This window comes from Molothrus aeneus, chromosome 1, assembly GCF_037042795.1.
Source record: "Molothrus aeneus isolate 106 chromosome 1, BPBGC_Maene_1.0, whole genome shotgun sequence".
NCBI lineage: Eukaryota > Metazoa > Chordata > Aves > Passeriformes > Icteridae > Molothrus > Molothrus aeneus.
In genome coordinates this window covers 105,519,724-105,663,902 of record NC_089646.1, presented here as the reverse complement: position 1 = coordinate 105,663,902, position 144,179 = coordinate 105,519,724, and the positions used below count along the sequence as shown (strand labels likewise).

General features: G+C 40.7%; 1 protein-coding gene across 3 annotated transcripts; it reads right to left on the bottom strand.

The window, feature by feature from the left end:
* Window positions 1-57,504: 57,504 nt before the first annotated feature.
* MIB1 (MIB E3 ubiquitin protein ligase 1) lies at window positions 57,505-143,880 on the bottom strand. Of its 3 annotated transcripts, XM_066562394.1 has the most exons (22): window positions 143,447-143,880; window positions 134,364-134,535; window positions 131,591-131,720; window positions 129,680-129,784; window positions 122,432-122,498; window positions 121,432-121,636; window positions 119,820-120,003; window positions 119,326-119,470; window positions 118,061-118,194; window positions 116,947-117,054; window positions 113,083-113,280; window positions 110,535-110,686; window positions 92,412-92,544; window positions 91,947-92,033; window positions 89,095-89,256; window positions 84,153-84,334; window positions 82,739-82,931; window positions 80,427-80,505; window positions 78,720-78,833; window positions 77,508-77,608; window positions 72,688-72,866; window positions 57,505-60,259 (listed from the first exon to the last, which is right to left on the bottom strand). In XM_066562394.1, the coding sequence occupies exons 1-21, from the start codon at window positions 143,673-143,675 to the stop codon at window positions 72,726-72,728; spliced, it is 3,021 nt and encodes a 1,006-aa protein (XP_066418491.1). In that variant the 5' UTR covers window positions 143,676-143,880; the 3' UTR covers window positions 57,505-60,259; window positions 72,688-72,725. The 3 variants fall into 3 exon arrangements, with proteins under 3 accessions (XP_066418491.1, XP_066418483.1, XP_066418499.1); XM_066562386.1 differs by lacking the exon at window positions 57,505-60,259 and having other exon boundaries at window positions 66,495-72,866; XM_066562402.1 differs by lacking the exon at window positions 57,505-60,259 and having other exon boundaries at window positions 66,495-72,866; window positions 78,747-78,833.
* Between the last annotated feature and the right edge of the window lie 299 nt (window positions 143,881-144,179).

Below are 144,179 nucleotides of genomic sequence, written 5' to 3'. Positions count from 1 at the left end.
GTGATAAGATAGCAGGAATGGATAGCCTTGCTGAAGTCCACAGAGCATCATACAATGTCTTGCTTTCACACCAAGAATTATTTTGGGGGCAGTTTAGGACGCTGAAGAAAGATGCCTCATGACACAGGCACAAGAGAGGCTGATTTCGGGATGTGGTGCATGGGAACTGCCTCAAGCAGGGTGCTGAAGAGTCATGGGCAGTTTGCAGAGGAAAGAAGACCAACCCAGAGGATGTGGTGGATTGTCGACTCCTCAGTCACAAGGCAGGGCACCAGCACATCTTTGCTTTGGGTGGTGAGGACCTTGTGCAGACCTTCCTTTGAAGAATGGGCTCACTATTTTGATGCTATGTGTTGCAGCAGGCAGAGAGGGCAGATTTGGCTCCTGAGCATGGCCTAGGGAGTCTAGGAAAAGACCTAGGAAACTTCTCAGCAAAGTGCTGTCCTTCCTGAACTTGAATTATATCCCATAGTGACAGATTTCAAATAAAGGATGACCCACTTAGCACTTAGCCAAGGAGCCCATATCAAATTCCCAGGCTTCTCCTCCTCTCTAACAATGAGAAAATTGTTTTAAATTAATCTTATATATCAAGCTCATGACCTCCTTAAAGATTTAATTTTAACATCCATGGCTGAAATGCCATTTTCAGTGTGTGAGCAACATTGAGGACAGAGCTCTCTGCATCACATTAGGCTCCACTTTACTTCATTTCTTTGGATCTTTTCCACCCATGTCCTCCCTTTGCTCGCAGACCTTGGCCTGGTTGTTGGCTACTGTAGGGATGGCACAGGTGGAAAGAGTAGAGGATTGCAGATGAGAGGCAAGACCTGGGCTATGCACTTTAGTCAGACGTGTATTTTCTGGTGTAGGGTGACACTATGGTTTTCAGTAAACTGATGGGATTGTTGCTCCTGTCACTGTTATTGTTGTTACCTCAGGAGCACCAGAGGATTCATCCCAAGTCCCAGGCATTTTGAACTGGGGGGGTACAGAGAGATGCAGAGAGTGTGCTACAACAGTTTCTAGTATGAGTTATGTGCATAGTGCACAAAAATGTAGAACACTTGGATGCAGGTAGACAAATAAGCACACACATGTTTTGCATTTATATGTACCTTATGTATAAGAATGGTGTATATACATATATATATATTTTTATATATATAAATATATATATATATACACACATATATACACACAAAATATATATATACACACACATCTGTAGATGCCTCCTACCACTGTACAACCCTCTGGGAAGCAGTACTGTGCTCTCAGTGCTTGGTCAGTGTGAACAAGTTTTCAGCGTCTCCCTTGCCTTTTCAACCAGAAGGACTCTCTAAATTTTGGGGCTCTCTTGCCCACTCTCCCCATATTTGAGTGCACAGCTTTGGCTGATCTCTGCTTTTGGCATCTCTTTTGCCTGGACAGGGAGCTCGGCCTGGGTTACAGCCCAGGCTACATCCACAGTGATGTCTTTGACTGCAGTGATATCTTCAAGGCAACATGCAGTAGGCTTGCATCAAAGCAAGGCTGTGTTTTACACTGAAGAGGCAAACAGCACAGAGTAGATGTTATTCCGTCCTCTGTGGAAAACTCCTGGGACAGCAAGACCAACTCTTGAAGCTTTCACCCAACAAGCTTTGATGCCTTTTGAAAAGGCTGCCTTTTTCCTCTTTCCTTCCAGCTCTCTCAGCAAAAGGGCTGAGCCCACGCCAGTCCTGTGGCACCAGGGCACTGCAGCCACGCTGTGAGTGCCTGATGGGGTTGGTCGGCGCTCGGGGCCGAGAGGAAGCCCAGCACCTTTGCACACTGGGGCCCTTCACAATGACTTTTGTTGCTGATGGCGCATGTTTGGTTGTACTCGTTAAATCTTGTTAAACAGGAAACAGGTTTTGAGGCGAGAGGGTCCCTGAGAGTTCAAGCTCCCGCTTTCAAATGTTCTTACAAGATGCACAATTGGCACCGACTTACAGGAAATGTTTAATTGGAGTCGGAAGGCACTGGCTCCGCTGACCTTGTATTGCATTCCTCTGGGTGCTCCTTTCACAATGATTTTCACCTATAGCTCGAATCAGTGATTTATTTATACCAGCCAATGGTGAGTCCAACAGCACCGAGGGGCTGAGCGTACCAGGCATATGCAGTGAGCTGGAGGGAGGAGCAAGCAGCAAGGAACAGTACTACGGCAGAGAAGGGGCTGCCACAAACCCAAGAGTGACATATTTATGAGTCCAGTATCGGTTGCCTGCACTGATAAGCCACGGTCATTAAAGGAAGGAAAAGTCACCTTTGTGTATATAAAATATACAAGATTCATAGTCTGAAAAGACTTGACAGGAAAACATTAGGTAAATAAAGGATATCCCATAAAGCATAATGTGAAAATTAAATTACCTCATAAGGGAGGAAGGCTGTCTGTCCCAGCAGTGAAAGTGAGGAAAAATGAAATTCCTCTTTTCCATCTCAAAACCGATTTGGCTTTAGGGTTTTGGGTGGATCTAGACACATTGTTACTGATGTCTATAAAAAAAGCATTAATGTCCATTATGTCAGACTGGAAATGCTGCAGCTTCTCATAAATTTTCACTACATGCTTGCAAGGTGGTGAAAAGCATCTTAAGCGTTGCTGCTCTAGGTGGCCAAATAACAGAAGTACTATCTCGACTTCCAGTGTTGTTTAGGGTTTTCAGGTCTCACTAGATTTTATTTTCATCTGATTTTGGGAGCTATCCTAAATCACTTGGAAAAGTTTTCTGCCCTCCTCCCCAGACATTTCTTTTCTGGTGAGTGAAACATATCCAGGATCCACTTAGTTTTGCTTTAACTGGTAAGTAAGCCTCCAAAGCTGAAGAAATGTTGAAATATCAGGAAGAGGCAAAAGGAGGGAAATCAAGAGGGTCCACTTATTACACTACTCAACAAAAAAGATAACGGGAAAAAAAAAGAGAGAAAGAGGAAAAGAAAGTTAATCTGGTATTTAAGAAGTCCATAACTTAAAAAAAAGCAAGTTTTTTAAAATGTATTTCTATTTTTACAGAATGAACAATTTCACAAATAAGAGGTCTGCTAGTGGCTGTCCCTGTGGAAGGCATGTACAGCCCCTGCCTTGCATACAGGTGGCCAACAGGTGACATTGCTCATGGATGGCTTTGCAGTCTCAGCAGCAAATCCCTGCAGGTCCCCTCAGCCGCTCAGCCGCTCTGAAGCTCATAACTGAGAACCTCACTGATTCATAGGGTATTGTCACAATGCTTTTGTTGGGAAGGAGCTGATCCAACCTGAACCAAACCAATCTCCTTTTTTAATTAAAACCCTTATCCTGAAGATACAATTCAGTGATTAGGTAGACCCAAATCCAGATTATAGCCATCATTAAAGTCAGATTTATTTTTTCCCCAGTAGAATTCACAGATCACCATCTATTTATAAATGTAACAGTCTGCTTTAGTTCTCTCTCTTCATGGAAAAAGCCTGGGGAAAGTCACTTCCCCAGTGTGCTGTGGGATTTTGGAGGGATAACTTTAGCGAAGAGCACCTTGGGTCTTTGCTCCCAGGGACCTGTACCACACTTGCTGAAAACCACGTTTAACTTCTCTGGTGCATCAGACAAGCACGAATCTCTCTGATGAGGAGTCAGAGGCCCAGGAAATGAGAGCTGTTATTCAGAACAGCCTGCCTTTTCCACTGCAGGTTGCATCAACACCTCTTCCCACCAATTCTTCTGCTCCAGATCTTCCCAGGTCTGGGTCATGTTGCTGTCACATTCCATTCTGACTGTGAAGTCCTTTGCTTCCCAGGAGCTGACAGGGTCCTCTCCAGAGAGCCTCCAGCCCTTCAGGACTCTGCACCAGGAAAATGTACTGAGGATTGATATGGGTGACCATTAAATAACTGAAGGAAAGAAAAAGAGCAAGAAACCTCTGCTGGGCAAACTGAATTCAGTTGATGAGGCTGAAACTTAATTATGTTTGCAGACTAGTAGTCTGATGGCATCACTTTTGCACATCAACATTAAAGAATTGTTGGAATACCAAGCCATAAAGAATCACCATAAAGACCTCTCCTCCCATTTTTGGAATGCCCACAGTATAGAGCCATGGTGTTAAACTTGGAAGTTTCTTTTCCAAGTCAAAACAAACACAGGACTTTCTTGGCAATGAATGCTGCTTCAGTGACCTCCATTGGTCTGGCTTTTACCAGACAGGGCCCTCACTCTTTTCGAGCTGCCTTTTCTTTCCAAGTGCATGGGAGGAGGTCCCTTATCTTTATCATATATCTTCAAAAGGTGCCTCTGAGCAAGGCAATCAGTATCACAGACAGGTTTGTGCTTAGGAAACTGTGACTAATGAAGCAATAAATCACTGATTTGCCACCTCTGGAAATGCAGTTTAGTCCAACTCTGTCACCTTTTTCCGCAGCCTTTGGGGACATTCCTTTATTTTAAGGGGTTTACTTTCAAAACTCTGCAGGTGATCCCCCCATTAGATAAAGAAGGTGTGATCCAGAAGAGAGAGTAGTTTTGCAAGAAGCCTGCCTGACGAGGCAGCTTCATTTCATTTGATTGGGGATTTTTCTTTAATTCACTCTTTTGCCCTCTGCTGATGCCTCAGCTCCCTCTCTAATAAATAACTGGTCCACATCACTAAAGCGCTGCACATAACTCAGAGCAATTTGTTACTGTTGGCAATGTCTGTGCAGAGGGGGCCCAGGAACAGACCAGCATGGAAGCAGTCATACCTCCCACTCTTCAGGAGCAAGATTTCTGCCTGATTACACAAGGGGTCATTAGTAGGACAATGCAAAGAAGGTCACATACAACTCCCTCCACACAAATTGTGTGTGCTGCAAGATACTCACACAAGCTGCTCTACCCAGGAGTATCTGGCAGGAGAAATCAATCCTGTGATATCAACACCACAGATGTGACAGGGCATAAAAAAACCCCAATACATATTTGTACAAACTGAACACATTGAAAATGTGTGAACACTTTACACAGCCCTGAGCCCAGAGGATAGCTTAAAATACAGAAATTCCTTTAGAAGCAGTGATATAATGAATCCAGTAGTTCTAAGGTCCTTCCAAAAGTTAGATTATAAACACAGTCTCCAAACAATTGGTGAGGTTGTAAAATTATGGGTCATGAACAATTTTAAAAGGAAATGAGAAATGACTACATGGGGGTTGTTTTTCCCCTGCCCCTCATCTCTCTGCTCTTCATGAACCCTGAGCAGTGTTCATGGTTATTTTGATGCATGGTTATTTTGGCATGGCACCCACCACAAAATACTTACCTGGTAGTCAAGACACAGGGAGAGAGGGAGTTCCAGGTTCCTGCCTGGAATGGAAGAGCTCAGCTCTTCTCTGCCTGCAAAAAGGTTTGAGGGTTGTGGCATGTGGCACTGTGCAGGTGGGGCACCTACTCTGTTTCTTCCCAGGAAGGTCGTGAGGGGTGAGGGAGGAAGAACAGCAGCTCCTGGTTCACAGAAAAAAAATCCTTCAGTCCTCATACATGCCAGCTCAGCAGGGCCTTTCTGAGTTTTCCTTTGTCCATGCACTTAGGAGCACATAGTGCCTAATGCACCTTTCCCATTGTAGCCACATCCCTCAGGAACCCTTTTGGATGCCAAGACATGGAAGGAGGGAGGAAGCAGAGGGAACATTATTTCTGTACACGCTCGGGTCTCTGTGGATGTTGGTACTTGAGCCTGGAAACCTTGGGGCTCGATGGAAGAGCATCAAATGGAAGTTGAAAAATAAGTCAGGAGGGCAACTGGAGGGCAACTGTGGTTTGCCAGGGCTGTAACATCTGGGCTCAGTGGCACCCACCATGTGCCAGTGCTTTACAATTTCAAAGCTGTCTTATTTGTTTCTGTGGGAATTTCGGGGAAGTTTGTTATTTGCTGTTGGGTTTGTGTTTTTGTTTTGCTTTTTAACAAAGCACACCTCTCAAAAGGGTATGCTCTCCAAAAAGGCATTGTTTAAGGTAATAATACAGGAGGGAAAATGGAGGATGTGGGGGAAGGCAGGAGAGAAGCAAAGCAGACAGAAAACCTCCGTAGCTGCTCTCAGTAGAAAAACTCTGGGTCTATAGGGTGTGATGGGTTAAAAGCAACAGGGCCTCCTGGAAATTTTCAGATGGGTTCCATGGAAGGCCATTTATCCTGAGAGAAAAAAAGAAAAAAATCTTTAGGTTTTTCTTGAAATGTTATGTTGTTGTTTAAGATTACAGGAGAGCCAAGCAAGGCAGAATATCAGGCTCCCAGAGCTCCCATGCCCAAAGCACAAAGATCTGTGGCAAACTGGGTTTTGGCTATGGCCACACTACTGACCAAAAGAAAGGCCATGATGATCATTTTCCTGATGGGGTTACAGGAGCCTGGAATAAAAGCCACAGATTACCTAGGACCTCCACTTAGAGCCTCCACCACTGGCTCTTTGGCAGAACTGGTTTGCTTATTTCTGAGGAAGCAGTCAACTGCAAGAGGTAAGTTTTAAAACTCAGACTGGGGAAATGAAGGTGATTTGAGCTGCTTGGCTCCAAATACAACAGAAACAAGCAAATGGAAGATGAGGGAGCAAAGAGAAATGGCAGGGCACACCATGATTCCACTCTGTGAGCACAACAGCTGACTTCTCCCCTGCATGCCACCACTTTGGCAAATTTCAGGAAGGGCAAGAGCATAATAGATGGCTGTGCTGATGATGGACACTGCCTATGTCAGTCATCTGCAGGGGAAAACAATGCACAACAGGCCTCCTGTCATTGACATCAAGCAGAAAGATAAACTCTTAATATCAGAAGGGACAGGCAGAAGATTACATCTTTCCCCATCCCTTTAAAGATTTGTCTTGATTAATATTAATATGCAGGTACCTCAAATAATGCACAAGGTTCAGATAGCCCTGCTGGTTACCAGTTAATTGCATCAAGGCAATAACACGCTTTACGTGAGAGGCTGGTATTAAATTAAAATTATTTGTTTTACCTGCATAACTTGTATTAGTGACATATTATTGGGCAAAAGGTTGAACCCAGGCAGTGTAAGATGAGAACAGACTTCACAAGATGGTGGCATTCAGCTCACTCTGGATGTTTCCTCTGGATGTGAGACCCCTAATAGGGTCTCACGAAAGAAGGATTTTGTGGGGTATCTCTCCACCTGTGTAACACTTATTGTAACACTGAGCCTCTGCATTAGCTGCACAAAAATAAAACAGCTACTCACACATGTAAAAGTCAGACACAGCTACTTGTCTTGCTGGATCAAGATAAAATTTCTTGCATCTCCAAAATGGAACTAAATGGAACTAAAAATCACAAGTTCTCATGGGATTTCCAGTACTTCCCATCTCGAGGTGGGCTACCAATCCTGCCTGAACATTTCAGGGTGCTACACCTTGCAAGCCAATTCTGGTCAGATCCAGCAGTGGTCTCCTTCCTTAAAATGGAAAATATTTTATGTAAGGTATCTTTGCACACACAACTTCAAGTTTAAAAAAAATCAAAAACAAACAAACCGAGGCTTGGTTCAGGTCTGGGCTTTTAGATTAGCTCTGCTTATTTGATTATTTTTAAGCTGTACTCATTTTTGTCCTCTTAACATGCTTATCCTTTCCTTCTCTTGCCCAGCATTTCCAGACCTGCTAAATCTGCACCTTTTTTGTAACATGTTTCTCTGGAAAGAATAAGCCCCTCCTCCTGCCTCCCCCTTATCCCTGTGTAAGTAACATCCATCACTGTATCAGCACCTGACTGAGCAGCACTAGGGAAGGGTCAAGGTATTGCTTCCTACCCTTGACAGGTGTTATAACAACGCTGAACCACCTCACCTTATAAAACTTTCCATTCTACAAACTGCTGCACAGACTTTTGTTCTTGCTATTCCATCCTCCCTGGAGGCTTCCTGGCTCTGCTTGTGCCAAGGCAAAAAGCCACTTGCTCTTCTGCAAGTACAAAGGCCAAAGACAGACCTTCCCCATCTTGCACAGTGTCTAGAAGAGCCAGTGAACAAGAGCCCAGCCTCAGGGGTCCTCTGTGATGGCCACAGCTGGCATTGTCCCCTGGGTTAGGCTCTGTCTGAGGCATGGTGCTGGGAATCTCCCCACCAAGCAGGGCTGTGCTTGGGCTGAAATAGGAGACCCAGAGGAGAAATTCCTAGGAATTCCATAGGAATTCTTCTCATACACCAACCAGTTAGCCCTTCTCTGTGGAGGGGTCAACCCCCACAGGCACTTATAGAACTTACACAAGCAATATCATGGCCAGAACTAGGAAATCAGGACTGAATTTGAAGTGTTGGGATGCCTGTTTGGTTGTGGAGGAGGTAACAAGTGCCAGTGCCAAGTAGAAGCAGTAATGCACACATGAAGAGCACAAGCACCTCAGAGGGTGATCTTCAGAGAGATGCCTGATACTCTTCCTCTCACTGCATTCCTCACTGTCCTTTTCTGCCTCCTGTAAGTGTCCAGACTAAACTAGTTTAAATGACTCCATCTCTGTGGCCATCCACCAGTTAGGACAATTAGCTGAAATGAAACATCTAGATTTCATGAATGAAATGATGAATCCTCTCCCTTGGGATCCAGATGCTTAGATGTTGTTCAAAAGTTCTCGTTTCCCACATGGCACATTTTCTGTTAGCTTGTAGCTCAGAGACACAATGCAGCAGTCATTTGTCCAAGAAAAAGAGAGCTCCTTGGAGAGGATGCATTTTGGGACTGTCAAACTCACGTACATCCTTCCCTTTGCAATGATTTTATCTTCATGCAAATCAAGCAATTATTGCTGGGTGAACCAGTAGCCTAGCACAAGGATTACGCTTGGTCTTCTCCTCAGGAAATGCAAAAAAAATTTTCTTATCAACCTAACAGTGTGTGGAGAAAGCATAAGAGAAGGCTACTGGGAAGGTGAAAAACTGTACTGTTTCTAAAATATTTAGTATTATAATATATTATTCTACATACTTCCTTTCGTATTGTTTGGGTCATTTTGTTGGGTGTTTTACTCCACACCAAGAAGCACTGTGTTTAAGTAATTTTGTACATCCTCCTGCATTCAGTTGATGATAACCATTGTGGAAAAGCTGCAGACCTGCAGTCTCAGAAGCAAACAAATAGTTAAATATTGACTGGACCTGCTCAGAGGTAGAGTGAGAATATTTCTGACATTCCGAGGCTGGCAAGCCAGTGGAGAGGACCCCAGCCCAGCACCAAGAATTAGTGATTTCCACTCTCCACTTGCATTCCTGCAGACTGAAAGGTGGAATAAGAGACATTACAGCAGCCTTTGTCCATCAGAGACATCATCCAAGCAGAGGAATCCTTGCAAAGACTGTCTTTAAAAAACAAACAGCCAACAACAACAACAAAAAAAAACCCCACCAAGAAAAACCCACCAAATTCATTCCTTAATTTTGATTAGTGGTTTAATTTAGTTTGGCTATAATTCATAAAGAAATCTCAGGCATCTATCCAGCAGAGATGTGCACAGCTTCTTTGCCAGAACTCCTGTACTGGAGTACAAGCAAAACTGCTTTCAGCAAAACCCAGAGAGAGAAACTACAAAAACAAGAGCAATAAAATAATACCCTAGGCAGAGGATAAAGAAAAGGCTAAAGTCAGCATTTTATCTGATAGTCTATCTTCAGGAAATGCCTGTGAAAACAGTTTTGGAAAGTAATAGCTGATCTGGCTGCAGATATTCCCTGAAATAAGAAAGGTGCAAAATCCTGGTGCCATTTTTTGAGTGAATTTTTCATTGTTTTGGGTTTTTTTTTAAAGAAAACAAAATAGTTTTCATCAGAAGAAAAGCATTCTGCCACCCCAGGAAAGGCAGAGTGCCTATTATGGATAAAGTATTAGAAGATACAAAGCTGACAGGCAAAGGAGTCACATAATTCTAAGTGCAAAAGGAAATAAGTCTGCATGAAAAATGAGTGAATGGAAAGGAATAGACAAACACAGAGGAGGTCGCTATGGTGTTGAAGTGTTTACCTAGAGACGCTCTTTCTGAATCTCTGAGTGCCATCATCACAGTTTTCCTCATTCTCTGAATTTTTTATGTGCTTTGCTTGTTGGGTTTTTTTAATTGACAGACAATTGTACCTGTGAAAATCTGAACCTTGATCTGCTCTGCTGCATACCTTCTCTTCTTCATTCACTTGAAGGCATGCATTCTGCAGGAGAGGGAAACAGCTGGAGAGCTGGCAGGTGTCATACTGCCACTAAAGAAATGTATCTGCAAAGGTTTTCAACTGTTATAACATCCTGCCTAACCACCCCAATTAAGCAAGGCATTGTAATTGTTGCTCCCAAAAGAGGGCTTCCCTTCATCCCTCACATTCACACTTGTTCAAAACATACATGTCTCTTGCAATGGCAGAGGGCTTGATCTCACTCTGTCAATAGCTTTTTTATGGAGACAGAAGCTGAGTGCAATGGAGCCACACATCTGCAATACAAATGATATCCTAAACGTGTCTCCTGAAAGCAAATGCACAGCACATGGGAGCCCTGATAGATGTACTGTGTCCTGAAACCTGGGAGCATCATAAATAACACCAACCTCACTGTCAGTACCCAGGGCCCTGGGGCAACACTACTATGGGGGCACACTTGGTTGTAGGGTGATACATAAGCAGGCATCTTCCCCTTCAATTTCTGGTTTATTTTCCATTGGTTTAAAGACAGGAGAAAGTTCCGGAGAAAGAGACATGGAGAGGTGCCCTTGTGCCTGGAGCTGGCGGAGTGGTCTGCAGGGAGGATGGCTGCACCTCCTGGCCTACTTGGCTAAAATGGCAGCTCAAAACTCCAGGCTTCCCTCAGTTGTGGTTTGTGGCTTATGGTTTCTTGGGAGGAGGGGCTCCCGAGGAGGAATAAGGGAGCTGATACCATAAAACAGTCTGTAAATCACATGTCAGCTTTTATGGCCAGCGTTCATACTTGTAGAGGCATCTTTCAGATTGTTTAGGCTGTTGGGCTGTAGGATGGCTCTTACTGAGCTGGGCAATATTGGGATTGTACAAGCAGCACGGTGGAAGCAGATCAGACACCCTGCAGACAACACTGGGGCTGGGATCCAGCAGGTAGGCTGAGATGGGTGTTTGGGGGCTGTAGAAGCACGTGCATTTCACTCAGCTGTAGCCAGTCCAGAGCCCCTGAAAGTGTCAGGTATATTAAATACTTGTAAGCTTGGGTACTGGATGCAGCACACCTGGAAACTGTACTGTAGAAATGAAGTGGCATCTTGCCATCTAAGTCAGGCACTCCAGCATCCATGTCTTCCTCACATCTGGTGCCAGAGTCAATCAGCCAAACCAGATGCTGATCCAATATAGCTGTTACTGGCATGGAAATGGGAAGGGAACCATCCCAAATAACACCAAAGTGAATATCTCTTTAGAAACTGCCTAAATAAATAGATAAACACAATAAACTAATCCAACCAAAAATTAAAAATTATTTCCCTGAGCAGCAGCAAGTGGAAGATAAGAACCAGCCTTTATCAAGTCCAGAGGCCTCCTGGACAGAAGGAAAAACAAGTGGAAGATCAAATGGATTGTGGGTCAGGTAAAACACTAGGCAAAGAGGTTTGAGCCAAACCACAGGACACATTTGTCAAGCTCTTAAAAAAATAGAAATGCAGGATCAAAGCAGAAGCACTTTGCAAATATTAACATTTGTCACCTACTTTTACTTTTGATGTGCTTCATTTTGAAGACATTTCTCCCTTTTCTCTCTCTTTTTTTTTTAACAGGATAATCTAATCTTTCAGTACACACACTTGCCTTCTTCAAAAGAAACACAGGGACAAAATTACTGAAACATGGAAGACTTTAATAAGAACAGATTAAAAGAACCAACATATGCTGAACAAATATTAAAAATATATTAAGCAGCAGTCCAGGGAAATGTTATTAACACTGGAGTAAAATATTCTAACATAAAGGTTTTGGTAGTTTTCCCAACAAAACACAAATGAAACAATAACTCCCTGTATTGCATCACATTTGAGTGGAGGAAGAGCATTCCTGTAGCACTTGAGTCAGCAACAACATAAAGAAAATCACATTAGCACCAAATAGATTACATTCATTATTGATCTGTAGGTATTGTTTTGGAGATGCTACCCCATTGATTACCAAGATCAAAATATGGTTAAAAAAAAAAAAAAAGAGGCGAGGAGAAAAAAAAAATGGCAAGGAAAAAAATAAAAGGTTGAAAACTCTTTATGGAGCACTTTCAGCTGTGCGTTTGTCCCTGCTACACCAGTGAGAGGAGTCCTTACTCAGCGGTGCTGCAAGCGGTTCCTGCAAGACTGGGTTACAGCTTTGTTTTCTTCTGCCCTTTGGTCAGAAGGTTTCCATGTCTCCACTGACATCCTGAGCCATAGGACAGGGGAGGGAAACAGCCTTGGAGGACCTTGGGCCTATGTTGAGAGCAACCTGCTGCACACTGGGCCACGGCGACCTTTTGCGTGCTGCGGCCCAGGCGCTGCTTCACACGGCGCAAGATACACAACAACAACAATACCTCGGGCTGAATTTAGGAAATTCGGTAATTGTCAAGTGTGGTAAATCATCTTTAAAGCAAACACTCTTGAAAGCACGGAGATAATGTTCATTCCCCCGGGATGAGGCGGTAGCGAGGCTGTGGGCAGGGTTTCAAAGCAGCCCCCCTCACACTGGGCGAGATAGTGCCGCCCGCTCCCTACGGGATTTCTGAGACTGCTGGCACCAGGGTGACAGGCCAGCAATCGTTAACAGGGGAAGTCTGTCTGGTGCCTGCTCTTTGTTCCAGCCCCACTTTCATATTTGAGAACCCTTAGTGTATACTTTCTATTCACAGCAACATTTCAGCCTGTCGCAAGTGTGGCCCCGGTGATTATAGTTAGGCAAATACAGCAAGAACCCACACATGCTTGAGCCCTTCAAAGTATCTTTTTTTCCCTCCGCTCAGTTTCCACTTGTTAATATTTGACTGAGTCTGTAGTTTGAACAAGTACTTCCCAAATATATTTCAGCTTTCAAAAAGAAAAAAAGAAAAGCCACCGAACGTTTACGGTGTTCAGAGCATTTATGGCTGAAACTCGTTCTGCAGGTTCAGCCATTTGTGCTGCCCATCCTTGCACAACTGTTCTCTTGTAAAATGCAGTCGGCCTTCTTATTGGGGAATGCTCAACACCCCTGGCACCACAGTCAGTTCCTCGATATCCCACCACGATGACTTCTTGGAAATACTAAAAGCAAGGAAGATGCTAGGAAGATGTGGCTCAAGGTGCTTACAGCTGCAGGGGGGATGAAGGCGTTGAAATGTGGATAACAATCTCTTAAGGGATCCACTTGAAGGAAGGACATACCCAAAGTGAGGGATTGCGATCACCTCCCTAGAAAGATGATGATGGGATACATACTTCTGACTACATGAAAGGGAATTGCAGTACCAGGAGGAACATCAGAGATGGGCCAATGTAAATGTTACTCATATTAACAAGTATGGTAATTGCCATTCCTAACTGCTATCCACATGAAAGAGCTTGTCAAGGGAACCTATTCCTGTTATTCATGATTAGGAGAAATGTACCTGGAATTTCACAGAAGCTGGAAAGCACAGAGTTCCAGCATCTCCAAGAGCAGCCCTTCCAAGCACTTTACAGTCTTAGCACAGGTGACTCAGTGGGATTTTATGCAAAGGCTTCTTCATTCTGCTGCTGGCAGCATAAAGCATTTTAAAGAGGATATCAATAGTGCTGTTTTTATAGAGGCTATAACAATTGTTCTTATGTGAATCTGTTCAACTGTTTTAAATCTCCTTAATCCTATGAGTGGACAAATGTGAAATCAGAGAATTTTACAGACCCAGCTTCTTTTTATTCAGTCATGCACATATACCAGTGCTGGATTTCAAATTTCTGTATATAAGGTTATGCCTTGTATGTTGATATTTTTTGCTCACCAAGATAAGAAAACAAGGATGCTGTGATATTTATAACAAGGCAGCCCATTTTCCCTTTGAAGAAAAGTTCTTCTTTGAAAATAAGCTTTATGATAGATGTAAAAAAATTGTTGTGTTCTTAGAAATTATGGGTATTCCTTAGCATGCCAATATAGAACTATTATAATGACCCTCAACAAGCCTGAAAGGCTTTTCCATGAGCAAGAAAGGAATATGTGGGGTTCATCTCAAAGTCTGTGTAATTACACAGACCTACAGGAACTTTAAAAATGGTGTGGGAACTGCAATGTATGACAGCAACCCCACTTTCATATTTGCCTTGCTTGTAACTGGAACAAAGTCACTTTAGGTGAAGCTCAGTCCCACTACAGCAATCAAACAATTCTGATCTCACAGGGACACCAGGGGAAAAAAATGTTGGGAAGGCTGAAAATGGGAAAGTTTTTTTAAGAGCTTAACTTCCAAAAAATAAATAGCTAAGGTTAATAACATTTATCAGCAGTGCTGGTTAAGTGTTTGAATCAAGCAATTTTTTACCAAATTTTCTCACTTTACCATGGGAAACCTTAGAACTATAGAAACCTTCAAAGCCAAGAAGAAAAACCATGGCTCTCCATCCTCCCTAATGGCTGTTACAGTGCTGTTGAAGACAAACAATCTCACAGTGCCCCTGCAGACATCCTGGGTGAAGGCACAGTTTTGTTGAGCTGAGTTTTATGTGGCTACTTAAATAAGTATAAAATGTTCCATTGTTTTCTTCCCATTCTTCTCATAGGCCATGAATGCTTCCTGTCCATTTCACAGACTGCAGATGTTAATGCCACATCTCCACTTTCTCTCCTCTGCCACCCCTTTTTCCAGGTGCCCCTTTACTTTCATACATGCTTCTTTCACTCTACTGTCTTATCTTCTGTTTTCCCACTGGGCAATCACAGTTGGACCTGTTTTGTCATTTTCTCCCTGGAAGACACCCCTCTTTCTGCAGCACATGGAAATATCACAGCTTTCTCTTCACTAATAACACCTCACCAGCTCAAGCAGGCTAGCAGAGGCAACCTGCAATCTCTCGCCTATAAGGCCTATGGGTGCTGCCAAATGACCTCTCTTTGTAGCATCTCTTCCTCCTGGAAATGCAACCATGGAACAGTTAACATTTTCAAAGTGTAAATCAGGCTCCTATCTTGGATGCAACTGGTACAGTTGGAGCATGGTAGGTTTAAATCAGCTCATAAAGTGAAAACTACATAATGAATGAGCACAGAAAATTGACTTGGCAAAACTCCACTGCAATGATTTGTTTTCCAAAGTGCAGCTGATTTACAGATTTGAGGCCTTCATTGGTGCTCTCTGGGTTTAAAGCAAGATATTTCAACAAAAATTATAGCTGAAGAGCCATTCTGCTAATCCAGGAAATGTTCTGAGGGTGACAGTAAACGCTCGAGGTATGTGCGAGAGGGCTATGTCCCAGCTGGTACTGTTACATCTCTGCACAAAGCAGCCAAGCAAGCAGAGTTCCTGGATTTATTGGCTTTCCAGGCCCCTGCCCTGCCCATGGCCCCAGAGCCATCCCACTACTCCAGCAGGCCAGGCGTGGGTTTAGCCGGATTCCTGTGAATTCCCACCAAGTTTCCACCCCGTAGCTGGAACGGGCACGTGCAGACACTGCTGGATCTGTGTGATTGCCAACTACCCAGCGCCAAAACCACCCTTTTCCATGGGGGCAGGCTGATTCCTTGGAGGGCAGAGGGAAGCCTTCAAGAGCTGAACCATGAGTCATAGCCCTTGGAGGAAACAAATGCTAAACAAGGCACTTCCTTGGGCCTGCTGCAGTTTCTCTTAGTAAAGGGAGAACAAGATCTCCATGTGCTAGCTGCTGTCTGTGCTTTCCAACCCCAGCATTTAACTTTCATCTCATTCCTGAGCAAGGAACCAAAAGCTCTTGGAGAGATTGACCTACTACATGCTTTGTCAGTTGTAATGTAAGTCTCAGTCCTTAATAAATGGGAAGGTGACTCTGTTGTGATGACAGAGGAACTGGTAGCTGACATCGAGTGGAATGCCTGGCTGCACACCAGCCATCTGTGGGAAGGTGCCCACAGGCATTTAGGAGCTCTCCAGGATGGATATATATTTTTTTTCTTTCTTTCTCCAGCATGAAATTAGATGATGGAAATTTAAAACTACTTAAGACATAACAAAGTGCCCATCAGAGATAATATAAGCTGTACAACCCTACAAATATCAGTGTCCTGAGTATCTTTAACCACAGTGTCGATTTAAAAACCAAAACAAGAGCACAAGGGAAACTCATTAGGATGGACTGTGCTCTCCTTCAACTCCTATACTGCAATTAAGTCCTCTGGCTTAGGGATGTGATGAAGGAGGTTGATTTCTCTTTTAGAGGATGTGATATTAGCTTGGAAAGCCATGGGGATATTTACTGACAGCTTCCTCACAAATGAAAATAGGATAAAGAGTTTATTAAACTTTCAAACTTTTTAAGATGACAGACTCAAATTATTGTTCCATGTATGATGTGAAGAATAGAAAGACAGAGGCCCTTCTGCTGTGGGGTAGAAAGATGGCTTTGTTTCCAGCAGACCTGAACTCCAGAAGTTAGGAAACCACAGATATTTCATATCACTCATTTGCCTGAGTCTGTGGAAAGAGAAGCTTAAAAGTTCTGCCACGATATTCTCATGACCAGAAATACTGACAGTCATCCAACCCTCCTTGGGAAGCTGGGAAAGGCCTGAAGAAGAAGAGCTTTTACAGGACAGAAATTGGAAGGAGACAAACTCAAATTACCCAGAAATGACTTGGCTGCAAGAGGAGGCTAGTCAGAAATGTAAACTCAGAGTTAAAGGTGTAAGATTTTCAGAGGGGCATCACAGTGCCTTGCCCAGCACTGCCTGGACATTTGGGACACATTTTGGTGGTGTAATGCCAGCAGGATGTCCCCACTGAATGGACAGCTGGAAGGAGCTGGGAAACATGGCCCTTGCTAGTTCAGCTGGGCAAACAGGGCTGGACCTGCACCCTCCCCAACACAGAGCACCTGCCCATCAAGGCATTCAGAGGCTTTTTTTTTTTTTTTCCGGGGTTTTTTTGGCAGGAAAAAAAGTAAATCCTTCCATTTTTCTGTACTTTTTTATTGCTCCATTTTTAGCCCTGGTTTCTTTCAAGCTACAAGTTCTTCCTCTTTGTGCCACATCCATAACTTCCTTTTCCTCACAAATTGAAGTGGAAAAATGTTGGAGGAATAACAGAAAATTCTCTAAGAATTCTCTTTTTCTGGAGATAAATTCTGAATTTTTTTCTTCTTTTATTTTCATTTACAGATTTTCAAGCTGACTGTTTTCTCTATCAAGCCTTGGAAAGACTTGACAGCTCCTATGGGCATGTGAAACCAAACTCACCACCCTGATTCTTAAAATCCTCAGAAGGTCAACATTCAGCAATGCAAAGCCTGAGACTATTACTTCTTGCATTTGCACATCATTATTATCTACTCGAAACTGTAGCTGAAGAAAGACAGGGAAAAGCCACAGGGATGAACTCATGTGGCTACCAGGGAAAATTTGCAATTGCCTTAAATGTGGGTAATATAATTTTTTTTTGTCAATACTTGCAGGGCAGTGTAAGAGGGCAGCTTGGCTCTGTACGTGTATTCACACAGAGTCGCAAGTTGGTGGCATGAGCAGAAGTTGGGGGGTTGGGGTTTTTTTTGCTTGACTTTTTTTTTTTTTCCAATAGAACCTGGGCAAAGTTTTGTGTAATTTTCCAGTGACCTTGATTATGCAATTGGGCATGGCTGCTGCCCTAGACGACATCAAAGATGCCACTCTCATCAGGTGGCAGGCAGCCCCAGCCAGGTGAGGGACACTGCAAAGGCACCAGGCAGTGGCAGATGGTTCTCCAGCCTGCCTGGTTTAATGAATTTCTCGGGAAGCTCTTATTGCTCCCACTCTATGGTTTGTTTTGATTTTTTTTTTTTAAGCAGGGGAGTTACAGAGCAGCCAGTCATAAGACACACAGAGGCATCAGCAGTTAGACGATGATCTACTGCAAATCAACTGGATTCTTTATTTCCCCTTTCAAACAAGGAGAGGAAGGTCCCAATCCAGAAACAGCACGTGCCTAACTCCAGCCAGGAGCTCAAACCCCACTGAAGTGAAAGGGTTAAATTCAGCCCCCTTTGAAGTCAGCAAGGGCCGCTCTTCCTCCCGGCACTAAGTGCTTTGATGAACCCGCACTGTAACGCCCAAACGAGGTGCAAAGCAACATCCCCGCTTCCAGGGTCCCTCCCTGATGCCGACACAAGGCTTTGGAGCCAGGCTGGAGCCGGGGCTGGGACACGGCCCTTCCACCCTTTCTCCTATAAACGTCAGGAATATCAGGTGAGAAACACCTGGCTCCTCTCTGCAAGCCTGGCCATGGGCAGGCAGCAAAGAGCGATGACCCTGCAGAGGCAATGTGGTGAGGCAAGCAGAAGTATTGCTGCCCCAAATTTTCTGTGCTGCTGGAGACCCTGATCATGCTTGATAAACCTCCTAACCAACCTCACAGGTACAGAGGAAACCAATTTCAGTCTCAAACTGCAAAAATGTGGCTAACATTACCCAGAAACCCTCCCATCACTGCCGCATTATCTTTCAATGTTACCATAATTTTACCCTTCCCCCAAAGACAGATGAAAGCCACCTACACCCAGTGTTTCAGGTGGTTGAATGTTAGTTGTTTTTGTGGTAGGACCTGGAAAACTAAGCTATGAGAGGTTTGTACCTGGTTCTCTTTGAATACTTCTTTCTCTTTGGTCCCTTTACCACAATTTCTGTTCCCTGAAAGCCTGGGAGGCAGACCTTAGCAAACAGGTAATCTGTCTCCCAAGTGCTCTTGACATAAGTGAGACAAAGAAGAATGAAAATTGCCCATTAATCCTTGGTTTTCAGATTTTTTTTGCATCAAGAATTTTCTGACCAAAGCAAGTTCTTTCCAAAGCATCTTTTTTTCTTTCCCCCCAAAAAAGGCAGAAAATTGAGTGAAAAATAAGAACCAAGAAAAAGAAAAGATAAGGTCTGGTCAATCAAGCCAGGTCTCTTGTCTCCAGTTTGTGATTATGTTTTATGATCTCAGACACAACAGATTGTGAGCCTGCAATGTTTGGAAATAGTAGATGATTAAACCTTCTGGCCAGGTGTAAATGCAACCTTTGTCTTCTGATGACTGTGTGAGAATTACCTTCCTTCTCAAAGTCCCTGGCTGGCCCTGCTCTTACTGATACAAACACCCCTGCTTGGAGCTACAACCACAATGTGGTTCCACTTTATTTCTTATCTATCCACAGGCACCATCACAGCCCATACCATTTCAACTGTCCTGAGACAGAGGAAAAAAAAATGCTGAGCAAGCTACCAAAAATTTGAAAGAGTGTGGCCTGTAAGTTTTTCTACTTCTTCACCCAGGGGATTTTGTACCAGGTAAATAATAAAAAACGTGTAATGATTGACTAGGCTTTTAAACCTGAGCTGAAGGTAAGTTTGCCTTGCTGTTCCAGTTAAATATTCTCACTAGCCCCCTTCTTTTTCTCCAGCTGATCATGCCATGAAGTCCCATTCAGTCCCTGATGCATTCTTTATTCTTTAGAAATTTGGGCAATAGTCAAATCTGACCTTTAGAGCCATAAACAAATTAAATTGTTTCACAACCAAATAATATGAAACAATATTGAATAGCTCGGCTTCCGCTGAGTTTCCTCTTAAAGAGAAAGAAGCCCTGGAACAGCACAGACGCGGGAGATAGAGGGAGAGAGGTGGAGGACAGGGGATGCTGATACCCCAGAGGAGTGAGATGGCAGAGCACTGGGGCTCAGCTAGGGACTGATGGCTATTAGCCCTTTGGAAAATGTTGTGAGAGGCATTTATTAGTTATTCCCTCTTCTGGGAGCAGAGCACTTCCCGAGAGCCATACCCTGCTGCACAGACACCAGTGCCAGCAGCACCTCGCGCTCTGGCTGCGCTTCAAGGTGAAACCCAAAAGTGGCCGAGGCGGCCTTGGTGCCACTGGGTCGGAAACCATCTCTGCTCTGCACTGTTTGCCTGAACTTTGGCTGCAGGCAGCCCAGCCTTCCTGCACACACAGCTCCTGCTGCCACACACGGTCCTGCTGACACGGCCGAGGGGCAGGGCTGTGTCACCTGCTGTCAGCCCTGCGGGGACATCCTTGGGAGCACGGCCCTCCCTTCCCCTCGGAGGGCATGCAGGAAGCTGACAGCTGCCGAGGTGGCAGCAAGTGAGTCCTCTTTGGAGAGATGCTGTAGGGTTCAGCACCTTTGTGGAGCATTGCTGGAATGCAAAGCATCTGGAGCAGATGTGGAAACGTGATAAGGCTCCTTGCTGTCCTTAAAAACACTGTGAAGTGGCCGGGTAGGGATTCCCCTGGCAAAGGGAGATTCCCCAGCTGGCACCAAGCAGATCTCAGTTGCCAGTGAGGCTCTGGGACCACCACAGGCAGCCCACCCTCAGCCCCTGGGGAGATCTTTGCTGTGGGTGGCACCCTGTCGCCGGCTCCCCCGGTCTCCTTTGCAAGAGGACACCCCAGCTGGAGACAGGTCACCCCTCTCCTCCCCTGCCTGTGCAGCCAGCTATAGCTTTTGCAGAAAGGCATAAAGAAAGAAACAGAGCAACAAGAGGAGCTCTGAGCCAACACGAACTGCACAGTACTGCAGCTATATTGGGCAGGTGGCACCCACAGGCCCCTTGCTCTGACACCAGGGCTGGCAGAGTTGTCCCTGTGCCCCTGGGCACCCATCAGCACAACAGCCCCCCACTTCGCCATCTGTGGGGCACCTCTCAGCACCGACACCAGCGCCAGGACACTCAATATAGAGAGATCCCAAACCACAAATAATTCTTTCCCTACATGGTGTCTGCCCACACCGTCCAAGCAACAATCTGCTTATTGGAGATGTACAAATGACACTCAGAGCTGCTGCTTTTCCCCGAGGCTGGGCACCTAAACTGCCATTACTGTCTCTGATATGAAAAGTATTTAATTACCTACAGCTATGTGCCATTTACAAAGTAGAGACAACAGACATGAAGCACATTTAGATGCCTTAATTAACTTGAAGAATTATGAACCCGTGCCTGTAACTGAACTGTAGTTTTGCTTTCTGTAAACCGTTTGACATAAGAATGAGGAGTATAAGAATTAGATGTAGGAATACATCTAAATATTTATACTGTGTTCACTACACCAGTATCTGAGCACATGTTTATGTTGTAACCTCCACTTTTACATCCGTTAATTTTGCTTTGCTGTGTAACCCCGGGTTAGCCACTGCTCAGTGCCACGGTGCCCTTCTACAGGCACTGACTTGGCTCTGGGATGATTCAGAGCAAAGCTCTTTCTCTGGGCAGTGCATTTCCATGCTCTTGGTGCAAGACTTGCTGAGGCTTCAAAACCAGGACCAAGGATTGACCAGACTTCTGACCTTAACTAGGCTGGCAACCCCTGCCTTGTACAGCCCCAACAAACGGAACCTCCTCACGTCGTATTTCAAAGTCCTCTGACAAAGGGCAAGGAAATGCTGTGGCTGGGATCCAGTAGCTGCTGTCATCAAAATGCTGACAGAAACAGAGGTTAAGGGTACTAAATATTTCACTGTTAACAAAGCAAATCTAATGTGGTTTTTTGGGGAAAGGGGGATTCTGCCAGCAATACTAAAATACTAAAATACACACAAAGCCCTGAAACTAACTTTGAGAAGTTACTAAGATTTTAGAAGTCTTCCAATTAGATGAAATAAACGTGCATTTTGATCAAATGTTCTGCTCTATCTTTAATGCTTGTTTTCATTTAAAATATTAACCAGTAAAATGAAGAAAATTCATTTTTGGGGAACAAAGTCATACTTGATTTTGAAAAGTTCCAAACAAGGCTTCTTGTGCCTTGGCATTTTGTTCCTAAAACACATTTGCTAATAAATTGTTATCCAGAATAATCCATCTAATTTCACAATTATTGTAGCAAAAAGAAATTTTAGCAATAATACACTCTCTCACACACAGGTATTTACCTTTTTTTTTTTGTCCATGGAACAGAATTGCAAGTGCTGCAGGCAGAATTTTTGGCCAAAGGGCCATTCGGAATTTTTGTATTAGCAAGCTAAATGGTTGGACAGGGTACTTCTAATTTTTTCTACTAGACACCATGACACCTGCCCCTTGCCTCATTCCAGAAGATCTCTTGAAGTCAGCATCTTCAGGGAGGTGGTCCCAGCAGAGGCTTTCCCCCAACATCCTTGATTCTACATTTCCAGCCCATCTTCTACCACTCCAGGCAACAGACACAGTGTCATCACAGTCTCAGTGACTGACAGCTCCCTCCATGAAGCTCAGCCATTTAGCACTGTCTCTTTGTTCTGTCATTTCCGTGACTGCCCTTCTTTCCCCTCCACACACACAATTTCCCCAGTCAGTGCCCTAATCCTGGCTCTGGACAGGAGCAGCTCCCTTGCCATCCTCCTTGGAAAATGAGAAAATGAGTTCTGCTTTGCAAGGGACAATTCTGTTTTGCCAGCAGGGTGAAGAGCAGGAATGCCATCCGGCTGTCTGCAGCCACATCCCCAGGGGAGTGGGTGGGAGGTGTTGGCCACTGCTGGGAACAGAGCCTGGGAGAGCCAGTTTAGGTGGGACAGGGATTTGCCCCCCTGACACGTGCTGGCAGATGGCTGCTGGGGAGCCCAGGCTCCATGCTCAGGGCCCTTTGCATTGCAGGGACACCTCTCACCTCCATCTCTGTATCTCACAGCAGTTTTGATTACTGGGATTCAGCCCCAGACTGTTTCATCCTATTCCTGCTTCATCCACCTGCTATTATCTCCTGCCATTCTTGAGAAATTACTGCCAAATTATGCTGCTCTCTCTTTTTTCCCTCCCCATCATTAATTTCTTTTCTAGGGTGGAGAGCTTCCCAGATCACCCTCCACCCACTTACACACATGCATGCACACAAACACACACTTTATAGAAAGTGTTTACTTATGCGGGGGCAATAGTTTAAAAGGTAAATGAAATAGAGGACACAGCCTGGATTGGCTTAGCAACACAAACAGTGCCAGCAGGTAAAGGGCCCAGGCCTGTTCTTTCCCACCTCAGAATTGTTTTAAAATGACACCCCTTCATAATTAATTGTACAGCACCTGATTAGTCACTATTGACAGACCTAGAGCCAATTGACTTTTTTTCCTTCTTTTTTTATTTTTTTTTTCATCTGGCTGGGTAGAAAATATGAAGTGCCTGTAGCCACACACACAATATACCTTCTGGTGATTATATCAGGCAGCTGAGCAATTAGAGCTGGTAGGATCAGCTCAGGAGCTGGAGGCTACAGCAGCAGGATCACAGCCCAACCTTACCCTTTAATATGAAAATGAAGAAGGGAAGCAACAAATCCAATAAACCCTAAAAGTCAAACAAAGCCAACTGGGAGCTCATTTTTGATAAGCTGAAGGAAGAAATGGGGCTGATAAAGCTGGGTGCTTCTTCTGCTGCTCTGGTGTCTCTCCTGCATGAGGAGGATTAAACTAGTCAGGAGGCAGCACCTAAGTGAGAAGGCAACCCCAGTGGCAGAAAATGTGTGTGTGGTTCATCAGCACTGGATTTGGGTCAAAAGGGGTGGGTTTGTACCCCTTTCCACTTCCAGGCATCTGTGAGCACTTTGCAAAGCAAATGAGTTTGCTGTGGGACAGGGCAAGGACACATCATACCAGGGGAAGGAGCAGGCAGCCTTTGCTCACCTTGATCTAAAACAGCATTAATCTTGCTGGAAACTCTGAAAGAACAAAGTCGGTCTCCACCACCAGGAATGCAGTTGAGGTGCTCCATCTCCTGATCTCCAGCATCCCGACTCCAGACATGCTGCTTCCAGGCATCCCAGTCACCCTGGTATCAGCTCAGCCCAGCCATTGTACAACCCAGTAAAGCCGAGGCCTGCCCCTGTGCAAACACTTTACTCTCAAAGAAGAGTATCTGTACAAGACCTCAGCCAACTTCAGAGTACTTCTGAGTGAGGTATTAAGCCAATATCAGTGCCTACACAGGCGTTTGCTCCAGTGTGAGTTAATCAGGTTAAACCCATACCTTTGGGTAAATACTCGTGTGCAGGCAGACAATGACTTGGGATTTGACCAAAGCTTGGTGAATACAATGTGAATGAATGTGTGCTCTGAATAAATAAATAATTAAAGACACACCTAATTAAGGCTCCTCTGTGGTCATTCTTGAAGATGAGGCACTGTATGCAGGAAACCTCTGGGTCAGCTCTAAAGCAGATTACATTGATTTATCAAAGGACCTCCTGTTCTGGAAGCTGATGAGTTCATCGGGAATATTTTGCTCTGAAAAACTCTCCTGTATGGAAAGGCCTCAACATAGCCTGTGTTTAAACTTCTTAGACACAGGTGATTTTACATCCCAGATGTAGAAACTTCCAGACTTAGACCCCAAAGCACACAAGACTGCAGAGCAGAAATTCCACAGCTGGCTGACAAGAACCACTTGGCTACAGGAGGAGTTCAAGCCACTTTGGGCCCAAGGTGACAACTCCTGCTAAAGATGTCTAGCACTGGGCTGGGTTAGTAACATGGTCCTGATGTACACTTTTAAATCGGTATAAAATGCAGCATAAGGTTAGTAGAAACTGCTGTAGGTCAATTAGAACCAAGTCACAGCTGTTTAGAGTTCCAGTTTAGGGTCCAGTTCTCTTTAGAAGAATGTAAATACTGCATCAGTTGGTGTCCTGAGACCCCATAGATGAACTCTAGGATAGGAATGTATCACAAAATTGCAAATTCAATTAGTTTGGAAAAGACTTCTGAGATCATCGAATCTAACCTTTGACTAAACATCATTTTGTCAACTAGACCATGGCACCAAGTGCCACATCCAGCCATTTCCTGAATGCCTCTAGATATGGTGACTTCACCACTTCCCTGGGCAGCCTGTTTCAATGTTTAACAACCCTTTCTGTGGGGAAATTCGTCCTCATGTCCAACTTGAACCTCCCCAGGTGCAGCTTGAGGCATGTTCCCTTATCCTGCCACTTGTTTCCTGGGAGAAGGGATCAGTCCCCAGCTGGCTACAGTCTCCTTTCAGATGTGAGAGTATAGAGAGTGATAAGGTCACCTGTGAGCCTCCTTTTCCCAAGGCCAGACAGCCTCAGCTTCTTCAGCTGCTTCTCATGGGACTTACCCTCTAACCCTTCCCCAGCTCTGTTGCCCTTCTCTGGACATGCTCCAGCTCCTCAGTGTCCTTCCTGAATTGAGGGGCCCAGAACTGGACACAGCACTAGAGGAATGCCTCACCAGTGCCGAGCACAAGGGGACAATCACTGCCCTGGTCCCGTTGGCCACACTATTCCTGACACAGCCCAGGATGCCATTGGCCTTCTTGGCCACCTGGGCACTGCTGGCTCTTGTTCAGCTGGCTGCCAACCAGCACCCCCAGGTCCTTTTGCACTGGGCCACTTTTCAGCCACTATTGTTGATAAGTTGCAGATGCTGTTGAGGGAGAGATGAGAAGGGCTGACACTGGGGCAGAGGGTAAACATCATATCTGTTTCAGGCAGTGTTTGATGCCACCTGAAAGGTGAGTCCAGTTACAAATGTCTCAGGCAATGCTCAGAGGGGAAGATCTGAATGCCACTTTCAGAGGAGGAAGCAACCAAGAGTTCCGGTCTTGGAGGAGGGGTGTTAGGAAGGCACTAAGGATGGAAATGCTGGGCCCAGTGACTCAGAACACTGGCATGGGATAGTGCAAACTCTGGTTCCATCGCTCACATCTACTGGTGGACTACATGAGCTCACTTGTCTCTATGCTATGGCATCTACTTAGATAATACTTAGATAAGTATCTTAGTGGTCATGATGTTGCCTTCTTTTGTGTGTGTGTGTGTGTGTCTGTGTGTGTGTGCGCAATGGCAAGACCAACAGATCCCCAGATCCCAAGGTACTGCAGCAACATGAACGATCCTGACAAGGGGAGGAGCAAGAGACCATGAAGCCCTGCTTCCCTGGGACACCAGCAGCTGAAATCCATTATGGACAACATTGTAATAAATGCTGATCATTTTTTGTTAGTGGAGGACAAGTGTCTGGGGATTGGAGGGCAGTGCGTTCAGGCTGAGTGCTTCAGGCCAGGTGCTGAGGAAATGCTGTCAAACATAAATGGCCTGAGCATGGGGATACCTTTCAAAGTTTTGTGGAAGTCCCACCTTGATCATTAGGAAAGACCTATCAGTAAGTTTGTACTTCCTAATGTTCTTTATCCCTGACATTATCATGCTTGATCTGGCTGTATTTTTCTAGCTCTTGAGTGGCTTTTCCTCCATGGGTTTGAAGCTATACCTGTGTAAGAGAGATGTGTCTGTACCCATATCAGCAGATATACATTAGCCGTAGGGCTATCTAAAGGATATTCTGTGTCCAACAGCTCGTAGACTTGAATTATTTTTCTTTCTCATTAGTAGTGGTTAGGAATGATAATTTCTATTCTGCAGATTATTTTACCATTACAAAATTTTTTGCCATTTTGACACCAAAGTATTAACCTGAATTGCTACCTAATTTTAAATTACAAAATTGATATTCAGGAGGGCTTTGTTGGGATAATTCCAGGAAAGTTCACTTTGTCAAAGATGATGATTCATTAGTTGAATAATTTACTTAGAGTAAAATGTTGAAATAACAGATTTTAATTTCATCCTCTACGTGAAATGCAGAAGACTTATGACTTGTTTCAATATATTTGGTCCCACCAGAACTAGAATTCTTTTTGTATAAAATGTTTAGAAATTTCAAAAGGAATAACTGTTCCGCTCAGGCTTTAATATATCCTGCAGTTATAGCAAACATCACTGTTCCTAGTTTGCATATTTTTTATTCTCTTTGTACTTTACCTGTGGGCATAAGCCAAGAGGCAGGGCCCAGAGGAAGGTAATTTAAAAGAGTAGTAATCCATGAATAAACTATTTCTTGTAGGAGAAACCATAAATTTTGCCGCAGCTGTCCAACTCAGGATGCTTAACAGTACTCCCACAGCACATTGTTATTCCAGAGGACCATTAATTCCTGCCAACTTTTGCTTGTTTGTCTGTAGATATTTGACTGTTTGCTCAAACTATGGAATGATAGTCTGAAGATACCTACACACAGGGAGCATTTGCTCTTTACTATTTGCAGTGTCATCTTCTATTGTCTTCACACAGTTGAGTAAAGCTAAAAGGACTGTGCCATGGTACTGGGGCAACATGCCACAAATTGTCTCTGATAAGAGTTTTATCAGATAAGCAGCTTGTTGATCAAAGAACCTGTCACAAAGAGAAAATTTACTAGATAGCTCATTTCCAAGGAAAACTCCATCTTGAAACTTTTGAAACTTTCCTTCCAGCAGCAGTCAAGACCCAGTGCTTAAAGAAAAAAAAAGATTGTAAAAATAAACCAATCATGTACCTGTAGAATTGTGCATTCTTGTTACAGGAGAGATCTCTGCCTCTGCCCCTACTGCTTTGTAGGATGAGAAGGTTGTAATGGGGTCTCACCAAGTCTCAGGGAAGTGAAGACAGCACCAGTGGACTATGGCTCTTGTTCTGGGGTCAAGACTTCCAAAACCACCAAAAAAGTGGAGAATGTGCAGGAAAATACAGATCAGAGGCAGCGCCTCTCAGTCAGTGTCCAGCTTTTTTTTGCTGGTGGTACAAATCCATTCAGAAGGAAACTGCATCACATAGCAAATCCCACTTACTTTTGCTAGGGAAAGACACAATACAAAGACGGGGAATTTGAAGCCAGATTAAAAAAAACCCCAAACAAACCAAAACCAAAAACTGATGTGAGAACTTACAACTACATTCTTTACAGTGAAGCATGAGCAGAATGGCAGCAAGCTGCTGGGCTCACCAGGAGGACAAAATGCAGGGAGGAACTGTGTGGCCAGTGTTCTGCAGGAGACCCACAGAGCTGTGCTCTGGCACCTTCAAACCTTCACAAATAACACCAGAAGGACTAAAACCACTAACACTTGTGTTTAGCTGCTGATGTCAGTAGCCACCTGTTACACAATGTTTCCTGATTTTCATCTTTCACAATCATTTCTATTCCTGTAGGAAAATGTTTGGAACCTCGAAAGCATCTTTATCCACTTACTTCAGTACACATATAATTTTTCCCAGAGCAGACCACCCCCATCCACTTGCTAATGCCTTAGCTTTCCCAGATTGTTGCACTCCCAGATGCTAAACACTAATCACCAAGCAGGGAGGCGTGTGAAACCGTCCAGAATAGATCTTTTACATCCCACGTTAGGTCATGACAAATGACTTGCCATTAATGAATTTCATCAGGACTAGCAGGGTGGGGGATGCAGGTGTGGTTTTCAGAAATCCCAGTGGCAGCTGTTCGAGGTGCAGCAGCCACAGAGGCATCAGCAGGAGTGCATGCAATGGTCAGACCTGAGAAGTGACTGTCCAAACCACAGAGATGTGAAGAGATGCAAGAGACAGAGGGGCCTGAGGTCAGCTTAGGTTGGTATTTCCTGAACGAACCAGGCTGTACAAAAGACTTGATTTAGGTACTTTTTTTGCCTTTCCTGCCATCATTTTTTAATGCCTCTGCATCCACAACATGTCTTATCCTTTGATTTTCCACAGTTCTTTCAGCCCATAGTTCCCCTTCCCACCCCTGGCCTATTATTTCTCTCTCCACTGCTAACAGAGTAAACCTCAAGCAGAGGCAGCACTGGTGGGATCATTGCAAATCAGCCCTCCACAAAGTCATTTTGGTGCTGGCCTTGCATTTCCTGAGGGTAGGTGGGGTCACATCCCGGTGCTTTCAGTACCACCATCGATGACACCAGACTCACCTGGCTGGATGTCCTGCAGCTTGTCAGCCCAAGGGGCAGCGGCAGCAGCTTCCCCCTGCGTCTGCACAGAGCTGCTCATTTCTTCAGTCCCTTCACCCTCCCTCGCCAAGAAACATCCTCCCTAGCCAGACATCCCATATTATGACGTAGGCAGAAGGCCATAGGTTTAGTCAGTTTGTGTACAGTTTGCAATTATTCAGCTGTTTTAATGAGAAGAAAGACCTTGAGGCCTGTGATGTCAGAGATAAGAAAGTGTGGAAAGCAGCAGATGTGTGACCTTGCTGCTCTCCTTTTGCTTTCTCCTTTGTTGTGTGTGCTGCAGCTCTTCAAGGTTTTAATGCCAGGAAGGGGTGAGGAGAAGGCAGAATGCAGGTTTCACTGTACCTCAAACCCCTGGTTTGTGGAGCAACTCCTGGCTTTTAATACAAGGCACTAGTGACAACCAAAATCCAAAACTTGCTGCTTTCGAGCTGTGGTCTTGTAGGCTGTAGCACCTAGATATTTCTTCTCTTTGGTAAGTTGGGATAGAAGTTCTTAGTATTCAGTATTTTCCCAGACAGAGAAGTTTTCCAAAAGAAAAATACCAGTTAATGAACACTGGGAGTCTTTTTCAGCCAGAACACCATCTCCAAACATGTGACCAGGACTGAGTGAAAGATTTCAGTTTGACGTGCGTTTGTGCCCTTTGGCCTCTCAGGGAGCTGCACTGTGAGAGCTGGAGCCAGCAAACAGGCAGAGGTGCCTAAACCAAACCTCAGTGGCCCAGAGGCATCTGAGTGCAAAGTTTTCATGCTAAACTTCTCTGCTCAGGTGCCTTCAGACATCTGGGGTGTACCTGGCTTCTTAAAACATGGCCAAGCTAAGTGGCAAAATGCCTAAACCCCACAGGTGTCTGTAGCAGAGTCTCCTCCCAGCTGTCTTGCCAGCAGCATCTTCTCTTCTGAGCACTGTCTGGGCACAGGGTTGGTGCTGTGCCTTCAGGTAAACCAGGAAAACACAGCTTCAATACAAAACTGGTCGGATAATGCAGTCCAAGAAGCAGCTGGTGCTGGTTGTTGTCAAAAAGGGGAGAGACACAGAGGGGTGGGTAGAGGAGGCTTGTACCCAGCTCTGCCTGGCACCATCTGTCAGAGCACAAGGGAACACAGACTGTGATGGCAAACCTGGTAGACAGGATCAGAATTCAAAATCTTAAAAATGAGGAAAAATTAGGGAAAGAGACATTGTTTTGACAATTTAGAGAAAGTGCATGACAAAACTCAGCAGAGTGAAGTGCAAGGAGCTACAGTCAGGCAGAAACAACCAGGCAGAAATGGCTGGTTAAGAAACAGTTCTGTGGAAAATACTCTAAATCACACAATTACCAAAACCAAAAACCAAAACCAACAAAGCAAATGTCATGTTGGAAAGAATAACAAGCAGTGCTGCCTGTACAAAGAAATGGCCCTTTTGTTCAGTGTGGATGAGCTGTGCTACTGCTCTTACAGGGTGGCCAGTTTTGTGCAATGCATTTCAGGAAAGATGTTGGCCTTTTGGGGAGAATCCAGAAGTCTGGAAAACGTGTCCTGCAGAGGAGAGCTGAAAGAACTGGATGGCTTAGGTCAGAAACAAACAGCTGAGGGGGATGCAGTAATAATCCTCAGCTACATAAAACAGCTCAGAGATGAAGAAGGGAAATGTGTGCTCCCCTGTTCTTAGTGACCAGGAGAAAAAAACCCAAAACTTTTCTAATGGTAAGGCAGACCCTGAAGAATGATGTAAGAACATCTTTCACAACACAGTGCATGTATAGTTGGTCTCTTCTTGGGCAGAGACACAATTTTGGAGACCCCTTCCAATGCCTCCATTCATTTCCGTACTCCAGGCATGAGATCCCTCACTTGCAGGTAGGCAGTCATATGTATCCAGAACCAAATAAACATCCTTACCACCAGCCTTGAGGCACAGTTCCCTTTGAAATTATTCCACTTGGCACAGAAGGACTATGGAGCCATTTGTCTGGAGTCAGAGATCACCCTTGCCTCGACCAGTCCGTGCAGGTGTGGCCAGAGTGGTGTGGATTGGAAGAGTTTGTCACAGCTGAGGGTCCCTCCCTGACTAGCCAGCTCTTCCCTGGGGCGTCAAAAGGAAAGATAGGCCTATTTGAAGAGTATTTAGAACATCTCTGTTACCCCTGAAAATACTTCCTGAGGGAATTTCTCTCCTCTCCTCAACTATAGAGGTAGCTAAGACGATCAGGAGGCTAGATAAGCAAACTCGGTGCATCAGCTTATATGATCTCCCTCTTCCCCAAAATGTCCTGCTTGCAAAAAGTGGCATTTTTGCACACATTTCAGAAGACATTTAATCACATTGTCATCATTTCTCTGAGTAAGATCTAGACCCTTGAACTGTGAGGGGGAAACTAAATATTAAAAAATATTAGCTGGACATGATATTTATTTTTCAAATTAAAAACTCACAGCTCAGTTCTTTATTGATTGCAGCTGGAAGTCGACCTGGCAGGCCATTCCCACTTGCAAATACTTTGCCTGACACGTCAGGGAACAAGAGCTCCAAGCAAGCTGTGCCAGCCACAGCCCTGGGACAAACAGCGCCTGCTCCCAGAGCTCACCCTGTGCCTGAGAGGGGGCCAACACCTCGCCCTGAGCCATGGCACTCCCAAAAGGACAAAGCAGAAGAAAAGGAGCAACCCTAAGGCTATGATGTTGGGAGCTGTGCCTGTGCCCATCATTATGTGGCTGCTACATTCTCAAGGCAACTTTCTGGGACAAGATGCTGTGTGCACATCACCTGCCGAAACACAGTGGCCAGAAAATACAAAATTCCAGCCATACAATGGCTTTCTTCCACTTATCTCCCATAGCTCTCCCAGCAACCCCCCCTTTTATACCTCTGGACATATTTCAGAGGCCGGTGTGGGGCACAGGCAGGGCGCAGGGTGGGCTGGGGCAGCCCCACGGAGCAGGTAGGCAGCCCCAGGCTGGCCCCGCCCGCAGCCCCAGCGCACCATTGTAATCCTTATCGGCCTCAGGCACATTTTTTGCTCAAGGTGGCAAAACGCCCAGGACTGCCAGGCTGCCAAGCTTTCACTAAAAATACCCCTCAGACACATTTCAGACCGGGCTCATTGGAGAAAAGAAAGAGTGAGCGTGTTCTGGTTGGAATGGAAATGACGTGGAATGAGGCAGGGGAAGAGAGAAAGGGAAGGGGAGACAGAAGGGAGAAGGAGGTGGCACGAAGGCTGGAGCGCTGCCCATGGCAAGCTAAAGCCAGGCTGAGCCTGAAGGAGGAATTGGTTGTCCCTGGGGGTGCTGAGTGAAGGCACTGGTGTCCCATCCCGCTGTAGAAAATGTTTGTCCCTGTCGTGCTTCCTGTGTGTGATGCCACCAGCATGGCAGGAAAAGAGGGAGCACCTACTGGGATGTCCCCCAGCAGTGCTGAGAACAGGCAGGGACGTGGCATAAGGGAGAGAGGGACCAGGGTGAGAGGGCAGGAGGGAGCCCAAGAGATCAAAGGGAGCCTAGGCAGCCGGGATGAAGGCAGTCTGGTGTGGAAAAGGAGGGAAAGGAAAGAAAAAACAAAAGTTGGGTGAGCAATGGGTACAGAGCGTGGGGAAGGACTAAAAGCAAAGGGTGGGTGATGCTGTGTTGGTGACAGGAGAAAGGGAGAGGAAAAGATAAAAATTAAAATGAGTTAAAACAGTACAGGGGATGGCAAAGCACTCTCAGTATGAGGATCCTCTGGCTTCATTCTCTGTCAAGCTGGATGCCATTAGCTAGAAGATCCTTGGGCAGATCCCTATTTTGGGAACCCTGCACAGTGACCAGTAGTTCATTGACTTTCCTGGCCTCCAACAAATCTGGCTTTCATTAAATATAGCTGATTGTGTTTTATCAATATTGCAAATGGAAAGAGCAGTTGCAGGGGGGGAGCAGTAAGGAAGGGGCTTAGGTTTTGGAGAGTCAGGACTGACTAACCCATTTTGCTTTTCTTCTTTTTTTTAACATTTACCTCTGTGTTTAAACTGTATGAGAACTGACAAACCTTCACTAACACAGCCTGTACTTCTCTCTGACCTTGCAGATAACCATGAACCAAAATGTGCAGCTCCCTAATTGTTGTTCCTGGTGGCGCTTTACAGGCTTGTGCTAAATTTAACGAGGAGGAGGAGGATCTGACTGAAAACCTTCCCAAATGTTTCTTTCCTGTGGCATAGGAACGGATTGGAGATGCACGAGGATTGGAATCACTGTGCGCCTCCTGTGGCAGGGAACAAAAGTGCAAGAGATACAGAAATATCCAGAGGGCGCAACCTTACTGTAAGGAGTTAATCCAACCACTGGAGCCTGCATGCACTTTTATCCGTATTTATTTGTCCATATGGCCATAACAAACATAAGCCCAGGGTTTTTTGTATCTGGTCACAGCCCCGTGCTTCAGGTCCTGCCACACACACCATGAGGTTCGTGTGACAGTGGAGGACCTGAGGGACAGGGATCCTCTCCTTGGCCAGGGTTTCTCCTGCCCACCAGCCTGGGGACACCCTGCACAGGGGTAAGGAAGGACACAAGGCAGCAGCTGGGTCCACGAGGACCTCATGTGGCTCCTGGGAGGCTCAGTGCCAGCCAGGATGGCATTCCTGGAGCACAGACATGCCACCCTGGGCCAGCCTCAGTGCCAGGACATAGCACTGACGTGCTGTAGCTGCTGAAGGGTATTTTCTTTTTCATTTTTCATTTTTCAAGATGCTTTTTTCTCCCAGTTCTGTCCCTTCTGGCCTGGTATGTTCCACACTTATGATATGTCAGAGGAAGCAGATGTTGCCCTAACCACAGAAATTGCCACAGTGTTTAATTTTATTAGTCTCTTGAGAAAAAGACTGTAGGCATCTTTCACAAGCTGCATGTGCCAGCCTGAGAGCTGCAGATGACACCAGGCAAAAGCCATCCATCTGGAGGATCACAGTGTGTCCAAAGAATGACCTTAAAACAGGAGACATCAGATCAGCTTGAAATTACCTGCTTATTGAGTTAATGTTGCAGAAAAAAAAGAAAAAAGAGAAAAGAGAAAAGAAAAAAGAAAAAAGAAAAAAGAAAAAAGAAAAAAGAAAAAAGAAAAAAGAAAAAAGAAAAAAGAAAAAAGAAAAAAGAAAAAAGAAAAAAGAAAAAAGAAAAAAGAAAAAAGAAAAAAGAAACAAACACCAAAACCCAAACAAAAAACCCCAACTTACCGGAAACACACAGAATGATACAAAAATCATAAAGAACAGAATATTCACTGATCAAGTAAAAGGGACTGTAAAATTCAGTGGGTGACTTGGAGCCCTGAAGAGCCCTTCCTGAGCAGGAACCTGGTTTCATTGCTCCTTGTTCCAGCACCCATCTCCCCATGCCTCCTCTCCCTGCCACTGTCTGTCCTGTCTAACAGGACTGCAAGTTTCTCAGGCCAGGGACTGTTTCTCCCTGGGGTTTTGCATATTCCCAGGGCAGTTAAGTTGTCTGGTTGTTTCCCCCACCACAAGCAGTGGCAGCAGGAGGAGCAGCAGCAACCAAAGTTTTTGTACCTCATCAGAGCCCAGGCTGGTGAGATTTTTCCAATTGTGTTGCATTGTTTGGCTTTGGAAAAGAGGAGAAACACATGACTTACAAGGATATGGGAGATTCTCCCATGGTCCCATTGCATATTTCAGTCAAGTAAAATTAACCTCTTCATGGGAGATGAAGATTCAGTGCAGGCAGGATTGCAGTGAGTGTGGTGGATGCAGCAAGGATGAATAGAGAAGAAACAAATCAATTCACAAACAGAGGAAACAAAAAACTGCCGCAGACAATCCAATACAAAAAAAAACCCAAAAAACAAAAAAAAAAACAAAACCAAACAAACAAAAAACCCAAAACAAAACAAAACCAAAAACAAATGTGGGGCCAGCTGCAGAGAGCTACCTGAACTGGAAAAAAAAAAAAAGATGAAACAGCCTGTGCAGTACATGGAAGAAGAAAACCCAAACCAGTTTGAAGGATTAGAGAGCCACATCCTTCTAGGTGCATACAGCCAGTTGGTAGTGGCTGCTAAGTACCACTTAGCAGCAGCAGCAGAGCAGCAGAGCAGCAGCAGAGACAAAAGTCAATCTTCTCACTTCTCTAAATATTTAAGTGAAGACAATGTTTTCTAGTGTGTGAGGGGCAAGGGCATGGAGGACATAGCAAGGGAAATGGCTGTGGATGAACTGCACATGTGAGAGGAGCATTTAATAATAGATGCTTGTGTTACAAAGAGCCTGTTATCCATTTATTTTTCCTGAAAGAGGATTCAGTCTTAAAATAGTGTAGGAAGCACCGATTGAGGCAAATGCCCACACTCCTGCAGTGCCAGGAGATGGGCTGTCAGCAGCTAGAGTACCTCCACTGGGTTTTCTCCCAAAGGTTGTTGTGTTAAACCATCCAGTTAAAAACCTGAACTTCTGCCCAAGTGCCCTGGAAGTTTTCCCACCTTCCCTTCCTGCCTGAGCATGCCTGGGTGTGTGGCTGCCAGCTGGGTGCTGCAGCATGGGGAAAGGAGATCAGCAGGTGGCCCAGGACAGGGATCCCAAGGTGCTGCTGTAACTCATCAAGTATCTGACAGAATATCTGAATTCATGGTCAGTACTTTCCAGAACAAGAAACATGAGAATGCAGGTCTAAAAGGCCTAAAAGGTCTAAAAGGCCCCATAGGTCTTTCCTGTCTTTAGCCATGTGTGGGTGTGCTGGGATGTAGTACCTGACAGAGCCTATATGAACATCTGGCTTTATTTCTGCTGGAATCCAGGCCTTGACTCCAGCCACCTCAGGTGGCAGACAGGGAAACAGCAATATTGGCAGAGTCTGACCAAAATTGTGGCACAGCTCTTGACATATGCACATATTTCCTCCTCTCCTTGCCAGGCCTGCTTCCAAAGTCAACTGCTATGTAAAGCTGAAGAAGCTCTAACTCTACCACAAGCAGAGGTAGGGAATTTTTGTCCAGAATTAACTGGTTAATAACAACAATCCTTCAATTTTTTCCTAACTGCTGTGTTCCAGGACACTTGAATTAACAATTCACCGAGCATGTTCACTTTGAATGAGTGCATTGAAATCGGCACAAACTCAAACAGAAGCCCTATAAAAAGCCAGGGCTTTATCGTGTGCTCGGCGGTGGCAGCGAGGAGGCCTGTGGCAAGGAAACAATACCCGTCTGAGTGGAGCGAGGCTTTATCTGCCTGCCATCAGAACAGCCCAGTCGTGTTGTTTTTCCGTCCGTTCCCCGTGGAAGCCAGCTCCGGTGTACAGTACCAGCCTGAGCAGGAGCCCGCGGCTGGCTCCCTCTGTTTGTAGGGCTTGCTGACATAAGGTGGAGTTGAGGTTATTGTGGTGTGGGACGTTTCCTGCCCTGGCCGCTGATAACCGCAAATCCCAGCAGCCTCACAGGCTCCCTTTGTCTGAGCTATGTATAGCCGTGCCCGCCCAGCCCGGGGCAGACGCGCTCGCATCCCGGTGCCCAAGGATGCTCTGCCGCACGCTGATCGCTGCCCTGGAGAGCTGGCTATGCTGAAAACCTTCCTACACGGGGTCCAGCTGAACTTTTTACCTCCGGGGCAAAAGGAGGAGGCAGAGGATGGGTCTGTGTGGGGCAGTCGCAGCCGTGCAGCACGGATTCCTTCACACCAGAAGTAAAAGGATTAAACTGACTGCTAAAATCTGGCGTCATTTACACCGGCTGAGGTGTAAATGAAGACCTTGCTACGAAAACAACATTAAGTTCACTTTGCATTGTCCATCTCGGTGCCAGTGTGGGTGGTGAAGGGTGACAATTCCGTGACAGTGTGTGTCCCCTGCCCCAGGAGTCGGTGTGGTGGTGCCAGCCAACGCATGTGAAGACTTGACTCTGTGTGTGGCTCTGGTGAGCAGAAAAGAAGTGCAGAGAATGTGTTTTCATAAAGAGGTGATACAAGAGTAGGTGTGGACAGTCAGTCAGGAGAAGGATGAAGTGTGGGATGCAGGAGAGGGGAGCACAGGCACAGAAGGGTTGAGCACCAGCTTCCAGGATGTGGGCAGCACAGAGCTCTGCACTGCTCTGGGAAAGTGATGGAGCAGCAAAGGGGCAATGGACAGCACCGTGCAAAACCAAAGGGTGTGGAGCCCAAAAGAGATTTCCCGAAGCCAGAGCTCTCTTCCAGCCTACCTGCTGCAGGATCACCCCAGGGACCAAGTTGTGCAAGTGCCAAATGCAAGTTGCAGCAGGGAAGTGTAGTTACATCTCTCTAAGTGAATAAAATCCTGCAGGAATATCCCCTGGTCTCAAAGCCTGCTAGCCCAGTGCAGCTTACACTCATGGGGCCAGTTAACAAGCCTCTAAAAACAGACTTGTCACAACTAATGTGCTTGGTAGTCACAGCTGCTGCAAACACCTGAAACACTCCAATCACAGAATCACAGAATTATTAGGGTTGACCACACTGTTCCCAAAGCCCCTCAGGATATCACTGGCCCTCATGGGCACAAGGCACTGCCAGCTCATGGTCAACTTGTCATGCACTGAGATTCCCAGGTCCTCCTCTACAGAGCTGCTCTCCAGCAGGTCGCCCCCAGCCTGTGCTCATACTTGGGGTTATTCCTCCCCAGGTGCAGGACCCTGCCCTTGCCCTTGTTGAACCTCATCAGGTTTCTTTCCACCCAACCCTCCAGCCTGTCTAGGTCCTACTGAAGGGCAGCAGAGCCTTCAGCTGTATCAGCCACTGCCCCCAGTTTTGTGTCATCAGCAACCTTGCTGAGGGTACAGTCCAGTCCATAATTATTTACTTTCATCCAGGTAAATTATTATAAACAAGCAATCAATAAGTTGAATAAGACTGGGTCTTGATCCCTGGGGAATGCCACTGACTACAGGCCTCCAGCTTCAGCTCCACTGATCACAGCCCTCTGGGCTCTGCCATTCAGCCAGGTCTTGATCCACCTCACTGTGCATTCATCTCACCCAGATTTCCTGAGCCTACCTACAAGGATGTTCTGGGAGACATGTCAAAAGCCTTGCTGAAGCTGAGGTAGACAACATCTACTGCTCTCCTTTTATTGTCCCACCCTGCCACACCATCATAGTTGGGTTGACCAATCCTGAGAATGATCAAGCATGATTTTCCCTTCACAATTCCATGATGATTACTCCTGATTAACTTTACTTTTATGTGCTTGATGATGACCTCCAGAATGATCTTCTCTGTCACCTTTCCAGGGATGGATGTGAGCCTGACTGTCCAGTGGTTTCATGCATCCTCCCTCTTGCCCTCTTTGAAGATAGGAGTAACATTGGCTTTTCTCTAATCACTGGGCACCTCCCATGATTTTTCAAGGATGATGGAGAGTGGCTTAGCAACCAAATCTCAGGGTGGCTGTAACTGGCACGGGCCAAGCTCATGCAGGTACTTGTGCTAACAATTCAGTGATACAGAGCAGCTACATCCTGGCCTAATTTAATTTATTGACATAGGTGTGGCAGATGACATGGAATCCTCTTTCCTTTTTGATTCTTTGTGTGTGGGCAGCAGCCCAGACTGGAGGCTCCCTGAGCTGCCCTGTACTGATGCTTTCTATGTCCAGAGTGACCAGCCAAAGCACCCAGACCTTCACTCCCACTGACACAGGCTCTGCTGCCCTGGTCCCTCACTGCAGCAGCCACGGCAGACAAGGTGCTGGAAAGATCAGCTTAGTCTGGCAAACTGCTTTGGTGCAAGGCAGAGGGCCAGAGTCCCTCCCATCAGCTGGGCATTGGGACCATGCTGAGGGAGGAATTGGGCTCAGAGCCAGCAGAGGGGCAACACAAACCCCTGAAGAAGGGCAACCCTCTGGTTCCAGGGCTGGTGCTGACACTTGGCAGGGAGGTATTACAAGGCAGCAATATTTTACCTGGGCTCACATGCAGTCTCAGCAGGCTGTGCCCTGTGGCTAAGCTGTGCTGCTGGGACAAATGGCAGTCTCCCTGAGCACCCCAGGGGGCTTAGGAGGTGTCCCTGGTGACATCTGTTATCCCAGAACGGAGAATTTCTTCTCCCCACCCCACCTGGTGAGCAGACCTGCTCTGCATGGAGGTTGAGGCTGCACAACAGCACCCATGAAGAGGAGGACAAAGATCTGTCTGGCTCCCTTACACCAGTACTTGACTGCTCACTGAAAATCTGGCTTTGGTGTGGGTCTGTGGATGGCAGAGCAAAGAGTGTGGTGGAACAGATTAATTAAACCAGGGCTTGAGGGTCTTGATGGCTAGACCTTACTTTGCATGAGGTACAATTCTCTTCTTGCCTCCACAAGGAGCCCAGCACCTCCTGTTACTGCTGGTATGGAGCTACAAGCAGTGGAATGGTACATTCCTCTCACAGCAAGCCCAACTGATGTACCCTCCAGCTGGGAAGCACTGAAGACTTTCACTTTTTGACTGTATTTGCTTTACTGCATTCACACCAGCTTGGGGGAAGAGCACTAATGCCATCAGCTACCAGTGTCTGCCTCTAGTAATCAAATATCCTGCTCCCTGTGAAACTCAGACACCAGGCACCCGACACTGCTGCTCCCATGAGGCTGCAAAGCAGGAAGATCCCCCATCTCCTGAGCAAATTCAAGTGAGAAAATGATCTGAATAACGTGCCCTACTCACCTCAATCTACAGCTGCAACGCCTCACACTCACAGATTACCCAGCCCTGGTAATCAGAGCAGATCCCATTTAGCATACCTGTTAATTTATCAGGTGTTTCATCTCTCTTAAATGTTCATTTCTCAGTTGTTGGATCAGACAACATCCACATCTTTCATTCGGTTCGCTGTTTCCCCACCCTTTGGAATGCTCAGGGCTCTCATTCCTCCCTTCCACTTTGTCAGCCAAAGAGCTCTCCCAGTCCAGGCACAGCCATTCTCTCTGAGTCATGTCTGTACCCCTCATGGGGACAGATTTCTGTGCCCAAGGATGATGCTGCACACATGGCAGTGAATGTGGTGGCAGAGGCTGGAAAAGGCCTTGGGAAGAGGATGTGGCAAACACACCCAAGGTGGAGCTGCTCTTAGGTGAGGTCTGTAATGCTAATGGCGTAGTGAGTCAGACCTTGGAGACTTCTCTTACTCCTCTTACCTGTCCCCTGTGCCATGTCAGAGGCCAAGCTGTGGCATTCCCTAGGCCCTTCCATCAGCCAGAGGGATTCATTGAGTGATCTGCTTGCAGGAGAGACCCTTTGATCCCCAGCTTGAAGGCACTTTTTTTGGTGTTAACACACCAGTAAGGCAATGCCCTCCCCCAGCCACATTTGAGCTGGAGCTCCAGCCCTGTAAGAGCCCAGCAAGCTCCTCTGACCAGGCAGCCGTGCTGGCCTGCACGCCAACCACAGAAGGTACAAACCAACCCATGGAACAGAGAGGGGAATAAACAGGCAGCACATGGAGGGCTGGGAATGCACGGGCTGGGACTGGAGCAGATCCGCTGGCTGTGCGTGGTTTGGCTGGGCTCTGCCTGCACCAGGGAGCACAGGTTCAGTTCTGCTGGAGGGACAGAGTGAGGGAGAAGCCTTGGATCCCATCCCTCTGGAATGAGTGGCGTGTGGGTACAATGAGCAGGACCCAGGGCGACATGTCAATCAAGGCCAAGCACTCCATCCATCTCGCTGTGCTAGTCACTGCCGGCAAATTTTCTCGCTGTGAATATTCCACCCGGCTCCCTCAACTCGCCCGGATAATGGCATTTCTGTTCCAGTTGTTTAAACTAACAGCAGCACAATTCGCAGCCAGCGGCTTCAGCGCTTTGTGTTCATTTGCTCAATCAACATTCGCCCCCTGGTAAGCGACTTTCAGAGAAAAGTGTCACCGGCAGACAATGGGCTGGCAGTCAGCAGCAGCAGCTCTGTGTCTAAATGTTTGCAGACGCTCGGGTAAAATGTCTCAACCCAAATTTATAAGGACAGTGCATGGGGCGGGAGAGGCAGTGGGGAGACGAGGGTGGCTTTCCTTCATCCCTGCCCCTGCGCTGGGAAGGCCGGGGAAGGCGTCTCCAGGCGGGAATCTCGGCGCTCCTGCTGATGCTCGGCCTCCCGCCTTCCCCGCGACCTGCGCCGACAGGGAGCTCTTTCTCCGAAGGACGTGGCTCTGCTCCCAGTTCTGCTCGACAGTCCCCTGCCACCAGCAGCTCCCTGGCAGTGCCCCCAAACCTCAGAACTTCGTGAGAAGGATTTGCCTCCCTTTCTGCGGCTCACGTAAAACATTTATTTCGACAATGAAAGCGATTATTAATTCCACCCGGTGATTTATTTTTCCTAAAAGCCCATTGTTATCCCCTAAATGTGCATGATAACTTGCCATTTGAGATACCAGCAAATGGCTTATAGACTTGTCTACCAGGAAAAGCCATGTCAGTTTATAAACAGGCTGGTTAAGTGGCTCCCTTGTGGCAGCGTCCTTATTTTGCTTTGACAGTAAAACTTGATAGGGTTTGAACTGTAGACAAACCATTACTTATGTAAATTGATATGATTTTCTCGTGCAGCTGAGACACCCCCTGGTTTTGATAATGCCATAGAAATGCTATGTACCAGCAGGTCATCTAGAAGTTAGATGGCAGGTTCCTTCTCATCCTTCTGACAAGGAAAGGAAAAGGTCCTGAATTGTGAACTTCCCTGAAACTTTTATCAGAGTCTTTTAAACAAATATCTCTACTTTCTTGCCTTGGGAAAAAAAAAAAAAAAAAAAAAAAAAGGACATTTCTAGCGTTCCTGGCTGCACGGCAAACCTTGACAGACAGGTCTTCCAAAGATTCAAAAGCCAGAAAGAGAAAAATGAAGAGTGTCTTGGGTTTTTCTGTCTCTTCAGGCTTATAAGAGTCTCCAGCTCCTTAAGCCAGACCTGACTGCTGCACGTGTGAGTCTCTGGCAGTGCAATCTGCCAGCCTGCCAGGTGTTGAAGATCCAGGTTTTACGCAGCTTGACAAAACATTGTCTGGTTTTTACCACCAGTGTTTCCCGTACAGCATATGTTAAAATGAAAGCCAAGAGGCTGTGCTATAAATCACCCCGTGCACCTTCTGCCTGCTCATAGAGACTTTTCCTACTCCAGAGACCCTTTCTCCATCACACCACCAAGCCCCTGCTCATCCCAGGGATGTCCCTGGCAGATTGATCCCAGCTCCAGGACCCGGAGCGGCAGCCTTCCAGCACACATGCATTTTGGGAAGGTAAATACACAACCAAAATATCCAAGCTGCGGGGCGGCGTGACCCTCGGGCGACCCTTAGCCTGACCTAACGCTGGTCACTCTCACCAGAAGATTTGTTTATCTCGGGACCTCGAACCTCCCAACCCGAGAGCACCGGGCTGACTCCCAGCTCCAAGGCCTGCCAGTGCTGGCTGCCAGCCCCCATGAGGATCGCCCAGTGAGAGGCAGATTTCATTTTTTAGTCCCATCCCCCCAGCCTCACGCCAGGCGAGTGGCCGCGATCGTGCTAGGAAAGCCCTGGCAAGCGAAACTGGAGTGTGAGCCCCTTCCCCGGCCTGCGGAGCAGCTGTGGGCATCCACTCAGGAAACAGCTCCGAGAGGAGCTTTTCCTTTCATCAAAACTTGGAGGAAATTTCGCCCGCGGGTTTCCTCTCTTTTGCAGTGTGGACCGGGAAGCAGTTAGGGCAGCAGATGCAAAAGCAGGGGGAGATTTTCTCTCCCCATAAGAGAGCAGAATGCAGGGGGCAGGGGCGGCAGCGGCACGCATCATTTCGGGAATGTCTGCTATCCCAGAAGTGAGTGGAAACAACCCATCTGAAATATGCAGAGCCATTATCAGGCCAGGGCTTAAATAAACTTTACTGTCCATTCAGTGATCAACCTCCCTGGGAGCCACCGGCTCCATTCATCACTGTCACCTTTTCAAAGTGACTGTGATGACAGTTCATGATCATTAACTAGTAATGGTGTGCTTTGCATTAACAGGAGGGCACATCAAACGGGCAGGCCCGCAGCTCGAAAGTTAACTAAATTATATAATAAACATTCTCCAGCTAACCATGTACAGATGGTGACAAAAGGTGGGACAAAGTGGCAGGCGGGAGAGGAGAAGGAGCACTTTGGTACCTACCGGGTGATTCGCCCCTCGGCTTGCTACTAACTAGAAATGGCACAACGTGCCTCTCCAGCCAGAGGGACCAGAGCCGCTTGCCGAAGTTGCAGAAGTTTTGCTGTCAGAAAACTTGCCTGAAGATTTCACAGATCTGCCACGGCCATGGGATTTTTTTCTGCATTTTGTCTTTTTTTTTTTTTTTTTTTTCCCTTCTCAAGTGGTATTCATTGCGGGCAAAGATGAGGCACTCCAGGCACAATTCAGATGGGAAACATTGGAAACTGAAAAGAAGAGGATGTGAAGAGAGAGATTTCAACTTATCCTTCATCTCAGAGGGCTGGGGTGGCTCGGTACCACTTCCTACTGGCACAGAGCTCCAGGCTCCTGTGCAGCCTGGTGCATGCTCAGAGCCAGAAGTGCCCATGCTTGAGTGGGGCCACCAGCTCTGCCAGCTGAGGCAAAACAGCCTTGTTTAGAGAATAGCTTGGGAGGCAAAAACTCCTAGCACAATTCTCAGTACAATCCCTACTGACTGAAAAACATTTTAAAAAAATCTGATTTTTTCCATCTATTCACCAGCAAAAAAGGAAAAAAAGCCATAAATCTATTTTATTATAATTTATTATATTATACTTGTAACCAGATCGTTCACACAGAGAAAAATGGTGCCTAGAGTCGGGTTTTAAAGTCCATAATTCAGCACTTTAGGGATATGGAAATATATTTTATGTGGGACTTCAGTAGTAGCTGCTGGATGTTCAGAACTTTTGCAAAAGTCCAGCAAAATTCCACTAAATGCACTTCAGCAAAGGGCTCTTCTGCCACAGAATCCAGAAGCCTCTCTACTTAAATGCTTAACTATGGATTTGAAGGGTTTTATTTTCAGGCACCAATTTTTTTAACCATTCATTTTAATGTTTTAAATTAGTGCAGTCACAATCAGGAAAACCTTTGTGTTCCCATGACTAAAAAATTACAAAAAAATTCATCAGTCAGTGACAGTTTGTCTTCCTTCACATCCCCACACCTCAGCCCCTTCAGCAATCTCTCAGATGATGTACTTTTTCATTATTTACCCCTCTCTCATATCTATGTCTTCACAGAAAAATGTGCCAGAAAAGGTAATGTGGACTCAGCTTTTATCCTAACCTAAACAGATGCTGGAGGGGAGGAGAAGGAAAGAGGGTGGCCTGATTTTTGTAGTTCCTCTCCCAATAGTTCTTCAATCTGCACTCGAAGAACTGGCATCCCTGCATGAAACATTTTTGGACATTTTCAAAAGCAGTCTATTTTTCAATGCTTAAGTTAGTGTGGGTTGAAGGGATTGACTTTTCCTCTGCTCATGCAACCACCTGTTTTCAGGCACCACTGAGCAGGGTGACTCTCCCACTGGTTCACTCTAACTGTGGGGAGTGTTGTTAGAATTGAGATTTTTGAAAAGAGGCTTTTAAACCTGGGTCATTCACCATTTGGGAGCATGATTTTGAAAGTGTGTGGCTTCAGCTCTCTGAGATGCCCAGAGCTCCCACTTGTGTCAGGTCTGTGGGAATTCCATGGGCATAAGGTCACGAGTGCTTCCAAGAATTTGAGAGACCTGCAGACAGAAGGTCCTGTCCGAATATCTGAGCAGATGAATTGCATTTCAGAGCACAATCATCTGCTGCTGCCACCTCCCCTGTCCCAGAGGTTGCTGGGTTCCTGCAGCAGGACAGCAGCAGCAGAACGTGAGCTCTCCCAACCAGAACATCCCCGACGGCTCCAGCTGCTGACAAAAGGAGGCTGCTCCGAGACAACAAGCTGTGAACTGCTCTGACTGAGATACAGCCCTGCCTCTGCCCCTGGGTGAGAAGGGTGGGGCAGACACCACCGGCTGCCATCTCTGCTGCTTGCCAACAATGTAAATGGGGAGGCGCAGCTACGGCAGCACATCCCTTCAAGGCTAAGGACGTGAGAGGGAACCTTAACTTCTCCTACAGCTGCTCTTTTCTCTTTTAAGCTGCAGGAAAAGAAGTGACAGTGTCCAAACTCTAGAAAACCAGCTAGGACACCCACTGTCATTCACCCCCCCTCTCATGCTCTGCCAGAATCCCAGCTGGGCTCCGCTGCCTGCCCAGCACAGCATTTCTCCTCGGGAATATGTTGGGACACCAGGCATATAGTGCCCTACAAGGGAAGAAAGCCTTTCAGAAATCAGATAGAATGAAGAAGCTGCATTATTTTCTCAGGAGATTTATATTTCTTGTGGAATGTTGCTTAACAAATCTTTCTGTCTCTCTTCCTTGGTTCTAAAACAATGTTTCTGACAGAAAAGAAAAGCAGAGAACTACAACTGGTTTGTGATGTTTCACAAACATCTGTAAAATACCAATCCACTCTGGGAACAGAGTGGGTGAGAGAGGCAACACAGCCGAGGACTTCTGGGTCCTGTTCCTGGTCTCATCTGTTGTCAGCTGTGTCATGTCACTGGAGTCACCTCGGGATTGCTTCGTGCCTCTCTGTGACTGTCTTGCAAATGAGATGCTTTGTATTTCAGCATCGATGTAGTCTTTCAAGTAGCCCTTGAGGTGATATTGAATGGGAGCTGATGGACTCAGATGTACTCAAAGCAAAAACAAACAAACAAACAAACAAGAGCTAAGCCATTCTCTAATATTAACCATATGCCCCATACAGGAATGACAGAGGTTTTGCACTTACTCCTGAAGGTCTGTGCTGGGCTAAAGGTTACCATATGCCATAGGAATGCTCTGCAAACACCAATGAGTGGCCATCAAAGCTGAAAACTGAAGTTACTATATGGTCAGAGGTGGTTAATTGCAGCTTCTGCAGCCTGCTTGACTAGGTATACAGAACATTCAACTGCTTGGTTACCAGGGATGTCAGCTTTTCTGCTCACACTTGACTGACTCATTTTCTACATACCATTCAAAAGAAAATGCAAACAAAAGTGGCTTTTCAAACAGAACATGATTTCTTCTCCAGAATGGCATCTACAAATCTTTTATGAGTTCTGCAGTGACTGATCAGGAAGGGAAGATTAAGATCCATAGCCAAGTGGCTTAGGAAGGAAAGGGAATGGAGTTCTCAGCAGGAAAATCAAACTCTGATTGCCAATAACTATGTTTTGCTTATGCTGGAAGGTCTCCACATATTTTGCAAGCAGTTAACTTGTACCACACATCTCATGCATCAAGCCTCTGATGTGCGTAAGGGCATATGATAAAGCACATTTTTTTCTAAATAAAGAGCAAGAATATAGATGGACATCAAGGAACATGGATCCACGGGGGCTGCATTTGCAGTGACAGTGACTGTCATTCTTCAAGGATTGTGAAGTCAGGGACTAGCAAAGTGGGGCAGGCAAGCACATCAGAAGCATGAATGAGATTGGGATTATAGCATCATAGTGTGGGATCCAGCTATGATCAATGGAAAGAAAATAGCTGTATTGGTCTGCCAAGATCACCTGAGTGGAGCTGTGTTCAAACTGAGTGATGGGTGATGGGTGTCCATCTCACAGGCATGGCTCAATCTGCAGAGGAAGATGTTCTTCTGCAGGAATGTGTCTCCTCATACACAGAAACTAGATGAAAGAGCATGCTGAGATGAGGAATGGCAAGCTAAGACACAACAGGAAAGTGTCCCTGAGGCACATATTGGTCTTCCACTGTCACTGAAAGGTATAAATTCACAAACATAAATTATAGAATATATGTAGGTGCAAAAAGCACCAGAAATCAGTCTGAGATGGAGGTGAAGACAGAGTGGGAATTAGGACTTCCAACAGTATAATTCAGCCATTCTCCTACAGTCTTCATTCAAAAGTAGGTGGTGATTCAGGTTCTTAATTTCACCAGAGTCCATTGAAACACCTCTGCCCCCGCCATGTATACAGCTGAATCATCTCTTGCAAAATGCCTGCCCTGGTCTCTTAGCAAAGATCTACTCCAGTCCACTGGCTTCTTTGGAAGCATCTGCTCACACACACGATTCCTTCTTTGAAAACAAAAAAATCCTAAAAGGCCAAGAAAACTAAAAGTGACAAAGCCATTCTCACCTGGTAGAAGATATGAGAGTCATCACTAGCAAAGTGACTTGAATAGGAAAGCCTGCAAAAGTAATTTTATTAATCCAGACAGACTGGGAAAGACAGGGTGCAGGGTATGACAAGTATAGGCAGCAAATGAGCAAAGGGGAAAACTGAGCAAACCTTATATACTGAAGAGTGAAAGGAAAGTGTTTCCTGAGCTGCTCCATTGCAAATTAGACCCATGCAGCTGGATTCCTACTTCCCACTTTCAGGAAAAGTGCTCCAAACAGAGAAAATGGCAAGCTCAGCTCTGACTAGGAAGCAGGTCTGGTTAAAATTATGAAAGAAACTAAATTTCCCTTCCCCCAGACTCTTCAAGGGCCAGAGATTTGTGTGCAAAATAAGTCGAGTTTTTCCCCATGGTCAAAGACTGGTGTTTTATTTATTTGTGGTCAGTAATGCTGGACCTCTGTCATATTTTGCTGTGGTACTCCATTATTTAATAAAGTCCCAAGGAAACTGGCCAATGCCTTTGCTTGACAGGGACTACTTTCTGACACTGCACCTGGCCAACAAGATCACTTTTTATTGAGAGAGGAGAGGAATTAAAAATACAACAAGAAATTGGTTTATAGCCTGAAGGAAGGGGAAATGTCAACCCTGAAGTGGTTTGTGATTTTTTTTAACACATTAGACCAATACTGCAGCTTATGCCACAGAGCACTTGTGTGTTTCGATCAAGCTGCTTTTAAATCCTTCTAAGCACCACAGGCCTTGGCAATTTCCCCCTGTGACCAAAACCTGAGTCTGCCCAGCCACTGCTTAAGAAAAGCCTTGGGTTTTATCTATTCTGAAAGCCCGGAGTGAGACCCCTCAAACAGCTCCTTATTCCCACGTCCCAGGAAAGGCAGCCAGGCTCCTGCAATCCCTTGTGCTGATAGCCACCCTCTGTAGTCAGATTTGAAAGCCTTTCCTCAAGGCAAGGAACATTACCACTGCTCACCACCAGCCCAGAGCCTTTGTTACTACCCTGCAGATCTGAATCCTGAACATCATGAGGCTTTTGGGATGGAGGCTAAATGCAGCAGCACTGTAATACCAAGCCCTGCAACTGCAGGGATGAAGACAGTGTGAAAACAGGGACCACTCTGCCTCCTCAGTGAGAACATTTTGAGACAGCAGCTACTAGGCCTGGGAAAATAAACCAGGGGAACTAGACAAGAGAAAATTATAAACTGTTGAAGTCCTGGAGTACTTCCAGGTATTCAAGCAGGTAATAGATTTGTTTAAATAAGTGGAAATAGTTTCAAAACGTCAACTTTGCCACATTGTCTGGCTTCTCCTTTCTGGTTCAGCTCCAGTCTGGGAGGTTTGTTCATGCATGAGCTCAGAGAAAAAGTACCTACTGCAGAAATATAGCAAAACCTACAGTGTTTCAGCAAGGGGATTTTCAGCTGGCACATGTCTAATGTTTTCATGGTTTCCTGTTGGACAGATAGCTCTGGGGAAACAGTTATATGACCTACTGCCCAAGGAACTATGCACAGAAATAAATAAGCAAGCTTAGATAAATGTGACACTTGTTCCTCTCTTCCCTGCCAGAGTTCTAAAGGCTGTTGGATTCTTGATAATCCAAACACCTATTTTGGCCAAAACTTTATAGCTAATATCAATTAGGTAGGTGACACAATAGAGCAGAGCCTAATGACTTCCGAAGTCCATTAATATACAACCATATATATATAAAATATACACATATACACCATATATATGTATATACACACACACACACACACACACACAATACCAATCAACAGGTTAATTAGAAATAGAGAAGTATAATGATATTTCATCCAGGATGCAGCACATAAGTCTATTTGCTTCTCACAGGAATGATGGCATTTCAAACCTCTGTAGATAGCCCATTAATCTCCACAAGTGCTACTTTAAGACATTTTAGCTTTTCAATATCCAACATTAATTTGTGGCAAGTACCAATTTCTGCATCTTTCCAAAATTGTTCTTTTTCTCTGCAGCCCTGGCTGAACAATAATAACACACTCATTAAGTACAACTTCTGCCTGGAGGTATTTTATAATACAGCAGTTTCTGAGATGCTCCCTTTGATTCAGAGCTATGAGAAAACAAGGCAGACAATGATTATTGGATACTCACAAGAATTGTTGCTGGTATGGAGATGACACAGATGTCCCAATTTTCACAAATGTTCACACACTTCAAGACAATTCCCTTTATTTGTCTAAGTGATCACAAACTGGCTGCCAGATTTAAACCAGTTTGCATTTAGCTCAGCATCCTATGGAACCAAACCTTGGGCAAACTAAATTTCACAAACCAAACTTCAACAAAGCCTGAGAAAAATAGACAACTGCATAAAAGGGAAGAACGAGTGGGAGGGAAGGGGAGAGAGAGCGAGACCCAGAGAAAACAGCATGGGTCACAGCCAGAGCTCAGAGAATCTGCTCCAGTAAAAGCTGATGAAAATCTGATTCAGTTCACTCCCTTAATCAGAGAGAGACTTGTTCCTCCATATGCTCTGTAAAAAAAACACTCCTCATGTCAGTAACATGTGGAGACAGCAAATATTTCTCAATTGTGAATGATTCATTGACTTAATAAGCATCTGGCCTAAACATCTGATATATATTTGAAATTCCATCTATTTCCTAAAAACTAGTCCTTTTTTTATTTTGAGTGATCAAAACCAAACGATAACAGTAAAAAAGGCAATAGGGTAGTCTTTTTTGGATGCCATTTGTGATCAGGGGAGAAGCTGTTTACCATTGGTGTGGACCAGATTGGGAGCAATTCCTTGCTAAAACCCTTCAGCTGCTCCTTTCTCAAGCGGAAGAGACTGAACACGATGCACCTGAATCTGGGCAGTGAGGGACCAGTGGTGCTGCTGGGGTCTGCTTCAGGCAGGGGAGGTGATGATAGCATTCCTGTGCAGAGGGCTATCCCCAAAGGCAGCTGGTGACTCAGCCTGCCAGGTGCACACCCGCTGCAGGAGGACACAGATCCTGGCTCCAGCTCCAAGCCACACCCTGCACCACAGGTCCCTATCAGATGACTTTTGCCACGCATGGAAACTGGCATCAATTACAGATCAATTTATCACTTTGGAGCTGGATCAAGCACCAGCCCTCCAGGTCACTGTGGCTCCAGCCCCACATGAATCAACATTTAATATGGCATTAAAATTCTCTGGAGATTGCTTTTAACTTTTGCGCAGTGTGTGCTTAGGGCCGCAGAGCGCGGGTTCTGCTGTGCAGTGTTTTGTAGGCTGGTTTGAGCTGCGTGTCCAGAGTGATATTCCTCCTCTTCTGGATGATCCAGAACATGACACTCTCGCCCTGAACCCATTTCCCCTCTCTCTTCTATCTAGTAACAAAGCAGCCTGGGCACAGGGATGCACAAAACATCCTTCTGTGGTCTGCAGTACAGCCAGGATATGAAGGACCATGACACAAGGGCAACTTGTTATCATTCACTTCTCCAGCATTTTAGCTTCTTTTTCTTCCTTGTTTCTGCTGGATTAAGCTTTTCCAACATAACTGGGCCGACTCTGGGTGTCTGGGCTAGATTTAAAGTTCAGTGAGGTTCTTTATTTTCCAGGAAACATTCTTCCTTCCTCTCCTTCCATGATTGTTCCCACAGGTTTTAGTTTCTTCTTTTGGGGATTTTTTTTTCTCCCTTTCTGGGTTTGACCTTTGTCCAGATGCTTTTTAAACAAGAGTCTTGAGGGTTTCAACACAGTTGTGCTTCCAGTCTGAAAGGGGACTTAGCTGGACAGATTGGAAGTCTCAGAGCTGGAAGTTCAGGCTCAAACACTGCTTGGTCACCTTACTCCACACAGAGATTTACACCTCCCAACAGACTGTACAGGGGCTGCTGCTCTCATTAACTCAAAGAGCCCATTCCTGTCCCTGCCTACCACAAGCAAGGATGGTTACAAGAAATGTAAGGCAGCATACTGAAGCAGGAATACCTTCCTTCGAGGCTTTTCATGAAAACTACATATATGTCTGTGCACATGTGTGTGGATAAAGTAATATGGAAAGAATATAGAAAGAAAATCCGTTGTCCTCCTTCATCCCTTCCCACATCCACCAGAATGAGTCTCTTCTCCACCACCAGGTTAAGCAGTTACCATCTACCAGAATCAAATACATTTATTCTGAGATGCCAAATACCATTGTATTGGCAGAGAAGACAAGACCTAGGACAGTGTAACTTGATCTAAAGCCTCTGCAACTTTTCTGTCTTTCCAGCATGGTTTGCTTGGCTGAGGTTTGTCCCTGCCCTTCTTTCCTACAGATCCCTCACACTAGGCCAGTATCATAATGAATATTGCTCTCCCTGCTGCTGGCTTGATCATCTGTCTTTGCCAATCTAATAATGCACATACTGAACCCTTACACACTCACCAGGTTTTCTAAGCTGCTCATCTTGGAAGGCTCATCCAGAATCTCACAGTTCAGACTATGGGAATCTCCTCTTAAACCTGCAGCCTATATTCTTAAATCTACACTTAACTGTTCTCTCTACTATTTTTTACTCATGTATACTCCTTATAGTCACTGTCCTTCAGTTCCAGTTCCTCTTCTTTGCACTTTTCCCATTCTGTAGTTTGTGAGTGAAGCTGCTTTGCCCTCTCACAAGACAAAGGTTTCCAGCCTCCTGGTTGTTCTGCTAGCCTGATACTTTTAGCATGGTCTGTTTCTTTTTTCCAGTTCTTCCTACAAGGGCAGCTGCCCAGAGCCACACACAGCATTTCACACGAGGTCCCTCCTCAGCACCTGGCTCAGCAGTACAGCTACAATGCTCCCCTCTTCCCTGGAAAGACCTGCACTGACTCTGCATCCAACTTACACTTCCTGTGACTCACTACGGCACCCTGGTTTTCACCTTCTCCGAGCCCTCCGGCTCCAGTTCATTGCCAAAATGTTTATTATTTTTCCCTAAATACTCTGAGATCTTATCTCTTGCAGCATTAAATTTCACACCTCTTCTGCTATGTGATTATTCTGTTCTCCTTGTGGAGATCTAAATTCCACTCTTTATGTAAAATGCTTCCCAACTCCAGGTCATCAGCATAATCCTACACTGACACTTGGTGAAAATATTAATGCAACTAAGTAGCCAAATTTAATTTTATGAAACTATGCCAAGAAAACTCCCTCAAATCTATTATATCTTTTTAACAGGTAAATCACTTCAATTTGTTGTCTGTTAACCACGCATTGAATTCTCAATGCAAATAGTCAGAGTTCAAATAAAAATCATAACCAATAATTTGACATGTGAATTTTTCGTAGCTTTGTGAGACTGAAATGGAGATGAAGAAGTTTTTTGCTATAATTCTTCCATTGGTGTTACTTGGGCTAGCTCTGCCTTTGTTAACCAAAGGAAAAAGAATGAGTACTCTTAATTCAAGCTAACTGTGGTAAAAATTCATATTAAAAAAATAATGAAACTTTTAGGTCTTTATGAGCCAGTGGGTTTTAAGCTCTAGTTATCCTTTTCCCACAGTCTTTAATTTAATCTGCTTCAGCATCCCTTACTTGGCTAGGTTCTCCTCAGAGCTGATGTTGCATTAACACTCCTCTCCTGGCAGTGAGAAGACCTCAGACCAGAAAAGTCAAACCAAGATTCTCCATGTCTTCCACAGAACTTTTCTGGCATGTTTGGTCCATGACTGCTTCTGCCTCCCTCTCTGAAGTATCCCTTAAATACAAGTGACATGAATTGCTTTGCCAGATGCCTGATACGATTTCTCTCAGGAAAAATGCCTGTTGATGTTAATCTCACATGACATCGGGAGATTACATTTCTTCCAGGGATAAAAAAATAGAAATCATCCTGATTTTCCTCTTCTGTGCTCATATAAATCTGGTTACGTGGAAGATAGAACCCCATAGGTCTCATCTACCAAAATACTTTGTTCAATACTCATTCTGAATCAAATTGTCCCTAATTTGTGACTCTACAGCTATGAAATGTCCATGTTTCCTTCATTCCCACACAGGTTCAGGGTTGTAGCTTAGTGAACAAATACAGCAAGAAAAATCTTATTTCCATCTCTTTGGATCAGACCTTATGCTGGAGACTAATAGAGAAGAAAAGGGAAAAAAAACCAAACAAAAACCCAAGTGGTAGGAGAGGACAAGAAGCTGCCACAGCTGAGGACAAAAGTCCAAGGCAGGACTTACCCAACATGACCACAAGGAATTCTGTCAAACTTATAAAATCTGCATTAATGCCAGGCTAAGGCAAAGACACACACAACCTCTCAATCAACTCCTTGGTACCACTCCTCCTCCCTGGTAACCCACCACACCACCCTCCCCTGTTTCCAGCTCCCACTCCCTTATCACAGCAATGTGAGGGACCAGGGTGCTCAGACCCTTCTTCCTTCCAGCTGCTTTTCCATGATGGCCTCATCAGCCAGGAGCAGGCCACTGGAGATGGGCACATGCACTGCCTGATGCCAATATCCATTAACAAGGATCCAACATGCTTGAAAAGTGAGGAAAACTGGGGTCACTGAACGTCAGCGAGCTCAGCATCCTTTCTTGGTGTTGCCCAGTGCCTTTGAAGATCAGGCCCTCGGGTACTCGCTGCCTGAAGACATGAATAGACCTTTCTCTCTGCCCTCACTGCAGACACTGGCAGCATTGTTAGAGCACAAGCACAACCAAGTCTAAACTGGCTGAAAATTTGGCTGGCCTTTTTGCTTCAGCGTGATCAAATGGCAGCATTGCTCACCGAGTGTGAAGGGCATGAAAGGATTAGCCGCCCTCCCCCAGCAAGCAGGTGAGCTGAAACCCTTTCCAATTCACTACATGTCAGTTTACAAGTAAAACATAAGGTATAAATGCAGCTATTGTTAAGGTGAAGCAGCCATCCTGGCTGGGCAGTTAGATTAGCAATTTACCCTTTGTAAAAGGATTAGTACACCCCTATTGTTTCAGTGTTTATTTATCAATTTGCATTTTTAAAAGGGGGCATATATCTGATGGGGGCCCAGTTCTCCAAATACCCCGGGCCGCACCATTTCTTCCCAACTCCCCATTGACAGAACTTACCAGAGCATTTTATAGACCAGAAATTGAGGAGAAACCAAAACTTTGGCAGTGCTGCTGCTCACACAGCATTTTGTTGGGCCAGCAGGCATCCCTCCATCTTTCAGCTGAGAGCAACTGCTGGGTGCTGCCAGCCATGCAGATCAAACACCAGAACTGGATTCCCACTTTTCCTCAGAGACCTGAGCTGAATGCAAAGATATTTACGGCCCATTCACCACAGTTTCTAAGGACATGAAAACCTGTGCCAGATTCTTCCCTCACACTGATTGCAGGCAACAAAGCAATGAAGCTCCTCCATAGAGGTGATTCCACACTTGTGGTCTTCAAAGCTCCTCAAATAATTCCTATAGCTTATACTGGGCTCATAAAAGCCTGTTTTTTTACTGACAAGGGTAGCGAAGAAATTACTCGGTCCATTAAGCACAGAGGTTAGCATCAAACATCATTTCTTGGCATCCCAACATCTCCAATGGGCCCTCAACTTCAGTGGTGTTGGGCGCTTACAGAGTCTTTGGGAGCCTTTATTGCTGCAAGGGCTGGTTCAGTTTCCATGAGCCACAGGGACTCCTCGCTGGAGTTCAAGCTCAGGGAAGAGGTTTCACACCGAGCCCTTCGCAGCAGGGAGAGCGGGAACGCGGCTCACCCAGCCAGCCCCGCCAGGAGCACGGGCTGGCTGTTCGGCAGGCAGCAGCTGCTCGCTCGGATTAGGCAAAAATTCCTTGGTCAGAGGGAACAGAGGTGCTCTGGAAGGGAAGTGAGAGAGCAGATTTTTTAATTAAAATGACACCTTTGTGCTCTGGTACAGCCCCACAGCCCGCTTTTCCATGAGATGGCGATTTAGGAAGCCATTCTTTTAGACCATAAAAACAGTTTGGAAGACAAACAAGCTTCCAGCTGTGCTAAATTATTTTCCTGCTCCCGCAGGACCCAGCAGCAAACTACAGCATGTATTTTACAGGCCTATGATTTATTTATATGGACTAACATACAGGTATTGATTTTGACCCACAAACCCCTTCTGTGGCTGGGGGCCTACACATCCCAAAGCCTTCTCCCAGCCCAGGCTCCACCACCACAGCTGTGCAGGAGCAAGATCTCCATTTGTGAGAGAGGGAGAAGAAACCACAGGGTGTTCTCTGGCTTTTTGTAACTCCTTCCTCACATCCATTTCTTTTTTACCCAAACAATTCTAGTTTGTTGATCAAGCATCTCACACAGGCAATTAATTTTTCCTGGTCATGGGGGAAGTGAGGAGGCTCCAGTGGGAGCTGTTAAGATCTTAAAATACGCTCTGTGCTGCTGGCTTATTGCAGATACTCTGATTCATGATGGAAAAGAGAGGCCATGAGTGGACTCGATTAAAGACATGAATTTAGGAATCATCAAGGAGCACATAAGGCAAGCAACAGCTACTCTGCCCAGAGGATCATGTGCATACATAAAATAAAATAAAAGTAAAATAAATTAAATTAAATACACAGAAAAGGAAGGGAGAGAATGTAAGGGACAGACCCTGTCCCAAAGGGCTCACAATTTACATTTAGATTAGCACAAGAAGAAGCAACATTGCAGGGAAGGTGGGTGAGGGTTACAACAACAAAACTTTGTGGCTGGCCTGCATTGTAATTTCACTAATTAGAAAAAGTGAAGTTTCTAGTTAATAAATCATTCCTATCGACTGATTTGAGGGAGGTACACAAATACCTGTGGGATACACTCTTTGATTGGGTTTAGCCATTCTACTATTTGGAGAAATGGTTTTAAATCATTAGCCTTTGAGGTCTGCTTTGAAGATAAATGAAATGTACCTCAAGAAGAAACAAGCCTATTTCCTAAACTTAGATTCACTGTATGTCCCCGAGTAATGCTGGTGGGCACAAAAGAACAAATCAGGTGATATTGTTAGCAATTGCTCCAGAATGACACATGGAGAGGATTTCTTGCTCTTTTTACTCAAGTGAGAAAATCAATTACCACATCCTCATGGACAGGGACTGGCAATCTCCCAGTGCATGGAGCTACTGACCTCTCCATAGGAGCTGGATTAACCAGGCTGATTGCTGGTGAGCGCTCGGGTGTCCATAAACACTGACCTACATGCAGATGCTTCACCTTGAGAGCAAGTCTTCTCAACAGACCTGCAGAGGCCTCAAGTAATCTCTTAGACTGGACTAGCGTGGCTGTTATCAATAAATATCTAATCATAGCTGAGCACAGCACCAGCCCACAGACATCCATCACTGCCCAGGTGCCATGGCTACGGCACAACACACGGCAGCAAAGCCATGGCACCACTGGCACCACCGCCGCCCTTTATCGGCATTGCACACTCTGCCTCCCTTCACGAGGCAGCAGCGTGCTCTGGGAAGGGGTGGCACTGGCAAACACGATTATTCATGGCTCTTCCCATAACAGGGCCCTCTCCTGCTCCTGATTTGCCACAATTCCCCTCTCAGTATGGAAGCAGAGAAGTGACTGTGACTCTGATACTTCTTGACCCTACTCCAAAGGCTGGTGATAGCAGCCTAAGATCTGTGAAGAAAACTGCTGATGCCAAGAACTGTCCTGAAGTGTAGTTTTTGTTCAGCTCAATGTCTAAGGTTGGATAGTACAGGTGAACTACCACAAGGCACGGCTGAAACAACCCCTGTGTGGATACAATTGAATATATTGCCTCATCCAAACAAGAATAGAAGGGAAAAGCCAATTACTCTGTACTGAGAGCGCTTTCTCATTCAGCTGGCTAGAAATAGGCCAGGGATCTCTTGGTATTGTTAATATTTGAACCACTTTATTTTTCTATATCAAATTATCCTCAGATTTTCAGGCTAATATTCTGTTGTTATGATCTTTCTGGATTCAAATGAGGAAACAGAAATCAATATACATTTGAAGCCAGACAAGCTTTGGCAACCATGTTCTGGCAATTTAGCATGTTAGCACACGTGTCTGGGGTGAGACTTCAGCTTCCAAAGGTACTTTTCATTGCCATGCTCCAGATTCCCCTTCCTCACCCTGCCCAAAGTGCTCACTGAGTGAAGGTGGTTTCCTGAACCCAGTGACTGGCAGCAACCACAACACTTTCTATCTTAGCTCCAGGAACATCAGAAGGCAAATAAATTACTATTTTAGACTGCCCACAGTCAACTGTTTGAGGTCAAACAAAGGTTTAACAACACATTCTAGTTTTAAGGCAAGCTTCAAAAAATACTGTACTACTGGATGACCACAGAGTATTCAATGGTCAAGGCTAAATGGACACCACTGTACCAGGCAAATATTCTAGAGAATTCTGTGACTACTGTTTAAAGGCAGACAGAGTGAATTGATAAGGCAGAGGTCAACAAGTGGTTCTGATATAAAACATTTAAAAAAAAAGCAGACCCAGATCATGGTACAGTAACTTTTATTGCAGAGATCAGTAGGCCAGCACAGCTATTCATAAGTACTGTACATACATGAGTGCTTCGTGCTTATGCCAGCCTGCACAGGCTAAAATGGAAGCATATAACCAATTAGTGTTAATAGGCAAACAATCATTAGAAGTGTTAACAAGTGATGCTGGAGAGGCTGTTTTTCATTTTATTACTGATCTCTAGTAAGTGTTATTATCCTCATAGAATAACATTCTATTATGAAATGCACATGCACAGCATTAAAGCCTTTGATAGTCCAATGCTTGCCAGCAGCAGCAAAACTGTAAACAAAGTGAAAGAATCATTTCTGAAATGCCAACAGCCATTAGTATTCACAAAGTTTGGAGGATGCAGAGAGCCAATACGCTAAAGTGTAAATAACAGGAATTTACTATGACCTGGGGATCTACGGAATAAATTGAGTATTCAGTTTCTTCCCATTTTTTAAAAGAGCCTGAACACACATGCTTAATCTCAATTGATTTGTGCCTGAACTAAGGTCTTCAGTCTGTTATTTATTTTCAAATCTTTTCAGCCAATAGACTCCCCTAACATTTTTCTCTTTTATAACACAGCAAGCAGCTGCAACTAATCATATTTCATTATGGTTTTGTAGATGTTTTGTTTTAAAACAAATTTTATTTAACCAACAAAAATGCAACTGAGCAACTTCTTACTGTAGAAATTTTTCTGAAGACTGGCAGAATTGGACATGACATCAGATACAATCAAGACAATGTATTTGTTTTAAATTTTAGCAAGGAGGACATGGGTTGAGGGGAAAAAAAAACCACTTTGAAATGAAGGACAAGACAGACTTAATCTTTGCCTACTTTCTATTACTGTTCACAGACAGATGACTTGAAAATTACAGATGCATTTTATATGACTACCTATTTATTGCAACCATTTCTTCAGCTTTGACATACAACCAGAACAATAAGTGAACAAGGCTTACATTTCTGTGTTGGAAATATGCAGTCTCCATCCATCAGGAAAAGTCTCAATGGCAACTCATCCTGTGTCATAACTGAGTAACACCAAGCCCCTCCCAAGCCACCTTCAGCACCAACACAACAGAGCAGGGAAGTGCACACAAGCCACTTTACTGCCCTGCATATGCTACATTTAGGAAACTTTACTGAACTATTAAATAAGCAATTATGACAATATAAGATATTAAATGCAGATAGAGTAGTGTCAACCAAGCTACTAAATCTGGGCTTTGGGCTTTCCCACAGAAATATTAGGGGCATTCAAGTAAGCATTATGCCTTTCCTCCCAACACACACTTCTTTATTCTGAAGACATATAAAATTCAGTGAAGAAAGAAAAAAAAGAAAAACATAACACAGCAAAGTCCTACTGGGGAATAGGGTTTTAATGAACACACAAAGCAACTAGGTGACATCTTTATCAGCCCTCATAAACCTTGATTGAATACACAGTGATAAGGCCTGTTTAAACTGTCATCCTCACGATAACAGAGGCAGAGACAACGCCGGCCTTAGCAACGACCTGTGCGAGGGAGGCCCCTGCCGAAGGGGCCACCCTTCCTTCCCACTGCTGGGCAATGTCTGTGCTGTGAACAGTGCCCAGCCTGCACGGCTGCCTGGGCTGTGCCACGCTGGGGGCACAGGGCTGGGATGGCACAACCATGTCTTCTCCCAGCAGTGGCTTGGAAGAGCATCTGAGTCAGCTTCTCTGGCTTTGGGGATGGCCGGTTCTCCAGGGAAGATGGGGGCTTTGAGGAGAGTGACCTTTAGCACTCAGATCTGCAAACAGCAAGAATTCCATATAAGTGGCTTTAAAGAATTCAAGGAAAGGTTTTTGGGGGTTCTTTGGTGTTTGTTTTTGGCTCTTTTGCTGTTGAGGTTTTTTTAAACCACCATCATCTCTGAGGCACATAGCATTAAGCACTAGGAAGCAAGGCAGCATTTGGGGCTAATATGGCTATGGAAGTGGCCAGTGACATGACTTCTATCAGAAGATTGGCCTTGGCCATCTAGGATACTTAATTTTATTTTTTTTTAATAAGTATTTCAGACCTTTAAGCATCTCCAAGAAACATTTATGCAGATTGCTAGGTTAGTAACTTAGGATATAATTATTCTTCTGCAATTATTTCTAACTTTAAAAAAATACAGCATACACTTGAACTTTTATTCTTTCTCCCCAAAATCGTTCTTCTCTCACTGCAATGCTTGCAGTGACACCCACTGGCTGTGGGAGGTGGAGTTGCAGAGAGCACTTATTGAAATACTTCAGTGCACTGACAAGATCACAGAGAACCTCAGAGAAATGTTACCACCCAAAAGCTGGCATTTTGTCAGCTCATTTAGTTATAACTCAGTACCTGCATTGAATACAGCCCTTTCTCATTAACAGATTTAATAAGGAAATAATGATCAACAGTTACTTGTTAAGTATAATAAAATACACATTGGTATATAATTACTAGTTAATTAATAACTCCCAGTGCTTGGGTGGTGGAAGGTATTAGTTCATTTTATGCCTATTTGCTCTGTGACAAGATTGAAGTAGCACTAGTACCTGGTTTCAGTTTTTCATCAGGAAAACACCGAACTGAGCTGGTACACCACAGTGTGACTGGTTGGCAGGGGAGGCATCTTATCTACTCAGGAACTCATTACAGCTGTTGTAGGAGTCCCTGCATACACCAGCAGATTTCTTTTCGTACCCCCAAGCAGTAATTTCTCATTTCACACTTAAGAAAGAGAGGAAACACAAAACTTAGTGACTTGTGTAAAGACTCACAGGAAAACCACGGAAACCAAATGTAACAAATCACAATCTAATGGCCTCAGTTAGAGGATAACTTGTTTCTTCAACTGTACTAGAGAAACTTCTCTATATTATATACACATAGGCTCTTAATGTTTAAACAAAATTATCCAAGTTTAAGCTGAAACACAAACAAATCACTCCTGTTACACAAGGTATTTACCAGAAGAAAAGGCTGAGTTTTAATTTAACTACAACATGATGGCTTGGAAGGGATCAGGGGAAATTTCAGAAATACTTAGAATAAAAAATTAGAAAAAAAAGAGACCTACTTTTTGCCTGCTCCATGGCATAAGCCAAGAGCAAATGGCTCCTGGTTGTGAGCACACAAGGTATGTTTGCTGACTTACTCAGATTAAAAATATTTTAGTCACCCTTGTGTTATTTCCCGCATAGACGGCACTAATGTTCTCTCCAGAAAGTCAGAAGCAGAACTATTACATCCATGGAAAACACATTTATACAGGACTTCCCGCAGAGCCGAAAAAAAAAAAAGTTATCCAATGCCTTCCCAGCCAAACTTCCTCCTGAAGTGAAAAATCCTTCCCTTTGATAAGAAAGCTGTGTCAGACCACATTTCTGTCTCTGACAAAAGAACAGCGCTCCCTTGGCTTGCTCCAGTTTTGGCAGCTGTGCTCAGCAGAACCAGGCCGCTCTTCCCAGCCAGTCACCACACTTAGCAGAGACACCACTTTATCTTCCCTGAACAATAAAACAAAAATGAACTATGTACAAGCAAGCAGTAACTGTGGGTAACACTGCCCACAGCTCCCAGGCAGGCAGTTCTCTGGGTTAGAAATTCCATCAATAATGTAACACATCATTAAAGACCTCTCTGTCCTCCCCCCTCTCCCTTTTTTTTTTCCTTGGCCTGTCCACATTCAAAGCTATCTAAGGAGATGTTCAATGCTGCATAGACACAGTTTGCAGCAGAACAAGCTAGGCTTGTTAGCTTCCTGTGTTCTTTCAGGAGGAAGCAAATTAATAAAGCACAGGGAAGGACACTTTTCGTGCAAACATGGAAAGCTGGTGCCTTATAGATCCTCTTGTTTCTAATTCACTGACAGCCAATCCAGATACACAAGCAAACTTGTTCTAGAGTTTTGGGCTACAAGTACCCAGCACCATCCAGTGCTCTATTTCCAGGTTCCCTAGGGTACCTACTGACCTCATCTCAGGCTACCTACCCTTCCAGAAAAGCCAGATGTACCAACTCATGAAAACTATTATGTTATCATGGATGCAGTGCATTTCCCTCACTGCTAGCTCCTATGGACACAGCATTGTGCCATGAAGATGCCTTAATCTATGTCTGCCCTTCAGACACTGCAGGGCACACAGTATTTAGCATTCAGCTGTGACAGGGAGGAGCTTAACCTAGGATGTGCTAAGCTCTTCCTTATCTTCACTAGAAAAACCTGCCAGCTCCAGGCCATCTGTATTAATATTCCTATGAGCAGTACTGGCCAGCTTAGTGTTTAAATACCTGTACCTCATAAACCAACCAATCTTAGGCCAACAGGTTTAATTTTTGTAGGAAAGGACAGGCCAAACCCAAGAACTCCAGGCACAGCAATGATGCCCCCACTGATTTCCTCTCAAAATTAAACGCCATGTGAAAAAAAAGGCATCTCAACATTTGATAATTGAAGATGGTCAGAAAGAAAAAGATCAGACCAAATCAATATTAAACTCCTTTCCTTGTCCTTACAGAGGATAACACTAGCTCTCCTATAAGCACACACTCACACCCTTGGAAGGATGCTCTGGGGAGAGGTAGTATGATGGTCAGGAATAGCTGGAACAGACATATAGGATATATGTTTGATGGCAAATCCAGATGTAAAGTACCAGTTATGGCAGCATTTTTGGCTAAATGAAAATTGGCAAGAGAAACAAAAAACCAGGCACACTTGCCATCCAGTAGAGGGTGAGAACAACAACAAAAAACTAAAACAAACCAAAAGCCAATCAACCAACCAAAAAAAACCCAATAAACTTTCTTCTGAAACACTCTTGCTAGCTAGCTGGTTTTTTTCTCTCCTGAGGACTATTTGACTACATCCTCAAAGTTGAGAAACTCCTACAAAAGCCCACGAGTAACCTTTCCTGGAGTGCTCAACAACTGCTTGCCAAATCTCGGCGTCACCGCTGGATTCAGCACAGCAGATAAAGCCTAAAATTAAATGTCTGGTATCCCAATCTTGTTAATGAAGATATGCTTTTCAAATCTATTTCATTTCCATGCCACTTACCAATAAAGCAATGTCAGCTCAGGATAAGTAGATGCCCAGAGGGCTTGGCCCACTCAACCCTACTTGGCTGCAGCACTTTAAAAGCTTGAGTGGCTCCCAGCTTCTGCTCGCTGCAGGGCGAGCACCTCACACAGCTCATTACTGAGCAGTTGATTTGCAGCAGCTCCTTTAAGCTGCTGCCTGGGTGCAGACAGCCACAGCACACAGAAAATCCAAGTCAAGATCACTTACTCCTTTACATCCTCAGTGTGTGCCATGGGAAGAAAACTGTGTTAAATAAAACAGCAAATCCACAACTTTTGCACCAGGGACTGGCTCGTAACTCTCATGCCTTCCTTCTCCATGGGTGGAATAATTTTCAGTATAATTATAAGACGTATTCCTCCAGGGAGATTTGGTGTGGAGGGACCTATCCAGGGTGGTGGGACATGCAGGACATGGCAGGGTTCCAGCAGGACTCAATGTATCCATGTTACAGGCTCCCCAAAGAGGGTACAGAGGAATTTAAAACTCAGTTTTAGTAAACCACTCTTCTCTCTGTCAAATTTGCCATCTGAGTTTCTTACTTCATAAATGCCAGAAGAACTAGGTCTATGGCTGTATTTTAGCTTTAAGTTTCCCTATTCCCCTACTCTAGCCCACTTCTCTATCTCAACAAAATAGTATGGTGCTTCCAGACTCTATGTCCTCTACAGGAAATGGTGGGAGAATGCAGTTTCAGCAGACAACAAGATCAAGATTTCCTCAGGCTTACACACAATCAGAATCACCTGAACAAAACCCAATATCGATATAAATTAGGTGCCTTAAGTGCCATGTGCTATAAATCAGAAAAACAGACAAAAAACTTGAATATGTTGTACAGCTGTACCACAAACAGCTTAACTAGGGCTCTGTGTTAGGAAAGCCACCTTATCTGGATAGACCTGAAGTGATCTTTATTTTTTATCCTTTACTGGTCTCATCACAGAAAAGAGGAAAAATAATAGTATTGTATCAATAGTATCAAAGCCAACAATCTGTGGCCATTGGGAAATAGATGGTATATAATTGGCATTTAGTTTATATAGCTTTCATACAGAACCTCATGCTACCTTACAACTATAAAGCATATACATGGTAGGGATTATGTAATCTTAGCAGAAAAGAAATACTTGGAATGTGATTTCAGATTTACCTTGTTCAAAGAGATGGAATTATTTTCCTAATTCTTTATGGAGGCAGCAAGAAGTCCAAAACCAGACCCCTTCTCTTTGCAAGCAATCCTACTGAACTTCCTCCAGGCAACATAAGTGCACAAGACACTCTAGATGGAAGCTTCTCTCTTCTAGTTGCTTGTGAGTTTCTTTGAGAAGTAACCCTTAAGCTGCCACCAAAAACCAAATCCAGGATACAGTAAGAATGAAAATTAGAGGTGGCCTATAGGACAAAAGGACATCACCCAAGCTAAACAACCTTGAAACACTTACTTGTTTCTGCATTTCCTCATACGGTTGAGATCAGAAGTGGCCCCTATCCTTTCCTCAGGGGTAGACAAAAACTTTTTCTTATGCCACCAATGGGGAGAAACAAGGGATGTCAATAAATTAATGTGAAATTATGCCAAGAACAAATTCAGGAATTCCTCCTGTCAGTACAGAAATTCACAGTGGAGTTAGGGACACAAGGACAAGGCTTCACTATGCTTATGGCAACCTCAAGTGTAAAAGAACACAGGAGGACAGAAGGGACAGAAGGGACACACCAAGAAGGAAGGGACACAGTTCTGCTATCGAAAATACAGACAAAGAAAGAATTGCAATGGAGGATTTCAGTAGTGGGGACAGAAGCACTGAGGACATGAAATACAAACCCCACAACAGTTGTGACAGAGAGAATAACAAGAGTTGCAAACATGGAGGTAAGGAAGGTCCCTTGTTAAAGTCAACGCACAAAAGAACCTGTGCCTGAATGACATTGACCATCTCAACATTCTTATTTGTGAAACATGACTTTGCTACCGGGGATGGAAATTTTTGTTGAAGAAATAGCTCTCTGGTCTGTTCAGCCTCTTGGGAGAAAGATTATGAGTTACTTCAACTTCAAACTTCTGGCCTTCAAGTAACTTGCATACTCAGGGAAGCCTTGAGAAGCTGGACATTCCTTCCACTGAGCAGCCTGATAGGCTTCAAAGCATATTTAACTGTAAGTTGTGTTACTATAGAGTGGAAAATATTAATCAGCTCTTGCCATCTAGGGAGACTGTGGTTATCATTAAGAATATGTGGGACACTCTTACAAGAATTCTTTTCCCCTGCCTGCTGGACAAGCTCTTTCATATCGTTTATCTGCTCCAACTGCATGCTTTTGAAAAAAAGCTTGACTAAATGAATACTTTCAACTAGAGCTAAAGGCAAACACTCCACTGGAACTTTGCCCTAATCAATAGTAGCAATGTTCATGTCACATGAGAGTCAGAGGATAGAATATGGTGCTTACTGAAGTCAGCAAATAACCTAATTATACTTAGCCTGCTTGAAGAAGGAGACAAGTTAGGTCTGGTCCACCCACATATTAATGCAATCATCATTATCCTTATCCCTTGTTTGCTTTGTGCTTATATTGTAATAAAAAGTGGTGCCAAATGGAGGGTGCTACTGACCCCTTGTGGGAGAAATATACTTTTTAGGATGCCGACATGTCAATGGGGAAATCGGCTCAGGATTAAGTTTGTCTCCTTACCTCCCACAGATTTATTTCTAAGGAAAATTCAGTGAAACAGTGTTAGTGTTGCAAGAGGTCACTATAGTCTCACAAGTGTATTTTAAAAAATTTAGAAATTAGGTTTATTAGCTTCTCTAGGGCAGTCACATAAGCATCAATAAATCCTTGTAGATCAATAAATTGTAGTAGATACTGCAATGACTTTCCCATAACTTAAAGTCTTGCATTGTTGAAGACTAAAATTTGTACATTGCCAGTTGGCACAGTTCTCAGTTTTTAATATAAACTATTTTAATCCATCATGGCATCACTTCTAAAGACTGCAAAAAACCCCTACCTTACTATCTCCTGGAAAGCAAGGACATGCTACTCTGCTGAAAAGGAAACAAACCATTTAAAATCCTTAAGTTTTTTTCAGCCAAAACCTTCTTTTAAGTATCAAGAAAAGTTGGTATGATTCATTCTTGAAAGCAAAAGTTTTCCAAGGCACGTCACCATCATGAGCAGGGCTGCACAAAAATTCAACTTTATTCAATTTTATTTCTGACAACTTATATTTCCTTTCCTTATGGGGGAAAACGAAGTCTGAAAAGGAAGGCTAATGCTTTTTTATTCCAATACTACCACTAATCTTTACTCCCTAAATGAGAGTACACCCATGAAGAAATCTGCATTTGATTCATGTCAAATCCAAAGGAAATCTCCATGCACCTTCACCACTCCCATCAGAAACAGACAACTGTATATTGAATATAGCTGGAATGACTTAGAACAGCCAAGTGCACTATACAGAAATTAACTGCATTACACAGTACTTATAAAATTATTATAATTATTTATATTGTACACTAGGAAACAGCCTTCTCAAAATCTAAACCCATCAATACCAAACACTATTAAAACCTGCAGCTTCCACTGCAATCAACAGCAGGGGCTGAAACCCTTGAGACCACAGAGATGAAGTCTTCAACCAATGCCAGCACTGCTCCTGTCATGTTCAATGAACACATAAGGAGAAATATGTGAACAGCTCATAAATCCCAAAGCAAAGAACAAGAGGCTACTTCAAATGTATTTTAACAAATTGCATAAATTATTTTAAAATAAAGTTTCTCAAAAGTATTTGAAAACACTGTTTTTATACAGACCTGTCATATAAACCAAGGCTGAAGAAACTTGAAAAATGAAAAGAAACTGAGAAAGAGAGCAACAAACTTTTTATTCTGTCAGTTCCTTTTTTCACCTGTACACTAGGACAAATAAAAACATTAAGCCATATAAGTCTGGTTGGTTTTGTTGCCTTTGATTACATAGGCTTTTTTTTTTTTTTTTTTTTACAAATGCATCCATTAAATTGAATCCTAAAAGTACAAACCATGATGCAGCATCTGTTGTCTCAGAATATGGAAGTTACTGTATCTGGCAGGAGATGTTTAAATGATCACATTCACATAGCCAGATCTGTAAAGGCCATTCAATTACAAGTAAACACAGAGTCTAACATACACTTAACAGCAACTCGGGTCAGTAGAACAGTACTATGAACTGCATATTTACAGAAAAATTTGCACATAATCCAGAAATAATTTTAAATCAACCTTTCTGTTGTTACAACATAATCCACCCTTTGAACTTCTACTGTGCTGCTTTAACAACGTTTGAGTACCTTGGAGATTCAAAGGCACATAGCACTTCTGATGCTTCTACAAACTCATTCTTCAGGAACATATTACAAAAGAACCAGTTTTTTGAAGAATTTCAGACTGCAAAATTTCTCAATAAAGTCTGGTGCTCCTTTAAACATTGTATGCAAACAAGTAACCAAGTTTGCAAATACCTTTTCAGGTATCCAATTTTCAAATTCCATGGTGACATCTAACATCATTACAACTCAGAAGGAGGAAGACAAATGAGCCACCACCCTTTTTCCAATGTTGTGTGCAAAATATCAGTATTAATTCAGCCCAACTATACTTTTAAATCAAAGCTCTTCAAAAAGTCAGTATACATCTTATATGACAAGTTTTACTAACCATACAGTACATCAGCATTTCCTTTGAAAAGCTTAGACCTTGCTAAGCAGTTTTAAAGTAAGCAGTTATATAACGCTATCTGCATACAGAAATACACTACATTCACACAGGCAACCTTAAATTTCTCCAATAAACAGTCATGTCAAAATCTACAGTTTACAGAAAATACAAAGTTAGTTTTAACAAAAGCAAAAATGCTCATTATGATTCAGTAAAAACTGTTTCCTAACATGAATAGTTTGCATTCATAAAGACACTAAGGCTGGGACAAATTAAGTATTTCTAGAAGCTCAAAATTACACAAAGTTTTCTAACTATGAAATGGCATGCAAACATACTGATTTTATTGTTGGTTATTTCTCTCTCGCTTACAGAAGATTTACCAGATCAGAGTAAAGCCGCTGCTTTTACATGTTATACAATGACCTCTTCCTCACACTAAAAATGTCACATACAGAAAATTTTCTCAGCTGTCTTTGACACAAAAGCTGCTTCTTTAAATGTGAATATTATGCCCTTAGATCCTCATGACCAGTGCAACAATTAAACAGCTTTCAGAAAGCTTAACAATATCTAAATTTGCCAATTTTCCTTTACAGAAAATATATACAAGTTTATAAGTCCATGGCGAGGGCATTACAACTATATTAACATCAACTCACTAACTGGATTGAAAAGATACTTGCATTCTTGTGAAGACCCTATGGCTGCTGCCCATTTAGTAGTTCTATCAAGGCACTGTACAGTCATTAAATCTCTAGTATTCTCCAAGATGTGCTGAAGAATATTGTGAATGTGTTTAAGTTGTTAAAAAGCCCTGAGTCAGAACTTGCGTATTTACCACAGGCTGAGCTATAAAAATGGCACATACTAAAGCTTCTGCAGACAACAGTTTAGCTTTGTCAACACAAACAAAGTATGAAATGCACAGAAAGACAACAGTATGAATTCCAGGAACTTATGCACAGGTATACAATGTACTTTGTGGCAAATCACACACTGCTATTGTACGCAACTTTTACACAGTAATTTTCTAAAGTAAAAAAACCTCTGCAATGTATTCAGACATCAAAACTGATGAAGCAAAAGAAAACTGATGTCTTCCCCACCCCTTCCCAAAGACTACGAACAGCTAGAGAAGAATTCAGCACTTTGACAGAAAGGAGGTAGCACTGCTAAAGGTTAGACTGTAGTGTTGTTGGGGTTTGGTTTTTTAAAGTGAAAACTTGACCCATGCAGCACAAAGAACAGGATAGGCTCTTCGGTTCACCAGCTGCTACTGGAAGAGTAAAATTAAATTTCTCAGAGGAAGCTCAGATCACTAGCTGAAAGCAGCTTCTTCAAACAATTTAGTGTTTACACTAACTGCAATTAATACTGCTAAAGATAATTACACATACATAAACCTTCATCTCTAGAAAATATCTACACAATAAGTACTTAATTATTTTTAAAAGACCATTTCAGGTCTTTAAAAGAAGCTAAAATACCAATTATAAGATTATGCTAAAAAGGCACAAGTACTTGTGCAAATCTGCTATATTCTCACCCAGTCCAAGTTAAGAATACCACCTTCTAATCAAACTTCCACATTTAGAAAGGAACTTGTTTGCTATCTCACCAGTCTAGTTTTTATTATCCACTTCAGGAAAAAGGGATTTCTCCAAACCCCAATGTACAAATACACAGTAATCCAACAAATGGAAAGTAGGCAATAGCAGCCCAGATTTTGAGAAGTGCCATATAAGCTTGGGCCACAATAAGTGATGATACAAGTTTTGAGGGGAAAAAAAGTCAAAAGTAGTTATACAAAAGTGAACAATCTACAACTATTTAGTTTATTCTGTTAACCTCCTAGGTTGTCTTTACACTTTAAATCACTACATAGTGATATGACTGTTTATGTCCCTTAATGAATGGAAAAGAAAGTATTTTACTTAAACATCTGAGCATACCTCACACTGAACAATACATATTTTTAGGTGTCTTGTTACTTGTTGCAAGAAACAAATGGAGATATTTCATTCAATTTAATTTCAAAATTGTTATTAAATGCTGGGGAATGGACATAACAAACCTTACAACCCTTACATTCTACGACTTTACAATAAATTAAGAGATAAATGCCTAACTGATTTTTCTAATTTTCACTTTGCTCAGGTGAAATTTAGACTTTAATCTTTTGTTGAAGACAGATGCACAGTGATATTTCCTTAACTCTACTACTTGTTATGATCCCCTTTGGCCTTCAAGTGAACTTCTCATCCTTCAAATATGTGCTATCCAATTAAACATTCACACTCTGTGCACAGATAACCACAAAATAAAGTGAATGAGCTTACTGGGATCCTCAACAACACTGGCTCACCTTCTACACCTGAATTAAAAGAGAGAGTCTAATATAAATATTTATTTCCATAAATGATACTGGATTTGCAAGCATTTTTCCTCTTTAAGTTTTTTGAAAGGCAAACTGTATCGCCATCTCCAGACATGATACAGCTCTTCCTCCTGTCAATAAAAGACCTATATAAATAATTCAAGCATCTTGGTTAGCTTTCCTAGTTTTTAGAATTCAGTTGTTTTTCTTGGCACTAAAATAGTTGTTTTTCTGCGTCACCATCAAGCTGACACAGTTCAGTCTCAACTGGCACACAACATTGCTGAATGAGTCCAATCACAAACTCCCATGCAGTCACATCCATCTGCTGTGAGTGCAGTATAGGATACTAAAGCTGCTCCTACAGCAATACCTTCAGTCATTGTCTCCATTTCCATAGGACTGTGATGGTATTCAAGCACTGAGGGTATTAAACAGTAACTTACATCCAGTTTCCTACCCAGGATGCTTCAGATCTGTTCTAACTCAGCTGAATTATTCAGCTGATGTTAAGCTGGAATACTTTCAAGTAACTCTGGCTTGTTCCAGCAACAGTCAGGAAAATGTGAACTGCTATACTGAGGTTTCAGTTTTGAGTTGTGTTATCAAGAAGAGATCCACCCTGCATCTGCACAGCCAAGTTTGCAGAGGTTGCCTTAAAGAATTAAGAGGACAAAATATGTCTGCCAGAGACAGAGGAAATCAAGGTACAAATCTGATGGATGACAGGCTAAAACTGAGAATGGATCATCAAATGGCACATCCTATTATAGAAGTATTTCCAGGGGAAGCCTGACAAGAAACTGAAGCCTACTACAGAAAGTTCAGCTGTAAAACATGCTACCAAAAAAATAACCACCAAAAAACCCAAACCAAAAACCTTAGTAACATGCATATTGTGCAAATGAAAACTGCAATGAACACTTAGATGCACGCGGAGTTCAAGTGGAGATACCCAAAATGATGAACTGAAAAAAGGCCTTACATCAAAAACTTTCCAAAACTCCTTGAAATTACGGTACTTTTGAATAGGAATCAAGAAGCTAAAAAAGGGAAGCCTGCTTCATTTGGTCAAGAATACAATTATCTGAGAACAGATGACTACTAGTATACAAAATAAACCAGACTATTACAGTGACTCCAGATTGTGATTGTGTCCAATGAAAGAACACTGAAAATAATGAGGAACATTTGGAATGCTGGATGAGGATTAAAGATGGCTATTGTAAGGCTGTGTATTACACCACTTCATGGTGTTAAAAGCCCCTCTACATATACTTTTCCAATATATCACTGTACTTGTTTCCTGGAAAACTTTATTCAGTGTTTAAATCTTATTGCTTAAAGGTTTGTCTATCTTTACAGTTTATTACTAACAGTCTTCTGAGACATTTGCCAACATTTGCACAGTTCAGGCATATCAAGATCAGTTTCAGAAGACAGATTGATTTATCTGCAAGGACCACAATTACAACATTATCCTTACTTGGATCCTTCCCTGAACTATCCTTTTATCCACATTTTAGACATATGCAATGAGAATTCAATGATAAATTCATCTTAGCTGCAAGTAAGGCACCTAAGTGACTCCAGCACGGATTTCTTTAATGTTCTGCAAGAGCACATCCAAATGAAGTCTGCACAATGGCAATGGGCTACATGAACTGTGCACTCAGAAAACAGTCAAATCACTTAGGAGCAAGCACAGATTCCTTTTAGCTACAAGAGATCCTTAAATCAGTGTATTTTCTACCACTAAAAAGGATGAAAGGATACATTTGTTTTCAAAATATTAATAGTTTGCAGTCCCTAACAGTAGCATTTTGGAGGTCAGGAGGAACAGCTTTTTATCATGTCAGGGACAAGAAACTCCTTCAGCAAAATTCAGCTCAACTAGGCACAGCTCACAAAATTCACTGTTCTGTCAGCAATATCTTCATTTGCAGTATTATTAGGTAATGCTCACAGATAAGTTCTGGTGTTAACACCCCACTTAGATGAATAATCAATATTAAATATTCTCTTTTGCTGTTGACACTGTTTGCCTGGAGACAATAAAACTCACTTAAAAAGAAAGGAAATTTTGCAAAATCTCTTTTTTCCGAATTCACAGACCCACAATTTCTAAATGGCTCTGCATGTATGTGTTTCTACACAATGGATCAAATTCACTCATCTAAAAGGGATAACTGACCCACAGCTCAAATGTTCTCCTTTCCACTCAAGCTAAAAGCAATTCCATACAAAGTCAAGTAATTAGCAGAATTATGAAGCTCGCTATTTAAGTTACTTAGCTTGAACCTGTTAGCTCAAAGTGCAGTTTTGGAAACATAATGCTTCTAAAACAGATTTTTCTTTTTATTGTTTTCTACACAACCCATCCTCAGGAACAAAGGACATGATGAAGTCAGAATTACCCTACCATTGCATTCTGAGGCATGACCTTATGGGAATAGTGTATCTATTATTACTGTGCATATATTTTGTATTGATTTTTCATGACTGTGTATTTCAAGACAGAAATTAATTGTGAATCAGAACTGTCACAGGAAATGTCAACACTCTCCAGAAAAGCACAAAGCCAAAAAAAAAAAAAAAATCCTAAATATTTATGTTTGGTAGTAACTGAGTAACTGACAATATAAAAAAAAAATTCCCTTACATCACTTGACATCTGATACATACATGATACACATGAACAAAACCAAAATAAGATTGTTTCTTTAAACTTTAAGGGGAAGAAGAAGACAGAAACAAAATGGAAAAAAGACTGCTTTAAATTAGCATTAGGCTTAGAAGTTTTTTAAGAGTAAAGCTACAAGCTGACTGTTCAAATACTGTTTCTTTTATTTGGTGTGTTCACAGTCTTTAAACAATTACTATGTAACAAACTTGTGCTACAGTATTAGAAATGTTTTCATCAGAACCCTTTACTACCTTTCAAACTAACAGAGGTTTAAAAGCATCAACATGTCCTTACTCTTTCACAACCTAGTAAAAAAAGGCCCTGGCCCCTGCTCAGTACAAAAGGATCCTCCGTTCGATGGCCTTGCGGCAAATGGGGCACTCGCTCATCCGGTCTCCGCAAAGCTGGCACGTCCCGTGGCCACACAGGAAGATCATGTTCTTCAGGCGGTCCAGACACACAGGACACATCGTCTGCAAAAGATTTGGACAGGTTACCTCCTCAGTGGTAGTAGTCACACAGTACTGAGTGTGCAACATCTCAACTGCTGAAATTCAACAACAAATATGTCATCCTAAGCATAGCAGATAATTACCATAGCCACTAAGCTAAATTGTGGGGGTTTTTTTAAATCCCATTTTTATTCCACATGGACTTAAAATATATGGGCTTTTCCTACTCCATCATGACACAACCACGTAGATTTTTTCAAAATATGATTTCTTTAATTAAGGCAATCCAGTAGTAGGTTGACACCATATTTTCAATATAATTATGCAGATTTGCAACATTAAAACACTCTTCAGAAACATTCTACTTTATATCATATAATCTTCCAGGGAACAAAACATCAATAGCTTGATGTATGCAATGCTTGGGTAATGATTTACAAATTTCTTCTCAGGCTAGCTAGCCATTCATAAACTTACCTGTAAACACCAAGCACTCAACACCCACAGAAGGAATAAAAATGTTGCCTAATTGATATGTAAAATTTAGTACTTTGTGGAAGTTATCTAGATTTTCAACAAAAAGAACACCTCAAGTTTCAAATTAAGAACAGTTTAATAAATCTGTAACCTTTACTCATAACAGCAGCACAGCAAACTTTTAAAATCAGTTTTAATTGCTGAACGTGAAGTGATGGTCAATGCCCAAAGTTCTTCAACAGCAAAATTCATTTTGCACCAAGTCACTAAGGAACAATGTCCTTCACCTTTTGTCATGTGCAGAAATTGAAGTTTTCATAAGGCATGTTCCTTCACCATAAATATATTGCAGCCATATTAGGATTTCATTTATAACAGTTTATCAAATGTTAGTAAATGAACAGATGTTACAACAGATGAAAATTGTTAAGACCATTCTATAGAACAAATCAAATCTAAGATGTCCTCTTATCTGAGACATACTACAAATATCTAACAATTACAAATATTGATCTCATACATAAAATGAAATACTGACAATGCTTGTATTTCAAATACAAATTCATTTTATCACCACCTTGCACCTGTGATTTACTTCTGTACTCATCAATGGGGCTTCACTTCAATTTGTTCCTTGCATGAGAGAAAATTCATACCAAGGTACCCTGTTCAGAAAAATCCTAAAGCACATTTTCTATGAAATCAAGAGGTATTACTTCCTAGGGTAGATAGCATAACTCAAGACCAAAAGAATTCACCAAAATTCTGTTTAAGAGTTTAAATTGGCATGGAATCTGGCCAAATCACTATTTTTATCTTCAGGGTACTAGTATAATGGACTAGCAGGAAAATAAAACTTCCAGGTAAAACCTTAAGCCATTTTATATTGTAAAAAAGCCCTGAAGGGGAATGTGCTCCAGCTTTGCCAGAATTTCCACAATACTGTAACAAAACATTCTCAAACTAAGAATTTAAAGAAGACTGTCTGTCTGTCTGTCAATCAGTCCTGCTCATTTTTCCATTCACATCAAGTCATCACCTTCACATCCTACACATCAATGGGACCTTTAGAGTATTCCTCCTCCAGCAACTCACAGACTTCAGGTATCAGTGAAACAGCTATTTCCAATGCAATGAATACACAGCTGTGTGACACGTGTCTATAACTTGGCAGCGCTGGCGTGATGATCTTTCACAAAGGACTGACAAAGCAAACACTCATCTTATCTTTGGGAAAATCCCCAATGTGTAGCATTTACTGTATGTTTTGGCTAATTATTTGCTTTTGTGTCTAAATATAATATCAGAATTACCGAAGTTACAAGGGTCTCTTTCTCTCCAAATGCTACACCATTATTTAAAAATGAAAACATCCATTAAGGAACACAGAAAAAATTAAAAAATCAAATCTGTTGAAACATCATTACTTTGAACTGTTTCATTCAGTCAAGGACAGAAATCCCAACATTTCCTTTTATAGATACGCAGTATTAGAAGATTGCCCTATTTCTCCTGCTTAGTACAGAAGCACAGTATATAAAATATGTTAGCTGTTTAATTTCTTTACATGATACTACCTTAACACTTAAGTTACTTCACACAGTAGGAGGACTCAGCTGGCAGAATAACAAGCTTCCTGTTTGCTACACAATTCTCTTCTGACAGGCTTTTCTCAATAAGTTCAGCAGTTTCCCAGTGGGGTATAAGCCCAGATAACGGAGTTTTATCCAACTCTGAAGGAGAATTCCTTATTTAACCACTTTGCAGAAAGTTCACTGCAAGCCTTATGCCCCTTTTGGGCAGCAGAAAATAAGAAGTGAAAAATAAGTACCTGTAACTATTATATTATTTGTTAGAACATCCTCTGCATGAAATCCCATTTTCATCTGCTTGCAACATTTGACTCCCATCTTTTAAAGGAAAACAAATAGTATAAAAAGGCACAATGCCTGTTCTATATGAGAATTAATTCTTCAGGTAAGTACTCTGGGAAAGTGCCCATTGCACCTTAAGTATAACTGGGTTTGCAACTCAAATTATTTTTCTTTCACTAACAAGGTGTTTTAAACTGCTTGAAGTATGAATTCCTCACTACTAAAAACAGTTTTTACAACAATATACAGGTGCACAGTGACAAAATAAATTTATTTTTTAAGGAAGAAGAAAGTGATGTAAGTATGGTGAAGGAACATACGTAAGATATTAGATGGATGATGATGATTATGTATGAAATGGAGTGAAGGTATTGCAATTACAGTCAAAAGGGTTCACATTCAGGGAATCCCTGACGAATGGTGTGGTCATCAGATGTGGGAGATTCTGTTGACATCAGCATCACTTCTGCTTGGCACCAGAAATAGTTTTAAAAGCTTGCTGCACTAACATATTAGATTATCATTGAAGGTATGAGTTGAAACAAAGGCTTATACCTGCTGAAAGAGAACAAATTAATTTTAAGTAGAAAAATATCAATTGAACACGAAGACTGAACTATTACAGCACAAATCAAAAGAATATACAATTATTCCGGAATGCTGTGCATAACTTCAAGCACAAATTTAAAAGATGAGATGATCAATTTTAATCAAATCTGACTTGCTGCTCACAAGTACGATACAATTTGCCCTGTCACAAGACTAAGCACAAAAGACACTGAAAACACAAGAGTCTCAAGCCAAGAGGCGTACAAGGAATAGCCAGAACCATCTCCTTCTAGTCAGAGGCACTGAACAATTCTGCCTGTTGGCTAGCAAAATCCCAAAGGTTAGATAAAATCAGAGAGAATAAAATAGCACCTAAGGAAAACTGACAAAAAAAGCCTGAGATCACATCTAATCAAGAAGAAAAACTGTAACAAAGTAGTTTTCTTTTCACGTGCCTATACATAAGAATATCAGCATAGGCAAACAGAACTCTGATCTTCTATAACTTCTAAAGTATCCTGAAAAAATGTGTCTGAAGAAAACAGATTACTTGCATTTAAGCATGCATCTGGCATCTTGTGCATGCACCATTTCAAATGCCAAAAGAATAACCTTATTCTTTCCATTCAATGCTAAAAACTAAAGCAGAAGCTATATAGTGGATGCAAGCCATCAGATGACAGCAACGTCTGGATTTTCCAGGTAAGACAGAAACGCATTTTCAAATTACAATTTTCAATCTTGCATGTTCTTTACAGATAAAAACTACACAGGAAAGAGTTTTGAATTTCTGTGACTGGGGTGCTGGCCCAGTCACCATTATGACAGGAAAAGCTCCTCACAGACACTCAGTTGAGCATATCAGCTCTCAAATTTAAGGCATTTTGAAACACAGGTCCTAAAGCTGGCAATCTAAATGTTCTAGCCCAAGCTTTCATGCACATGAACAGCTGAATCCAACAACTACCAGGACTAGATGTGATACTGCTATCACTGAAGTATTATGGACTGCTGTAAGCCTACTACAGGAAAAGGCAAGCTAGAACACCTCAGTTTCCTGTAGCCATGAAAAGTTTCTTCCAATTGTGTTATACACAGGGAAACAAAAAGTCGCATTATCAGGGTTCTAAGAGAGTAACCTCATTCAGTAGTCAAATGCTCCAGATCCCTTACTGCTGAAAGATCTGCAAACACTACACCTAATTACAAAGATAAACCTTAACATTTAAATTCCAAATATTTAAATTACATGTATAATATTTTCAAAGTTTTAACCTTGCAGCCACACAGTTCTTTGAAGAGTGTGTTTGCTATACCTTTCATAAGACAGATAACTGTCAGATATTGTTCCAAGGCAGTTAATGAACAGACAAGTCAAGATTAAGGTAGATACAGAATGATGAAGATGATCTATTTTTATCACTGTTCTGTGAAAACAGTTTTTTCTGTACCAACACATTCAGGTCAGCTTAACAGTCAGAGAATGTACTGGCTGGGAAGAGCATCCTTTTTCAGTCACATCAACACACATGCTCTAATAGATGGATTATCAAACATAGCCAATTGATTTTTTCTTTTAATCCCATACATAGAGGACATACAAGTCACATCCCACAAAAAATACTGGTCTTCCAAATACAGTTTAAGACCTGATGCACTTCAACATATCATTTTGCTTTAAATAATAAAGGATGCATTGCCATTTTCAATCAAGTGGTTCTTGCACTTAATGGGTCTTACAACTTTTATCCAGCACTTTTACCTGTTCCTTGATGTCTTGCAACTGTTGCTGCAGCTTCTGTACATCTGCATTGACATTAGTGTTGTCTTTGTCCTTCTGCAAAACTGGAATGTTTCCACTTGCTGTAACATTAAAAGAAAATAAAGATATGTGATTACGCAGCAATCTAATGAACTGGGAATAATTATTTCCAGTGTCACAGCTACAATTTTCAATTATCTGAAAAAAATGTTAGTCAACCATCTTTGATAATCTAATTAAATTCACTACACCCTCACTGCAGCTCAACAAAGAATTTGAGTTTAGCAGCAACACTTCTTTGACAAGTATTTCCATAATAATGATGCTTGTAGTCCCTTAATGTTCTCAGAATTCTTATTTGTCAGCGAAGTTCCTGACATGAATATTTTTTGCATATGTTTAAGAAAAAAAAAGCCAAATTCCTTCACACTGAAATGACTTTTTTTATCTGCAGAGATGATTCTATTTGGTGTTCAAAATTGCCCAAGTGTCTTAGAAGCAGTTCATTCAAAATTTGAACAAGCTCAGATTAATAGTCCTCTATTTGACTGATCTGGGAAGCAATGGAAGAAAGAATTGTCAAGTCTTGAATTTCCAGTGAGTACTGAAAATCTGATTTTAATGAGTATTCTTATATTTATCTATATCAGAACATTATGACAAGAATGAACTGACATCCCATTCTCATAAACTCAACTGAAATATAGTGTAACACATATACACACACAGAGCCAATACAAATAATTCATAGAAATTACTCAAGTAAGTCACAAGAAGTTTAAAAACTAGTCAAAGGAGGAGATGTAAAACTAGACATTCTCTCAGGAAAGTTGCTTGTACCTAGATACAAAATACTTACCATTACTTCAGAGTACCAGAAGTAAAAAAAAAAAAAAAAAAATTTGCTCATTTGCACAATCACAGAAAATCTTCAACTTTTACTTCTCAGGGCATTAGTAAGTGGCCAAGTCATCACACGTTTTGGATTCTACTCCGAATGCCAGAAGCAACTCTCCAGTGTAATGACTGGTGGTGTTACCACAATTGCTGCTACTGATGCAGAAAGTAGTGCAAACAGCAAAGGGATACCTGGGTTAGCACTGTTTTCATTAAACTTTTCTTCAGAAAGGAGAGAAATATTTAGATAATTTGAGAGAATGAGAATAGGTTGGTGGAGGAACAGGAAGGAGTATGGGCTCTGGAGTCACTCACAAATATCATCACTGGTATCTTCTGTACCTTTCCCTCCGCAGCACATTATGAAAGGCACTCTTCGCTCAACCACTGCCCGACACTGTACACATTTCTTCATCAAGCTTGCACAATCTGAGGGAACAGAAAAATAAATCAACTCTGAATCTTCCCACTTTGTTTTTCTTTTTTTCCTATACATGAGTTTGTTTATTCAGAGTAACTATACAGCAATTACTTAACAGATGCTTATAATACGAAGAACTACTTCAGTTTATCTCCACATAATTTTCTGCAAATGACACCTAAATAATGTTCTTTTTGATGCTGAAAGTAATCTATACTCTATCTCCTTTTAAGGTATTTCAAGTGAACATGTTCCTCTTTCTCCAGACGGATGTCTAGTCCACAAGAATTTCAGATGTTAAAAGGTAATCACACATTTGAGACCAGAACTTCCAAGAATGTAATGACTATCTGGCTATCTTTTTCTTTAGAACAAAGGATCTCACTAACTGCCCTAATGCTCCAGGGGCAAAGAGATGCAGCTCTTTACCCTTAAGAGAAAACCTACATATTTTGATATAATCCTAGAAAGGGGGCTGTAATTTTCTACTTAAGGCAAGTTATTGTCTCATAAATGCTAAAATGTTACTGTGAATCAAGAGAGTGGGTCCTACAAAATACACAAACTTGAAGACTCTCTCATCCTGCTTGAACAAGATGGCCAGAAAAAAAATCTGGAAAGAAATAATCTACAACTGTTAAACCTTCTGCTGTCCTCGTTACAGCTTAGACTTGGTGACGTGTACTGCGCTGCTGAAATCCTTCACCACAGTCATCAATCTTTTTGTTGTCTTCTTTCCTGGGATTCAAAAAAATTTCTCTCATCATCTTTCAACTGCAGACAGTGAAAGAGGCCAGATCAGGCTAACTATAGTCAGTGGTTTGATGTCAGCTGCCTCAGCTAGAACAGAGGAAGAAACCAAACTTAGCAAGTCCAAGCAAGCAGTTACTCATGGGAATGATTACCTTCCCTCTTGTGTAGATCCTCATCAATAAGGACTGCTATTCTCTAGGGAAATGACCCTTCAACAAAACCCTGAAATGTCTGGAGACAAGGTGATAGCTGCATTCTCATCCACTTCTACTCAAAACCAAAAAATTTCTAGAGCTCGCCTACCTATTTTACCATTACACAAGATAAATCAAAATGAACCATAACTGCTGCTCTTTGCAAAGATATATGATGTGACTTCTGGGGCAAAATACAGCCCTTGTGCAAATCTGTAGATTAATAATGAAGCATACTAAGTATTTATAGACAATATTTTTTATAACATCATTTGCAGATCTGAATGCCTTCAAAAAGCTGCAACAAAACAACAGAATTAATTCTAATTACTACCAAAGTGTTAATGATATACAGTAGGCTTCTATTATGTGAGAAAGCCTACTCACAGTTAAATTATTCAGATGACAGAGCACACACTTTCTAAATATTTGAAAATCTCCACTTTGTCCTCCAATTAATACCAGCATGACAAATGTCAAAATTCTGATGATCACACCAGACTACCAAGTAAGTTGAACCTGAAATCAGATTACTAATTGTCACTGTTGCGATGGACACACGACATACACACACTTGTTAATGGTTTTAGCAATCTGATTAAAAACATTCTGTCTCACAATTACTTCCAAAAGAGGTTTTCTAAAGTTACTTACTCTCACAGGCACACATATGACCACAAGGTTGGAAGAGCACTGCTGCCTTTTTGTCTGAACATACTACGCATTCTTCAATCTGTGAAGAACAACATACACACGTGAGCAAAGTGCATCTCCTGCTCTCTACATTAATTTGCAAGGCACATGGGCCTAAGAATCTCCATCTAGTGGGGTTTTTAACACATTCAGCATCTCAAAATACAACTTAAATAAGTTATCACACAAACTTCTAAGAACAGGTATTTGCTGGCAATTTTTACACATTCAGTACAATGACAGGCACAGAGAAGCATTTAGAATACCATATATTTATTTTTCTTTTCTCCTTCTTTATTCCATCAAGGATACTTAAATCAGGGTTGATCAGACTGGAGAAGAGAGTCTCCAGGAAGATGTTATTACAGCATTTCTGTACTCAAAGGGGGCTTATAAGAAAGATGGGAACAAACTTTTTTGCTGGGCCTGTTTCAGTAGTACAGGGGGTAATAGTTTTAGACTAAAAGAAAGCCAATTTGGTATAAGAAAGAAATTTTTTATTATGAGGGTCATGAAACACTGGAACAGGTTACCCAGAGTGGCGACAGATGATCCACCCCTGGAAACATTCAAGGTCAAGCTGGACAGGGCTCTGAGCAACATGATCCCATTGAAGATATTCCAGCTCATTGCACAGTATCAGATGTCAGTCACATTACTGATTTTAAAGGCCCCTTCCAACATTCTATGATCCTATGAAATTTAACTTAAAAGGTACTTTTACAGAAATGTTTTAATATTCTGGGCTAGGCTTTCTCAAGTCCTTTTGTGTGAGAGCTGTATATATCATGGAATCATCAAATGGTTTGGGTTGGAAAGGACCCTAGAGATACTCCAGTTTCAACCCCTGCCATGGGCAGGGACATCTTCTACTAGACCAGGTTACTCAGGGCCCCATCCAACCTGGCCTTGAACACTGCCAGGGATGGGGCATATGCAGTATGATCAAAGACATCACATACAATTCCATTTTTACTGGCCTGCACCACCTCTTTCAGTTCATAGAACTGTTGTCCTGATTCATTTATTTCTTGGCCTTGCGGTTTTTATACAGAAAAGTATAAGAGAAGTATTGACCAGATATTCCAATCTCTCAAACTAATTCAGCAAAAGAAATCTAAGGAAGGCTATCCATAAAGCTTAGCTTTCACCTGGGAAAGCTGATTTCCATAGAGTACCTTCTTTAGATGAATGAGTAGGGGCAGAACCCTCACTTTGCTACTCCAAATCACCCAGTGGCAGACCCTTTCACTGACTGTAAAGAAAGTCTAGAGAAAAGGAGCTCCCACTATGTTAACATTTGGCTTTTGAACATACACAATGCAGAACAGCAAATAGTATAAGAAGAATAAGAGAGTGAGTAGTAAAAACAGTGCAACTTTATATTTACAATTCTTATACTTTGAGATGGAGGAAAAGACAACATACTACAGAAGCAGACTAATCAAATATGTTTGGAAAAAGCAAAAAAAAAAAACAAAAACAAAACCCAAAAAAACCAAACAGGTTAGGTTCCAAAAAAAACCCCAAACAAAGAAAAAACGCCCCAAAGCCAATCTAAAAATCAAACATAAATCCAAATGCAGAACATGATTTCTTTTTTTTAACAGCTAAAAAAAAACAGGACAAGACTTGGTGATTACAAGGAATAAAAGAATACTCAAACAGAAAAGCAATGGGGAGGTATTCATATAGTCAAAACTATTTGTGAATAACCATTTGAAAAACCTTGGTCTCCAAAATAGGGCATGACTGATTGATTCTCTGAAGGAAAAAGACAGTGTAATGAAACTCATGTTTCCAAAGAAAAAGAAGGTGAAAGCTGAAAGTAATTATTAACTACAGAAACAAGCACATATTAACTCAGTTTACAGGCAAATCATCCTTCAAGTAGCCCTAAGGAATAGAAGAACTCAATATTACTGAGGGAAATTGTATTTCAGAAGAAGCAGCAATTTATCTTAATATGAAGAAAAGATACCATGGCAGGGGGAAAATAGTCTATTTCAATAAAGCATCCTCACGTGACTGTATTAGGAACTCTGAGGACCTGAACAATGAAGACATTGCAAGGCAGGGAGAGGTAGGTATGACAGGCAAAGAGAAAAGAGCAAGATATCATTATGATGCAAAATTCACTCCATCCAGTGAGACATGTGTAAGGCATAATACCACATAAAATATGTATATTTCTTTGACCTCTTTTTTACCTTTTTTTTTTTTTTTTTTACTTTTCCATTATAAGAGAACCAATAAATTTCAGAGGTTTTTACCTTTGTCCTAGACTGAACTTGTTCTTTACAGATGAGGCATTTTTTCACCCGTGGTGAGCACAAGGAACACGTGGCAATGTGGCCACATGGGCCAAACAGAGTGTCTCTCTTCATGTCTGAACACACCATACATTCTTCTAAGGTTTCAGAATCATTGTTGATCATAGATGGACTTCGGGAACCAACCTGGCCACTACAAAGAAACCTTGCAGTCAAACTTTTAATAATTTAAAAGACCTCACTCAAATTAAAATGCAGATCAACTGGCTGCTTCTACACTCCTATGCACTCGGGCATCAATGTACAATCATACAGCCATCTGAACTACCTTTTCCCAGAAGTACAGCTGACACTGCAGTGCAAGATTACACACTCAGATAAGGCATTGTACAGAAACAGGACACACAGGTCAGGATATCGTGTTGTGAGCGTAAAACGTCGCTTTCCCTCGTCCTAAGAGCTTGCTTTACTAACAGAGACGTGCCCTGCAGTGGGCAGACGCAGCCCCCGGGCTCGCCCATCCGCCCCCACGCCCGGCAGTGCCGGACCGGGGCCGGAGCTCCGCGCTGCGCTGGCCCGCAGAGGGCGCGCGTGCCCAGCTCCCGCCATGGGATGGGGCCGGGACACACGGACACACACACGGACACACACACACACAGAATCCAAAAGGAAATAAGCGCCTTACTCTTTACCAGGCAACACCAATAAAAACAGCCTCTCTTTTTCACATTTTAAGAGTACAGTTTTGATTTCCATATAGGAATTAAAGATGAGAATCGTTTGTGGCAACAGGCGGAACGTAACTAGGACAAGGTGAATCCTCTGGTACTGCATAGACCTGATAACATGGTACTTCACTGAAATTGTGATTTCTAGAGACATCAGACCTACCCCCTCGTTCTCTTTTCACAGAATCATACAGTTGTTCAGATTAACAGGTACTCAGTAGGTGACCTTCTCAAAGCAGCAACAACAGTGAATTCATATCAGTTTATACAAGGCTTTGCCTATTTCAGTCATTAAAAGTTGTATGGACAGAGATTTCACAAATTTCCAGGCCAACCTGTTTGCAATGTTTCGTTATTCTTCCAGGGATTTCCCCCTGACTGCCTTGTGAAGTTCTACCAATTCCTCCCCTGAAGACTGTCACCTTCCCATTCTCATCTTTCCCATACTAATATGCATGAAAGCTTGGGTAAGTTTCAAGTAATGTATTTCTGAATAGCATTCAGTGTACCATAAAAACCTAAAGAATTAAAAGTAAAAAAAAAAAATAGCCACACACAAAAACCCCCACCAAACTCCCAAATTTGTATGTTTTAATTAGGTATTGCTAATTTCAACATTTTAAAAAAATCAGTTAATCTGTGGAAAGCAGACATTTGGAAACAGTGCATTTTATGAATATACAAACCTGACTTTTTCTTTGTGACATTTAGCCAATGCTTTGCAGAGACTTGGATCAGGGCAGAGGTCGAGAGGGGACTGACCCTTCTTGTTACGAATGCCGAGGTCAGCCCCATTGGCTGCCAGGAAGCAGGCAATAGATGCAGCACTCTTCTTCTCTGCTCCTTGAGTGCCAAGTCCCATTATTAACTGAAAGAAAACAAATATGTAAGCAAGAAAGACTCTCTAAACAGTTAAGAATCATCTGGCTAAAGGAAAGCTACTTGACATGCACACTTATACGTAAATGTGTAAGCCAAAGGAAGCGTCTCTAGAACTAAAATCGAAACAATTGCTTCATTCTGAGTCAGCTATAGTCAGCTTTCTTTTAGAAACTAAAATTCAGCAAGGAATAGTTCTACTGAAGCACTCAATCTCCTGTACACCTATACTCACATGTGAAGTGGCTGTCCTTCTATGTAAGCACTGTAAAGGGCAAAGTTACAGTGGGTATATTCAGAACACACTTCAGTATATGCTCAAATTGCTCAGTTCAGACAAAATGCTACCACTGCACTTGGACTGAAATCACAGTTGAGCATAGAAATGAATGCACATCTACTTTTAGTCCAGTAAGAAAAGTACCTGCCCAAGAAAGACTGAAATTCAGTTACTTTCTCAGCCTGGATGGATTAAAACCCACACACTGTCCCTATCTAATCACATAATGCTACTCTGCCCTTTCACAGCTGTTACTGTATCCTTGTGTAACTGCTTCACAGGGCCAGCTAGAAACACTAAGGCTCACTACCACAGCCCAGCAAGGAGTGGATTCCCCAAAGCATTCTAGCCTCCCAACACCTTTTTGTATTAAAGCTCAATCAGATGAAATGCATTAAGTATAATACAGACTCCAGAACTGCTGGCATCACTAAGAATCCCTCAGCAAACTACACTACACTGTATTCAAAGGAAGAGCTTTGGCAAAGCCAGGGCAGCTCCAACTCAAGGAAACCCAGTTACTTAGGGAAGCATTTTTTAAACCTCAGTCTATATGTTTTTTTTTTTAATTAGAAGTTCTTATATCAATATGTGTCAATGAGGCTACAAGACTCTTGAAAGTCACTTTATGAATTCAGATACTCCACCTGCATTCTCCCTCATAATTAGGTAAGAACAGTACACCTCCAAAGGCTTTATACCATGAAAATCAGTAAGTTATGGAAACAAATAATTTTTTTGTGGTGTTCAGAAAACAGAAAATTTTCATTTATCAATTGAGACTGTTTTTCTGCACTTCAATTGCAGAACTGGCTGAAGCAAAGCAGAGATGTGATCCAGCTTCAGTCCTGGTACTTTGGACTGTATTATTAATCCAGCCAAGGCAGCACAACACCCAGTGAAACTGATTTGCTCCATGGTTGGCAGAGTCATTGTGGAACAGTCATCTACATTAGACACAAAACCCCTAGGTCCTAAAATGCCTCTGCATGCTGTACAACTTGAAAACACCAGGACAATGTTGCATCCCATGACATTTCTCAGGAAGCCTGCAACTTTTCAGGCACAAAGAATGAGAACACCACAGAAGAACCCATGCACAAAATACTCTCCATTATGTCTCAGTGCCCAGTATGGCTGCAGCATACCTCTGGAGGGGGCTAGCCCTGAAATGCATCAACACAGGCAAACACAGCCAATTCACCAGTGAGGGAGAAGTCTCAGTGCAATCCACAAAAACTGTATAAATATCATCTAAGTAATTGTACCTTTGAAGCAGTAAACACTTTCCATTAGTTTCTTTCTTTTAAGTTAGGATTTAGGCGGTGGCATCACTTAAAAGCATTTTAAGAGTCAGAAATACACCGTAAAGACACTTGTATATTAAAATAAATTACACAAAATGACCCTGGGAATAATACAGTTGTTTAGGATAAAAAGTACTCTAGGCTAGAACAGTGCATCTGTAATAAAGCAATTCAAATGACTTTTTTGTGGTGGTGGTGGAGACTATACTTCAGAAAATTTCTCTTCTTCCCAGCTGTAGTCACAACAATATGCTGGATGAAAAACTTAATTATTTAAAGAAATGGGGTTCACTGCTCATAGCACTTGAGCACAGTAATATTTTTCAGAATGGTACCTAAAATGAGTAGGGCTTTGTATACTATCAAGATTGCTCACTACATGCATTTTAAACAGTCTATCAAAAATCAGCTGAAGAAACCTGACAAAAATTGTTTTATGTATAACATAAAATATCCTGAGTTGGAAGGAATTCACAAGGATCATTAAGTTCAGCTCCTGCCCCTGCACAGGACAGCCCCAAAAATTGCACCAGGTGCCTGAGATCATTGTCCAAAGGCTTCTTGAACTCTGGCAGGCTTGGTGCTGTGACCACTTCCCTGGGGAGCCTGCTCCAACAGGCATAATGTTGGCATTCAGAAGGAGCTACTAAAAAAAAAAATCAATGTTAAAGAATTCATTCAATTTAGTTCCATTTATGAAATAAGTGAATGATAATCAGTAAAAAGTATTGTTTCATATTTTAAACAGTGGTCAAAGTAAAAAGTAACAAATCATACAATTTCAATGAGTTGCTGTCTAACCAACTTGATCAAGTATGAAAAAACTCTAAAATCCTGCAAGTGAGATTTTTCTTTTCAGTTTATTCAACTGAAACAAAAATAGAAATAATTATTCCTATTATGTATGTATGTGCTAGAAAGAGGCGCCCTACAGGCCTCAGTAGGTTGGAATCTCCAAGACAGCAGTGCAAAATTAATTAAAATTTAGCCAAGCAAAAATGAGCTCTAAAAACTCAATATTTACAGAGATGTATTGCTATCACATTGCCTAATGAAATCTGATACATTTTGCAACCTTTAAAGGAATTAATGAAGAAGAGTAAAAAAATCTCTCAAAACAAACCCTCAATTTAAGTCAAAACATTTACAAAAAGAAAACCTTACTGATTTCCAGACAAAATTATTAATCCTCTTTATCATCTATTATTCATCACCTGTATTTGCCATTCCACACAAAACAAATTACCAATGTGTCCTTGGATAGCTTTAAAGGTCCAAATGCCTGCACATATTTTCACAGCTTCAATTCCGTCTTTGTTGATACTCAATTTTGGGGCAAAGGCAGCTTAATATTTAAAACTGTTTAATGGTAAAATCTAGTTTATAGAATTTTTACCTTACTGTCATTTAAATAAAGGTAGATAGATACAGGTATTGTTCTCGTTTCCTGTTTTTCACAAAACATTTTCAAGATAAGTTGATTTGCCGATCATCTTAAAGTGTTTTCAGATATATTTACTCCATCTTTTACATTTCACATAAAATAAAAACAAGCAAGTTTTTGTCTCTTCTCTGCCAGAACTTACCTTCCCCACACCACTTAAACCTCCCAAATTTGTTAGTTTGGCAAAAATTTTCTCTGCATCTAAACAAAGTGCAAAGAAATGACCAGTAGTTTGATCACACTAATTAAGGAGAGGAGATATTGGTTGATCATGATTTTTTAAAATTTTAAAACATTTTTAGGTGATCAGAGACACAATGATGAGGGGATTTTTTTGTTTCTCATATCTTTTGCCTGATCTTTGTCTCATTACTTCAATAGAAATGTGAAAAAGTTACACTTTTGTTTTAAACCAAGAATACTTGTCAAATGAAACTAGAGATAAAACTTTATTCTTTAAAATATAAATTCCCCCCCCCAAAGAGAAGTTTAAAAGGTGATGGAAAAAACCCCACTTCTGTTAAAATCCTCAAAACTCAATGCACAACTCTAGCTTCATTGTGAAAGCCATTAATAAGACTGAGGAGAGAAACCAATTTATGAAATGCCAAATCTGAGAAAAAAAATTCCCTTTCATTCATTTCACAGTTAAACACATGAACACAAAGTATTCTAGACAGCTCTCATAGAGTCCATTTCAGATCACAGAAACAACTGAGCTGTCACCGCTCTTCTTGTCTCATTTAAAAGGACACACACATTTTCTTACACATGTTAGTCATATTTCAAATCTCTTTCAAGGCTTATTCCAGTGTATTTCAGTGAGACTCAGTAACCAATTTGAAAAAAAAATTGTACAGTGGAATGATTGTTTTGAACAAAGACTTTTCATAAAGTTGGTGTATTTTTCTTAATGAAACGCACAAGCAACAACAAAAAAATTTCTAATGTTAACCCTCAGTTAAAATCAGAAAAAACATTATACTAATAACTAATGGTTCAGTAGCTCTGATACAACACTATTTTGTCCATCTTTAATATCTAAAGAAAAAAACTGTTTCTTTTTCTCAAGCTGAATTGCTCCGTAATTTTATTTCTCCTATGTCTTTCAGGTAAACTACAAACATCATCTCTATATATGGGGTTCACACAGCTTTTTGGGTGTGAGAGTTTCTTTTCTTCAGTAAAACATTTTGACTTTTATTACCTGGAGGCTTTTTGACTATTGCCTTACTACAGCACAATTTCTGAAGTGAAATCTGTCAAAAATATACATCTCAATAAACATACAAAATTAAGAATGCCCGTTCTAACAGAAAATACTTTCAGAAAGTTAGAGAAGCAACTAAGCAACTAAAGTTATAAAGACATGCAAGACGCTGAATCACAGAAAACTATTTCAGTCTTATTCTGTACTGTAATACTGTTGAATACTCTTTCCAAAAAAGCTACTTTGATTTATTGGCAGCCATGTTCACTACAGAAGATAAATTTGTAGAAATATTTTTGAGCTACATAACCCTTTTTCTTCAAAAAAGGTAATGACTTCATGTGGAAAGCCACATAGAACAATATGATTTCTGCCTACACTGCATTTTAATGCAGAATGTCTACATAAACTTATGCTGCCAAAAACCCAGTCCAACAGTACAGAAGTAGACCAAGAGACAAATATACAGGAGAAAAAAAAAAGGAATAAATAAATGTGTTTTATTTACTGTGTTCTTTGATGGCTCCCAAGCAGTATCTACCTTGCCCACATCTTGCATGTCTTGGAGTTGGCGGAGCTGTGACAGGGTGTGGTGTCTCAGGGCTTCATGCAGGGGAGTATCCCCATCTTTATCCTGAATATCCAATTTAGCACCTGCACGAACTAAGAGCTGAAAAGAGAGAGAACCAAATTAAAAAAAAAAAAAGCTCTCTTTTAGAGCTAATTTAAAAAAATTATGGTTTAAGTTTCTCTAGGAGGTTCAAAAGGGCTACTCCTATCTTGCCACAATTCACAGTTTAATTAATTTAAATTCATTTTCCTTACCTGGAGCTCAGCCCTCAACCAACGCATTTATCTGTCTCAAATATCAAGCTTATTTCAGCAGAAGGCTAATGCTTGCCTGTGCTCTGAATGCTACAAAAGACATAATTTAAGAGGATCCTTTCTACTTCCTTAGACTTTAATTCTTATAAGACAACCTACAAACAATGTAATTTATTAAAGCAATATGTACAATACTTGAGATAGGTATATATTCTTTACTATTAGGTTTCAATGACCTCAAAAATCATCATTTTCACACCATACTAAACTTTACAACTTAATTTACAGTGTCCTCGCATAAGCAAAGTAGTTAAGCATGTACTTTGGTTAACCCTAATTCAGGAGAAGACATAAAAACCAATGACACTATTAAAAAGTCTCTCAGAACACTTTGGAAAGTAATGAACTGTAAGACTTGTCTCTAAGGCTAATTTTAGACACCCGTTCCTATTCACATGACACAAAACAAGCACAAGGCTGCACAGGCCCTCCTATTCCTATGGCCTTTGCATACGGCCCTTCCATAATTCAACCCACCAGAACTTTCTTAAATACACTGTTGAACAAAACAAAGCAACACATGCTGACAAAAAAATACCAACTGCCCCTAAAAATTAAACCCCATCACTGTCGCCATTCAGAAGCCTGTAGGCAGCAGCTGAGGTTTTAACTTCAGTTTTTGAGCTTCTGCTACTCTGCAAAATTGGGATTAGCAGCAGAGACAAAAGGCATAGTCCAAAACCAAGAATATACAAAGAGGGATCTCCCTCTTTGGAACCCACATGCTTGCAAGGAGTTTCAGTTTCTCAGAATCAAAGAACTTCAAACTTCAGAACAGGCTAAAAGGAATTGAAAGCCTAATTTTCAAGAAAGTATCTGCCTGCAATTATTTGAAGCTTATAATTTTCCCCAAACTTCTCTTCCACAAGTGAAATCAAGAATACCAGCTAATAGCTGACACAGTCTAGTCTCAACTTCTTACACTCTCTAAATGGATTTACTCTGGACTAATTTCTTTTCTCATATTCATATCTTGTGTCTACCACTAGCTCTTTACTGCTTTGAGTTTCTCCTGGAATCCTTGACTACCACAGATTTTCAGAGTCTTTGCAGAAGTTTAAAAAAATAATTAAAAAAAAAAAGCAAACCATTGCCCTTTGTCATGGCAGTAGGACTTTTAAAAGAACCGTGCTACCTTTGACCACTATTCCACAAATGCCTGAGGGTACAAACCCAGCCCTGGAAGCTATCCAATAGGAATTAGTTTTGGAATATGGAGCCAACATGTTCTTTGCATGGCTACATGAGCTATTTTAGGACTTCTTAAAGTTAATCCAGTTCTGAAAAATGGATACTCTACAGGGTCATTCACTTAAACATTCTCAGATATAAGCATGTCAGTGAAACACACGTGCTAGTTCTTCTACGTGCCTACCTTCCTGCTCATCTGCTACATTAATATTGTATTCCCAGGTACTGTGTAAATTCCAGAAGGGCACAAGAGTTCACCAAACACAGCTGCCAAATAGCTTGCAGGATGCAAGTGGCACTGACTCTAGGAAACCATTCTTCTGGTAGCAAGCAGTTCCAGATATAGGGCCATATCACATGTTTCACTGTAACGGGATCACACCCATCAGCCTGCAGAGCTGGAGAAACCTTATGGCTAAATAACACTTTAACAGAATGCAGGTCTGCATAGGGGAATAATTCTGTGTAGGCCTGAATAAGAGACAGTTTTCCATACAAGATGATTCCATTAAGAAAAAAAATTACATCAAAGGCCAAGGCCAGGTTGATGTATTCACTCTGAGAGCAGTGAGTGCTCTCTCTGAGCCTCAAAATCCCATGGTAGCAAGGCAAACAGTCACACAGGTCCTGTATGACAGTGCACACAGGCCAGAAACAGCAAGCTACGCCAGACTCATCACACTTCCTGTGCTAGCAACAAAGCTTTGTTGAAGCATTCACTTTTGCAACTATGCAAGCAAAAAACCAGGATAGCATTCCTTTCACCAATAGGGCACTACTGTTCACTGCTTATAGGTCTCCCAAGCTAAGAGCATGGAATGTCAAACACTCAGAGACTGAAAAGGAGTTAAGGTCATAAAAGATGTTTCGTGTTACAATTTGCAAAAGCTACGAGCAAGAACAATTATTCATACAGCAGGAGGCATCAGAAATGCTATTTGAAGATCCCCTTACAGCACCACAAGATTCAGACAAGTAACAGCCGAACACATTCTTCCTTACTAAACAAGAAGGGATGCTGGAATTGGCAACCACACAGAGGAAACCATAATGTACATGTACAAAAATTTAGCATGCTTCAAGCAGCGTTCATATTGCTGACTGACCTTCTGTGCAAGTTGGCAGGCTTCTGAATGAAACAAAATCCAATCAAACAAACATGCAGTGACTATATGTTGTCAAATAATTTTCTGAACGTTCATGAAGTATTCATATTTTAACAGCCACCATCAGCTTTAGCCAAATGCCATTAACCATATGGCTTACTGCAAATAAGATACTTACCCTAACAATTTGTGTATGCTGTCGTTCAACAGCAAGATGAAGAGCAGTTTGCTGGTTAACATTCTGGATATCCAGGTTAGCATTGCCCTGCAAGATATTCAAAACATTAGAGCATTATCACCCCAGCAACTCATCTACAGGCAAGGCAGTCCATTAGGACACCGACTATGACCCTGAATACGATTCCTAGTTAGGGGATTTGAGAACAGAAGAGATTAAATACTTAATTATTCACTGTACAGATGTTGATCTGTTGAATGAAACTAGGTATCCAATTTTTCAGTCTCTCTGCACCATTAGGCCATTGTAACAATCTCAGAGGCAAATTTGACCTTTAGAGCTCAACACGTCCTTCCCTCCTCCACTGCTTCTGCATTGCGACTGCAGGCATAAAGCAGCCAACTATTTTCACATCAGATGGTTAACCAAAGCATGACATTTAAATCCTCCTGAGAAAAGTCCTACCTGATGCACCAAAAGTTCAGCCACTTCCACATGATTATTAAGAGCTGCCAGATGTAAGGCTGTGTAACCATCATCTTTTTTCTCATCAACAATCCACGGTCGTGGTAGCTTGGACAACAACACACGCATTGCGCTGAAAAGCATAAGCAGAGATGGCATAAACACCCCCTACAACGTATGTTGAGTGACAACAGTAGAACAACATTAATCCTCAGAACTATGTACTAGTGGCTAAAATAATTTTAATCTTTTTTCAAACAGAGAGAGTGGGTGAAAAGCTATACCAACAGTTCCAAAGCAGAATATTTTCATGTTCATTTCCTTCTCATTAAAGCACACAAACAAACCATACAATGCCTGGAACACTGTGAGGGTTGGGTTTGTTTTTTAGAAGATTGCTATCTAGCAATAAAAATTACATTAAAGAAGCATTCAAACAAACTCTGAAATGTAGAGAAAAGAATTTTCTCCCTCAAAATCTTTATAGCATCCATTAAATACTTCAGTATTTAATGACCAAGTTCCACTACATTAGATTTCTTTAAAATCATCACTTTATAAACTGATGCCATGGGCTGTAACAGTTAAAACTCAGTTTGTACGAAAGAAAATGGAGGAAGATCTCTTAAGCACAGACAAAATAAATGCTGAAACTGTTAAGTGAGAACTAGTGGGATATTTTCTTAAAATATAATGGTTGACTATAACATACCATGGCAGTGTCTGGTAGTCAGGGAGTAGGGTGGGGAAAAGCAACTTGATTACTACAAGTATTAAAGCAGACTAAAATCCATAAAGTCCAAAGTTAACCTTCAGTTAAGGGTATTAACAACACAATGCTAGATAAACAAATTGCTCAATCTTGTATTCTCTGAGAAATACAGTTTTCATAAGCTTACATGTCTTCACATAGCTTTTGGAATACATAAGTTACCAAACTTAAACCCCTTATTGTCTTATCTTTATAAACAGCATATGCAGCTCCCTTATGACAGTTCCTTAAAGACAAACACAAAACCAGAAACTACTACAATCCTGTGCCAAGAAACCTCTTCTGTCATCTGATGTTTCCCTACTGTTGAAGGAACATGATATCTACAGGAGAAACACGGCTTCTGCACAAAATTCAAACTTTTAAAATCCAAATAATCCTTGCTAATGCAAGTGGAAGCACTCAGTCACATAGTGCATTGCAAGGCAGATAATGTATCTAAATTAAAGAGTTCTTCAAGAGCTCTGGTATCAAAAATGTGGGATCTCAATAATCCTCAGAAAAAGCCTCATGAATTGAACCTCTCAGCTTTTACTTAAAAATACCCTCATAAGGTATGAATGACGGCCCCATCAAGTACAAACTGAACTCCCAGTTCATTCCAATCATATGTTGCCTTGAACATCCACACTGAGGTGGAGTAGTATTCACTCCTAAGCTCTCTCTTAGAACAAGCCAATGAGTTCCCTATAAAAAACCCCTAAAAGTTGTGTCTGGGCACAGATCACCCTAACAGGCCTTCCTTGAAAGCAGAGAAGTCTGTGAGGTAACAGTAAGGAAGTGCATTCCTTCCTACTCTCTGCTCAAATGCTCCCAAAGAAGACTCTGCTTAACAAGTATCTCCATGTTCTCCTGCTACTGAGTGCACAACATAAACCTCTGGTTTCACACCTATGCTGCAGCTGCCAGAATGGCATATTAAGTGACACTTTTTTGTCCCCAGAATCAGAGTGTCTACAGGAATGCCAACTAACCAACTGCATTTTCAAGGCACAAGGTCATACGAACCCACAGGAAACCAACTGCTACGAGAAGCATCCATAGCCAGGCTGCTCTGGATGTTTGTCCTCCTCAGAGTGGACAGAAGCCATTTTCAGCCTCTTAGGATTATTTGTTTTCCTGGCAGATTGCTTCTCACTCCCTCACAGTCCAACTTATAACACAGCAATATAAGACAACAACACTTACCAGACTGTACATTGCTCATTGTGAGCCATTGCTCAGTTTCTATTCATAACACTTTCTACAGCTCTCTCATGTGCTAGGAAGAAAAGACTAGAATACTTCAGAAAAAAACCAAACAATGGCAACACTAATTCTTTGGGAGATTCACTTATGTGGGATTTTTCAAAGTTAGCAATATAATTTAATAAAACTCAAGTTACCAAAGCTTTATGAAATGTGGCAAAATTAACCAGTATAAAGTTGCACTGATAAACATAGTCTATTTTGTAATGCAATGATGCCATATCTTCAAATCTTGGCACCATCAGAACTGTGTTTAGCTGCTTTAGGGAAACATGTCTGGAGCACTATGGTTTGCTTGGTATCTGGGCACACAACCACACCAGCCCTTCAGAATGCTGGGCTACTACAAAGCATACAGTCCCAACAGCACAACAAGCCTTCTATAGTGGCTTCCCACAAGGCATCATGTCATGTAAGCTTGTTATCTTCACCTGCCATGCTCAGTGCTTCTAAAGACCCCATAAAGCTCTTATCTACTGTGGATAGTCTAAAAACACAAAAAAAAATTCCTGAAAATTCCCTATGACTGACAGAAGCAATATGACTGTGAGCAATGAGGAAAAGGTGGGGCAACAATAACCTAACAAAACAAAGAAACAAAAAAGACCAACAAGAAATTTTTCTTAAAACTGCAACTACAATTTGAGGAATACTGTGGAAGGGCATCAACACCAATTACAGCCAGCATGTCTCCAAAGTAGCTCTAGTCACTAAACAAGAAACTGTCCTAACCAACTCAATGATATTTTATATCCTTTTTTACAGTAAGGAAATAAGAAAATTGCCAATTCTACAGATGCACAAAATTTGAAGTCCATTGACACACTTTATCAGATTTCTCAATATGTAAATGTACTTCAGAAATACTATTGACATTTCTTTAATACACCTCATCTTTGAAACAAAAATAAGAAACCAACTGACTCAGCATTTTGTGTGCTGTGAAGAAAAATCACTCATCTTAATATGTGAATGTTATCCTTACCAGATCCTCTTTCAAATCTTTAGTTTGCTGTCTTATACCAGAAAAAATTTTATCTGAAGTTTGACTGAAAAATATTTGGAGATATTTTGCTTTCAGAAAAATGAGATGCCTGCTACATTTCTGAATGCTTTTAAGAGACATTGGTCTTACTGGAAAAGCAGAAGGACCACCAAAACAAATAGCATCTGTATGGAATACATTTTTATCTTACTGTTCACAGCAAATCACTGAAGGGTCAGGAACCACTACTCAGTTGTTTCTTTTTATTCAGAAAAAGACTATATCTTTCTTTCAGACCATGCTGTATTACAGGACAGCAGGCTAGGAGGACTGTTTCATGGAATGACACCTTAAAATTCTGCAAGATATTAATACGCTACAATGGTAAATTCGGCTCAGTGGCTGCATCCTCCTCCTCATTAGATGAGAAGTAGTTTCTTTCAATTTTTACAGGATTTTCTAGAGCTCCTGCCAAAATTTTGACAGCTAAGTGGCTACCATTCAGAGCAGCACTCACTGGAACAGGCATACATCATAAAAAGTCACATTAGAGAATTAATGTTGCCAATTACACATAATTCATGATTCACTCTTCCCCATGAAGTATTACAGAAGAAGCTGGGTTGTATTGCTCTGTTTTGAAGACCACAACATAGATGTGAAAACTGGCTTTCATCTTGCATACATTAAACAAACCACAGACTGCTTTCACTGTAGTTGTACTGCAAAGATCAAGAAATAATCTATTAGTATCCCTGATCATGCAAACACCTGAAAAAAACTTTTCAAACTATCATCTTCAGTGTATTCAACTGTAACAGATTATATGGCTGTCTGAGGAGCTGCAAAGATTACTGATAAAATGCTTAAAACTCTTAATTGAAACACTGAACTTATGCCATTACTATGCTATTTGTACATTACTACTAAAGCATCACCAATAAAAAATTTTGTAATAGGCAAGCTTTGGTATTTGTTGGTCTGCAGTATTTTCAGCTTAACAGGAAGCTCATAAAAAGATTTTGGGCCTTTTTTACCTGGATGCCCATTTGCAACTTCTGAACATTTCTAATGGAACAAGAAGATAAAAACTCCAGTGAGAATTGTTGAGGGAGTTATCTGCAAAGCTTTAATAGGGATAAGCAAATTATTGCTTCTTTTCTAGGCACTAAACACGTGCTCAGTCAAAAAGGACTGAGAAGGCTCATGCGTGCATAGGGGGCTGAGATGGAGGTATCTGCTGCTTTCCCAGGTGCAGCTGCTGGGGCTACCTTGGCTTATACTGCCCAATTCATCCCCATAAAATGACAGCCTAGACTCTAATAGTTACAAGTGATTTGGTCAAAGAACATCCACTAATATGGTGCTACATTTAATTTGAGATGCAGAAGAGTAACAGCAAATGCTGCTGTTGCATGCATCTTTATTTGATCTTGCCACATGAGTAGCACTTTTTTTTTCTTTCTATTTCAGGTTTTTAGAGAGTCTGGAACCACAGCTTAACCTATATAGGACCACAGAATCACTTGGGTTAGAAGAGACCTTACAGATCATCTCATTCCAGCCCTTGCCATGGAAATTCAGCAGCATGAACTCTGTATTTGCAATATAAGATATGGCACAGATCTGAACAATACACTAATTTACTTTCAGCCACACAGAGCACTTGTTTCAACACCAGTTACCAACATTAGACATACAAAAAAAAATTATTCTTATGATGAAAAGTTAGCATATGGGCATTATTCATTACCAACCTACATATAAAATGTTGTGTTTTATGCAGTACTTTGCTCACAGAATTTTTGCAGATGCTCATCAGTACTATCTGAGAATGCAACATACAATAACAGATCTATTTGGAAAATCTACAAGATAAAAGTACTTGTAAACAACATGAGGCCAACGCCTCATTGTATAAAAAAATTCCAGATTTAGCAGTCTTAACTGCAAAAACATCCTTGCACCCTGTTTTAAAAAAACATGAACAAAAACTAGAGAAGATTCTCTGCAAACAACTGCAATTTGACTGCAGAATGAGGCAAATGAAGAAGGTTGAAGGCTTGTGGAATCGTGGTAGGGTGGATTTGTTTGTTTAGCCTTTCAGGGTGTGTTTGTTAAGGTTTTATAGAAACAAATACTTAGGCAGAAAAAAATAGAAAGGCTACTCCACAATCTGCATAAGCACATTTAACTTAAATTCTACAATCCCACTTTTTTCCCTGCACTTCAGTTCCTGCATTATGTTGTCTGTACAGACACATAATTTTCTAGCAAGTGAAACAACCTGCCAGACTCCTGATTTGGCAAGTTTGCTTTCAGACAGATCAATGAGATATTCCAACCTACCTCACAACTTCATGATCACTAGAAGCAATAGGAGTAAGGGAATGACAAAGCCAGAGCTGCAGGGAGGGCAGACCGCCCTTTCCAGAAGCAAAGTCTTAGATCAGCATAAACTTATCAGCAATCCTCTCACCAGAGGTTGTAATGATTCACTGCACTTTCTATTACAGGTTTCTCTACTTTCATGCCATTCTCCTCCCTCAACTCAGGTTTCCACTGTCTCAGTATGACATGGTTTTATAATGTATTTTACAGTAATCCTGGCTTGAAGTATTCTCCACATACACACGCACCACCTCCACCTCCACATACTCCTCTCCAGACTCCTAACCCTGGCTCAGCTAAACCCATTCACCTGCCTCCTGTTAGAGCCTCAAATAGTTGAAGGAACAATTCAGATTTAAAGATAGCTTCTATGGCAAAGTTTTCTTTCAAGACTGAGTAGTCTGACATGCATTTCACAATACAACAGAAGAAAAACCACATTTTACTAAAACTCTTTCTTGTCCTGTTGACTACCACCTCTGCTCAAAAAAAAACTCCCACAAAAAGTGGTCCCGACACAGCATCTGAAAGGTCATCCTCTTCTGCTGGATTATTTCTCATATGGAATAGTACTCCAAGCCTGCTCACTGTGAAGCCAAAGAAACATTTGTACCAACATAGTGCAAGAAGTAACACAGGAGCAGGACAGCACTATTTTTAGCAACCATAAGATCGTAAGTGCACGTCAGCACCCAACTTGAAGCCAAATCAGCTCCCTGATCTGATTTACAGCATACTCACTGTGCAGTACAGAGAACCACTGGAAGAATGAAGAAGGAAGTTTCTATTTCTCAGGAACAAGCAACAGGAAGAGATTATTACCTTAGACTGGTACGACTGAGCACACTGTACCTTGAATTGAGAGTTGCAGATAGAATTCGTATCTGACCAATGGTCTAGTTAGTAAAAGTTTAAGAAGGCAGGCTGTTTCCTTCTTTTTGCTTCTCAGATTTTCAAGCATCTCTTGCTTTTGAAAAATCAGTTTCAATACACATGTAAACAAAGAAACAACGAGGTATATACATTTACATGGAATTCACAAGAACGTAGTGCACAACACTTTGTCTTCAGCGTATAATTATGAAAACAAAGAGAAAAGAAAAAATGTGACTTGAACCAGAAAGCAACAGAAGCTACAGGGTGAGCAGTAACCAAGCACAGGATAAAATCAACACAAAAAGAAGCACCAAGGGAAGTATAAATCCAATATACTGGTCTGCTCAGGACTTTGCAATTCACTCTCTACCCTACCATACTGAACTTTGTAACTACTAATTACATCAATATTAATTGAATGGCATTTTGATTTAATAAGTTTGTTTCATTTTAGATTGACATATTTTCACCTTTTTCATCCTTCTTGCTCCCAAACAAAGATTTTGTCTGCAAAATACAAAGTCTCGAAGTATTTGGGTTCCCGACTGTTGTATTTAAATGCTAAATTTCAGTTATTCTTTTTTAAAGAAAACATTGCATATACTCCCCATGAATATGAAAATCTCTCTTCATATTTTGAATGTGCACTTATTAGTCTTGCCATGAGCCAATTTTGTAAACATGAAAGATTAATGCAATGAGCTGTTCCCTTGATTTCTTCTTTTTTTCTTTTCTTCTAAAACGATTCCGTTTTTTTAAAGAACAGTAGCACCTAATTTATATATGCATTTATTTTCTTTAGATGCAATTCTATAGATAAGCATTAGGAACAAAATACTATGGCATTATTAAACGTAATGGTATGGAATTATATGAATTTACTAATTAAATTTTTTAAAATAATTTCTAACTTGATTTGAATATGGAAATGCAGGGGTACAAATGGGCACTGACTTCTTATTTATAAAATAACTGTATGATTTGCAATTGAAAACTTCGACTGAGGCTGCTCAGACCTTGGGTTAATCGACACGTTAGTCACGGCATTTTTCAGTGATCAAGAAACCAGGTTACACAACCTGCCACGGCAGCGCAGGATATTTATTGTTCTATATCTGTGTGAAGTCCCTGCCTTGTTACTAGCAGGGCTGCCTTTTTTTTTTCCCTCTCCCACTCCTCCCCCCCCCTCCCGCCCCAAACGTTTCTAAGTATAGTGACAACCTCATCAGGGTTTACTAGTAGCAGCGCAAGCTCAGTGAAAACCTGGGAAATCTAACTGGAAACATGAGAGAGAGCTTTATTTGGCAGTGCTAAAAAAACCTGGGGACAAATGGCTAAGCGGCGGTGGAAGTGCAGGCTGCACAATCAATAGGCAGAGAGCCGGATAGAGGCTCCCTTCGCTGCCGGATCGACAATCGACAGCTGAGAGACTATTTTTTGCAATGGTTGACTAAATATGGTCAGGGAAGAGAGAGGCACAAGAGAGCCTGTTTGCCTGGGAGTGCATGTTTCAAATGCTTAGCTGCCTATAAAGCCGTAACAGTTTTGCTCGTGCCCTCTAAGTGGGAAATACGGTTGGTGACTTCTGTAGTGTGTGTGCGGGAGCCCTGACCTCGCGAGCAGACTTGACCTCTGAAGATGGAAAGTAGCTTCAACACAGACCTGCCTACAGTTAAGCCTGGAAACATAACCTCAAGCAAGAAAAGATGCAGTGCAATATCTAAGGAACTAGAAGAAACCAATATTTGCCGGGGGAGGGGGGAGACGATCGCTATTTTTTTGGTGCCTCTTTCTAATTTTTTTTTTTTGGAAGCAACTCCAACTTTTGGGGGCATGGTTTTGTTCTTTTGTTGGGTTTTTATTTTTCTTTTTGCCTGTGATTATCTTCATCTGACAGTGGGCTAAGTTCACCTTCCCTTGGCTTCCTAGCATCTATCCTTGGAGTCTTAACTCTCAGTCCAGCAGACATAAGGTATAATTTCTATACAACATCATCCATATTTTAGCATTCAAAAGAAAGGAAGAAGGTGCCAATTAGGCACTCATCTTCATGCCTTTTATTTTTCTTTTAAGTTTTATCTATTTAAGGTGGTGAGGTACTGTATGCACCGACATGCGCCCCCCCTTGCCTCCCCCTCCCATGTAACGAAGAGCTGATTCAGCGAATAGAGTGAGAGCACTCAGGATGAGATGGCTGCTGCTGATGTGTCTCTAGGTCATTACCTCTCTTCCAACTGCAAATGCTGCATGATACTAAGCTTACAGGTAACAGAACATCAGGAGACCTGCATTATTCTGCACGTTTAAAGGATGCCTATGACTTTCTGCATGTATATCTTATTTACTAGACTGTTTTTTAAATTGTTGTATTAATCCCTCTACTCTGGGAACAGCTTAATTTTGAGTGTGCTAAAGTACCAAGCATTTGTAGTGTAAAGAGCAGGTTGAAAGAAAACAACTGTTAGTCCAAATTTCATAGCAAAAAAAAAAAAAAAAAGGAGAAAACCAAAAAAACCAAATCCCAACTTGCTTAGTAGGTAGAATTCTTTTTAAAGAAGATAAACAAGTAAATTGCAATGCCATTAACTGGTTGTTCATTTCAGTGAAAAATATTCTTATCTTCCTATGCACAACTAAAAATGTACAAACTTGAAAAAGAAAACCTTATAAACAGTGTTGTAGTGCAATGCTGAGCTCTCAAATAGGTCTCGGCAAAATTTTCAAGGTGCTTTATATCAGACGTACATGAAAACAGCCTACTTAAAAACTAGAATGTGACTGCTGTGATTCTAATGCTGCATTGCTGATTCTCCTTGTACTACTGTGCTAGCTACTGCTACACTCTGATTTGCTCTCTATCAGCTGCACTAGGTTTTTGTCATGAGCTGCAGAAATTCTTACTTCCTCTGCTCTCAGCTTTCCTTACAACTATTACAGTTACTAATTGTTCAGCTTATTTCAAATTCAGCTTCTAATGCTATACAGACAAAGCTTACTCATTACTGTAACCCAAACCAACTCCTGAAATACAGATTAAGCAACCATAAGCTATATCTGACAGTCCTTCAGAAGTCAAAGCTATATTGCACATCAAATATTTAACCACTGCTCCAAACCAAGTCGCACAAAATCTTACAAAACTTAGGCTTTGTTTCTATGAGGGTTTTTGGTTGGTTTGGATTAATTTTTTAGTTAATTATTTTAGCTGTCATAAATATTTCAAGGGTGGACAAGACTTTGACTGAAGCAGGTGAGTGCCAGTTTTAAAAAACGAGAAAAGCTGCTTGCAGAAGTGTTGAATAGGTATTAGCTTTCACATGTGACCTTCGGCCTAACAATCCAAATCCTGTCACAGCAGTTAGAGGTTGTTTTCTTAATTCAATGTCATCATCTTTAGGATAAGCAGGATCACTGGTGACATGTGCTTTTGTGTTTGGGTTGGGCTTTTTGTGGGGTTTTTTTGTTTGTTTTGCTTTATTTTTTGTTTTGTTTTGTTTTTTAAATCACTCTGAAATACAGTGTAAATAAGGATAAACCTGCAAAGAGTTTGCAGAATAATGGATGGGATACAAAAAGCATAGAGGTGGGATTTAGGGTAAGAAAATAAGTTTATAACTGCTATTTTATATCAGTCTGTGCTTCCCTTCAGGATACTAGATGCAAACTGTACCCCAGCATGAAAATCTGCTAGAAGACCTGGGAGGAAGCTGAAGTTTTTACAGTGGACTACAGCTACTAATTCTAAGAAAAGACATTGCAAACCTACCAGCGATTCAACTCTCTACTTAAACACGGTCACTTAGAAGAGCAAGAGGCTGCAAAAATATGGAAAATCACTTCTAACATCAGTGCCATCCCAAAATAATGAACTATGTCCAGCTTTAAGACACTGTGCAGGTAAATTGCATTGCAAAGTTCAGTTAGCATAGTAAGTTTATTTTCTACCATCAGTTTATCAGAACTGTTGTCCTTCCAAAGAACTGTTAGCCAGTTTTACCTAATGACAGCAAGAAAAATCAGCAAAATACTTTTTTGGTTCATCTGACAGGCAGTCAAGCAACTCTGTGTGTACCTGCTCAGAGCACATACTTCTTTATGTACCCATATGAACATACAATGCTATGGAATGTAAAGAAGTATGTATTTTTGGCAGGCAAGGAACGACCAGTAAGAGGAAACTAAACAGCTGCTGGAAGAAACAGGTTTCCCTCTTGTTTGAATGACATTCATGTGACAAATTGGCTTGCTAAGGGTCAGCTGGTATTGGCAAAATAACTCATACTTGTTAGTAACAAATCACAAAACATTAAATTAAGTGACTATAAAAGTGGGTAGGAAGAATTGTTAACAGCTGATAAACAGAATATTAGTTGCAAACAGAATTCAAAGCAAGGCTGGAAATGAAACCTTGAAATGCACCAATTAAGACTGCAGCATAGCTGCAAAATTCATCATTACCAGTACTCCTCACTTCATAGATCTTAAACTAAACTTAAAAGCCTAGTTATCAAAATGCATCTCATAAAAACAAGCCGCTGTTATAGCAATCACAGCCTGTTCTGTGTACTTCAGATGGTAGTATTTAAATTTACATCTACCATAGAACATTAAATCCACAGGTTGCAACTGAGACAAGTATTAACAGCTATGAAATTACAGTGTAATCTACAAAAAATGACAGCCAAAATAATTGAGTATAACTTCTGCAATTTAATAAGACTTAAGTTAACATTTTCTCCAAATCAGCACTTCTTATGCTCACTGAGCTCTTCGATACAAAGTGCAGTGTCAGGTTTATGCACAGAAAGTGACAATACAGAGATTTCTAGGCCAGAGTTGCTAGTCAGCGGATTAAAGCTATTGACAGATTCCTAAATGAAAACACAAATGACAACTACAGCCTAAAAGGTAAGTTATCTTAAATACTCTTTTTAAATTAGCTGAATTTATTTTAAATCCAAATTCAAGAAAATTTGCCATAAAAAAAATTTTAAGAACTACATGAGAAATAGTTCCACAATAGTCTCAAGTTCTAAAAGTGATATTAATTAAAATACACTGATGCATAGCCTCCCTAAGTAAAGATACTCAACATCAAATCCAGGAACAAGGGGAAAATGTGAGGAAAGAACTCCCCACTCATCAATTCGGCCATTTCTATTCATGACAGTAGCCTTCTAAAAGCAGTTATTAAATAGGATATGTCCATGATAAATAGGCACATTTGGCCCAGATTAAAGATTCTAACTGTAGCCCTTTGCTTACTAAAATGTCTGTGAGGAAAAAAACTCCAACCAAAACAAACAAGAAAAATAAACAAATGCAACACACGATTTTTAGATGGAGAACTAATTTTTAAATACTCACATAATTCTCAAACAGCTAATAATATCCACAGCCTGATATTTTTAACACCTGAGACTACATATTAATATATATATATATATATGCAAGCAGAAATATTACCTTACCTGCTTAAGAAAGCAAAGTTTCAATACTTTTTTTAAAACTCTTTCTCTTAGGAGCAGATATTTTGACACGAAGGCTACAGTATCTTAACATCTAAATTACAACCTGGTTTAGAGTGGGAAACAAATCAAATTGCAGTAGCTTTTCTGAATAAAGGAAGGCCACTAAACTCAGTCATGCTCACAGAAGCAATTTGGTATAACTAGCAGTTTCACTGAGGGGTTAATTGCTAAGCATTTTCCTCTTTTTCTGATGAGTTCCTGCGCTCAGCACCAATTGATTTAGCTTCTTCTATAAAATGGGACAGATTTTTTTAACAGCTTTGATTTATCCAAGTGGTTTTTGGTAACAATTTATCATACTGTGTTCTCCCTTGTATAACATTGCAATGTTATTCTGACACAAAATGACAGTTCAGAGTGATACAAAAGTTAAAATTATATGTTGACATTGCTTCCTGCTAGTTCATGTTAGCATATCTCTAAGAATACATACCCAGTCACTCTAAAATGTCACATCCATCACTTAGATCAGCTGTTCAATTTTAACTGAGCACACGTTGAACTTTGGGCATCTGCTGACACAGTTGTAACTCAAACATTTCAACTGTGTGACTGACAGGGATAACAGATGCTGACATTATCAAATGCTACACGGCTTTTTTTCCACAGCCGTTTTTTGTCCCGATATGGCCAGTACATGAAACTGTATTGCCATCCAAAAGCGCACTTGAGCAGCTGTATCTGTAAAACAGTTCCTCTATAACTGGTAAAAATAGAAACTCATTTTATAGCCATCTTGATGCTTAAGTCCAAGTGACCTGCTACATTTCTATTAGGATACATAGTGTTGGGGAATATATTTACATAAATCTTCTCACCATCATCAGACTATGCAACAAACACACGTTGGCTATCCTTGACATACTCATTACTAGAGAATGGTTTGAACTAAGGTTGTCCCCTAATTTCCACTGCAGTCAAAGCTCAGAAAGAATTCAGTATGACATAAAAAAAAAGCTATGTGAGCTCGCACAATTTTGTATTAAGGACCTTAGTTGAGAAGAAATCAGATGCAACCCCAGATAAATCTTTAAAAGCTGTGTTTTTCTGGCATTAAACGTTTTTACATATGCTATCAAGGTAAAAAAATTAAATTTATCCTGCTATATTATATAATCATTCCTAAAAAGTTAATACTAACCAGAGATATAGCAATGGAATTGAAAGCACTTGGCATTTATATTTGTGCTAACCAACTACAGCATAAAAGCAGCTGCAAAAGAGAACCTGCCAGAAAATGAATGAGGAGAAGGGGGGGAGGAGGGTGACAAGGAAACTGAAACGTTCTTCCCCAGTAAAATTTAACATAAAGAAGTAAGGGAGCTCTATCTATTTCTGATTGAAACTTTAAGACTACAGTTTCTAACCTATTCTAAAACTTGATTACACTAGACAGGAGAAAGTTTAAACTGTAACTATGATTTGATTTAAGACTCATCCAAATATCTTCAAGGAAATACTCAAGGACAGAACAAATCGGTACAGGCCTTTCTGGTATACAGCTTTTAATTATACCATCTCCAAATTAGGAAAGAGTTAAAAATTTGCATTGACAAGAAACAAATTGTGTAACACAGAAGAAAGCCGCGTGTTCTTTGTGCACTGCTCATGTGCTTTAAAATGTGTTAGTGAATTATAAGCTTCCTGCACTCCAATGCTTTGCTAAAGCTGGTAAAATGGAACCAAATCACCTCTTCAATGGATTTGGTCCCCTTCAACCAGCTGTAGCTATGCATTGATCACTACAGGATTTCTGAGGCTGTTAAAACTGGACACGAAACCTGCTCAGAGCAATTATGTAGTCCTCTCTTCAGTGCAGCTCAACTTCTAGGCAGCCTGAAGATGGAAGGTAACCAGGAGTGTAGCAAATTCTGTGTTCCAAAATTTCAAGTTTGTATTTGTAAATAAATTGCTACTGGTGTTTAACATTTTGTCCATACGCAGTAAAAACCATCTCTTACAATATTTATAAAGAAGATAGGTAAGCAGTGAAATAAACACTTCCCAATGATTTATTGTCTCTTGTATTCTTCCTCAAGTCTGGTGCCCTTTCTAGCAGAACTTACCAAAAAAACCCAAAACCAAAAAAGAAACAATCATGAACAGTACTGGCAGGGCAGGTTTACTTTCTGGGCATCCCTCTCCCCTTTTTTATGTTGTACAAGGAAGGAAACTCCCCAGGGCAGGAACTGTACTTGCCATTTCTATCTGTCAGGCACATTATTTACTACTTAAAGATAATAAATTTGTTACTGACCTCAACAACTACAGGCTAATCTGCCACCTAATAATAGGTCTGCTCATGGAGATTATACTCTTCCTCCAAACCAACTTGAACAAAAGTATTCTTCCAAAGCATTTTCTGACATAATACTTTAATAAGAGGTTTTAAAAACAGACTCTCTTTGCACTTAGCTTCAACTGAGCTTAACCTACATTTACTGTCAGAACTGCAAATACAAAAGCAAAAAACCACTTTGACTGGTTTAGAAAATAATTGTACCACTCTCATTTCCTCAGAACTTGTCTCTCTGAGACCTCCATGACAACACAGCCCGTGAGTCCTGCAGACACTTCCTGAAGACACTCATTAACACTACGTAGAAGTGAGAAACCCCACCTCTCAATTAAATTGCTACAGTTAGAAATCTCACTGCCAACCCCTTCAAACCATCTGCAAATCTAAAAAAAAAATTGAGATCTCCTAAATAATAAGAAAACCATGGGGAAAAATTACAATTCTATTTTAAACCACAATCTCCTGCTTGCCAGTTTAGGAACATAAAGATGACATACTTCTTGCTATTGGAGAGCAATACCTAAAATCTGTATCTTACTCCAGGACTTGAATTTTTTGATTTAAAGTCCGGCAGAATTTATTGCTCTGAAGAATTAATCATACACGTGTGTGAAGTCAGGTCAGCTCCAAGAGCAGCCTCTATTTAAGATGCTAGCTGCAGAGTGGATAAAGCTCTCTTCACAAGACACAATGCAAATCTAAAACTAACTGGGGCAACGGATATAAAATACGCCTACACTTCACAGTCATGTCTTCAGCTCAAAATCTGAAGTCACAGGTATGTGAATAGATCAAACATAAGCAAGAGATGATAACGTGGCAAAAATAACCAATCTGTACAGTATTTTCAAATTTTACTCTCCTTTTTTCTGTCTGAAAAAAATCTCATTAACACTGAAGAGGCAAAGTCTGCCAAGCTTTGAGGCTCACAGTACTTTGAAAAAAGTCCAAAATAAATGCACTTTTAATATGACTGACTCAGTTAAAAATTACGAACAAGAAATCATGTATTAAATAAAGTTTAACTTTCCTATACTTGATTTAAAATTTCTTTTTAGCTCTATTTCCCATGCACAAGTTTAAAGCTACCTGCAGTATAAACTAACATTCAATCTACATTTCAATATTATACATCAGCACAAAAACCAAAAGTTGTTTCTGTACCAATTCACAAGGTACAAAGACAAGCAAAACATGAAAAGGAGATATATTCTACTAAGAATAGGATGCTCTCAGAAACACACTGTACCTTGACTTGTGGAAAACACAGCCAAACTGCCATGGAAGATAAAGTGCTGAGACAATCTCAGCAGTATTTGACATAAATCACTATCTTTCTTATATTATTTATCCAATATTCAAACATTTAAAATAGAATGTATTTGTTTTCATATGAAAAATTAAAAACTTTGGAATGTTCTTCTCAGCATAATTTGTAGGGTTTTTCTTGGGACATTTATCTCCTTATTATTTATAAAGGTCAGAACTCAAGAAACAAGAAGTTTTGCTCTAAAAATGAAATTGGTTCCAAATACCTATTTGACATCAACTAGAAAAAATACTACAGAAATCCACCTCCATTTATTGTGATAATCATGCACTTAACACATGCATTTTTTTTATTATCCTTAACAAGGATGGTGCATGTCAACTTCATTAATTCTTGCATATATAGCACATTTTTAATTTTTAGAATTATAGCTATGCACATAAATGCCTACACATATATACACACATATGAATACATGTTTAACTTTTATAAAATAATACAGAAATTACATAATATATCTATATATTTCAATATAAGGAGAATTTAATGCATTGTATTAATATAAGGCACCACATCCCGAAGCCACAAAAACTCCAGTTTAGGTGGAGCAGGGAAGCTTAGATGAGGAAAGATAGGTCTTGAAGTAAGGTTTCAAGCAGAACCTATTACACACTGTGACCCACAGCAGTAACAAGCTAAAGATGAGGGGGTTATTTTTAACAGTGTTTTAAATAGCTTGTGCTTAGTGCATTTAACAGATCAGTAATAGACGTTGCTCTATATCAGATTAGAAAAACAAAGTGGTAAATACAAAAACTTGGGTTTCATTCAGAAACAGCCAAGTGGCAGAACTACAAAATCAGCAATGAAACAAAGGAGTATCACTGAAGTCTTGAGGAATATAAAACTCAACTCCTAGATGAATGAAACTATTATGACAAATTTTTGCCAGGGGGAGAAATCAAAATAGATTTGTTTTGGTTTCATTTTCAATTATTTCTTCCCAGGCTGATGGGTAAAATATCTAATGCTGTGAGCATTAGATATTTTAGATTAAACTACTCCTTCCATGATGGGAGACAAAATTCCTTTTCTGCATGCTTGAGCAGTGCTCAGATGGAACTGCAACCAAAAAAGAATATTAAATATCTGTTTTAGATACTAGTGAAATCCCTTGTATGGAGGGAACCCGCACAGCATTCAAATCACTAATACTGAAAACATTTTCCAATACTTCCAATGAAAACTTTTGTAAAGGAGGAAGGATTCTTGTTAAAATTGCACTATACTTCACATTCTACCAACCATCAAACTGATCCAGTCTGAACTACAACTTGGATCCCCCCATTAAATGAATGGTCACTTCTAAAATATTTACCCACAGAAAAATCTCCAGCACATGCCCATGAAAAACATTTTTTTCCCTACATCTTATCTTGAGATTATGGTCACACAAAGCAACTACCACAAGAGCTAAGGAAAAGCATTGCAGGAAAAAAAAAAAACAAACAAACAAAAAATACCCCACCAGGGTAACTGAGACAGGAAACAGTGCTCCAGGCTAATGCTGTTATATAAGTAGGAAGAATTCACTTTAGAGGAAGAAGTTACCAAATGGGACTTGGAAGAATTGTCTTCTGAATGCCAAAAATAAGCTCCTTTCACATGTTCTCATAAAGACCTTTTATGAGTACTGTAGAAAATGGTAAACATTTATTCGTCCTATCAACACTTCCAGCCACTACTTTTACCTCATGAAATTAATCCATTCCACAAACATAGATAATTAATTATGTTTACTTTTTAACCATCAATCTTGATAGCTGTGTTCTAAGAGACTAACCTAGATTTTAATCCCATATATTAATAATGGGCGGAATTTATACAAACTTACAGCATTATTTCTCCAACTTCTCTCAACTGAAAAACCAAATTTAGTAGTAAACAAGGAAACATGCACATTTCTTCTTTTGTGTAAACTATACTAAATACTTTACCTGAGGATAAAGTATTATTGAAGTCTTGTTGGCATGACAACAAGCTTTGGAAAATACTATTTAGCCACAGTGTAATAAGGAATCAGCAACACAACTTTTCTTTAAAGTTCTATCTATGAAGGATTTTTCAAGACTACCTTAACTGAAAATTGAATGTAGACATATAGAATGCAGTTAGTATAAAACAAGCTATGCTTTAAAATGAATTTTTTCAGTTGAGCTGCTATATAAAAGCTGAAACACAAAATTCCTTCTAGATATACTTCTATGAAAATATAATTAACTGTTTCAAATACTGACAAATATAATCTATTGCAATAATCCTGAGTGCTTTACAACTGTATGGTTTACTTAATAATTATCCACAAATAAGTATTTCTAAAAACCTCAAATTCATTTATCAATTCCAATACTCAAGAAGGGAAACATAGCAGTATTTACAATTTTTATCCTATATCACGATTTCATCTTCAAGATCTTACTAACTTACTTATCAAAACTTTTATTGGCAAAATTTTATAGCCATGACAGGAGATTTCCAGGAATTTGGAGTTATCTGGATAGAAGACTCCTAGCTTCATTCTAGTAAGGGCTTCCAAACATTAGAAAGATAGCTAAGCAACATCAACATTTAAGAAATACAACTACATGCAGATGTAAGGACCTTCTGAAAGAATACCAAAGTTCTACCCTCACCTGTACTTGTTTTCCTTTTACATACAATAAATAATAATCTTTAAAAAGAAATATGTACCTAGGGTTTCCTCTTAGTGCAGCATGATGAAGAGCATTAAACCCATTGTTGTTGGTGATAGTAACATCTGCTCCAGCTTCTAAGAGTACAGCAAGGATATCATCACGCTTTTTACTTATTGCATCATGAAGTGGAGTGTCCCCTTCAGAATCCTAAAACCAGAAACAGTTTACGTCAATTTTTGCATGCATCCACATTAAAAAGATGTTAAAATATCACTAGGAAAACTGACTGCATAAACACAAAACAGCTCTTCCAGACCTGAGTGCTGCTATATTGCAGAGTTCAGAGCAAGCTGCTTCTCATCTTGCTCCAGTTTTGCAAACGCTTCAGTGGGAAGCACCACCCTGAGCTCCACCATTGTACAGACACACTACTGCCAGAACTATGCTTTGTACCCCATAGTGCTGAAGACACTGTGGAAGATAGCGACTTCTCTATGCTGCTCATCCAGATGGAGTTGGATGCCCAAATTACAATTTATAAATAACAGGACAGCAACAAAAACTAATGTGACAGAGGGAAGACAAGACAGGCAAAAGGAGGCATGGAATTTTGAGTAATAAATGCTAAGTTTAGCCAGCAATTAACCATGTAGAAGACAATACCAAAATGACAGTGTGAAATTAAAGCATAAGCAAATCAAAATAAAATGCAGTCCAGGTACAAAAAGTAGGCATATCTGTTGTTTTAACTGAAGCATATAACTTTCCATGAAGCAAAAGCCAATGTCATAAACCAATATTAAGCTTTTAACTTGTTATGGCAAGATTATATTACACAAGGTACATGATAATACTTGACAGCACAATTGAACAAGGAAAGAATTTATACTTGTAGTTTAATGCCTTATTTTTCAAGTATCCCAAATAAGGAAAAAGTACTTGTTACTCCTAGAAGCATTTTGTACATTACTTATTCAAGGATTCAAATGGTTGGACTGAAGAGAAATGCCCTAGACTAACTGCAAGAAAGCATGTAGATTTAAGCTTACTTCCAGCTACATAGGCAAAATCTCCAGATTGATGCTTCCAGTAAAATTCTTGCACCATGTAAGTCTCTTGCCACCAACACTGACTCAACTGCAAGCTAACACAGAAACTGAACATTTTAGCAATACACTAGTACAAAAACAGATCTCTACAGTGAGAATCAAAACCTGCCAAATAAAAAGTGCCAGAATATGGCACTTGAACCAGTGTGAACCAATTTGCCAGAACCAAATCATGTAGCTTTTATTTGGTTCAAATGTTAGTATTTCCTGATCACAAACTAATATATGTTTACAGAGTGAGTGGCCACAGTAGTAGAGTGCTGGCCAGTTAAATTCCAGTCATGCCTCAGTCTTACTCCCCTGTGTTTTCATTGACAAAATCAATCACCTACTCACATTTGCACATCGCAGTTCCTCAGCACACATGCTGAATCTGAAAGTTCATTTTTTTCAATAGCCAATTATATTTTCCAGATGCAGCATCCTTGCACCATTCCACTGACTTTTTCAACTGAAACAAAATTCTGTAATTTAGACTCGGGTAAATCCACTTAGGCTACCCATAGTTCCTATGTGACTTACAATCACCCTTCACTGGTCTCAGCACATGAGACTCCTTACTATATCTACTGTTCAACAAATACTAAACAGGATCTGGATGGATATAACAGCTCAATCTCAACAAGATCAAGACAGTACCTTAAGAGTCATATAGAAGGAGATAAATAAACAATCACTATGCTCATTAATTTCAAAAAAGTTTTTGCTCTTCTTTTATGTGGATATACAGCGCCAAAAAAACTGATTATTGACACGGCAAAGCAAGGAGGCAATGTCTTGTTACTGCATATCTTGATTTGCTCAGGCCACTACAGCTTTTTCTGATGCCAATCTCTTCAAACTTACCCATTCTCATTTATTTTACTAATGCAGCTCATGCAGCTGCATTCAGCAGTGGAATACCTGCTTATCTGATTTCCACTCTACCTTCTAAACAGGACATTGCACTTATGCTACTGCTTCCATCACCTTCATTACAGATGAAATTCCCTATGAAATTATGGTACTTGAGATCCTACACAAGTGCTTTCTAGATAAAAAGCTGAATATTTGAAAGTGAATCAGACTAAAGAGTTCTATAAATGATAAGTCTATTTTGGGGAAAAAATAAAAGGTTTCTTTTAACAAAACATTCCACAGTCTTGTTGGCCTGCTAAACTGTAGCTTGCAGAAGGAACACAGAGTTGTGGGTTCGATACAGGAGTAATTAATCAGGAAGGAAAGTTAACAATTAGAAATAACTACAGACTGTGAAAATACCAATTAGCATCAACTATAGAATAAACCAGGTGTCAATCTAGCTGTCAAGAAAACAAACAGACTGAACAGCATTTTTGTTACAGTTGATCACATGGTGGGGTAAAGGCTGAGACAGAGAACTTTACCATCTCTGTTCCTTTCAATCCCATTTACCATAATTTTTCTATCACCTACATGCAGCAAATCACACAATTCAGTAGCTGAAAAGTGACTCTCCATTAAAATTTACTTTACCTGGAGACTGGGGTGGCAGCCAAAGTCCAGTAAAGTCTTGACAACTTGCAGATGACCTTTGTTGACAGCAATATGGAGTGGAGTCTGCCTGCGCTTATTGCGAGCATTGAGATCTGCGCTGCCGCGGTGCAAAACCTCAATCACAGCACCCTCGTCACCAAAGGCTGCATGATGGACAGCCCTGTCTCCATCCTTGTCCTGAAGTGGAAACAATTTGATGTAATAAGAAAAATGAGACTACCATGACATCGTTAAAATACCCAATTAAATAATTGCTCGAACTGCAGCAATAGAGGATGAAGAATCACTTAATATATAAACAAACATGCTCTAAAACATACGATAATCCACAGCATATATAACTATTGCCCTGAATCTTTGTGTGGTTTGTTCATCAAACTCAAATGGCTTCATTTGGGCTCCTACTACAAAACAACAACTGTCAAGAAAATATCCAAAACAAAAGAACCAAAACCCCCACAGATGAAATCCAATGCCCAAACAGTATTACACTTAATATCCCAGGGCAGTTCTTCCTGTAACTTGGGAAGTGTTACGGATTCCAAACCATATTGCAAGACATGAGTATTTTCTTGTTCATATAATTAGGTTAGTATTTATTAGGATTTATTATGTGTCTTGGTTTTGACTTAATAAACCTTTTCCAAAGGAAATTTGTGTCTGATGCTGACATTAACTAGAAGTTCTGATTCTGTGCTGATGATTCACAGCATTAAAACTCTGATTCAGTTTGTTTCAGTTTCACACAAATTGAGAATTAAAATGTGAAAGTCAAATTTGTCAGTTTAGGCTATTTTAACATTCACAGATATTGACTGTACAACATGAAACATTTTAAAATATCAATCAAGTGATTTCAGCATTAATGACAGGATACAAAAGATAGAAGTAAAATGGAAGTTTACAGGATGAAATAACTTCCATAAGCTAGTTTCTAGCTGGGTATTTCTGCACAGTTTAATGTAACCATGCATGCGTAGGATTCAATTTTGAAAACAGAGAAACAATGAAAATTGTAAAATAAAATCATGACTGATCAAGGGCTCACTGCCTCTCCTGAGTGAGCTCAGGTTTCTCACCAATTTGCTTCTTCAGCAACATCTTTCTAAGTATTTTTTATTATATATCGCCATTTCTAAAATGTTTTAAACCTATGCAAAAATTAATAGCACAAAACGTATTTGCGCAATGAGACTAGTTACAGCATTTAAAATGGTGGAAGAAGACTTATCTCCTAATTATCAAATGTATCTTTTTGAAAATATGGATATGGTTTTTAAGATAGTCAGGGCAATACATAGCAGCTTCAACAGCTTTTTGAAAAGACACTTTTAATCCTTCCAAATCAACTCACGCTACCAAATTGCCTTCTCAGATTGCAGGATTCCTTCTCAGGAACCAACAGTCAAAAAAAGCCAAAGCTTGCCCATTTGGAAGGGAAAAGGATCAGAAAGGGGACCTTCCCTATATTTTTCATCTGGTTATAAGGGTCATTATGAGGCACACTTTATCAAGAGTGTGCCAGTAGTCCTAAACTGCTACAAGACTTGTATTTACAGAGCACTTGGTGTCACAGAGGCATGGTAATTTGTCTTTTCATATTTGCAGTCTGAAAAGTACACCAAGATGTTTATGGATGAAACCCCATATAATTATTGAATGTTTTAGTTTTACTATATTTCAATTCTGGAGATACAATCGCCTGATTTTATTAAGTCTTAATGTACAGAATTCCTACTTTAATAAGCAGAGGTCCAGTATCATGCGGGCCTTTTTTTAGCTCAGTATCAAAACAAATAATCTCAGAAACTAAATCCTACCCAATAGCAATAATTCATCTAGAAAAAGCTAGCAGCTAGTAAATCATCTGTCCTTAAGACTTATATTTACATTTAGATATAAATCTAAATATTAAAAGCACTACATTTCTATACATGCCAACAGTATAATACAATACTGTTCATATAATAACTGACAACCATTAATGCCTTCAGCCTAGAAGGTTACATATTCTTACTATGCAATATCTACATCAGGGTTTTTGAGCTATGCCAGTAACCAACCGTTCTCTGACTAAAGAGAGGCCACAGAGGCCACTTGTAGTCTACATTAAGACATCAGAGAAAAACAGAGGAGAAAACAATGAGGATATTTCCAGAAAATGTAATCATGAACGGATATACTCAGAAGTAATGATTTTAAGTGTAAAAATATCCAACTTAGCTATAAAGCAAGGAAAGTAAGGATTTTTATCCATTGCTTCCATGCCTCAGACCACAACAGTGAAGTGAATGGATGACATTTTTGCTCTCTGCTTAATGGGATGGCTCTGCTGACCTTTGCATTTCATAAACAATTATGTTTATAAACATTATATATACATATAAAATACTGGTAAAAGAGCTTACATTTTTAAAGTTTGAAAGATATAACTACAAATCTAATAGTATTATGAAAATTATTACTATTATAATAACCAAGGCAATTACATAATCAAGTGGGAAAACCATCCTTACTTCAGCAACACAGTTATGTGAAGACGGCTTTAAAAGTCAAGTAAAATCCCTGACAATTTTTTATGCTAGTGTAATGGTGCTTCTGTAGCCTGAGCAAACATGAAACTCTTCACAATTCTAGTGCTAGCAGATTACCAGGTGGACTGTCTTCAAACTGCTTAAGCAGTGCTTCTACCCATCTCTTTAACATTTCTAACCCTCCCTTCAGTCCACCACTTGATTAACATGGCAGCTCTGAACAGGACAGTACAGACAAAAAGCAGTGTAGCCTAATTTCACCAGTATTTGCTTTGTACTGCAGTGAAATCACTACTTCTATCGTGAAGTTATTTCACAGAAGTCAGACCACAGCAAGTATGTATTGCATCAATTTAAGCCAGCATGAAAGCTTTATAAATTAATGGTATGTCTGTAAAAATAAAATAATTTTAATTCCAAGAATTACATTGCCTCATTAATGTCTTCATATTCTTTTACTTCTGTATATCAAACACAATATAATGCTAGATGCTCAAGCATGTGAAGTTATTTTTCTGTTATGCAAACAACAACCGGGTGCACAATTAATTTCTCAGCATCCCACTAGTCTTCAGTTTTTATTATTAATAAATCAAATTTGACAGATCCTTCTTGTGCCTCTTGCCTTGTGCAAAACAAGAAACGGTTACAATATCAGAGTGCATTCTGTGCAAATAATTGAGTAAAAATCAATTCAAAATGCAAGCATCACAGTATGGTGATAGATAATTCTCACAAACAATTATTCTAAAAAACCTAAACAAGAGGTTTAAACCGAAACTTCCATTTTTAGTGAGGTTTAAAAAAAGGCACTGAAAAACTGGTCACAGAGCTGGCAGTTTCTACCCAAAGATACTGCTATTACCTTCTGCTTAAACTTGTTTTAGTTAAGAATTGAAAGATTTCTCCTAACTGAACTTTGTGTATATAAGAAGCATGGCAAGCATCTGAAGTTGGAGATGCAGCATCTATAAACATCTTTTTCCCCTCAATGCCACAGGCAGAGTTCCCATTGCATTCTACCGTTGAAATGAAACCAAAGGAAAGAAAGAAGGGGCATCATCACATGCTGGCTTACATAGCTCTATCATGTTAGTTGTTATATTTCATTTAATAAGAAGTGGTAAAGAATTAGATATTGACCCTTTATAATACTGTTAGTAGGAGTCTCATTTAGTAGGAGTCACAATCACAGTTATAAAAGCAGTTTTTCACTCTGGCATTTAAAAAGAAGGCAAGTTGAGTACAATTGTTATGCATGTAACAAAGTTTAGGACACATAAAGCATATTTTGAAATTTTTAGGTTACCTCTGCTTCTACATCCACGTTCTGTTTCAGAAGCAACTTCAAAATGTCGACATGGCCGTTCTGGCTTGCAGCTTGCATAGCTGTGTGTCCAGCACATTGCCCATTCACCTGGAATGCCAACACTTGCAGGTAAGTTTCAAGACACACACACTCACCTATGAGGCTGTTTAGCAGTAGAAAACTTAAAGCAACAGCACACATAACATTGAATCAAATTACAATTTTAAGATGCCTTTTTAGCATATATAGATCACCTAGGGCTTCTCTATTTCATTTCTCTATTAGCTAGACTGAAGGAAAGAGGAAGAAATGGATTTAAAACAAACATTAATGATACTTGAATTAAAAACATTCATCTTTGGGTGACTCCTGTAAAGGCAAGATTTTTGAGAACAAGTCTCAGATTTATACCTGTCCTCTGCTCTATGGTACAACTTCCTTGCCAAATTTATGGCAACAACAGGAGAGAGTCTGAACAGAAAGCCATGTTTTCTCAAATCTTAAGTTAAAAATCAGTGCTCAGAACCAAAGAAGTCAGACTCTTATGTGCAAGCATTACTACAACTGTAGTGAGAAGGACTGTAACTTTAAAATATGTTCTATAAATGGAATCCTATAATTACTAAGCATTTTCTTTTACACTTTTCAGTATTAGACAAGTTGGTAAAAGAAATCTGACAGAGAACAGATTAGATGATCTACCTTGTGAGTTTTAATAAAACAAAACAAACTCACAACAACAGCAAAAATATCTTGAAAAATCTACCCTCCTTCCTTCTACGCCCCTTGAAAAAAGAAGAATTTGAATATCCTTCAGTAATTGTGAACGTTTGGTTCTCTGCACCAACCCTGGCAGTCAGAGGCTGAAAAGTATCTTAATTTATGGCAGACAAAAGACTACAAAATCTGTCCAGCAAGAAAGTCTGTACAGCTCTGTGTTCACACAGCCCACACACATTTCACAGGACAACAAATGGGAGAAGAGATACTGGAACTAGCTGTATTACTTCTAAGAAGACACATTACCTACTGGCAAGGAGTATTCACAACAGCTGCCCTTCCTTTAGTAACTAGAGGCCCCCCAAAAGAGATATTCCCAAAACAGAACACTCACATCTACGTCTGGCCTCTTTAGCAAGTCTTCCACTTTAGCAACGTCTCCATTGGCAGCAGCTTTAACCAATTCTTCATTGAGATCTCCAGACTCTTGGGTTTCAAATAATTTTTTCAATAGCTGGGACAATCTCTCTGTAATTGTTAACCAAAGGGCAACTAAGATTACAATTCTAATTACACAAGAACAGAAAAAAACCCCAGCTACATTTGTTTTGTTTCTAAGGCCATGTACATAGTAATACACAGACTATCATAAAATAGCAGCTGTAAAATGACTGAGTTTGAAATAAGAGCTGCACCCTAGTACCCTTTAGACAGTGAAGACTGCCACATTAGACACTTCAAAACAAAGATTATTAAACCATAAACAGCTTTTCTTCTGCAAAATACAAAAGGGTAGGACAAGGTAAACATGATCTTATGTATTGCTATTACAAACTTTCTAACATCAGGTATAGCCTGTCTTCTGTGATTTGAAACACTAAGTTGTATTACTCTTCTAGATAGTTTTATGGCCACTGCACTCGGTTCTTTATTGAGAAAACTCACAACATCTATGCCTCCTTAGGAAAAAATCTAGAAAACTATGTAGAAAGTTTTTTTGGCATTAAAACAAATATGTGAAGAGGAAAGAATAACTAGCTATGACTAAAAAAAGGAAAAATTCTAGTTTCAATTGAAAAGTGCCAACAGAACACAAAACACGCTGGACAGTTTTTCTGCCTTGTTATTATATGAATGACAGCATGTTCAACAAAACTGAAGTGTGATTACATAGACACCAAAAAATCCCACTGTAATTAGTCACAGGATGTCTGACTAAATTTTAAGACAGAAATTTCAAAGAAATAAATATTGTGAGTCATAATAAATAACCACTTGCAACAGATCCCTTGCCTGTGCCTGCTATCTTAAACCACCTATTAAACAAGGAGGCTGCTTGTTACTGCCAGTGACACTCTCTGCATGCCTCAGTCCCTATTTCAATCTGATGTCTCTTCCAACTATTTTGAAGTCTTTAGAGTGGACTTCCAAAGACACACCTGCACTGTGACCAAACAGAAGCACCTGATCAATATAACAACATCTCCGTATTAACTGCAAGCTTTTTTCCTATCTTTCTCACATAAAACTTCAATTACTCAAACTCCAAGGCTATTATTAACCTTGCATACAGTGTATTAATACCTATGAACAATTTTTTAATTAACACAATTACTTGCCATACATATGGCAATATTACTAGTTATTCTTCAAACTTACCACCAGATGCATTACTTATAGCAGATCCTGCTGATGCCACCTTCGAGACAGCTGCTGGATTATAGGTCCAAGATGTCCCACAAACTTCTACCTTTAAGTCACTGTCTGAATAAATCTGCTGGACCCGACCAACTTTACCTAAAGTCTGAATTAAAGAAAACATCAAATGTAAGTGAAACATTTAGATACCTAAATATTTTATTTTTAATATTATATAAATTTTATGAAATCCATTGTTTAACAGTACAATCACTACTACTTTAATATAGGTTTCATTAGGTAAGCAGATTGCTGCACCTGATCAAGTATTACACTGAGTTTGACAAAAACTTAAAAGAAAATCCCTTTTAGACTGCTGCAGCCTCCAGGTACATTACCAATACTGTACAGGTACAATACAATAACACAAGTACATACCAATAATGTACAGGCACATTACTAGAAATACTGCACAAGCCTGATCATTCTGTGAATGCAAACACACAGCTACTCACTGGAAGCATTGCCTCGGCCCACTCTCCGTGACCTCTCTGGAGAAGCTTGATTCGCTCCAGGTCGTAACACACTTGCACAAGGTCTCCCACTTGGAATTGAGAGGTTCCTCCTTCTGCACCTTGAGCAGCATCTCCACTTCGGACAACATTGGCCTTGGTGAGAACAGCTGGATTAAATGTCCACCTAAACAAATAAACATTTAAAGAAGATCTTAAATACACAAAGCGAAACATATGTTTGTGAATTTTCTGCTTGTATGCCTGCAAACTTTTTGTGACTGGATACTATAGATACTATATTTGCCGTTATCCATTTTTTGTCCATAAACTTGCCTCATTAATTCATTAATTGTGGCTCATTAATTAATTTCAAGGATAAGCTTCAGAAATATACATTTGTAAAGGCAATTAAGAAAATATCCTGCCTATGGGAAAGCAAGCTGACAGCAATGTAGAAGTCCTGAAAGTAGCTATACTGTTACTTTATTTTTACAGGGATAGGAAATAACTGGTTGAAAAGCAGCAGATCCAAGTTGTCTCACAAGGACTGAAGTGTCAGGAAACAACATAAGAAGAACACAGAATTTTGGCCCTTCCGCCCAGGTCAAAAGATGCAACATTAAGTTATAACAATACTTTTCAATTAAATGAATGTCCCAGATATACCTCAATTTTCGATCAAACTATCCTATTGGTAGTTAAAATTGTACTGATTTAGAGGCATTACACTGTTTCATCAGGGAGGAGACCACAAGACAGAGTAGCTCCTGTCACTGACTCTGCTGACATGACTGCCAGAAGAAAAGCCACTTGCATCTGTTTAGCTGGGAAAACAGCTTTGCTCTGCATTACTTTGCAATATTAGCAAACAGTATCCTGAATGAACAGTACACTGTTAATTCTTTCTGAACAGACCCAACAGGTCAAACTCCATATACAACTGAAATGATATTCCATTCACCTGCTACTTTTTAAAGAGAAGCCCAATACTTGAGAGCAAGAGAACAGAAAACCATGTGGCCATATTAGATTCAAACCCCGCTGTACAGCTGGGTTTGAGTCTTATTAACATGGATGCAGCTAAGCAAAATTCAAACCTAAATTGCTTGCAGGGAGTAGTTTTGACTTCCCCAATACCTCCTATTCTTGGTCTGTATTTACATAAACCAATATTTCTTTGAATAATAAAAGGCTAGATATGGACCATGCCAAAGTGACTCTAGTTTAGACAAGATCCACCCTGAAGTTTGTCACCTGTCCTCTTAAACTACTTTCCTGAAAACCCACAATGAGTTGCTATTACCTTGCCTCTTGAAACCATGGGATAGATAGTTTTTAATTAAAAAGGAAGCTACTGCTTAGAACACTGCATTTTGCAAATAAGATAGTCTAGAATGTAATTTCTTATTTTGAACATAAATTTTCACAAGTGAGAGGCACAACAAAATTCCTTTTCCCACTAAAGCATCCTCAAAGTGAAGTCCTCATTACACATCTAGAAGGAAATCTTAACAGACACAAAAGGAGAAGAGAAAGTTTCTGGCACCAAGTAATCTCAATCACTGAAGGCAAGGGAAGTTTGAGAAGCAATGATGAAGGCTGTAGAACAAACCTGTTGCCACTTGGATATTGTACTACAATGTCATGGTCCTCATCGATGCCACAAACCGTTCCAGTTGTTGTTAAAGTTTCAAACATGCCATCAGTCCATCCTCCATGACCATGCTGCAAAGACTGCACAATTTCCAAGTCAAGGTCAATGTTTACAAGGTCACCTATTTGCAGCCCACCAGGGTTTCTGTTACCATTTTGCTCACCTGAAAGGGAGTAAGAAAAAAAAAGTTTACATCAGCATACTAAATTTCCAAGCAATTTAAAGAGGAGAAGTTAATTTCTGAGACTCACAGAATTGTTAAGTTTGGAAAAAATCTTTGAGATTTTCAAGTCCAACCACCAACCAAGCACCACCACCATGTTCACTATTGAACCCTGTTCCAAGTACCCTATCAACATGTTTTCCACACTTCCAGAGATGGTGACTCCACACCAATGTCTCTGCAACCATAAGTGGCCAAGAGGTAAAATAAACTTTGGAACCTCTGGCAACAGAACGGTGTGTTTCTTGTTGAGTTTTCAAGGCAAATAGCAGTGACACTGGCAAATGCTAAATACCTGTGACAAGTTCCACTATGGACTCTAAATGGGATCTTAAGAGCTATCATATGGTGTTAGACATCTGGACACATAAAAGCTCTGGTGTCAATAAAACAACAGTGCTTTTGTGGAAGGACTTAGATTTATTACATCTCTTAGTATTTAAGCCAGTTCTGTAAGAATGAACAGCTATGTTTGGCTTTTTAGAAATACACTGCACAGGACACACAACACAATTTATAACTTAATGAACACTTAAAAGCTCCCTTGCCATCCCCTTGGCACACTGATACCAAATACTATTTAGAAAAGCATGACAATTTATCATTAGTACATAGAAATGTTACTATTTACACTTCACTAGTAAGGACAGTACTTTTGGATGACATTTAGAAAAGAAAGGGAAATCCAGAGTGAGTATAATTAATACTAATCAACATAAATTTACTTCAGCTTACCTAACACAGGACAATGGTCTCTGTAGAAAGAGCCTCCTTTTGCATCTTGAACACATTTCAGGTCAGACTACGGAGAGAGATTGAGAAAACTTTAGTCCTCAGTGACCGAGTCTCCAGGTCAGTGAAACTAGAACTGAAATATTTAATTGAGAAAGGCTGAAAATTATGTGTACAAAAAACATGTCCCATGATGCACATAATGTCAAATACTTTCCAATCTATCAGCCTTGACATTCTCAAGACTTTAATAACCTTTAAAAATATAAGAGGCTATAAAGGATGAGAAATTTTTAGTTCAAAGACAGGAATTAACACAAAGCACCTTTGCATTGTTCTATTTAGTTATTTTTCCTTTTAAAAATAATTCTGTGAACACAAGCAAGGAAACATCATTTAATGCCTGCCAGTGCTGCCCACTCTTCCCAACACTTTTTGACAGATCCATGTTTAACTTGGAAGAAAACTTGCCACTCAGACTCTATAAAACGAAAACTTCTTAATTAAGAATATGAGGAAGGGTATTACTTCAAAAAAGCCTACAAAATACTACACTGAGCTAAACATGTTCTTTTTAAAGAGAAAAGTTTTAAAGCTCATCCTTCATAAAACTGTTTCATATTATGAGAAAGAGAAGCTTCAAGTGTGGTAACCAACTCCTACTCATAAAGCCAGCGGATTTTCTATAATTCTCCTTTCCTTTATACGTAATGCTTAATTCCAAATAGCTATCATCTGCCATTGCTCCTTATGAAACAAAGGACATTTTTGTGTGCAAAATAAGTTGGGAAGGAGATCAGAAACTGCAAAATGTGTCAGAATATTCTATGGCATGGGGGAGGAAGTAGGGGACAGGTGGTGGTAATGATATAATTAACCACAACTAAACATACTTGAACAATTATTTTACCCCTGCCCGAGATTTACTGACAGACTGTCCTCCTGCAAAAGGATTAAAACAAAAACTCTGAACTCTTCCAAATCATCAAGGCTCTGATGAGCACAATACCACCCTTGGCAACTGGTAAGCAGAAACAATACAAAATTCAGTGTATGTCCTGATCTATGAAGAATGTACCGTCACTTTGGAAAAACGATGAAGACAGCCAGAGGAAAACAATGAGCTAGAGGAAAACAATGAGCTTTTAGCCGCTCTTCAAATCCCCCGAGGAAGCAGAGAAAGCTCACTCAGCACAGCAGCAGCAGGCCTGCGGCAGGATGCTGCCACCCGGTGGGCAGGTGCTGGGCTAAGCCTGGCTGCAGACAAAGGGGCTGCACGGCCCATCCCAGATGGCAAAAAACTCATTCATTCCCCGGAACCAGGGAGACTGAACGTGCGCGGGAGCGCTGCGTCTCACCCACTGAATACAAGCCCTCCGTGTCAGGCAACAAGCAGCTGTCTGTGAAGGAGACAAGGAGGGGTGCACATGCAAGAGCTGCTGTCACATTCTTCAGAACACTAAGAATAGAGCACAGGAGAGTCCAAAGGCTCTCCTCCCTGCCAGGCAAAATCAGGGTGAAAGACTGCTTGTGTTACAGCAAGTGTTAGTGCACTGAGCAGACTGATGGCTAAAACCTAGCAGAAGAAACAAAATGTTCATTAAAAGGCTAACTACTATTTTGCAGCTGACATTACTAGGAAGCCTGTTACGGTATCCTAAATTTTCTAGAAAAAAACCCCCAAAACTCAGAAACCTGCACTTGAATTTTACCCTGCCTGCACTGTGACCTGCACAGTTTATTTCTGGAGTATAATGATATGCTTGGTTGAAAGACTAAGTGGTAGACTGGTGTCCAACCTCAGCTTCACAACTGTCTTTCTTTCTCTTACATGATGTAGTCAACATTACATTGCTAAAGAATAAAACAAGAGTCTGATCTAACTATAGCAGAAAAGCAAGGGAATGTGGCTTTTTTTTTTCTTCTTTCCCAGAAGCCTTCAACAAAATAATGGAGGACCCAAAACACACAGAAAGATAAGACACTGACAGATACTAAGGTAGCAAAAAACAAACTTATATACTGTATATATCAGACTGCCTTTGGCAATGTGGCAAACAGCACTACTAAGAAAAGTACTATCAACATGATAAAGGCCTGCAAATACCTTAAAATATAACCAAACCCAAACAAAATTCTGGAGTTTTAAGACAGAAAACTGTAGTTAATTGTATTTCAGTGCCACAAAAGCTGGGTAAGCAACTACAATTTTCCTTCTAGCACTCAGCTGTTATACTTCTCAGAGAAGGAAAATAAGCTTTCTCCTGCCCAAGTAATTGAAGTAAAAAATCAGGGATGATGGTAAGCTCCTCATCACACTACTCTGAAGACTGCACGGCAAGAGGCCCCCCTAGTGCACATGGAGCAAAAACACACATGGATGGAGCCTGGATGCACCAGGCTTTGCACTACAGAGAACCTCACTGGGATTTCTAAAAGTTATGAGTCACCCTGAGACTTCAAAATCAATCAAAATAGCAGATTGTTTGGAGATGATACGTACAAGTGTAAAAGGGAAAGTACCAAAACAAGGAATGTTAGAATACAAGTTTTAGACTCACAGTGACACCACCAGAAAAAGAACTAACAACCGTGAGGCTGGGTATAATGTAAATACATGGTGGAGATGAACAAATCAGCTTTTCTACAATGACTTGATGGAGAAATCACTTGATAAACCTCAAGTAGGATTCTTTCAGGAAACAGAAAAATAAGCTAAAGATCTTGTAGAATTTGTGTATGATTAGGGACAGAAAGCCCAGTTAAGCAGGCAATCAATCAGAACTCAAGGAAAAGCATGCAAATCAGACATTGCAATGCACAACTTGCAAGTCAGTTGATGCACATGAGCAATGGGTAATAATAGTCTTTGTCTACAATGGAGAACTTTGGTTTTCTAGCCCCCACACTTTAACTTCCTTAAAATCTGCATTCCAGCATTATGTGGTTCTATTACACAGAGATCATGACTTGCCCAAATAGGAAATATAGTAAGTGTACTTTGACATATCATCCAATTATACCAATGGAAATAAAACAGCAGCAATTTCATCTTCATAAAACTTCAGAGAATGAGAAAATGTAGAGCAAAGTCAGCAGTGCTGCCAGGAGGTGTAAAAGCACCATTATCCCTGACCTTGAGGAGGAAAACAAAGCTGAAGGAGCAGCTGATTACAGAAATAACTTTTAAGTTATTCCAATCAATATGGAATGCCACCCATCAATACCAGGGAGGAAGGATCTACAGACTTGGTAAGAAAACGAGCTGTGCTGCTGAGAAAAAGAGGAATATTTGATCCAGATGCACTGATGCAGTATCTAACAATATCAGAAGCAAATATCAGGGGAGAAATTAATACTGATCTTACAGATACACCAGCAGGAATAGTGCCATAGCTGCAGTTGTTCAAGGTAGCACTGAATACACACAGTAAAGGTCACTTTAGGTCTTTAATCTCACAACAGCTTTTGGCAAGGAAATCAGCCCTTTGGAGGCAAATGGAAAAAGTTCAGTGCCTGCTGCTTTGTCACCAGATTAAGGCAACAAAAGACTGGATAAATCCGTATGTTTTAGCTAAAGGTTTATAAGAAATGCTGTGTTTCAAATTTCATGAAATCAAATCTTTCTCAGTTTCAAGAAGCTGGGAAAAGTGAAGCAATAAATGGAGAAGCTATAAGATGGTAGAGAAAGTGACTGAAATGACAAAAAGGTGTGAGGCACAGAAACAATAATAACATTTTCTTAAAGAGGAAACCAAACCTCAGGCAAGTACTGGATGAATGGTTTGTAACCTTACTATTTATTATAGACACTTATAAAAGCTTTGCATGTGCAACATTTTTTTTAAGGAGGACACAGTCTTCCTTGTCAGTTAATACTATAAATAAAATTGGAAAATGATCAGTAAATACATTTCTCCTTAATGGAAATATTTTTCTTTGCAACACAGAAAGATGAAGAACTTGACTTGGTTGAGACTACAGGAGAAATGTGATTACATCAAAAAGAAGCAAAACAAAGTCTGCTGACAAATGCAAATAAATGCACAAGATAAATGACCAGAGAACTGGAGATTTGAATGACATTACAGACCTGACAGTTTTAACTACAGTGGAAGGTGTATATTTTGTAACACTCACATACAATGCCTAGTATACCAAGATATTTACCTTGCTTTTATTTAAAAAAAGGAAGTGGTAACGAGAAATTCTTAAAATCCTCTAGAGCATTTTCAAATAGTAACTTCATGGGTAATCCAAATAGAAGTTGATGAACAGACATGAATTATCAATCACCAAGAGGCAGGCAATCTCAACTTCCCTTATGCACTCACTATTTGGAATTTGTGGAAAAAAGTACACCAACACAGATGGCTTACATATCACTGTGACAATGATGGATGATAACTACAGATACTTCTTTCAGAGGCTATGCAGATGAAAGCACAATCCTCCAAAATGAGAAACAAGGAGAGGCTACTCACAGCAAAAAAAGGCAAGTGGTACAGAGAAAAGAAATTCTGAAAGAAACAGACTCCTAAATGATGAAATTGATTTAGGACACTCCTGTAGCTGGAACTATTTTCCACTGAAAACCAATGGAAGTCACCAGCTTTACATCCTCCGCTCACGTGGTATGAAGAAATAAAATCCAGTCACAAGTCCCAAAAGCAAAATCACAATCTTCCCATTAACTTTTTAATTCCATATGACCTCTCTTTCTTGCAAAAGGATGTGTTCACACATTTTTGGAAATGAAAAAATGTGCAAAGCAGGTTATTTGGTTGACAGCTCAGTTTGGCTCAGGACTCTGAATACATATAGGTAAGAAATGTGAGTAGCATAACAAACCATATAAGCCAACAGTAGTTCATTCTTACTGAGGATGTAGCAAACATTTTATCTGACCTAACAGCATCGTAAACACAGATTTCAACTTGGGAATTTGTGATTTGTGGCAACAGAAACTCCCAGACTTAAATGTCAGACTTTACCAAAAAAAACCCAAAAAAACAGAGGCAAGATGTACTTCTCAGCCACTTCATACGTAAACACAGCAAACACAAATAAAACCTCCAAGTATCTGACCAGAAATAAATGCATGTTTTCAGTCAGCACCTGCTGCCCCACCAGGCAAACCTCATCTCTCCAAAGCTGGCAGGCCAGATAGATTAATTTTGAGGACCAGATGCAGCCTATAAGCTATCAAACAAGAACACTGACTTACAATAATGAGCTGTGTTTCTTTAATCAGCTCCATTAGCATGAGTCAAGTGTTACCCATTTGCAAGTCAGGGTCTCTTCCCAGCTGTATTTACATGGCTACACACTCTTGAGTATTGTTGATTCCACATTCCCTGGACGTTTTAAACCAATTTCCAAGTACCAAAACAAGTTTGCCCCAACTTTATGTGAACTTTCTGACAGTCTCAGCTTTACATAACTGCACATAAATAGTAGTAAACAATAATAATGAATTGTACACTTAATAAATTATTAGCCAGTTATAAAATTAAGCATTACATTCAAATGACTCTCATAGATATTCAAGAATCCATTCTGTCTGAAGTGAAAGTTTCATTTTTTGAAAACACCAAAGATAAAATTAGTGTAGGAATGGATTACAATCAGGTAAGCACTACTTACACAGGCTCCAATTATCCTTTCTGTACATCCATGTGTACATATTTTTTTCTCTATTATCCTAAAAATAACATCTACATACATAGTCTCACACACAGTTTAACAGGCTTTTTTTTTAATTAAGCAAATATTTGTATTTCTACATAACTTGTGTGAAGGGCCACCATTCACACAAGTTTTGTGTGAATTTACAGCTGCAGTACTTAATGGAGTTTTCTAGAAATATTTAACATTTTCAAAGGTGGCAAAAGTTGGGAAACACCGTATAGTTGATTTAAAAATAATAACTTTTTTTAAATTAAGGGAATAACTATTTCAAAGCAGAATGTAACTTATCTCAAATGTACTTTTTCATGAGACCAGAAGGAATCTTCAGTGATCCCACAGCACTTTTATTATGTAGTCCAAAAATTTTAACATAGCGACCGAAGTCATAACAACCACAACAACAAAAATTCAGTTGATCTGTATCTCATTCTATCTAGATTTTGTAACCATTACCTTTCCATGTATCACAAGAGAGAAGACACCAAACATTTATTTAATGTTATACTACAAAACACAACATACATTCATTTTTGCCAGTGTATAAAGAATTTTCTTTAGAACTGGGGGGACACCATGAAGCACATAATTTAATACTCATAGTTTGCCCCTAGGATCTTAATGCATCAGAAAAGCTGAGCTACACTAAATTACTTTACTCTTTTAAAATGTAACACTAAAATATGTATTTACCACAAAAGTGGTATTTATTTTCATTTTAAGTATTAAAATTAGCTGTAATTGAGGCTATAAGGTCAAATAGTTTACATTCAAAAAAGTAACTGGTCATTGTTTAACATTTTATTACTGTTACACATCTGACAAGATGACACTTCAATGTTAAATTAACATGGTTTTCCCCTTCACAATCAAACAAAACTCATGCAGAGAAAATGCTAATTAAGATGTTTTAAGCAGCTGATAATCAAAGTAACCTTTCCTTGACCCACATTAGGATAAGAAAACCCAGCAACAGAAGGCACTTAGGCTAGAGTCTGACCCATTTTCTTTCTAAAGCTGAAGAAGTTGCTGGAGAAGCTTCAAAAGGAAACAGTAAAATTTAGCGCTAAGCAAATTAAGGTTGTAATTTAATTCGGCACCCTTCCATTTGCAAAAATAAAATTACTCTCAATAGCATTCCAAGTATTGAAGTAATTTGAAAACTGCAAAACTTGCAGTAATCACACCAAAATCTGAAGTCAATGGAACAGTTCAGGAGTTGAAAAACAGGATTTTTAAAGAAGTTTTTAACTATGCTTCCCATTCTTTTCTGAATTTTAATCTAAACACAACAGTAGCACAGAAAGATAAATCTGTGTGAGGCAAATATTTAGTGTGCCAGAAAGCAGCTCTTAACTTGTAGTTATCTACATTTAGTAAATTCCCAGATCAGACTTCCTTACTAATACATATGCATGACCCTTACAGCTGGATTCACAATGACCTGACAACCAGCATGCAAACTGACAAAGCATATTACAAAAGCACGACCATAAAGCACAAGTTATTCTTACTGCCCTTCCCCCACCATGCATTTTACCCTTTGTGTTCCTTTATACTTACCATGCCCTCAAAGCCGACTCTGTAAAGGTTTTTAGCACCATTGTCCCAAAGAACATATGCTGCGCTATGTGGACTCGACGCGCTCCAATCTTGGATTTCAGTTACCTATTCAGTTGTGAAAATAAGAAACTGGTTTCTAGAGCAAAGATTCAGAAGTACAATTTGAACTTCAAAATTTACTCATCTCTTCAAAATAATTAATGATATTGTAGTTTTACTAAACCTGATAAAATTTGTTCTGAAGCTGTTTTCTGCTTGATGCAGGTGTTCCCTGGGTGTGTTAAGACAGCAGTCTGATTGTATACTTTGTAGACCTATTTTTCTTTTGTATATTTGGAGGTTATCTAACTACACAACCAGAGAACAAAATCTGAACAGCTCTGATATGTTCCTACCAGAAGCATCATTAACTAAGAGAAACAGGATGAAAACTATTCTAATTGCTTCAATATGTCTGGTTTAACTTGCATTAGCCTGGTGGCTGTGCACTATGTGAAGAGACAGTTTTATTTCCAGAGCCAGTATGTTTAACAACAGCACAAAAGGAGAGTGAAAATGTCTTTCCCTGACATTTCTGAAATCAGGAGGCCATGCATCAAATTCTGAAAACACTTCCATTATTTATAAAAAAAAATCAGTTTACGGATTTTGCTTTCACTCTTACTTATATTTATTTAAACAATGTTTCTGCTTATATTTATTTAAACAATGTTTCTGCTAGCTACGACCTACCTTTCCACATTTAAAAACATTTATATGCATTTATATATTTTTTCAGATGTACAGGTAAACAATCTCTCTAATACAAATTTAGTACATAAAGCAGACTGTGCAGGATAAGACTCTTATTTTGCAAAGTTTCAGAGATTTCAATGTATTTTGACATGGGAAGGAGTAAATAATCAACATGAAAAAAGCTGCATTTAAATATCTCTTGTCTTAAAAGACTTAGACTTACTATTTCCTTTCAGTAAAATTCAAAATGAAATCCCCAAAAGTCCTAAGGCTTCCATAAATGTCTAGGATATAAAATAAGCTAAACAAGAATATAAAATAGGCTAAATATCATAGTCAGGAACTTTTCACTCTCCTTTAAATGCTGTTTAAGTGTATTAAAAATAAATTCAACAAAAAACACCAGGTCGCCAAGATACAAGGGCATCCAATTCTCAAATTTGGTGGTAAAAATCATAGTGTATTTTACATTGCCTGTTTTGAGTTCATACTTATACCAAACCTTCATCAGTTCTCAAGGTAAATGGAAGTTGTAAAAGTAAAATATACAAATGTTACGATAAGTAACTTATCATTCCATACAATTTTCAATAAATACAAATATTTTTACTATAGCACTGCTTAAAAAGCACTCCAAGACTGTCCTAAGCCAGTAACATAATAGCCACACCCAAAACTTACAAAGCTTTTTGATTTTAAAGTGGAGAAATCCCTATAATCATTATGTGAAAAACAAAACCCTAGGGTGCCAGCACTGAAAACAAAATGTGCTGGCCCACAAGCAGTAAGATTACAGAATGCAGTGATGACTAGAAAGGGCTACTCTAGATAGCTCTGTTTTTATACCAGCTCTCTAGTAATGCTGAAATATGCTCAAGATCTTAATGTTGCTACAAATCGAAAACAGACAACAATGACAAAAAATTAAGAATTAAAAAAATTCTGTGCTGATATTGTAAAAAATGCAAAATTAAAATGTAAACGAACCGGCTATGGTGTACACACCCTCCTCTTCCAAAATGCTTAAATATTACAAGAAAAGATTAAAAAGTGCCCAGACAACTAAAATACGAGCTTTCATGATTGTATTTTTGCTCTACAATCAAAAAGGCCACTGAGGCCATTACATGAGCAAAAAGAGGTGCAATTTCTTATTTAAACCAGTTTTATCTTTACCTTTCCTCTACGCCCATTGCCACCATCTTGATCTTCCCATTGCCAGTCAACTCCTCGCACCACCCTGGCACCTGCAAAGATTCCTCTTGCTGTAATTTTCTTTGATTTACGTCGAGACTCCAACAATACCCTGAAGTTATTAAAAGAAGAACCCACAAATGTCAACATAATAAAGGAAGTCCAAAACAAATCTTTGGGGATGGGAAGGAGAGCATCTTAAAACAAAAATAACCCACAACTGCAGATTTCAGTGCATGAATCACACAAGCAGTACACAAGAAAAAACCCCATGAACTTCCAAAATCTGATTCATTGAATGTTTATGATTAGTTGTTAAAATTCTAACAATTTTTCTCCAGACTTCCTACTACCAGCATTCATCTTGTAAATGCTTGCATATAGATCTCTACTTATAAGATTGAAATCATTAAAGTACGTGCAAAGCCATATAAACACATCTCTGTTTCTCTTAGATGTGCTCTAAGCCGATACTTCTGTCCCACAACTGCTCTGTCACTTTTATTCAGAATTATGCTACTAAGAGCATCTCTTTTCCCTCCTCTCAGTTTTTCTACATGATTTTTATAGCATCTTTTAGCAAATTTAAGTCAATATAGTAGCATCCATTTCTTCAGTCATATTATGTGTTTTTTTCAAAGGAAATGTCTTCTATTCCTTCTGACTTCAGCAGAACTGAAGTATAGAAGCCTAAAAAGAATGGTTCATGATTATTTAACTAGAAATAATAACCTCAAAAGCCACCAATTTTCATGTAACAAGGCTTCTTGCTTCATACCAGGAATATGTTGCCAGGCATGAGAATTTTTCAGCTGACATTTGGAATGTTTCCTGACCACTTCAGGAAATTTCTCAGCATCCTGCTAACTTTTAACATCCAGCAGATGGCACACAAGGAAAGAGTTCAACTGTTACAATCAATATAAAGAGCACATGAAAATATTGGCCATTTTTTCCCTAAGAAAAATAAAAATTACCAAAAACACAAAGTAATCTCCTTTAGAGAAGTTTCTTAACCTACAAAACTGAGACAAAAACCTACATACATTACTTCATTATGCCACCCATACAATATCCCAGACCCAAAATAAAACTGTAAGAGCTTATGCTTCCCTTCATCAAAACGTTCTTACATGTCTCTTGCCATTTTTCCTGTGAGACATCCCTCAAATTCAACAGCACTGTTTTGCCCTTTTCTCCTCCCTAAAATAGTTAGCTTCCATCATTTGTTCTCAGCTAAGCTTGATCCAATAGAAACAGCTCTTTGGCAGAAGAAGCTGCTTTCTAGATAAGAGCTCAGTGAGAGTAAACAAAGAAAGGAAAAAAGTGACAAGATGCAAAAAATTTTCAGCAATATTTTACACAGTGTATAATCTATCTGTAAAACTAAAACTTGTACTGTATTCACCATAACCAACCTCTTAAGACTACAAAGGAAACCTCAGCTTAAAAAAGAAAAAAAGTCTGGCAAGCATTCTCAAAAGCAACAAGACTTCAAAAAAACCAAATAAATAGAAAACATATGTATTTTGTCACCTATTCTCCTTTAACTAAATTAAGACAGCATCTCAAAGTCCAACTTCTAAGTCTTGTTCTGCATTCAACATTGCAATTGAGGGTAAGTTTACGATACCCATTTATTTGGTACCTAAAGTTACTGGTGTGAGCCTCCAAAAAACAACCAACAAAAAGTTCTTATGTTTTGATTAAGCCACTGACTTGAGCATCTGAGCCACAGTTAAAACCTTTAAGCAAGCACTTGAGAATGTAAACACAGACCCTGTAAGACATAATTTGAGACCTCAGGCTGTGTGCTCCAGCCACTTCCCTTAACTGTAAAAGAACTGATTAAAGCACACCACTAATTTACAGCATACTTGTAAATCTAACTTCTCCAAGAAGATATAAATGTTGTCTTACACATGTCACATTCAAATGAGGACCATATCTAAAAAAAAAAAATATTTTGATGATTTAATGAAAGACCATTCAGGAAACATCACAGAGGTGACACCACAGTGTGTAGCCTTTACGCAGTGTTTTTCCATAGCTCTCCAAGTATTTAGCAGCAGGCAAATATCACTGTTCCCACTTAACTGGTACATAAATCATGACAAAGAGGGGCTTTGGACTGAGACAAGTTATTTAAAGTCAAGAACACCTATACAAGGACACACTAAATGCAATTTTATTCCAAGTTCTCCACTGAGAGATGACAATAGATGCTTAAGAACATGAAAACCAAGGCAAGAGCAGAACAACCCTTCATAGCATCTTTTCTCTGCTTCCTGTAGTGAGCAGTTTAAGCAGTTCAAGTCCAAGTCCAGATCATCCTACTTCCCATAACCTTCAAGGAGGGTATTTCCCCTCAGTCTGTCCACACCATTACTGAACCTAATTAAACCTTCACATTCAGAATTCATCAACAAATCTTTTTGTGATTACGCATAGTATAAGGGTAATTGCCTTTGTTTTAAAGCTGCTATATGAGAACACAAAAAATAGGAAAGCCTCAAGGAGATTAAGCAAAACTGAATAATCATATCCTAACGTTTTCCTGTACTCTGTTCTTCCTAAAATTTCCATGTTTTCCAAGATCCAAAGACTTATCCTAGCTATTTGTCTCCCAGAAACAGAATCTCAAGCCTCTTACTCTCTTACCTAATCCAAATTTCAGTAACCACATGTTCAGCTTCAAAGTTAACCACAAATACCTATTTCTACTTGATTTCACGAGGAAAAAGTTAGGTTTTACCTTTCACTTCCCGGTGTGGTAATTCTGTAAAAACGATGCCTCAGGTGATGCTTGTCCCCATGATAGCAAACTGTGCACAAGTCATAATTTGTGCATTCAGCACATTTCCATCGGATGCCAATGATAGGTTGCTGTCGACAAGTATCACACATAGTCCCATCATGTTTGATACCTGTGGAAGGAAAAGAAAAAAGAAAAAAAAAACAAAAAACTTTGCTGCATCACTACAGACTTCTGTTGCACATCATTATAATTTGAAACCATATAGTAGAAATTTAACAATAAAGAAAGGCTGCTGCTTATACCCTATCAGCCTGAACCACTGAGGGGAAAAGATAGCGGACTTTGCCTCGTATCTCCAGGTGGCAGTCTGTTCCTGAAATATTCTATCTTCTCTCAGCTTAAAAAGCTGAGAAGGCTATGTCTGCTTCCTTCCATCTATACAAAGGAGAGAAAGAAAATGAGAAATCTTTTAACTACAAGTTAAAGGGTCAGAAATGGGTTTATCAAAACACACAGGGAAATCTAGAATTTTATCTCTGGAGTACAGCTATCAACACATGTTATATCACAAAGGCCACTGTGCTCAACTGTGTGTGGCAGCCTAAAAATTACTGCTTTGACTTACACATTTTGTACACTCGAAAATTTAAGTGCTTGTCTCTATTCTTTTTTATACAGGAAAAAAATTAAGCTCTCTTGGATAAATGCCATTAGCTTCATGAAAATCTGTTACCATTTTTGAAGCATTTTACTGTTATTCTGGTTTTGTTTCTAAAACGAATGTCCCAGAGACAGACCAGATGTAACCCACTAGCATGAGCTCTGCCAAGCCTTCCATAAAAACTGATCCCAAGTCATTAGCCTTACAGCTCTGCCAAGCTACAGCAGAGCAAAAATGATCAGTCACAGAGTTTCCATCCACCCATTCTAAATACAGGGAACAGCCACAAGTTTATTAAAAAAAAAAATCAAATTCTACTGTTTGGAAAAAATTGAGCAATAGAAGAGAGAAGCACTACCATTCAGTCTGTAGCACTAGACAGAAATGAGCACTAAGAAGCTACAGTAACACGGAGTTTTCCCAATCACTTCCCCTTAAAAAAATCCCAAATCAATTTGAAACTAAGTGAGGAAAAAGAATGGATTTTGCCTCCTCCATCAGGGATGCTTTCAGAAATTAATGCCAAATTCACTATAAAGCTATTAGTCACTTACATCCAACAGCTGAGCCATCTGTAGCAAAGAAAAATCAACAGTTGGAAAGGCAAAACTGAAGGAAATGCCTTCTTGTTTGATCATTTCACAGAAACACATAATAGCTGAGGTTAGAAGTAAGGTTTGCAAATTGTCTCTTCCAACAACCACTGCTCAAAGCACGGCAAACTAGAGCTGGCTGCCCAAGACCATATCCAGTCAAGGTTTTGAGCACCACCAAGAACGTACTCCACAACACAGCATATGCAACCATCCCTAGAAAGAAAACTGTTTCTTCTGTTTCAGTGGAAATTCCTGTATTTCAACTTGTGCCCATTGTCTCTTGCCTTGTCATGTGGCACCACTGCAAAAAGCCTGGCTCCATCCTCCTTACAACATTCATCAGGCATTTATATACACTCTTAAGATTTCCCTGAGCCTCCTCTTCTCCAGACTAAGCACCACCAGATCCCTCACTCTCTTCCTCTACCAGACGCCCTTAAGATTCTTTGCAACACATTTGCAGCCCTTCACTTGAATCTCAGTATGACCACATCCCTCTTGCTCTGGGGATTGTACTGAAGCATTTTACTATTCTTTTGGTTTCAAAGCCGAAGTCTACAAGAGTGGATTCATTAAAAGCACAGAGATATCTTGTTTGTGTTTTTGTCACCTTGTTTAAAAAGACTAACTAGTTACAGTGCTTGGGGTTGAGAGGTAATATTTGTTTTGGTGTTATTTCTAACTGATTGCTAAAGTTGTGTTTCACATAGAAACAGAAGTTACACATCTCTTGATTATATTCTTTTTTAATGCCTGCTGAACTTTTGGGAAGGCATTTGGCCAAGAAATACATTTATTCTGGATGTGAAGGGACTAAGGAATTGGGTGCTGTAGGATTCTTCCACTTGACCAAACAGCAGGAAGAAACAGCAAAAGAGCAGTATAATCAGGAATCATGTGATACAAAAGAGGTCATCTCACTGTAAACTTAAATAAAAACTAAACACTTCTTGACAGTGAGGCAAAAGCAGCTATGCAAAACTCAGCAAAATTTGTTTAGGAAAGATCAAGAAAAAAAATCATACAAAGATATTTGACTCAAGTCATTTTACTGACCACAGTTTCTGGGACTTAAAAAAAGAACAGTGCATGTCTGTACTTAAAAGTATCTGATCTAAAGGGACGTTTCTGTATCTCACAGATCCCTAAACACCATCCTGATAGAGATATGGCCTTTCTTCATCCATTCCCTGACACATGATTCCAGCAGCAACACCCACTTCAGCGCATGCCTCACCTGACCATGCTGCTCAGTTCTTTCCATTATGCGAGAAAAGGGGGTTTTTGCAGAGCTGGGATGCAAAGTGCATCAAGAAACATATCAGGCTGGAAAACAGCCAGGAGGAAAAATATTCAGCTGAACTGGTTTCCCAGTCCCATTCTTTGAGGTGCTGCTCAACACTACTGCCATGAGAAACAAAGAATTGCAGGGCAGGAGCAGGCAAGTAATCCTGTTACAGAATGTCTAACCACTGCACCAGAGATCTGGAGGGAGAAGCAGATTTGTATGCTTCTGGTGACAGTGGACTAAGACACCTTGAACTTCATCTGCTAAAAAAAGGATAAAACAAGGTGCTACTACTGATTACATAATGTGACACTAAACTCTTATTCACGGTCATAATACAAACAAAATTATTTTGAAAGAATTTTTGATCTATCTTCTTTAACATGTATTTAAGTTCAACTAGATATTATAGGTACACAAGGGTAGTAGGTTGACCTTGCCTGGCTATCAGGTGTCCACCCAACCAGTCTCTCACTCTACCTCCTCAACAGGACAAAGAGTGAAAACAAAATGAAACAGCTTAGGTCAAGCTAAAAGTGAAATTATTTACCAATCACCATCACAGGCAAAAGAGATTTGACTTGGGGAAAATTTACAGCTAATTAAAAAAAAAAAAAGAGGATGGTAAGGAAAACAAAAACTAAAACACCTTCTCCCAATACTTCACCGTCTTTGCAGAGACAACTGCATTCCTTCGTTCCAAACACCTCTATCTCCCTGCTTCTTCCCAGGGTAGATTAAACTCACATAATCTTTTTGGTTGGAAAAGGCCCTGAAGACCATCAAGTCCAGCCATTAACTTAACATTAACAAGATCACCACTAAACCACGTCCCTAAGCACCACCCCTACACATCTTCTAAATACTTACAAGGATGGTTATTCAACCACTCCTCTGGGCAGCCTGCTCCAGTGCTTGACAACACTTTTGGTGCAGATGGGGAACGGAGGTCAGTCCATAACAGCCCCTCACACTTTTCCCCTGCCCCATCATGGGTCCTCTCCACAAGCTTTACTCCTTCAGGAAAACACTTTGAGCATGGGCTCCCCCATGTGCTGCAGTGAGGGTCCCTGTTCCACTGTGGCCTCCCTGGGTGGCACGAGGACAGCCTGCATCACTGAGGTGTCCATCGGCTGGTTAACCATCCACACGCCAGAACTCAGCACTGAGGACCTGACAGTGGCACTACAGATACTCAGGGGGAAGGAAGGAGACATTATGCGCAGAGTTTCAGACCAGCTTGGTTCTACCCCAGTGGACTGAAGGCTCATTAGTACTGAGATAATTTCAATTTACTTTTAACAAAAAGCAAAGCAGTTTATGCACTCCCAAACTATCAATGATGTAAATCAAAGCACAGTATGTAAGAACGACCAGGAGACTGCATCAAGTGTAGGCTCTGGAGCCAAACTAAAATCCTGACCCAAAAGCAAAATCTGCCGCATAAACTCTTCCCCTCTTCAAGGCTGTTTAAGAAAGCTTGAGAAACACAAATGTTACAAAGTTTCTATTAGGAAAGAAAGCCTTCATTAAACCCTTGGAATAAACTGAAGTGCCATAAAAACTTCAAAGTTCAAACAGCAGCCTACAGCTGACCAGCTGTGCACCAAAAGAGCACTCTAGCTAAAAAGAGAGCTAGAGCACTTTAGCTCTCTAAACTGAGATAATGAAAAAATTAAACTTCTAAATACTCTTCAAAATTTTCTAGAACAAGGCTATTTCAAAATTAAACAGGTTTTGTGTCATATACACTTAAAAAAACCAAAACAAACCAGGTAATGAGAAAGGTACTTTCACCATGCCTAGTTACTTTCAAATAACTGCTGTTTCCTTATGTCCCTTCACCTTTAGTACACCATAAAATCCAATATTCCTGATATCCCCATGTCATTAATGCTTTTTAGTACTTGAATTTCATATTAGTTTTCTACCTTAATGCCATACCTTATTTTCACTTTTCTCATCTCTTCCTAAATCCTCCTTGGATTACCTAGCCCACCATTCCTCTGTCACCACTCATTTATACATCAATTTCACAGCCCTTCACAAGTTTTTGAAACCCATGCTCACTCTTACAGGTGTGAAAAGAAATAAAAGCAGTGTTGCTCAAATTGCTAGTTGAATTTGTTACAAATAGGTTTTTTGTACTGAAGATAATTAGATGGCAATATACAGCTGTCCAATAGAAGGATTTTAACAGTAAAATCAGATGTACAAGGGGTATCCACGTTCACTCACTGTTAAACAGAAGACACCAGTAGTGATTTCACTTCTCAGAAGAAACAAAAGCTGGTTTCCAATGAAGTCATTACTCTCTACAGAACTGTAATGCACTAAAATCCCTTCATACCATAATGACAATACCACCATCAGGTACGGGATACTATAAACAACTTAAAAAATTATTTATATACACCCCAATTTAAAAAGCAGTAACAATGTTTTGTTCTTCCTATTCCTTCACCCCAGACCATTTTTACATTAGGGCCAGAATTCAGGTAAATTGAAAACAAAAAATTCTTAGAGATAACCAGTTAGATTCTGAAAAACTGCATGAAAACTCCAATGAGTGTTCCCACAAAAATAACTCATCTACTACATACACCATCTGGAAGTAGCCAGCTGACCAATTATTATTCCAGATACAAAATGCCAGACTTGCTAAAGCATGTGTCCTATCTGGTAAGGGAATCACAAGATACACAGGAAGGGAGAGGATTATCATGTAGGAGATATGGGGGAAGGGCAGGGAGAACAAAGAACACGTTTATTTAAAAAAAACACATCTCCCAAGTACCACTGCTCAGGAAGCTATTAATTTTTTTAATTTGTGAGGGCTCCTGTAGATATTTACAAGTAGCCACTAAAAAAATCTTGACTAACACAACTTGCTGTAAATTACATTTGATGTTCTAAAAGCAAGAACAAATAAACAAACACACAGGATAAATCATGGGTGCTCTGTCTTTTAAAATGCTTTGATATTTTTGACTTCATGATCAATTATGCCCCTTTTCAGGTACAAAGACCTATTAATACAATACAGAAAGCCACTCATCTCCTGCAGATAACACCCAGATTTTCAGTATTACCAGAATACAGCACATTATGCTTTCCACACTGCACTGATGCACGCTCCAGCTGGGGGATAATTCTGTATCAAGATTTCCATTTCCTGACTCCAGCCCCTCCACCACCTCCCCTTATTCAAACACAACTTGGTAAATTCTTTCAGCAGGAAAATAATATTGTTACTTTGAATCAACTGTATAAAAAAAGGAAATGAATGACAAATGAATTCTGCTCTATAGAAAGCAAATCTTCAGAAGGAGAATAAACAGAAAAAGTTTCTGTATTGCTCATGGCTATTATGTGAACATAGCCAGATGTGCTCTCTACAAACATGGTACTTGTCTGGCCTTTAGCTCAGGCAAAAGGCTGCCTTCCTTTCTAAATAAAAAGCTTGGATTTATAACTTTCTTGCTTTTCTTCAGCAACTCAAAAAACAACTGTTTTTTCCAGAACACTGTCAAAAAAGGGGGACACTCAAGACTCGTAGATCCTGGCAAAAAACTACTTCATAGAAAAAACAGGAATTATCAGCAAGTAATTGAACAAGCACACTGCACTACTGATGTATCACATGTGAGCCCTTTCTCCATTGAGGAGCCAGCTATGCAGGATCTACCCAAAGTGTTTCTTCCATGTGAAATTTTGATTCTTTTTAAATCCTTGGTTTACCAAACCCTCTCAAGAGCTCTGTCACACTTAAAGCAATGTGGGCAATGTAAATATGACCACACCAAAGGGCAGCTAATACAGCAAGCCTGGTAGAGATAACCGAAACAACCCCAAAATTCATATCACAAGTCCCTCATGATCCAGATGACTACATCTGGAGCAAAGAGTTTATAAGACATTCTTCATGTAAATGAGTTTTTATTTTAAGAAGACTATCCTAGAATCTTAATAGCACTAAAGCTATTAAAGTTTTCTAAGATGTTAACATAGTGTCACAATGCTGGTAATAGCCTACAACCACTGAAAGACAAGAACAGTTTATCTTTTAAGTCTATGAAGCATAGTTCTGGCATATATATGCACATACATTAATCAAACTCAACTTGCCTATTTTTTTTTTAATAGAATGACCTTCAAACATAACTTTTATAACACTCTAAGTTCCTGATGCACCCCTACTGTTCTTGGCTGCACAGGCCTCAAACTTAAAGCAGCAATTCCAGCTGCAAGCTCCACTTCTAAGAACTTACCATCAAGACTAGTTTTGAACACATAATAGAAAGAACTCCCAGCAATAACCAATTTTTATTTTTACTATTTTACTTTTATATTTATTTTCCCTATAAACTTACATTGTGATTGTAAATTCATGAACCAGAGAATTTTTTTCATTTTAAACTATAAGAGCAATGACACACACTCCACTAAGTATCATCAAACAAAAAGCCACCCCATACTTTATAACATTTCCTTGCTCAACATCATCATTAATACTACCACAAGAAATTCCTGTTACCTAATTCCACTTACATTAATGTCCCTAGAGAAGTATCAAACTATATCATCCAAAGTCAGTCACTTACTCTAAACAATGGACAGTCACCACCATGGAGAAAAAACAAATCATTACCAAAAGGTGAAGAAGGAAAGTGACTTAGACAAGACTACAAAGTGAATCATCAGTAAACAGAGGACTTCAGTCGAAACTGACAGCACCTTAACTCTATTAACTTTGCCCTTTTGTTACAACTACTTTACAGAATTCTACTCTTCCTATCTCCAGGAAATAAAGACCTCAAAAGTAACTCCCTCTTGCAAAAAGCAACGCTGGGTACCTACACACAACAGTTCCATGAAGATGAGGATGATGTTCACCAGAAACCTCAGGAAGAGAAATACCATTTTGCTAAGCCTGACAACAGCAATGTGTGTGACACAATATACACAGTTTTATCTGAAACAGAACTTAAAATTCTAGTACAAAAGTATAAACAGAAATTAAAATCAGAAGGAATAAGGCAAAAAACAGAAATAGAAACATGACAGTTTTAAAACTGAATATTAAGTCTAGGCTTCCAGATACAGTTAAGAGGACACCATCTGCTTGTAAATATGTCAGGCAGGGCTAGAACAATGAGCATTCGAGGCTCATATGCAACATTTATGCATATGCTTCCGTTCTAAGAAGAAGCAGTCCCACTGGTTTCTACAGGACATCAAACACAGGTAAAAGTTTCTAAGCATAAACATCTGCAAGACAAGGACTGACAACCTGAAAGACTCCTCTTTCTTGTTTTAAAGTCCATTGCAAAAGGATTTTCAAAAAAACCATCATCATCATGCCAGTAGAGAGGAAGATACCCAGTCGCTGAAAAATTAAATCCATCTCAAAGGGTAACCATGCAATATTTGGGGTTCTTTCCTTAGCAAGGTTTTTTGTAATTAGTTAGAATGAATTCCATGATTCTGTCTCCTCAAAAGTCTTTTAGCTTTAAGTACTGCTATAATTCTCCTTGCTGTAACACTACACGTAGCTGGCACAAAGATGGTCTCTCCATCACGTTCTAAATGAAAGATATATTACAAAAGAGTACAGCTCAAGTGCCTCAATAAATCAGTGCAAACACCTCATTACTGAGGCCCTGACCGGCCCAAAAGTCACCTCACAATATTTCTGATAAAACTTAACAATATCTATATCTTTCTGCGTGAGCTTTCACTGTAAAAACAGGTGCTAAAATGAACATTTCCCTGCAGTGTTTTCAACACTAATACTGCCGCATAATGTCAGTGCAGATCAAATTCCATTGTCCAAAATGACAGGATTTAAAGCATAAATATCAAGCAGTTAAGTCATTAAAAGAATCAACTCATGCACTTCTTTTCCTCCCAATACCTTTACTGTTTTACAGAAGCTCTGGCAATACATATAAAAGGCAACGTGCAGATTACAGGCACAAAACCACAGTATTTCAACCACTTAGTGTAACCTTTACAAAAAAGGTAGTACACATCTATTCTGCAATTATCCCTATACTTGATTCAAGGATGACTGCCAGTATTTTACAAAACTGCTCCAAAATATAAATTCAAGAAGTGGGGATCGGGGCGTGAAAGCAAACCCAAACCTTGATGTATCACCCTCTCGGCTGCCTCTCTCCACCTCCTCCCCAGCACAACAGGAGCCTGCTGTCTATGGCAGATCACTTTTGCTTTGTTTCCAATTTAGCAGTCCCGGGACAACTTCTGTCCCCGCGGCCCCGCGCTGTAGATTGCCCCAAGTTTCCGTGTACACACACGCACACAGACACACGGACGCGCACAGACAGACACCCACGCCCGGGGAGGGTGCCTGACTCCCCCCGCCCAAATCCAAGGCAAAGGCGCACCTCTAAAAGGGGAAGAAGGAAGGGCGCAATCCGCTCCCCAGGACGGGACCCCGAGCACCCCGGGGTGCTGCCCTCCGGACCCAGCGCCCTGGGGGTGGAGGTGCCTCCATTCCCCATCCGCTCACCGGTGGGCGCGCTGTCCAGGATGCGGAGGTCGTAGGCCCCGGAGCAGCGGTAGTTGGCGGCGGTCCCGTTGTCCCACACCACGACCACCTCCTCGGGGCTCTCGAAGCTGCGCACGGTGCCCACATGGCCCTCGCCGCCATCCTGCTTCCCCCACTTCCAGTCCGGGCCGCGGACCACTCGGGCCCCGACTCCTTCCACCATCACCCGGTTGTTCCGCGAGCTGCTCATCCCGGCGGCGGAGCCCTGGGGCGGATGGAAGGGGCGCGCAGCCCGCAGGCGGCGGAGGGGGACCCCGATGGGGGCGGCTACCTGGGGCGCCGGGCGGGAATCTCCGTCCGGCTCTTCTCCTTGCTTGCTTGCTTGCTTGCTTGTTTGTTTGTTTGTTTGTTTGCTAAGGTCGCTCGCTCGGTCCCCTCCTCGCTCCCTACGCGCCCATTCCCCGGCCCCAGCGGCGTCCCCCGCCCGTTCCCACCGCCGGCCCCGCTCCCGCCGCTACATCCGGGACCTGCGGCCGCGACGGCGCCGGCTCCAGGGAGACCGGCGCGCCCGCCCCCGCCCCGCCGCGCCGCGCATGCGCGGGCGCGGCGGCGGCGGGCGCGTCGCTCGAGCGCCCCCTGCGGAGTCGCGGCGGGCACTGCCGCGCTCGCCCTGCCCCGGCCCGGCCCCCGGGCTGTGCCCGAGGGAAGGGCCGGGAGCAGAGGAGCCAACCGAGGCTGTTCATCCCTGCCTGAG

What these genes read in the sequence shown, in the direction of transcription:
- MIB1 (XM_066562394.1), bottom strand. Translation starts at nt 143,675, where the DNA reads ATGAGCAGCTCGCGGAACAACCGGGTGATGGTGGAAGGAGTCGGGGCC. An exon ending in ACGTGGATGTAGAAGCAGAG is followed by an intron (nt 113,281 to 116,946) that starts GTAACCTAAAAA and finishes TTTCCACTTCAG; the next exon opens with GACAAGGATGGAGACAGGGC. An exon ending in TCATATGTGTGCCTGTGAGA is followed by an intron (nt 78,834 to 80,426) that starts GTAAGTAACTTT and finishes CTGTTCCCTCAG; the next exon opens with ATTGTGCAAGCTTGATGAAG.